The sequence below is a fragment of the Homo sapiens genome, chromosome 12 (assembly GCF_000001405.40).
Source record: "Homo sapiens chromosome 12, GRCh38.p14 Primary Assembly".
In the NCBI taxonomy this organism is placed as follows: Eukaryota; Metazoa; Chordata; class Mammalia; order Primates; family Hominidae; genus Homo; species Homo sapiens.
Genome location: NC_000012.12, coordinates 97,663,259 through 97,807,437, shown reverse-complemented (window position 1 = coordinate 97,807,437; position 144,179 = coordinate 97,663,259). Strand labels below are relative to the sequence as shown.

The 144,179-nt window shown below is 38.9% G+C and overlaps 2 pseudogenes across 2 annotated transcripts, besides 4 other annotated features; one reads left to right on the top strand and one right to left on the bottom strand.

Annotated features, from left to right (window-relative positions):
- Nucleotides 21,965-22,588: an enhancer, noted in NCBI's record as "OCT4-NANOG hESC enhancer chr12:98178628-98179251 (GRCh37/hg19 assembly coordinates)". NCBI's record gives its function as "activates a minimal SCP1, AML or CMV promoter by ChIP-STARR-seq in primed H9 embryonic stem cells {active_cell/tissue: H9 hESC(primed)}" and the evidence as "EXISTENCE:reporter gene assay evidence [ECO:0000049][PMID:30033119]".
- Nucleotides 50,921-94,026, top strand: PAFAH1B2P2 (PAFAH1B2 pseudogene 2; annotated as a pseudogene). 2 transcript variants are annotated; one of them, NR_077241.1, is made up of 7 exons: nt 53,840-54,161; nt 59,954-60,178; nt 60,369-60,473; nt 66,871-67,096; nt 74,038-74,273; nt 88,148-88,254; nt 93,607-94,026. The product of NR_077241.1 is annotated as a PAFAH1B2 pseudogene 2, transcript variant 2 (transcript). The 2 variants fall into 2 exon arrangements; NR_077240.1 differs by lacking the exons at nt 53,840-54,161; nt 59,954-60,178; nt 60,369-60,473; ... (1 more) ...; nt 88,148-88,254; nt 93,607-94,026 and adding exons at nt 50,921-51,000; nt 74,762-77,390.
- Nucleotides 54,418-55,617: an enhancer, noted in NCBI's record as "CDK7 strongly-dependent group 2 enhancer chr12:98145599-98146798 (GRCh37/hg19 assembly coordinates)". NCBI's record gives its function as "activates an origin of replication core promoter dependent on BRD2, BRD4, P300/CBP, MED14 and CDK7 cofactors, with strong dependence on CDK7, by STARR-seq in HCT116 cells {active_cell/tissue: HCT116}" and the evidence as "EXISTENCE:reporter gene assay evidence [ECO:0000049][PMID:35650434]".
- Nucleotides 83,212-83,713: an enhancer, noted in NCBI's record as "H3K27ac hESC enhancer chr12:98117503-98118004 (GRCh37/hg19 assembly coordinates)". NCBI's record gives its function as "activates a minimal SCP1, AML or CMV promoter by ChIP-STARR-seq in naive H9 embryonic stem cells {active_cell/tissue: H9 hESC(naive)}" and the evidence as "EXISTENCE:reporter gene assay evidence [ECO:0000049][PMID:30033119]".
- RNU6-36P (RNA, U6 small nuclear 36, pseudogene) lies at nt 85,617-85,722 on the bottom strand (annotated as a pseudogene).
- Nucleotides 125,417-125,576: a silencer, noted in NCBI's record as "silent region_4749". NCBI's record gives its function as "represses an Ori minimal core promoter by ATAC-STARR-seq in GM12878 lymphoblastoid cells {active_cell/tissue: GM12878}" and the evidence as "EXISTENCE:reporter gene assay evidence [ECO:0000049][PMID:35858748]".

The following is a 144,179-nucleotide window of genomic DNA, read 5'->3' as shown; positions in this document are numbered from 1 at the left end:
TTCAAAAAACCAGCTCCTGGATTCACTGATTTTTTTTTTGAAAGGTTTTTCGTGTCTCTATCTCCTTCAGTTCTGCTCTGATCTTAGTTATTTCTTGTCTTCTGCTAGCTTTTGAATTTGTTTGCTCTTGCTTCTCTAGTTCTTTTCATTGTGATGTTAGGGTGTCGATTTTACATCTTTCCCACTTTCTCCTGTGGGCATTTAGTACTATAAATTTCCCTCTTAAGATTGCTTTAGCTGTCCCAGAGATTCTGGTACCTTGTGTCTTTGTTCTCATTGGTATTAAAGAACTTGCGTATTTCTGCCTTAATTTCGTTATTTACCCAGTAGTCATTCAGGAGCCGTTTGTTCAGTTTCCTTGCAGTTGTGTGGTTTTGAGTGAGTTTCTTAATCCTGAGTTCTAATTTGATTGCAGTGTGGTCTGAGAGACTGTTTGTTATGATCTCTGCTCTTTTGCATTCGCTGAGGAGTGTTTTACTTCCAATTATGTGGTCAATTTTAGAATAAGTGCGATGAGGTGCTGAGAAGAATGTATATTCTGTTAATTTGGGGTGGATAGTTCTGTAGATGTCTGTTAGGTCCGCTTGGTCCAGAACTGAGTTCAAGTCCTGAATATCCTTGTTAATTTTCTGTCTCATTGATCTGTCTAATATTGACAGTGGGTTGTTAAAGTCTCTCACTATTATTGTGTGGGAGTCTAAGTCTCCTTGTATGTCTCTAAGAACTTGCTTTTTGAATCTGGGTGCTCCTGTATTGGGTGCATATATATTTAGGATAGTTAGCTCTTCTTGTTGAATTGATCCCTTTACCATTATATAATGGCCTTCTTTGTCTCCTTTGATCTTTGTTGGTTTAAAGTCTGTTTTATCAGAGACTAGAATTGTAACCCCTGCTTTTTCTTGCTTTCCATTTGCTTGGTGAATCTTCCTCCGTCCCTTTATTTTGAGCCTGTGTGTGTCTTTGCACCTGAGATGGGTCTTCTGAATATACCACACCGATGGGTCTTGACTCTTTATTCAATTTGCCAGTCTGTGTCTTTTATTTGGAGCATTTAAACCATTTACATTTAAGGTTAATATTGTTTTGTGTGAATTGGATCCTGTCATTTTGATGCTAGCTAGTTATTTTGCCCATTAGTTGATGCAGTTTCTTCATCTTCATCAAAATTTGATGAGAACCTCAGGTGACCAATATGTATATTAAAGTTAGATACACATTGATAAAGTCCAAACTCTTGACATAGCATTCAAGACCCCTTAAAATTCAGCTTCATATCCTCCCACAATCCCTCCCTAGTTACATTGACACCCCTCACTAAATGCCTTTGAATACTTCTGTGTTCTCAAGCTTCCCTGTGTTTTTTCCTTAGCTTGAGAAGCTATTTCTTTATTTCTTTGTTTTCACTGCTAAAATCAAATATCATCTCTTCCAGCTGTGCAGGCAGAAATAATTATTCTGTGTTTTTGCTTCCTAACTGGTCACCTAGAGCTTTTTTAGGGTAATTCTTTTATTACTAAATTATTTTAGCACCAAGGTCATATTCCACTTACAAATCAATCTCCATGATTTGCAATATCCCCCAAAGGCAGGAACCATGAATTCATCTGTGAATCTCCACAAAGCAGCACATAGTAGGCACTCAGCAAATATTTGTTAAATCTATAAATTGTTTCATTGAGAAGATTTAATCCAAAAGTGCTAAAAGTCTGGTCAGTTCTGATAATATATGCATTTGGGACAAATGTGAAAGAAAACCTCGGAACAAGCATAAATGACAAAAAAAAGTGCTTTTCTGGCTACAGTTTGTGCCTAAGTACTTAGGAATAAGTGAAAATTAAAGGCTATTGCTGCTTGTTTTGTTGAATAATGCATCTTCAAACTGGAAAACTGCATGTCTGTTTTATTTACCAACACAAATGCCCATTTGCTCACACACATAGCTGTTTGCAAGCAAATTTTGTTCCCATGCAAAACAAATGTAAATTTGGCATTAAACAAGTGCCAATTATTTTCTGAATGTAGAAGGGAAGGGAAGGGTGATTTAACAAACAGAGGCTCTGGACGAGGAAGCAGGGAAGGCGGCCTAGCTCAGCTGCACGGGGCTTTTTCATCACAAGGAGTGAATGTTTAATCTGCTTAATTGGGTGGGTATTCACTGCCGATGAGCAGGGACCCAGTGTTCCATGTCATTTTCTTTCCCTACGAGATGGCTGCTGTGACCTTCGGCAGTCTCCTCGGCTCGCTGCTGGAAAATAGCAAGCTAATTTGGGCTTGTTCTCATGTTTCTTTCATGCGGTAGAGAGAATTCGTTTGATAAGCCCTATGTCAGTTTTTATTGTGAGGCCTGATTACTGTGATTAATTTTAATATTACTAGTTACCATTTATTTAGGGCCCACTATGTGCCAGGCATTATACTGTGAAACTTGGACTCTCTGTTGCGGTTGAAATTTTAACCCTCACAACAACCCTGTAAATGAGGCAATATTGGCCCTATTCTGCAGATCACGAAACTGAGGCTCAGCTTCAAGTCACATTTTGATGAGTGGTGGAGGTGAAATTGCAAATACGGCCTGTTTGCTCCGTAGCCCCCTCCCCCTATTCTTTCCACAATGGGACAGCCCTTCATTTTAATACAAACTACTTAATTAGTCCTTTTCACAGCTTGACAATGTCAGCAACTGTTCTGGAGAAGAATTTGATTACTTTCTTATGGCTGCCTTAGAGGAAGGAGGCGAAGTCTGTTTTGTTGGCAACTCTAACTCCCCCTTTTCTAATCCTCCTCCTGGTGCCACACACTATCTGTCCCCAGAAGTTTGGTGTCTCCTGGGCTCCCACTGTGCTGTCCAATACCAAGCAGCCTGCAGCCCCTCTGCTCTGGGCATGTTCTGGCCCCCTCCTTCAGTCACTGAATGCTTACCTGTCTCATACTCTGAGCATTCCAGGAGTTAAAGCAAACTAAATATGGCCTGAGAAGGACTCAGTAGTTCTATATTTGAATCCTTGTGGATGAGCTGCAACCTAGCTTAACAGGTAGACAAGATTGAAAACCCAACTTTGGAGTATGCACCTATAACAATAGCTGAGTCTTGGCCAATCCCAGCGGCTGTACTTCAATCATTCATACACTCCTGAGAGTTCAAACTGTGTTCAAATAAGGCAAATGCCTAGCTGTAACCAACCTAGCCATTCTGTACCTCACTTCCAATTTCTGTACATCGTTTCACTTTTTGTTGCCTATAAATCTTCTTCCACCACGTGGCTGCATTGGAGTCTCTGTGAATCTGCTGTGAGTCTGGGGGCTGCCCAATTTGTGAATAGTTCATTGCTCAATTAAACTCCTTTAAATTTAATTTGGCTGAAGTTTTTCTTTTAACACAGGCAACAATAGCAAACACACAGAACTATTTCCTGCTCTTGCCCTAATGGGTTTCAAATGACTTGCTTTAGTTCTATTAAGAGTTATACATTCAACAAAAATGTAATGAGTGCTAACTGGGTATCCAGTGCTGCTACAGGTGCTAGATATCGAACAGTCCACAAAACTGTCAGTTCCTGCCCTCAAGAAGCCTACCTGCCCACCTGTTAATCTACCTGGCACTGTTCTGGGGTGTGAAGGTATGGAGACAACCAAGGCTTAGCATCTGCACATGGAGTTTACAAACAACTGGAAGCTCATAATTTCACCCCCATAAGTAAGAAATAGTAATAGTGTTTATTGGGTATTTATTATGTAAAATGCCTTATACATAGCAGGCATTTTCCTAAGCCCTTTTTAGGTATTATCTTACTTAAGTTTTGTAACCTACCCCATGGCATAGCCACCAACATTAGCCCAGTTTTGTAAAGGAGGAAACCTGCGACAGAGAGGAATCAACTGACTTGTCTATGGCTACACAGCTAGTGAATGGTGGAGCTAAAATGTGAAAGCAGGAAATCTGAGTCCAGAGGTGAAGTTCCTCATTCTACCAGGAATCTCTGTCAAAGAAAATATCTTAATGTGGGAAACCTTTCATGAGTAAAGATGTTCTCTGTAGATGTATTTATGGCAGCAGGAAGTTGGAAGTCACCAAAATGTCTGACCTTAGGAGGACACTAAGAAAATGTGAGTGCACTAAAATCTTGAGGAAGATCAATAACCATTAGAAACCCCGATAGCAATGACCCCATTTCTCCAGCACCAGCGTCTGCACGTACCTGGCAAAATCTTTTCAAGACAGAGTAGCAATGGGGGTCCAGTTTTTATAATATCTTTCTGCTCTTACTTTTGTTCCTTCAGTTGTCTCAGCTATTTTCCCATTCTTATTTTTTTCTCAGTAAACATTCTCAGTGGCATATAAATTGTACATAATTTGCGATGCTCAAGACACAAAGCTGAACATATCAATCACATTATACATTTTGGAATCACAAAGAAAGGGCTCGGGTGCCAGAACAAGATGGTGTCTTTCCTCCGTTTAATTGCATGGATTTCCATGGTAATGGAAAGGGAAGAAGCAGGGAAGAAACTATGGAAGACTCTATTATTGGTGCTTACACAGCCTTGGTGAATGTTTCTTTGAATCAGGCTTGAAATGGACATTGCCTTGATACCAAGGGCGAAGATTATTCCAGTTGAACAATCTCTTTTATATTATCCCCTGGATAACTAAGAGCAAGAAAAAGTAAGCAATAAAAAGTGAGCGATGTCACTTTTTTTTTGGCCAGTAACACTGTAAACTGGAACATGGTGGGTCATTTACAATTTTATTATAGTGGCAATGTAGTTAAATGCTAAATTTTTAATGATGTAAATTAAAGTGAGAAAAAAAGAAAAAACTGTATGTATAGTAGGATAAGCTTAAGCCTATATTTGTTCTTAACTTCCGACAAGTATTGGATTTTATGATATACCCTTTGCATATCATTCTAAGTGATAATCTGATCCAAGTTTTCTAACCGGCTTTTTTTTTTTTTCTGCCTGTTTTTCTAACCTTGTTAGAAAGGCTCTTTTTGTGTCTGAAAATGACCTTAAGTCTATTTTTAAAAAATAGAGTATAAATAAATTAAAATATTATTTTTATATATCTTACTTCCTCCCTTATATTCTTTTATCTGTTCTGGGCTCAGTCATTTCCCTATTCTCAGTATAAGTTCTGCCTTCTCGGGCCTGAAGATTATTTTTCTTGACAGAAAGTAAACAATTAGGGGCTGAGAGAAAGAAAATGCTTAAATGACTTGCCTTTGGTGTCAAGCTCCAGCTGAAATGTAAGTTGGGGAAAGAGCAGTGTGGGAGAGCTGATGGCCTGAAACAGTCAAAGACTGGAGAGGTGAACACAGCATCTGATTTCTAAGAGCAAGGACCAATTAGTTAGAAACTGGCTGAGGCTAGAGTCATAGGTCAAGACGGGAATTGCAAAATTGAGAGTCAGGTAGTCAAATTGGGTAAAGAGTGAAAAAATAAAGAAAATGAATTCTAAAGGGAAGACCCTGAGCATCAGAGAGAACGCGTGAGAAAGGCAAAGGCAAGATTTTCTGGGTCCTGGATGGCTGCAACTGCCTACATTTTGACCTACAGTTTCCCTTTATTACAGAGGCCCGCCTTTTCCTATTTCTTGGGTTCTCATGGGCAACTGGTGACATCATGCAGCTCTGCTATATTCTCCTGTGACTGAGGTTTCTCTTGTCTTCCTGTGGCTTCTTCCATAGATTCCTCTTTCTCATGCATTGTAAGTTTTGGCCAGTTGCAGGTGATACACTGTGGAAGTGTGTCCTTTGTGTGGTCAATTCCAAGCCTCAAGGCTTTTAAGGAAAGAAACTGGAGTACCTAATAATGTACCAGTCCTTCCAAACAGGATCTGAGTTAGCTCTTTGTCTCTGCTTTGTCTCTGGGGATGGCGCATGAAAGCACACAGGGAAAATGAACACTTTTCATCCCCTAAACTGGCCCCAAGCAATTTCTGTGAAATGGTTGTCATTTTACAACAAATGGGCCCAGTATTCCTTACAACATTAATAACATTATTATGTAAAGTAGTTGCTTTTCAAGTCGACTGATCATTTTCTCTTTTCTTTTAAACATTAAAAAAAAAAAAAAACAAAAAACCACCCAGTTTCTTCTATTGATTTTAAAGAATACCACCCACCAGGTCTTCCTTGGACATACTAACAGCTCCTGCATTTTAGTCCCTGATGGAAACATCTAGCATCTATGTTTGTTTATTCATTCATTTGTTCATTCATTTATTCATACACTCAAGAGACACTACTTAGTGAGAACCATGACGTGGTGGGTACTATATCAGGTTCTTTATAATTTATTAAAAGTTAAGAAATAGCTATGTGCCAGTTGCCATTCTAGGTTCCAAGGATCAAAAGACCACCCTGGGGAAGGAGAAGAATAAGTTCATAGGGGAAGAAGAAGTAAGTTGAATAAAGAATACAGTGCACACTTCAATGTGGAAGCAGACAGCATAATTCCTGGCGTGTGGAAAAACACCAGGGCAGGTTTCATAAAGCAGTTTTGAGAGGATTAGGCGTTGATTTCACTTCTGATAACTAAGAAAAACTAAAGTTTAAGAATTTAGCAGGGGAGGATCAAAAGCTCAAAGAGAACTTGTCCTTGAGCAACTAAGCTATTATTGCAATAGAAAACTGAAGCCATTTGCTGGAGCGGAAGTGTTATTAGATAAAAGGTACAGGAAGTGGTGCAATACAGAGAGAGAATCTATCTCCAGGCATGGTCAGGGAAGCAAGTTTTCTGAGGGTTGACCCTAGTCACAACGGCCTGTGACTGTCCCCATATAGCTAGGAACCACTGAGAATACATACTTTTGTCTAAGGTAACAAATAAGTTAGCAAAATTGCCAATAGCCAATGGCATCTGGAAACCACTCTCATACCAAATCAACTACCACCCCAATACAGCTTCTTTGCAGGATTCCACCACTCAAAATGTTTTTTGACAGGTGAAAAAAAAGAAAAACAGCTTCCTTAAATAGGAAGGTTGGCCATCCCTGGACATGATGGCATGTTCTTGACATGATGGCATGTTCTTCACATGTTTCCCACACTGGATGACATAAAAAGTAAAAAAGGGTAGATTAAGGCCTTTAAGTCAGGTGTATTTTTAAAGTTTTGGTGTCTGCAAGGTATGTCATTGTCTTTTTTCTTTTCTTTTTCTTTTTTGAAATTGAGTCTTGCTCTGTTGCCCAGGCTGGAATGCAGTGGTGCAATCTCAGCTCGCTGCAACCTCAGCTCGCTGCAACCTCTGCATCCCAGTTTCAAGGGATTCTCCTGCCTCAGCCTCTTGAGTAGCTGAGTTTACAGGTGCCCGCCACCACGCCTGGCTAATTTTTGTATTTTTAGTAGAGACAGGGTTTCACCATGTTGGCCAGGCTTGTCTCGAATTCCTGACCTCGTGATCTGCCCACCTGAGCCTCCCAAAGTGTTGGGATTACAGGCGTGAGCCACCACACCTTGCTGTCTTTTTTGTTTTCTAATGCATCCCCAAGAGCCTTTAGCAGTACCTGGCACTAGACAGACATTTAAAAATTATTTGTTAAATTGAATTGAATTAAGGGCTGTAACATATGAACAGACACAGTATGTCTGAAGCCAGATTAACTGGTTCTAAATCCTAATTCTATCAGGCAGTGGCTCATGCCTGGCCATATTCCTGCAGCTTATGCCTGTAACCCCAACACTTTTGGAGGCCTGGACGGGAGGATCACCTGAGGTCAGGAGTTCAAGTCCAGCTGGGCCAACATGGTGAAACCCCATCTCTACTCAAAATACAAAAATTAGCTGGGCATGGTGGCACATGCCTGTAATCCCAGCTACTCAAGAGGCTGGGGCAGGAGAATTCCTTGAACCCAGGAGGTGGAGGTTTCAGTAAGTGAGATCGCACCATTGCACTCCAAACTGGGTGACAGAGCAAGACTCCATCTCCAAACAAACAAACAAACAAAAAACCACACACACGCACACACACACACACACACACACAAAACAGGAATAGCAGGGTTGTGAAGATTAGATTATTAGAATATACTGAAAGCACTTAAACCAAAGGCTGACACACAGTAATGCTATACCTGGCATGTGTTTGTTAGGATTCATATTGCTCATTTCTTAGTCAGTGGCAAATCTTGAGCCTGAGATTTGAGGACTCAACTTTTATATACACCTGTTTTTCCAGAAGTTGTAGATACTCAAAAGAATCTCAGGAAAACCTGGCTTCCAAGCAACTTTTTTCTAACACATTACTGTGACCTTCCATTTCCCTGAGCCATTGAAATTACTTTCCCTCCGCATTAATTTTCCAACACTGTTCTTGTTGAGGTCCTTACTCTTCCTATTTCAAATCTAAGACTTCTTTTGAAATTTCACTCAGCTGGATTCTTCTGGAACATTTAAAGCTTTCAACCATATTCTTCTTCAAATTATTTTTATTTGGCATTTGGAAGAATATTCCTTCCTGTTTCTCCTCCTAATTCTTAGGCATCTCCTTCTTGATCACCTTTGCCAACCTTTCCTTCTGCATTAAACTTATCAAAATAATTCATTGACCGGGCGCAGTGGCTCATGCCTGTAATTCCACCACTTTGGGAGGCCAAAGCGGGTGGATCACGAGGTCAGGAGTTCAAGACCAGCCTGGCCAAGATGGTGAAACCCCGTCTCTACTAAAAATACAAAAAAATTAGCCAGGCGTGGTGATGGGCACCTGTAATCCCAGCTACTTGGGAGGCTGAGGCAGAGAATTGTGTGAACCTGGGAGACAGAGGTAGCATTGAGCTGAGATTGCGCCACTGCACTCCAGCCTGGGTGACAGAGAGAGACTCCATCTCAAAACAAGAAAACAAAGCAAAACAAAAAAATCCATTAAGGTGGAAACTACTATAATTCCTGTCTTATATATGAGAAAATTGAGACTTAGGTATCTTGCCTAATATTATGCAGCTAGTGTCTTTCTAGATTTGAATTCAGACCAGTGAGTCCAGTGTCTGCATTGATATATATTTTCTTGTTTATCCAATGAGATTGGACCAGATCATAAGAAATCTTGGAGGAAATCCTGATAAAAAATAATACTATTGATAATAACTAACTTATTATAATCCTTGCTCCATGCTGGACACAATTCTTAAGCTTCATATATATTAAACCCTTTAATCCTCGGAGTTCTATGAGGTAGGTACTGTTTTCCTGTTTTACAAATGAGAAAACTGGCATTCAGTTTCTTAAGAATGCTAAACAATAGGCCTTTATTCATAGGCAATTAGAGATGCAAAATTATCCTTAAAAAGGAAGGTGACATGACTCTGTTTAACTTCTACAGAAATATAAATTCCAGGAGTATGGAGGATAGATTGAAGGAATTTTATTGGTGCATGGAAACCCATTAGTAGGCTGTTAAGGATAGTCTAGATTTAAATGATAAAGGATGGGGAAAAGAATGATGGAAAGAGCAGAAATCTTTAGACATATATTACATGCTATCATGAAGGTTTGGTGACTGGCTGGATGTAGGTGGTGGGAAGCAAAGGAAAGATGATTTTCAGGTTTCTTGCCTGGGAGATTTTATAAACAGTGTGTTTGTTTAGCTACATTCTAAATTTTGGGTATTTAGCCTCTCAGACTGGCCTCATGCCCTATTAGTCTTAATTACAGTGTTCGCCTGGGTAAGCAGTTCGCTGCCAGGAGCCACCATAGCCTCTGCTGCTTTCTCCAGCTGATGCTCACTGAGCTACCACTTTTTCCCTACAGCCCTGTTCTGGCTCAGGGAAGAGTATTTAGGCTGCTGGCTCTCTGGCCACTCCACGATTGCTGTTCAGTGACATGGCAACACCATTCCCCTTCTGCCAGGCACCAGCTGCTGCCTTGCTGGGAAAATAAGAACCTAAAATTGTTCTTGGCTGAGTCTTCAGCTCCTTGGCAGCCTTGAACTCATAGACTTTTTATACCCAACCCCACCCTGTGCACCCCACCTGCACTTTCTTGAATGATACCACAGGGTTGCAACTATCGGTTTTTTGCAAACATGAGTTTTCTAGTGAATTTTTTCACCTTGCCTTTTGTAATGGGTATCGTATTTTGAAAGTTAACTATTTATTGAGTGTCCATTAGAACTGTGCCGGGTATATATGAGATTCTCAGAGTACAAAGATGAATGAGGCTATCCTGGTCTTAAGAACCTTTCGGGCTGTTGGGGCAATAGAGTGATAAACAACAATTAAGACAGAGTATGATACATGCCACAGAGGGAAGTACAGAGTACAATGGGAGCCTGGAGGCAGTAGGTACTAATGAATAGCCAATATTGGTTCGGCAGTGGGGATTCTGCCAAGACAAGCTCCTCAGAGCAACTGCCACAATGAGTCCTCAATGACAAGGAAGAGTTTCTTGGATAAGAGCATCAGAAGACTTGTGGGTCAGGGCCAATATTGGAAGATAACTTACATTCAGAATTAGGAGGAAGCGCTGCTAGTTGAGGGATCAACAAGCAGTTCCATATGCCTGGGAAAGGTTTGGGGGTATGCTGAAAGATGGTGCTGGAGGTAGGGCAAAGAGATAAATCACTAGTGGCCTTAACTATCACCATTTATAGTGTGAAATTTATCCACAAGATAGTAGATCTGAACAGGTTTAAGCGGGGGTATGATGTGTCAGATTTGCTCCTTAGAATTTATTCTGCTGCAATGTGGAGGTTAGACTGAAAGATTCTAACTGAAGACAGGGAATCCACTTAGGAGCCCTGGCAGCTAGGCAGGTAAGAACTATGGAGAATTTTACAGAAGAAATAAGAATGAGAAGGGTGGAGAGTGAGAAGATTCCAGGGATTTATCAGAAGATAGATTTGATGATAGTTGGTGATTGACTGGATTGAAAGGAGAAAAACAGTGTCTCTATGTTGTTTCTTGAGCAAGAGAGTTTGACCTTCTCTTTGAAAATAATTTCAATGAAATACACTCAATCACATTGCCAGGTTATCTCCTGAGACACTAAATTTAGTTTCCCCCAAACTCCTTGTTTTGAAGTCATGAAGTTTTTTTTTTAAAAAACAGATGTCCTCCAATAATATTGTCTATCTTTGAGCCCTGAAGGAGGTTCTGTCATTGGCTAAAAATATCAACTGTTCTGATGGGTATTTATGGATTATCAGTGGCCACAGGAGCCCTTCTTCTCTCCCAATTTGGGAAACTCTTCAATGTACAGTTGATATGATTTGGCTCTGTGTCCTCACCCAAATCTCACATTAAATTGTAATAATCCCCATGTGTCAAGGCCAAGACCAGGTGGAGATAGTTGAATTATGGCAGTGGTTTCCCTCATGCTGTTCTCATGATAATGAGTGAGTTCTCACAAGATCTGATGGTTTTAAAAGGGGCTTCCCCCTTTGCTTGGCACTCATTCTCTCTCCTGCCACCTTGTGAAACAGTGCCTTCTGCCATGATTGTAAGTTTCTTGAGGCCTCCCCAGCAATACAGAACTGTGAGTCAATTAAACCTCTTTCCTTTTTAAATTACCCAGTCTTGGGTATTCCTTTATAGCAGTGTGAGAATAGACTAATACAATGGTGCTTTGAAAAGCATCGCTCTCCCTTTTGGGAGTGAATCATGTCGGTTTTGACACATCTCTACAGTGAGTAAGAAGAAATAATTCTAAAAGCTTACTAAATCTTCTCTCTTGTAAGACACCTACCAGCTAACTGGATAATCGGTCAGTGTCCTTCCTTTTTTTTCTCCACTGAAAAGTCACCTTCATTTATCACTTTCATAATATCTGAAATGTAATCTTCAGATATGATATTACCTAACATCTTACCACATCCTTGAAGCCACAGCAGAAACCCCAGCAGCTTTTGATTCCTCTTCATCTTTTTAGTAAGAGTTGGTCCCACCCATTTTGTCCATTTTTTGCACTAATTAAATGACTTATTGAGGTCCTACCATGAACCAGGCACTGGTATAACTTATATGCAGTTGACTTATTTTATTCTAGACTTTTTCATTTTTGAACTCTGTGGGTTTCCAGGCTAATTGGATTATTTGCATACATATTGTTTCTTGCTAGAATCCTATACTCCTCGAGGGCAAGGGTACATCATACACTTCATCTGTTTTCCCCACAACTTCTAGCACAGTGCTAGGAACATTACTAGGTGCTCAATAAATTGTTGCTAAATTCAATTGAATTTGCAGTAATAGAATTGTTTTTCCTAACATAAAGAGTGAACAAAAGAAATATCTACTAAAAACACAGTGACACTATAAAAAGACTTCAAAACAGATAAGTTGCTTCACAAAGACTGGAAGGGTACACTTTCATTTTCATGATTGTCATACCCCAATTTGTTAAAGAGTCATCTTACTTTAGATAGTCATTTTCTATGACAGCTGTCCACATTTTTGCGAGAGAGGAATTTGCCAACATGCAGCTTTGGTAATTACAAATGATTCCATTTGCTAATGAAAGACAAGAGCAGGGAAAAAAATAAAATTTATTTTCTGTATCCAAGAGCCAACCCTCTGGGCAAAAGGCAGGGAGAGGGGCAGGTTCCAGAACTCTGGGTCCAAGAGGGAAGGAGAGAGGGTGAGTATGAACAACAATAGGGAGAAGGAGTGGAGAGACAGGTGAGGGAGTGCATCCAAGGGCAGAAGAGTTAATAAACTAAGGTAGCCAAGCCAGAGACAGAATGAAAAATAACAGGAGAGTGAGAGGATGAGGAGTGCAGTTAGACCCAAAGCAGGAAGGATTGGGTGCCCAGGGGATCATCTTGGGTGAAGTCAATGGGATGCCCGATTATAATGACAACGTCATTTTTATCTGCATCCTTTAGCAGGCTCATAGATGCACATTCTGCCCAGAGCAGTGTGACGTTTTATTTCATGTCTTCATCTATGCTGATGACCTGTCTCATCCCTTGGTGTCATGTTTCTCTGTTATAAGGATCTTTGTGGCTATGACCTCTGCTGCCATGGTAACACCTAAAAAAGCACATCATTATTTCAAACTGCTCCACCACCACAACCATGGTCTTAAAGTTTTCCCGTCCTGCTTCCACCTTTTCTTTCCTTCACCTCTGTAGCCTAGAATTTCACCCTTGTCATAGCCATTTATTCAGCAAATATTTAACAAGCTCACTATAGATTAGGTACTGTCCTAAATGCTGAGAATACAGTGGGGAAAATAGACAGTCTTTTTCATAAAAGAAAAGAACAGACAGTTTCTAGAAATGAAAAATGCATGTAAATATATAAAAGCTCTTTACATAAGGAAGAAATCTCTGCCTCACTCATACTTAGCAAAATACAAACAAAACACTATACTAAGATGTCATTTTTTTTTTTTTTAACTTTCAGACTGGTAAAAATTCACTGATTGATAAGACCCGTGTTTTGCAGCTTTGTTTAGCAAGGCTGTGAGGAAACAGGAACTTTTATACATGGCTGGTGGGAGTATAAATTGGTAGAATCCCGATGGGGAGCAATTTGGCATTATCTACCGAATTTCACATGTATGTAGCCTTTTTCTCACTTTAGGGAATTTCTTCTGCAGCTATATTTGTACATAGACAAAATAATGTATATATAAGGTTATTCATTGAATAAAGAGATATAAATTAGAAAATACCCAAATGCTCATTAGTGGAGGTCTAGTTAAACAAACTATGGTATTTAGTGAAACATTATGCCACTGTAAATTGAACAATCCACAACCTCCAAATCCCCAAAACAAAAATAAACTGAAGACTTTCTGTATGCATTGATGAGAGAAAACTGCAATACGGAGAAAGCCAGTAGCCCAGTGATATGTTTAATGAATTCTCTATTCTGCAAAAAAAGAAGAAGAAAGTTAAGAGCATATATTCATATTTGCTTATACTTCTATAGGGTAACTGAAAAGACAGACGAGAATTTAATAAATGTGGCTATCTTCTAGGGAAGAGGGACTGAAGAGATGAGTCACTACAAGAATTTTCACTGTACATTAAAATCATTTGGTTAATTATATGCAAGACTTACTTAATCAAAGATATTGTAAAGTTGTTATTCTCTCTGCCTTAACAGCCTAGTGGGAGAGATTGAAAATAAAGAGACAATAAGTACATAACATATGAAGCCACTTTTGCCAAAATTACAACAGTAAGAGAAATTTGACAGTTGACTTCATCTTGCTTCTGACCTCCAAGCTTTCCTTGGTCATTCCTGGGCATAGGCCTAATTAACTTTGGGAGGAATTTAGTTCATAGCTTAACCTTAAAGTGAAGATGATAATACTCTTCCCAAAACTAAACTACCATTGTAAAACTAATGACAGGCCACAAGGTTAGGATTATGAGAAGGGCCTAAACTCTGATAAACCATAGGCGTAGTTTCTATAATCCCTTACTGTTCAGGGGTCATGTGGCCAGAGGTCACAAGATTTGTGAATTTCCCAAGTGATCTCACAGATAACATCACTATTGTAGAATCTAATATTGGTTTGTTTGAGATGTTTTTCAGACTGACCCCATCTGGACTCATGACCCATGACTCAACTGATCACGTGGCCCCACCCAGAGATGGACTCATCATATGAGGACCATTTATACACCCATATGATTCATTTCCCAACCAATCAGCAGCACCCATTCCCTAGCCCCTGCCCACCAAATTGTCCATAAAGATCCCTAACCTCTGATCCTTCAGGGAGATTGATTTGAGTGATAATTCCAGTTCTCTCACATGGGCTGGCCTCAAGTCAACTAATGTTGTAGTCTCAGTGGATTGATTTTATCTGTGCAATGGGCAGAAAGAACCCATTGGGCAATTACATATAGTGGCTCATAGTGATCATTGCTAAACATAAAAAATAAAAGTCAGCAAGGGGATGGGTAGTGAAAAGAGGGGCTATTTTAAATAAGGGATCAAGCAAGGACACTTTGAGGAGGCAACATAGCAAGAGAATTCTGAAGGAAGTTGGTGGGGCCATGGGGATATCTTGGGAAAGAGTAATCTGGGTAGAGGGAACAGCTGTTGCAAACACCATACAGTAGGATCATACTTATTATACTAGTCAATGAATAAGCTGGGACTTTTGGAGAGATGACCATGGCCAAAATTGTGTAGAACCTGTAGGTCATGGTGAGGGCTTTAGATTTTGTTTTCTATGTGAACTTTCCATTCTCTGTCAATGCTTTGCCAGTTCTTCTAGTCCCTTCACTGTTCTGGCTTTATTTTCCTCCCATTCAGCCAAGATGCCATGATCAACCTCTCCAACCTCCCTAGTCTCTACATATACAGCCACGACTTTATTTACCTTTGATTAAATTACTATTTTGTGCATCACAGTGACAGTTCCAGATGCCCTCCACTCTTGGCTACTGTCCCCTAATCACCCCACATTAGCTAATGACCTTACTTCCTACTTTAACAAGAATTGAATTCACTAAAATTTCCTTAACTGAACCCACTATCTACTCTTTCTTCCAAACTCACTCCTCCATCTGTTAACCTGTCTTTGTGAGTGGTGCAATCATTCACTCAATTGCTCCATCAGAATCCTAGGAATCATACCTAATCCCTTCTGCACCCATATCAGACTAGTGCCTTGATACTGAACCTTATAAATATCTCTTAATTCTAGCCCGTCTCCTCCAAGATCACTGCCTCTGACTCAGACCAGTCCCTCAGCATTTATTTAGATTACTGCAATATCTTAAAAATCGAGCTGCACTGTTTCCTGATCCTAATTCACTGACCACTCCCAAACACATGCACACTCTCCCTGAATCTCCAACAAATCTCCAATAAATATATAAGTATCATCAAGATAAAATAAAAATTCCTTGACAAGTGATATGAGGTTATTTATAACCTGGTCTCTGTTTACCTCCCTTGGGAAACATGTCTTAACTTCTTTCTACTTCTATTTATCTCCAAAATGGGGATAATGATAGAAGTAACCTCATGGGGTTATTACGATAATTAAGGGAAAACATGATATGTAAATTTCTCTGAAAGGAACTTGACCATGGTAAATGTTCTTCAACACCAGTCATTATGATTACCATCCATTTTCAACCCAGCCTCACCTCCTCCCCATCATGTAACAGTCCAAGGACTATTTACATTTCTCTAACTAGTCTTTGCTCTCTTACTCTGAGTATATGCATTCTGTTTGGAATGTTCGTCCTGCTCATCCATGTTTTCAGACATCAGCTAGCACCCAGGGCCAGATTAGGATATCTATGTCAGACAGAATCTTAAACTTGCCCCCATTATGTAGTGTTCATGCTCTGATGTGATCCTCCACCAATACCTGAGTATGGGTGGAATCTGTGAATTGCTTCTAGACATACAGAACAAGTGGTTATATGCACTCAATTATGTCACATAAGATTGCAGTCCCTATCGTGCTGGGGTCTCTCTTTTCCTTGCTGACTTTGAAGAAGCAAGCTGTAATGTTGGAAAGTGCCACATAGCAAGGAACTGGAGACATCCTTCAGTTGTCACCTGGCAAGAAAATTAGGCCATAATTATAGCACCTACAAAGGACTGATGCTACCACAACTATGTGAACTTGGAAATGGATACTTCCCCAGTCAAACCTCAGAGGAGAGCACAGCCCAAGCCAACACCTTGATTGTAGCCCTGTAAGATTTTGGAAAGGACACAGTCAAAACATGCCCCCAAACCTGATCCCTTAGTATTGAAAGATAATAAATCTGTATTGCTTTTAAGTTGCTAAATTTGTAGTAATATCAGTATGCAGTAATAGATATTTAATACATTACGTAACTGTACTTTCTAACCATCCAACAGGCCTTGATTACAGTACTTATCTCTTGCTGTTGGAAGGCTCTGCTCATTTCATGTCTCTTCTCTGGCTTTGGAGACAAGTGAGAGAGATGATTGCATTTTTCTCTATATCATGAGTGTCTTGCACAACACCTATGGCCCAGTTGGTACCTCATAAATGTTTGTTGAATCATTTCTCTCCTATAATACTTTCCAAATACTTGATGACAAAGGGATTAGAATCCTGATTGAGTGCAAGAGGATAAAACTTGTTTTGCAAGTGTCTGAAAGTGAAATAGATCCCAAAGGGGTAAAAATGACAACTGCATGTGATGTGTGTCTAAAGCCAACTTTTTAATGGAGTCATCTTCATTAATGAGGTTCTTTATTTGTGCAGTCACTAGAAAAATTTTTTAAAGTTCTATTTCCTCTAATAGTCTACTTTCAAATGTGCTGCCTTCTCATTATGAATAATCAAATACAACCCTGAAAGATGAGCAAACTTGAATTGACTAATTTTTAGCTTTTAAGGTCTATTATTCAAGTGAAAAGTAAAACATTCCTTTTATAAAACTGATGTTAGACTTTCACTTGGGTAATTTAATACTTTGAAAAATGGCAGTGTTCTTGTTTCATCTTCTGGTTAACTAATCTGTTTGAGGGGTTTCCTAGCTGAGAATATTCCAAGAATTTGGGTTTTTAATTTTTTTTTGAGGAATTGATGAAATGAAGTACTGTATTATATTATTCTCATTTTTTATGAATGTAATTATACTACAATGAAATTATAATACAAATTTTAGACAAACCAAAAGTGACTTAGAATAATATTTATTTTTACCAGTAAATAATCAATACATATTTATTGAAGTGAATTAAGTCTAGTGTTTATTGTAGTAAGTACAGTACATCTGCTTGAAGATCAAGCAAAGTCTTTGGGATGAAATGATGCAGGCTTGTGTCACAGCTCCAACTACTGCAAGCTATATGATCTAAAGAGACCTGCTGATGTTCTGTGTATTATTTCTAATCCTTCTCCTGTAACTCAAGTTCAGAGAAAAGGGTTTTGATAGGAGTAGGAGTGCTTGATGTGATATCAATATTGTTGCTACTAATTAACATGGTACTGGAGTTCTTGTCAATGTGTGAGGAAAGAAAAAGAAATAAAGGCTAGAAGAAAAGAAAGACAATAAAGTAAAATAACCTGAAAAACTATTAGGACTAATATGATATTTTCACAAGGTGGCTAAATATAGGACCAAAACACAAAAATTAATAGCCGTTTCTACAAAAAATATAAGCAACCAGAAAATTTAATAAAAATTAAATACCATCTGTTGGGAAAACTGGTTAGCCACATGCAGAAAGCTGAAACTGGATCCCTTCCTTACACCTTATACAAAAATTAACTCAAGTCTTTAGACTTAAACGTAAGACTTAAAACCATAAAAACTCTAGGAAAAAACCTAGGCAATACCATTCAGGACATAGGCATGGTTAAAGACTTCATGACTAAAACACCAAAAGCAATGGCAACAAAAGCCAAAATTGACAAATGGGATCTAATTAAACTAAAGAGCTTCTGCACAGCAAAAGAAACTATCATCAGAGTGAACAGGCAACCTACAGAATGGGAGAAAGTTTTTGCAATCTATCCATCTGACAAAGGGCTAATACCCAGAATCTACAAAGAACTTAAACAAATTTACAAGAAGAAAACAAACAACCCCATCAAAAAGTGGGCAAAGGATATGAACAGACACTTCTCAAAAGGAGACATTTATGTGGCCAACAAACACATGAAAAAAAGCTCATCATCACTGGTCCTTAGAGAAATGCAAATCAAAACCGTAATGAGATACCATCTCACACCAGTTAGAATGGCGATCATTAAAAGTCAGGAAACAATAGATGCTGGAGAGGATGTGGAGAAATAGGAACACTTTTACACTGTTGGTGGGAGTGTAAATTAGTTCAATCATTGTGGAAGACAGTGTGGTGATTCCTCAAGGATCTAGAACTAGAAATACCATTTGACCCAACAATCCCATTACTGGGTATATACCCAAAGGATTATAAATCATTCTACTATAAAGACACATGCACACATATGTTTATTGTGGCACTGTTCACAATAGCAAAGACCTGGAACCAACCCGAATGTCCATTAATGATAGACTGGATAAAGAAAATGTGGCACGTATATACCATGGAATACTATGCAGCCATAAAAAGGGATGAGTTCATGTCCTTTGCAGGGACATGGATGAAGCTGGAAACCATCACTCTCAGCAAACTAACTTAAAAACAGAAAGCCAAACACCACATGTTCTCACTCATAAGTGGGAGCTGAACAATGAGAACACATGGACACAGGGAGGGGAACATCACATACTGGGGCCTGTTAGGGCATGGGGGCTAGGGGAGGGATAACATTAGGAGATATACCTAATGCAGATGACAGGTTGATGGGTGCAGCAAACCACCATGGCACTTGTATACCTATGTAACAAACCTGCAGGTTCTGCACATGGACCCCAGATCTTAAAGTATAATAAAAAAATTAAATGCCATCAACAGCAACAAGCATTCCTTAAACAGGAACACATACAATCTATGGAGAAGACCTTAGATCTTAAATTAAAAATAAAAAGATAGTCTAAGTAAATAAAAAGACATTTATGCTCTTGGATGGTACCACCTAATATAAAGGTGTAAATTCTCCCCTAAATTTACCCACAATTTTGCAATCCCAATAAAATCTTAGTTGAATTTTTTTTTCCAGGAACTCAATTAACACTCTAAAATTTGGAATTAATGGAAATTGTTTTTCATAATGGAATATTATGGAAAAATTAATAACCCCATCGAATCAAGCCAACACCAAAAACCATAGTTAAGAAAGAAGGACTTGCCCGGTTGACATTGATAAGAAGACATGTCATAAAGGCAAGGTGAGGACATCACTCTGTCAGGACTGTGATTGCAGTTATCTTAAATCCACAGATCCCATGATTTAATCATGGAATTAATAATTCCATAATAATATTAATAATTTTACTATTAATTAATAATAAAATGGATAGATTGCATCATGGAATCTATGGATTTAAAATAATCACAATCACCGTCCTGACAGGGTGTTTTATTTTGTTTAGTTTCATTCTGTGTATGTGGGAACTGTGATACATTGGTTCTAAAATTAAGATGAAAAAGCAAACATCCAGGAATGTCCAAAATATTCCTGAAGGAGAAACTCTTTGTGGCTGAATGGCATACAAATTGTCTAAACTTATTTTTAAGCTATGGTAATTATGATAATGTATCATTATTGCAAGGACAGACAAATTGATCAATGGAGCAGAATATAGAACTCCCCAAGCTGACTCACAAATATGTGGAAATCTAATGATAGATCTGGCTTTACAGAACAGTGAGGAAAGGATGGATCTTGCAATAAATGGTTTTGGGAGAGTCATTCATATGGATAAAATGACACTGAGCTTTTATATCACACCATACACAAAAATCAATTGCAGTTGGATTATAGACTTAAATATGAAAGGCAAAATTATCAAACTTTTAGAAGACAATATAAGAAAATATATTTACAATCTTGGGATAAAGAAGAATTGTTAAACAAAGCAAAAAATGCAAAGCAGAAAGAAAATTATTGATACATTTGATTGCATTAGGTTTAAGACCTCTTTATTAAAAATAATCATAAGCAAAATAAAAAGATAAGCTATGCATTGACATAAAATATCAATAGCCATAATTGTGAAAGGGTTAAGGACCAGGAAATACACACACACACACACACACACACACACACACACACACACACAGCGAAAGAGGGAGAAAGAACCAAAAATCAATCTGATAAAAAAAAAATACACAAAAGACAGAGGAGGAGGTAATAAGAATGAAATATAAAGATGTGAAAAGATGCTCAATCTCATCAATAATCATGAAAATGCAATTTAACAGTACAATGTCCAGTAGTAGTAAAATAGAGAAATTATAATAAGTTCATACAATAAAATATAGAGATAATGGATGAAGTACAGATACCCATCACAAAGATGCATTACCATAATGGCACTAGGAAGGGCACACAGAATGTTCTATTTCTTACACTAATGTTGTATACATAGGAGCTTTTTGTCCTGTTAGTCATTATACCTTAGCTTACCTTATAAATATACTTTTTGCATCTAATAAATATTGGATCTAAGCTACTTTTTATAAGTTATGAGTGTTTTCAGGCATGGTGGTTTACTCGGATCCTATCCTATAAGAATGACCAGATGGGCAAGTAGCTCTGGGTTGGAATGCTACATGTGAATTATGAGATTTTTTGGACTCAGAAGAAAGTAGTTTTTACTTCAAATATTCCTCATAAACTAGATACTAAAATTGAGGTTATATTTTGTGGCTTAAAGTGACTGTAGGAGTTGTGCTTCCTTAAGAGAAGTCAGAAGAAAATATGGGGCCTGATTACATTTCCATGAAGAGTCCTAAGAACTTTCTCACTATGCTACAGTTTGAATGTTTCAACCTCTCCAAAATTTATATTAAAACTTAATCCCCAATTAACAATATTAAGAGGTGGGTTTTTAGGAGGTGATTAGGTCATAAGGGCTCTGCTCTCATGGATGAGAGTCATAAAAGGGCTGGAGGAGGTTAGCTACGCCCTTGTGCCCTTCCATCCTTCTGCCATGTGAGAACACAGCAGTTATCCTCTCAAAGGATGCAGCAACAAGTCACATCTTGGAAACAGAAAGCAACTCTTATCAGACACCAAACCTGCTGGGGTCTTGAACTTGGACTTCCCAGCCTCCAGAACTATGACAAAAAAAAATCTGTTGTTTATAAATTACCCTGTTTCAAGTATTTTTATAGCAGCACAAATGGACTAAGACACTGTACAAATTTTAAGGGAACATGGGGAGACAAATAAAGATGCTCATGATTATATCCCAAAGTCCTATTCATTCAACCCACTTCATAGGGTAGTTAAGAAAATCAGACGAGATAATGAATATAAAATGGCCAGCCACATGATCAGTGCAACAAATATTAGGACATATCATTATCATTACCTTATCATAGGGTAAAATTATGAAATGATTTATTTTTTTCTATTATGGAAGTTTTCACATACATAGATCTGCTAAAATATAATCATTGAGCTTGGGAGAATTAACTTTAGCACATTTATGATCCATGAAAAATTGTGGATATTGAATTTTTTAATATTTGATGTGTTCAGACAATTTGCTTAATTCAGAACAGCCATCAGAGGCCATAAATCTCCCCCAGGAAGAGGACTGTGGAAACAATATGTACATATATGTGCACATTGTCACTGTAAACCAAGAGCTGACCTTGATTCTTAAATGCAGCCATCATTTCATTTTAACATGTCTTCCTAGCTTATGTCTTCATTTATTTACTTTCTTAGGGGGACAGACAAAGACTTCCTGTGAAGTTAAGAATTTGAAATTTTGTCCCTAAGTTTAATCTTTTGTTTTGCTAATTTAGGTTTGGCCATAACACATTCAGGCAAACAAAAACAAAACAGGAATCTGGGTCAAATGCTGAGCCCCCAGTGTGAGCCCAATGCAGGTGATAAATGGATTACTGAGTAGTCATGGGCTTAATAAGAAGAATTAAATATAAGCAATTTTAAAAAATAAATTGAAGTAGAAATCTGGGGCATTAAATTGTATCTGTCTGCACTTTATAGGATTATATTTGGACCATTTGAGGGGCAATGAAAAGATTTGGCATAACTTAGGTAATAAGTAATTTCAAAATAGAAAAACAGACAGCCTTTTAAAATGTAATAAAAAGAGAGATATGTTTTATGTAGACTTCCCCCATACTCTCATTTGGCAGCTTAATATCTCTACAGGGAAAACAAATGCATGATATCCAAACATCAGAAACGAAATATGGAAAAACGTGCATTTGTTTGAAAAACGTGCATTTGTTTGAAAAACGTGCATTTGTTTGTGCTATCTTCTTACCTTCTCCCTATAATCACACTTTTATGCTGGATGCTCTTTGATTATATTCATTTTGAATTTTTACAACATTGTGTATAGAATAGACAAAAGATAAAAACCATATGTTTGTTGATGACCTGGTTCAAAGATGAATAGAGAAATGATGTTTCTATATGTTTTATGTATTTCCTAAGACCAAAAATGGGACTTTCCAGCTGTTATTGTCTTGCAGAAGTATATATTCCCTATGGAGCAAATATGCTTCCATTCTGTTCCCACTGAGATGATTTGCTGATTCTGATCAACCCCCAGTCCTGAGTCAGGCAGAGAATTATTCAGATGATTGCCCTAATTTCAGGCTGTTCCTAGCCTAGGAAAACTCGACTTTAAGTGATCTTCCTGCAAATTACTCTTGCCTCCAACTTATTCACCAGCTCAGTGGTCCCTAATCCACCATTCTTTGTCATTGCATAATCGAAGCATATTCTTCTCCATTACTGTCATACAATATCAATGTTGTAATCTGTTTGTAATTAGGACCACTCGAAAAATCCATCTTTTCTTTATCCCCTTTCCCCATGAACTTTATAGAAGAATAAACATGCCAGTATTATTCTCTCCCACAAACAGAAATCAATCCATACCAAATTCTCTGGTGTGATGTGTATTAGCTTGTCACCGAAGATAAATTTATATTTACTTAAAGACATGTCACTCCACACAAACTTTCTCAGACCTGCAGTAAATTAAAATGCACACTTGCTTAGGCATTAAAAAAAAGGAATCATTTTGAGAAATGTAATCCACTGACTCAAGAAGTCATGGAATGAACATGCCATACGCCAATAACATTGTGCCTCAAAGAATAATGAGTCTTATTGTATCGAGCTTGCTTTAAAGTTCTTTGACGTCATAGCCTATGTATTTACTGCTGGCCTATGAACAAAGTCCTAGTCCCAGTTTTCTAAATAATGATGTAAAGGAAAGATGCTGCATGCAATTTAGTGGATTTGAGGGTTTTTGTTTTTTAATTGTGGCACGCTGCCTGGCTAATTTTATTTCTTCCTTCCATTTGCTTTGGAGTAATGTAACTTAGAAAATTTCATAAATAAAAGGTTATTTTAATAATTAATCCTGGCATATCCACTTCAAGGCAAGTCAGTCCATTTATAAGAAACCCCTTTATGTTTTCAATTCAAATTAGATAAGCTCTTCTTTGGGGGTTATCTCTTTGAAGATGCCTATTAAAAAATAGCAGGATATACCAGACATTATTTCCCTACAGCCATTTGCATTATTTTTGCTCTTTGCTAGAACTGTGCATATAGTAGGAGCAGGATAAATGCCTGCTGCTGAGAATAAAGTACTAAACTTCCAACATGTTGTATTTTCTTTCTTAAAGAGTTTACATAGTCTGGTAGCTGGATTTTTATCCATAGTGTAAATCAAAATTTGAAACAACTCAAAGCAGAAGTAGTTAGCATAGGGTAACAAAGACTCATGATTGCAAAGTTAAATTTAGAGTAAGATACAAGAGATTGTGTACTGTCTGCCTTAAGTACTCTGAAATGTAATTAATTCTTCAGAAAAAGCAAACAAACCAATAATAAACAAAAAACAAAACTAATTAGAAAACTGAAAGATTTCCTAACCACAGGCTTCCAGAAACTCTGAAAAGAAAAAGAAACAAAATCATTATATGAATGTTAATAATATCCTTTTAAGCAAGGTATCTTTTTAAAAGTGGCATTCACTATAATTATAGCAATTGAATGAACATCAGATTTCCTGGTGAATGAGATTGACCACAATTTTGTTTTTCTTTGAATATTTCATGAGTCTGTGTTCATAAGCCTGGTTTTAGAGGACAATGGAATACTACCTTATCTCAAGGCTCGTGATTTGCCTTCTGTATTACTGAAACTCGCAAGAGAAATTAGGACTATGTGACAGAATGGGTGTCTGAAGTTTTCTGTCCAGCCTTCATGTGTTTATCATGCAAAAAAAAGTATTCATTCCCTCAGTTTTTAGTGAGGGCTCACTGTGGTCCAAATAATGTGCCTGGAACATGGTTTACCATGATGAGTGAGTTGGCAATTCCCTACTCCTATTGAGCATAAGTTCTAGTAGTGGAAGAGAGACAGCAAATGAGTAAACAAAGGCATAAAAGTATTGCTGGTTGCATTATATTTGAGAAAGGAAATAAACAGAGTGACTTGGGAAAGAATGAAAGGCTGGGTCCTACTTAGATTTAGAGCTTAAGGAAGGCCTCTAAGTTATGGCAGTTAATTTTTAATTTTTGTTTATTTTTTTATTGAGACAAGGTCTCACTCTGTGGCCCACTCTGGAGTGCAGTGATGCAATCATGGCTCACTACAGCCGCGACTTCCTGGGCTCAAGCAATCCTCTCACCTCAGCCTCCTGAGTAGCTGGGACCACAGGCATACCACCACCCATGCCTGGCTAACTTTTTATTTTTACTTTTGGTAGAGACAGGGACTTGATATGTTGCCTAGGCTAGTCTCAAACTCCAGAGCTCAAGCAATCTTCCTGTCTTGGCCTCCCAAAGTGCTAGCATTACAGGTGTCAGCCACTGCGCCTGGCCAGTTATAGCAGTTAAGATGAGACTTGAAGCATGAGAAGCTGGTTGCTGAGGAATAAGCCAGGTGGAGGGATGTATTAGTATGATTTCATGCTGCTGATAAAGACATACCCGAGACTGGGCAATTTACAAAAGAAAGAGGTTTAATTGGACTTACAGTTCCACGTGGCTGGGGAAGCCTCACAATTATGGCAGAAGGCAAGGAGCAGCAAGTCCCATCTTACATGGATGGCAGCAGGCAAAGAGAGAATGAGGAAGACGAAAAAGTGGAAACTCCTGATAAAACCATCAGATCTCTTGAGACTTATTCACTACCACGAGAACAGCATGGGGAAAACTGCAACCGTGATTCAATTATCTCCCACCAGGTCCCTCCCACAACACGTGGGAATTATGCGAGTACAATTCGAGTTGAGATTTGGGTGGAGACACAGAACCAAACCATATCCAAGGAACACCAAGTAAGATATTCCTGAGGCAGACAAGAGCTTGTGGTGTTCTGAGAATCAGCAGAAGACCACGTGACTGAAGAGTGGAGAGTGAGGAGCAGGCAGGCAGCACAAATGAAGGTTGAACAAGCTAGCTCAGGGCCTGGTCATACAGGGCATTGCAAGCAAGGCAAAGAGCTTGGATGTGACTGTCTTATTTTAAGAGCACTAGGATCCAAAGAGACAATCCCCAGGTTTCACTTGCAAAGGAGAAAAATCAACTTTCCCTTCCCAGGGATATAAATTATGTGACATTCTTGTTTGTTGAATGTAAGTGCCTGGAAGTGTCGAGATAACTAACACACTGATAACTTTGGAAGAAATATTGAAAAATTCAGAGGAAATATCCAGATACGAATGTCTTATATGATGGAAAACAAAAGTACTGTGTATTATAATGAGCAGGCATTGAGGCTAGATCCTTCTACTATTTTCTTTGTTGCTTGGCAAATTACTTAATATCTTTGCATTAAAATTTCTTTTTCTGTAATATTGCAATAATAACATCAAACTCACTAAACTATTGTAAAATTCCTATAATACTATATATGAAAGCGTAACATGGAGATCGAGAACTAACAGAGAAACAAGCTTTATTAAAATATCTTAAGATGTTTACTTGGCTTCCAAATATGAATATTTTATTATGACAAATATAAAGGAAGCTTTTGCATAAATTACCAACATGGATTTTTCCACCTTTTTCTATCAAAAGACTGTAAACCTTAATGCTTTGCATTATGAAATAAAGCACTCATTGAAACCCGTGATAGTAATTAGCATCATTTTTTGTATTGTGAAAAGGTTTTGATAGATTCTCTGTAAGAGTATCATAATATATCTATATAAATAAAACATATATTAGAATATGTAAAAGTGCATTTCTTTTCATTTAATTTCTTAAATTTCTAAACCTCACCTCACTGCCAATATTTCTAAACCTCACCTGACTTTCAATCTTTTGACATTTTTCTACAAGGTAGAAATAAAAATTAAAATGAAAAGCACTCTCTGAAAGCCACAAATGATGATCATCTGAATAAAAAGGTGTCTGTATATATGTCTGTGTGTGTGTGTATGAGTGTGTGATTGATCCAGGCACAGCAGAGTGGATAAATTCAAATGGAAAAGGTCTTAAAGGGAACACAATTCTATGTTGGACCAGGTCTTTATGAATATAACCCCATCAACTAATTATAGTGGGTGCTGAAATACATTACTGAAATCTATTATGTGAATTAAAATGTAGTATCAAAACATAATTTCCACATACTGTGGAGAGTTAATTATTAAATATATTATCCATTGCACAAAAAACTGTGGATAATGATGTTTTTGCTGGGCCCAAGTGTGATTGACAGAAAACAATGTCAATGTCATCATCAACAGTGTGCCTATTTCACACTGATAAAATTACTAGATTTACTTCTGTGGCATACCTTTTTAAAAAATACAGAAAGTAATACATTCTCATTGTGTAAAATTGAAAAAAATACAGAAAATTAGTACCAGGAATCCCAGTCCTTACTATCCCATAATTTGGGAGTATATATTTTTCTTTTTTCAAGACAGAGTCTCACTTTGTCATCCAAGATAGAGTGCAGTGGCTCAATCTCGGCTCACTGCAACCTCCGCCTCCAGGGTTCAAGTGATTCTTTCACCTCAGCCTCCCAAGTAGCTGGGATTACAGGTGCGTGCCATCACACCCGGCTAATTTTTGTATTTTTAGCAGAGACAGGGTCTTGCTGTGTTGCCCAGGCTGGTCCCTAACTCCTGGCCTGATCTGCCCACCTCAGCCTCCCAAAATGCTGGGATTACAGACATGAGCCACCGCACCAGTCAGTTTGGGAGTATTTTTTCCAGATATTTTATAATTATTGCCCCTAGATTTTAATTTATAAAATGGAATGACATAAGCATGTAATTTTCCATCTTACTTTCCTCACTTCATATCGTATTTGGAAAATTTCCCCACGCAATAATATCATATTCTTTTAATTATAATTTTATTTGTTACGTTCCTCAGAAATTTTGTTAGAATTTTATTAAAGTTATTGAGTTATTTGCATAAAACTAACATCTTCATAAGGTACCTTATTCCTCTGAAGGCAGATAATATTTTTCTTCATCTATTTAAATCTTCTTTTTTAATCTCAATTGCAATGTGTCCTTTGTTTCTCACAGGCCATGCACATTGCTTGTTCAGTTCATTGCTAGGGTTTTTCCTTGCTCCATAGAGAACTCTTACTGTATTCTAATTTCAAACTGGCCATTGCTGAAAGTTAGGAAAAACTATTGATTTGTCTATTTATTTTATCAGCAACGAACTTATTAAATTTACTTACTAGTTGACTTTTTTGGTGTAAAAATGTATCACAGGCAAAAAATGAATTGTTTCACTCTTTTCAGCTATTTTTATCTTATACGCATTTCTTGACTTATTAAATTAGCAACAGTTCCTAGAATAATGTTAAATTACAGCTATCACAACAAGTATCGTTGGGATTAATGATAGTCTGGCTAATGTCTCATCGTTGAATATGATATTGACGGCTATCCCTGTGCAACTATTTTTTATCTTATTAAATTTTTCTCTACCTGAATTATTATAATTCCTACATTCAATTCAACAAGAATTCTTGTGTTTTATCAAAATATCACCATTCTCTGGATGTTCATATGTTATCTATGATATAATAATGTTATGAACAAAAAGCTAAAATATATCAAAAGTTACTATTTGTCATCACATAAAATATCTCATTTAATCTTTACAAGAACTCAATTAGGTAAGTACTATTATAATGCCCAAATTATAGTGATTGTATCCACATTATAGACCTAAATTTCTAATAAGGAAGTATCCCTGAATTTTGGGAGCAAACCCTACTTCATAGGAAATTACTTGTTTATTATACTGCTGAACTCTATTTACTAGTATATCTGGGGTTTTTACATCGACAGAAATACAGCACAATTGTTGAACACATTTAATTCTAATCATGCCCCTTTGAGGGACATACATAATCCTCAATTTCCAAGAAAGGCAACAGGGACAAAATGAGGGCATAAAAGGTGTTAACAAGTTTAGCCTAAAGCTGCTTCCTTACGTATTCTAAGTTCAGCCTAAAAGTTTCTCTGTGCACAGTGAACTGTAGCCTAATTGGCTATGTAAACAGACTGTAATCTACACTTGTGCCAATCACTGAGTTTTGACCAATCAAACGTGGCCAACTGTTCAAACTGGGTTCAAATAAGGCAAACGCTGAGCTACAACTAATCCAGCTGTTTCTGTGCCTCACTTCTGTTTTCTATATGTTACTTCCCTTTTTCTGTCCATACATCTTCCACTATGCAGCTGTGCTGGTTCTCTTTGAATCTGCTGGGATACTGGGGGCTGCTCAATTTGTGCCTCAACCTTTGCTCAGTTTACCTCTATTAAATTTAATTTGTTGAAGGTTTTTCTTTTAACAAAAAATAAAATTTTCTGAAGTTGAATGGCTAGTAAGTGCCAAAGCTGAGATTTGAACCCAGGCAGTGGAAAGAAAGGAAAAGAAAAAAGAAGGAAGGAAGAAAACAAGTCGAGATGGAGAGAGGATGAAAGGGAGGAAAAGAAGGAAGGAAGGAGGAAAAGAAAGAAGAAAATGGAAGAAGAAAAAGAAAGAAAGAGAAGAAAGAAGAGAGAAAGAGAGGAAGAGAGAAAGAGAGAAAGAAAGAAGGAAAAGTGAGACCGGAATAATCCAGGGTGGTCACAGGAGAATAAAGAATTCCAGACAGCAGTTTCACATGACTAGCAGCTGTGGTCTAATGATGTTAACAGCAGCGAATCCATGCGGGTCTTCAACAACTCAATTATTGCCTCCTCAGAGGAAATAATTTGTCTCAGGGGCATAAGGCAGAGTGAGAGACTGAGGCAAGTTTTAGAGCAGGAGTGAAAGTTTATTAGAAAGTTTTAGAGCAGGAATGAAAGGAAGTCAAGTACTCTTGGAAGAGGGTTAAGTAGGTGACTTGAGAGATCCAAGGGTCCAGTTTGACCTTTGACTTGGGGTTTTATATGTTGGCATGCTTTTGGGGTTTTGTATCTCTCATAGCTTGATTCTTCCTTGGGGTGAGCTGTTCACATGTGCAGTGGCCCGACAGCACTTGGGAGGGGCGGCATGCACAAGGTGTTTACTGAAGTCACGCACATGCTCACATGAGGTGTTTTTCCCTTATTAGCCAAGAGTTCCTAGAGGAAGGTCATACACCAGTTAAACTCTGCCATTTTGCCTCTTAGTGTACATGCTTGAGCCCACTCACCCAACTCCTGAGACCTTATCAGGAAGCTGCTCATCGCCAGCTTCAGGTGTTTTATCTATTTGGGAGACTGCCTTTCCCTGGCACCAGCTGTGAGCAATTATTATTTTAGAGAGACAGTTTGACAATCACCTGACCATAAGCCGATGGTCACCTGACATTCCTAAGGTGGGCGGGGGTGCTCTTCTGCCCTGCTTATGTCGGTCTAGTTACCTACTTTAACAAGACCCTGAAAAACTGAGTGTGGATCAAGCTGGCTAAGATCAACTGGACCCAACATGTTGCTGGATTTGACCTAGGTTTCACCTAGGACCTTATTATATGCTCATTAACATACAAATCCCACACCCATTGGTGCCATGACAGTTCCAAGAACACCTGTAGTTAGTGTAAAAATGGGTAGCACCACAATTCTGAGAAATCTCCAACTTTTTCCGTGAATATTCCACGCTTCGGTTAAAGAAGCATGTAAAAGTAGCAACCCCCAACCATCTTGCACATGACTGCAAGATGTCTGCCCACTTTACAATAAATCTCTTTCACTATTTTCTGACTCATCCTTGAATTCCTTCTTGCGATGCTGCCAAGAACCTGGACACTGGCTGGGGTGGAGGTCCCACCGGCTTTTGGGGGCCTCCCCAAACCCACCAGTACCAACAGAAAGGAAAAAACTAAACAGTAAAATCCTATGAAATAAATGCTCAGGAAGAAAAAATGCAAAAAGGAACAAACCAGGATGGTTGAAAGTAAAAAGTGCAGAACTTCTGCCTTTTCTTATGGATTTGAGGGACTCATTTACACATTTTTGGTGCTAGTTCTTAATTGGGTTTATGAATTGCAAATACATTCTTCCACTCTGGCCTTGCCTTTTTACTGTCTTCATGATGTCCTTTGGCAAATATAAGTTTAGATTAGTTGCATTTTGTGTCCTACCTTTTGCTGATTTCAAGGTCATGAAAGATGTTCTCCTATGTTTTATTTTAAAAGCTTCATCTTACCTCTCACACTTAGATCTATACTCCATCTAGAACTGCTTTTGTGTGCATGGTATGAAATAGGGTAAAGATTCATTTTTTTTCCATGTGGATATTCAATTGATCCAGCCTCAGTTGCTAAAAAAATCATCCTGTCTCCACTGCATTATGGTGTTAACCTTCTCATTAATCAAATGACCTTATCTTTGCTGGTCTGTTTTTGGATTCTCCTCTCTATCAGTATCCTTTCACCAATCTACACTATATTAATTAGTATAACTTCAGGGGAAGGCATAATTTCAGCTAATGTAAATTCTCTCCTGTGTTTTTCCTCTTCAAGATTGCTTTGGCTATTCTTAACTCTGCATTTCTATAAAAATTTTAAGATCAGCTTGTCAACTTTCACACACACACAAATACCTTCCTGCATTTCACTTGACATTAACTGATTTGACAGATTGATCTGAGAATTGATATCTTTAAAATACTGAGTCATCCCATTTATGATGAATGTAGTATATATATTTCCATTTCTGTGGTCTTTAAAAGTTTCTCTCAACTTTGTTTTGTCATTTTCAGAATAGGAGTCTTGTATAATTGATTTTCTCGCATCCAGTGACCTTGCTAAGTTTACTTTTTAAATTCCAGTGGCTTATCTATAGATTCTTAAGGTTTTTCTCCATATATATAATTATATCACCTGCAAATATTATATAATTTTATTTTTCTTTTCAATTCTTATGCATGTCATTGCTCTTTCTTGCCTTGTCTTATCAGCTAAGACATCTAATACATGTTGAAAAGAAATGATATTCTTGTCTTTTTTCAGTTATCAGGGAAAAATTTTCAATAATTCATTAAATACCATGTTTAGTGATGATGTGCTATAGATACTATTTATCAGACTTTTGCCCCCATTACAGGATTTGAAGGAGAGTTGCTCAGAGAACATTAGCACAGAGTATGCAGCTCTTGAACCCAAAAGGGAAATTTATAATTTAAAATTTATAATTTATAATTTTACTCACAGTCTCCAGAGTTGCCCTTGGCTTTGTCTTGTTGATGATGATATCTCATCTGGGAGCTGGCTGGAGTGGAGGGCCCCTTCAGCTCAAGGCCTTTATTGGATTGGAGTTTGGCCTGGGGGACTTTTTGGCTCTTGGGACAGTCCTTTTTCTAATAGCAAGCTCCAATAGAAGGGGCAGGTCTCTTGAGACTTTTTCCCATTTAGCCCATTGGGGCAGTTTGCCTTCCAGTGGCCTAGATTCCCATACTGATTGGCAGTTCTCTGGAGGGTTGTCCTGAGGGCAACCCAAAGGGGAGGGTTGGGTGATGGGCTTGATAGTACCCTTTTATTCCTAATTTGGTAATAACTGATTAATGTTGAGTTATGTAGAATGCTTTGTTTGTGTCTACTGACACAATCATATATATTCTCTCCTTTTCCTGTTAATGTGGTCAATTATACTAATTAGTTTTTGAATTTTAAACACCTCTTGCATATCTGAAATAAGTACCTCTTGGTCATGATGCAGTTTCCTTTTTATCTATTACTAGATTTAATTTGCAAATATTTGTTTACCATTTTTTCACTGATATTCATAGACATAGTGGGCTGGCATTGTCTGCTCCTTTCCTGTATCAAGGTTATGCTGGCCTCATAAACTGACTTGAGAAGTTTTTTTCTTTATGCTGTTCTCTGAATAGAAGAGTTTTTAATAAGATTGTTGTTATTTTTCCTTACTTGTTTGAAATAATTAATTGGTGAAGCTATCTGAACCAGTTTTTGGTTTATTTAGTTTTTCTGTGGTAAAAGCTTTAATGATGGGTTCAATTTATTCAATAGCTATTGGAATGTTTAAAATTTCTCTTTTATCCATTTTGGTAGTTGTATTTTCTAAGGAATTTGTACATTACATTTAAATTTCAATTTTTATTTTTAAAATTTTGTTAATTATTTTATTTTCTTTTTAATCTGGGTATATGTAGACAGATACTTCCTATTTCATTGCTGACAATTTGTTTTTTAGTTTTCTTTCCCCTTAATTAGTCTTGTTGGGGGGATTATAAATTTCATTAATATTTACAAAAATACAACTTTGGCTTTGTTGTATGTTTACCTTTACTGTATGGCTCTGTTAAAAATTGTTTCGTTTTGCTTGTTTAATTTTGAAAAGTAATTATCACAAATTCTTTCCCCAAACTCTGATAAGAAATGTAAAATTCTCTTCTATATGGTAAAATACTTCAGGTAATCTATTAGTGTTTTTTTTTTTTTTTTGCCTTGGAAATTCTTCTCCTAGGCCTCTATGTACCACAGTATGGATCAGTTGACCATTAGAATTGCTGCCTACCCTTATTTTGGTAATTCCATTCCTTACTGTGACACTGTGAAATATATATTTGGTCTTTGATTCTGTTTCCTGGTAAACAACTCCTAAAATCTGTGGAAACTTCAAAATGATGTCTTTGTATCCCAGTGAGTTGATGATGGTTGGCAGCCCCTAGGTAGCTTTGGGATGAGGCTGGTCCCTGGAAAGGCCATGGCAGGTCTGATGGGAAGGAGAGGGTGGCCTTATGTGACTGAGCCCTCAGCCTGTGGTTTCTGAAGCTATCTCCAGGTAGATAGCATCAGGATTGAATTGAATTGAGGGATACCCAGATGTTGTCCCCTACAAAATTGATTGCTTGCTTGGTGGTGTGGGAAGAAACCCTCCCACATTTGGTCACAGAAGTCTTCTGCATTGATTGTTGTGGTGTGAGAGCCAAGGAAAAAACAGTTTGAGTTGGTTTTCCCACAGACACTCATCATCTTAGGAGTGCTCATCACACCTCTTCTATGTTGAACTCATTTTGGCTTGGATTCCACATATTTTACTTGTTTACTTATTCAAGTTCATAGGGACAGGAGGCAGGGAAATTCTAGGCAGAAAAGGGCAGGGTCCCTGTTGAAGCCCCACCCTCAAGCCTGGAACTGTGGCCCAAAGTGAGAACATGCATTCCTGTTTTCCCACTTGAATGTTGCCTTTTTCAAAACCACCCATGGCCCACTCTGCGCCCCCATCCTGTACCCATAAAAACCACATGCTTCACTGGCAGAGAGCAGAGAAGGCTAGAAGAGAAGAAGCAGCTGAATGTCAGAGAGAAGCAGCTCGACTTCAGAGGGATGGCTTGACTGCAACACTTTAGGGGAAGAATACCTTCCCACTGCATCCCCTTTCCAGCTCCCCTTCCCACTGAGAGCCACTTCCATTGCCAGTAAAATCCTCTGCATTCACCACGCTTCAATTCTTTTGTGTGACCTGAATTTTCCTGGACACTGAACAAGAGCACAGGTGCCACAAGTGCAGATGCTAAAGGCTTGTCACACCAGCCCTTGCTGGTGGAGAGTAATCACCTCATGCAAAAAAACAGAGGGCCCACAGAGTTGCCTAACACTTAAGCCATCCATGTACAGCAAAGCTAAAAGAGTGCACTGTAACACATGCCCTCTGGGGCTTTGGGGGCTGTGGGTACTCCCCCACTAAACACTACTGTGGGGCCTGATAGAGTTTTGCTCCTGCTAGCACCCAGATGCACTCATCCTGGCTCCTGCACCTGCTCATCTGCATGCTCCCCCTCCTGCAAGGGGTTGAGAGCTGCAGGATGAGTAAGCAAGGTACTCCTGTTGTGAGGCCAGCAAAGGGGTCAGGGAAGATTTCCTATTGCAATATTTGGAGAATATTTTCTGGTAGCTTCCTAAAAGTAGGGGACTTAAAGGTAATTTTTTTCTTCTTTTTCTTTTTTTTTCTTTTCTTTTTCTTTTTTTTTTGCGAGACAAGAGTCTTGCTCTGTCACCTAGGCTGGAGTGCATTGGTGCAATCTCAGCTCACTGCAGCCTCTGCCTCCTGGGTTCAAGTGATTCTCCTGCCTTAGTCTCCTGAGTAGCTGGGACTACAGGTGTGTGGCACCATGCCCAGCTAATTTTTGTATTTTTAATAGAGACGGAATTTCACCATGTTGGCCAGGATGGTCTTGATCTCCTGACCTCGTGATCCACCCACCTCGGCCTCCCAAAGTGCTGGGATTACAGGCGCAAACCACCACGCCCAGCTGAGGTGAAATTGTTTTGGAGTGAATTCATGCCTGAAAATATATTAATTCCACCCTCAGACTTAAAATAACATGAATATGTCTGTTAGTAGCCAAAAAGATAAAAGAAGTCTGAGTACACACTTTGGTGTTCCATTGACTTTGAGCAAGTAAACTTTAAGTAGCATAATTGACTGAAGTTAAAATACATGTGATACTGTTAGAAAACATTACAAAATATTTAATGGAAGAGGGTTTTGGCTACATATATAAAGGACTCCTATAAATCAATAGGAGAAAAAATGAACAAACCAAAAAAAAAAAAAAAAACAGAGACAGAAAAGACAGAAAAAGGACAAGTGTTTTTGATAAAAAACAAAAAATTATTTGCAAATTACTCAACATCTCTAATAAGCAAAGAAATACAAATGAAGCCAAAAACAAGATGTTTCATTCTTATAATTAGTAGAATCTTTATAAAAATTGACAATACCATACTTGCAAGGGTGTGTGGAAACAGGCATACACTTTCAGAAAGCAGTAGTAGAGTAACTGATAATTTTTTAAAGAGATCAAGCATTTAAGAAACTTTTTCCTACAGAAATACTCCCAGAATTTATACACATAAATGCATACAAAAATATCCATTGCAGTATTGTTTGTATTAACACACAAATAGAAATAATTAAAAAAATTATCACTAGGAAAATGTTTTAAAAAATGTAAGAACATTATTATAATGGACTACTAATATACCACAATTAAAAAAGGAAAAATTGAGAAATGAAAATGGAGAAAAAAGAAATATTATCAATATAAAAAGACATTTAAGATAATTAATATATATATAATTAAGTTGCAGAACTACCCAGGCTTTGAGAGTAGTTATCTTTTGGAGTGATATTCACTTTTCATGGTATTAGTTCCACAACATGTAATTTTATAAAACTATGCAACATTTGTGATCTGAAAAAAGTATATAGTGATAATCAAAACAACAACAAAAATGATTTCTAGGTTTTTAAAATTATTATTATTACTGTTCCTAGTATATCAATCACTCCTGAGAATATCTTTTCTTTTTCACTGCCTTATCTCAGGGTAAGTATGCATTCTCTTATTTGTTTTCTATGGAGTTGAGATAAAAACAGCTGGTTGTGTTCTCATTAGATATTTGAAGACAATTATATCATGTTTCTTCTTAAATATTTACTATCTCATTGATTCAAAGAAAGGTAACAAGAAAACATATTTTAAATAACTGTAAGAGTCAGCAAATTAACTTATTTCAGATATCAAATTATCTCTTTAATCTCATGTAACTCTCAAGGACTCGAATAAGAAATACTTTAAGCTGCGGTCTAACTTTCCACATTAATTAATTTTGTTCTTTGAGCAACATTGGCCCAAACCTAGCTGTAAGGGAAAACTGGGCAGAAAAGTCCCTTCCTCAGGAAAGAACCCCTTTAATCCTTTGAGAGCCGGAATTATAATATATACCTTGAAATGTATACTTCATAGATACTTTGAAAAATTATCAATAGCAAGTAAAAGGAACTTATATTATAAATCGTGTTTACTATATCTCAGTGTACAAACACAGTGTTACAGAGCTAGTGTGTGCACTTCCTAAAGGCCTTGTCCTGGTTGTTTCATTTTGGTAAAATTATCATATTTTTGGTATTTTTCCAGTAGACCGAGAAATCTGGTTGCATTGCCAATGTAGTCTTTTCTCCCCATTGTAAAAATCTGGTTATCCTTGTTCAGAAATAACTGAGGCTAGACTTCAAATTTTAATATTTATGAGGGCAGAAATGTAAAATGTGTCCTGTTGTGGAAGGAAACACATTCTCTTACTTGATTTTTCTCATGGGATCTAGGAAGCCCTTTTCTCTCCTTGTTTTCTCATCTAATTTGTACAGATACAAATTTCATCAATATTTAAACCTAAATATTAAAAGAAACAAAATTCCAAACACAAAGCCTTTGATGTGGGGTGTCTCTTTGTAGATCTGTGCTTGCCAGGCCTGCTGTCAGCGCTGTAACTTGACAAAACATCAATTCTGACCAGAAAGCCTTCAACTAAAATTCAACATAGGACTCTGGGGGATAGTGTGATACACATATGGGGAAGCAACTGGGAGGCCAACCATTCGAGAGTCTCTGTTCCAAACTGAGAAGATTCGTTTAGACTCCAGGTGCCCCTTTGAGGTCAAGAGAACTAATTCAGGTACACCCCACAGGCTAGCAGTTTAGTACCAGTTTCTAGATGACAGGAGATGAGTAGACAAGGAGCTGAGCAAGCTATGGGTGAAGTCCGGAATCCAATAAAAATGGGTAAGTTCCAAGGAAACAGGAAGTTCACAATTGCGCAGATTTCTTCTAATGCTCTCCTCCCAGGGCCTAATGCTATGGGAATCTCTGCTGTCGATGTCGGGTACAGTATGAAATGGAAGACATACAGACTCTGCCTTTGTGGTACTTCTGTACAAGCAGGAAAGAAAAAATTCTAAGGCACTGTGATTTAAAAAAAAAACAAACTACAGGGGCTATGGAGACCAAACGGGTAGACCTAGACTTGGCTGCAGGGTTAGAGGAAGTGTCTTAAGAAAAGTATTGTTTAAACTGAGATTGAAAGTAGGATTAATGCTGGTTCAGGAAAAAAGGGAACAGACACTCCAGGAAGAGAATGTTCTGGCGCTCCCCATATGGATAGGTAAGAGTTGTGGCTGGGAGCGGTGGCTCACGCCTGTAATCCCAGCACTTTGGGAGGCCGAGGTGGGCAGATCACGAGGTCAGGAGATCGAGACCATCCTGGCTAACACAGTGAAACCCCATCTCTAATAAAAATAGAAAAAATTAGCCGGAAGTGGTGGTGGGCGCCTGTAGTCCCAGCTACTCGGGAGGCTGAGGCAGGAGAATGGCGTGAACCCGGGAGGCGGAGCTTGCAGTGAGCAGAGAGAGCACCACTGCACTCCAGCCTGGGCGAAAGAGTGAGACTCTGTCTCAAAACAAAACAAAAGAAAACAAAACAAAAAAGAGTTGGTCCAAAGTCTCATGGAGCTGCAAATGCTCCATTGGTCTTGGTCATGCTATGCTTTTGTGTGTCTTCCTGGACAAACAGTTTACCCAAAAGGGCAGTGTGTCATGTCTTAGTCGCTGTGATACTTCCATCCCTTGGAACAGGGCCTGCATAATATGGGCCTTCAATAGATGTTTCCTAAGTGAATATATAAAATGTTTCTATTTATCGAGATGGCTATAAGAATGTTCATTTTCTCCCTGGTACTAGAACTAAATTTTGATAAAGTGTCCATTAAAAACAATAGAGTCTCAACTTTGTTCTCATGATCTTTATTGGTAGGTATTCCGAAGGTGTGATTAGTGATGAAGACACATTAGGCAGTATAATTTTTCTATTCATTTTTCATCTTTTCATTATTGCAAATTAGACCTATAGTACAGTATCTATGAACAAGATATATTAATTTAAAATAAATTATCATTTTGAATTGTTATAGACATTTCAGAGAAACATTTTAAAAATAGAAATGTAAAACAATACAAAATCCATTAAAAATAGGTTTTTATTTATTGATCATTGTTTCAACATTTTCTTAATTTAATTTAGGCCTACATAGAGAGCAACCTTTTGACAGTTCTGTGAATTAATGATAAAAATCCAAAAGTCTTGAGGAAGTACACACACACACACACACACACACAAACACACACACAATACCTACATACACACAGTTACATGCATACCCCCCGATATGTATGTATGTATGTATGTACATATATTTCTAGTACTTTGGGGTCTCAGAGCTTTATGGAGTAAAAACTTTTAAAGAAATTCTCTGGCAGTAGAAAACTAATTACTTATACATTTATCAGAAAAAAAGGATTACATGTTTTAATAGTCTTTTGACTATGTTCCCTTTCCTCTGAGCTGAAATAAATGACAACATATATGATTTAAATCACTAGTCCAAATATAAACCTTATGTTGGTCTTTGTTTTTTTGAGCATAATATTCTTGACAGCTTTTAAGAGAACCCCTCCCCGAAAATCCAATTTGGATTTTCTCCAAATTTCTCCCATTTTTACCTTAAACCAAAAATATATTTAAGCAGAATATAGCAAGATTTTGAATGGTCTCTTGGTTTCTTACAAATGACGTGGCTTTCAGAAATCATCTTTGCTTTTTTATTTTGAAATCCGCATCCCAACAGCTTCTATTTTTAATTCTACAAGAGAGGGAGGGTTTTTAGTGTACAGAGATTACTCTGGAGGTTAAAGTAAACCAGACATTAAAACAGTTTCTAATTAGATTTGTGTAAATACTAGTTGATTTGCATAAGGCTTTGTCGTGGTCTTCTTTATTTTTGAATTCCCAGGGCTGAGGACTCTATCTAGCACATAGTAGATGCTCACTACATTTTTGTTAAGTAAATAAAAGCATGAACTGTGAATACAAAAATCCGTTAGAATCCCTGCATTATTGGAATTTTATATAGTTCAATTATCATGTTATTTGAGATTCTCAGATAAGAGGTTCTATAAAGACATATAATCAATAATGGTAACAAGCCTTATTATTTGGAAGTGACAACATATCTGCTGTTCCTTTAATGACTCATATGCCACAGTACATAATGTTTCTTTTTGATAATGAAACATTGCGTCTTCTAGACAGTATGCTAGACATGATGATTTAAATGGCTGAGTTTAAAAATAACTTCCAAGCAGCCTCACTAAATGAACATACTGTACAATGAGGGCTAAGTGAAATGTTTGGTTTTCAGGTTGAAATTATTGGTAGCAAGCCTAACCTATTTTTATTGTGTGTAAGGCATTTATATGCTTAAAATTTCACTAACTGCCTTAAAACAAAAGTTTTATTATAATAAAGTAATTAGGATAAATGGCTGTTCCTTATTTGTTTTCTTATTTTAAAATATGTGATATTTAATCCTGCAGCCAGACTGGATAAAAACTGTTGGCTTTTGGTAAGCAAAAAATTGGATCCAAGGGAAAGCACCAGATACTATACTCAAATAATGTTTATTCACTTGAGTAGCACACAACTATACATAAGTGTGTGTATATATGTGTTTAGGAATTGTGTTTAGGAATGGCAAATTTCCTCCCCCTTCCCCTTCTTTGTTGACAATGCACTAGTGTCTTGTGAGTATATATATATTCCAAGGGAAAACACTAAATGCATACATATGTGTCGATGTACATATATGTGTATATATGTACCCCCATATATACACACACACTTATATATAGTTGTGTGCTATTGGAGTGAATAAACGTTATTTGAGTATGATATTTGGAAGGAAATTTGCGATTTTTAAACACTCTCTATACTGATTTTATCTCATAAAAATCCTCAAAACAGTTTTGTAAAGTGGGTGTTATTATCGGTGTTTGGGAGACAAAGAGACTAAAGTTACGGGAGTTTAAGTGACCTGTCCTTCACATAGCTGGGAAGCAGAGGAGCCAAAATTCAACTCTGAAGACAGCTCTGTTTCTCCCCTCCAATGTCCTGTCCACACCACCTGGCACTGAGGCAGATTCTTGCTCCATTCATACACAACAGTTGCATAAAAGGAATCCTGCTACAGCTAATGCTGTGCCCAAACAGATGGAAAAACTCCAGTTTCAGCCCGACCAACAAACTCTGTAGGACCCATCATTGCTCTGTGGAATATTGTAAAATATTGTAAAAAAAGGAACCCACCTTTTCCCAAGACAGTTCGGCTCCCACCTGTGGGAAGAATGAAACAATAGTGGCACAGATGAGTTCACTGCATTTCAGGACTGTCTTGTCCTCACCACTCGACAAACAGCATAAAACTAATTTTCTCACCTCGGCACACAAGTATCATCATCATGTACACAGACAACAGCTCATCAGGTGCATTTTCTCAGATGTGATGTCATGGAAATGCTGCCAGGCAAACCATCCTGAGCCCGACTAACAGGTAAATTAGAAAGACTGATCCAAATCAAATGTAAAATGGGCTTGTATTGCACATTGACTAGGAGAAGACTCATTTTGCTCCATGCCTATATTTCTAAGTTTCAGTGTCCACTGCTAATGTATCCAAATGCCAAAGGGTATGCCAAGATCTAACTTCTTCTCACATCAAAACAGCTACCTTGCATTGAGACAACACTTCATCATTTTTTTTTTTTCTTTGAGACTGAGTCTCGCTCTGTCGCCCAGGCTGGAGTGCAGTGGCTGGATCTCGGCTCACTGCAAGCTCCGCCTCCTGGGTTCACGCCATTCTCCTGCCTCAGCCTCCCGAGTAGCTGAGAATACAGGCGCCCGCCACCATGCCCGGCTAATTTTTTGTATTTTTTAGTAGAGACAGGGTTTCACTGTGTTAGCCAGGATGGTCTCGATCTCCTGACCTCGTGATCTGCCCACCTCAGCCTCCCAAAGTGCTGGGATTACAGGCGTGAGCCACTGCGCCCAGCCAACCCTTCATCATTTATAACATATACTAGCATACCTGTGTATACTTTGAAATATAACAGCCCAGTCTGAAAGCTATGTGGTGAGTGTATTTGGATCTCTTCCTTAGCTAATCCATCCCTCTTATTCCACAGAATTTCAAGTGTGAAATTTATTCTTTTTTCTCACATTCCAAACAACTCCTGATGACTGTGAAAAATGTTGAATCATTGGAATGGGATAGAAGTAAACAAAAATAATTCCCTGCATCAAAGGTACATCACAAATATGTATTTCCTCAGATGGAAGGAAACTGGAAAACAGCCACAATCTGGGTGCCTATAATCCCAGCTACTCAGGAGGCTGAGGCAGGAGAATGGCTTGAACCCAGTAGGCAGAGGTTGCAGTAAGCCAGACGGCGCGACAGGCCTGGGCGACAGAGCAAGACTCTGTCTCAACACACACACACACACACACACACACACACACACACACACACACACACACAGAAAAAGAAAAGAAAAAAGAAAACAACCACAACCCTAATGCAAAACCAGATATGATATTCAACTTAGTTTGTTCTCCTTCACTTCCTGAAGTTATCTCTCCATTCCTCCCTCTACTTCATCAGTTTCTTACACATGCAACAGGTTTTGTATTTCATTATCCAGATGAAAGTCAAGATCCCCTAGGCATATTGATATTAAGGCAATAAAGAAAATGATAACAGGTATGATAATATTAGGCATAAAGATGTTTGGTTTTGCTTTTGTTTGCAACTTCAGGGCTATGTTGAATAATGGCATTTTGAAGGTACTAAACAATGAGTCTTTGTCTTCAACTTGGCTCCCAACTAGATGAGTAAATATGTCTCCTTACCACACTGCACAACAGAAAGCAAATAAAACAGAGGGGCTTAGACATAGGAGTCTGGGAGTAGAACATTATGACTATAGGCATCTTGGGGAGCCTGTTGGAGGGCATTGAATTCCCTATCAATGGATAAATGTCACTTAGAATGAACCTTCTACCAACACATCAACAGAGACTGAAAACCATGTACAAAAAGTAATACGGAATAATGCAAAGAAACTAAGAAACTACCAGCCTCAGCACAGGTTATGAGAAACACACATGCAAAACCAGGAGAATCTCAATAAAGAATCCATAAAATCTCAATAAAGCATCCATAAAAGGCTGGCTGCAGTAGCTCATATCTATAATCCCAGCACTTTGGGAGGCCTAGGCAGGTAGATCGCTTGAGGCCAGGAGTTCGAGACCAGCCTGGCCAACATGGTGAAACCTCGTCTCTAATAAAAACACAAAAAATTAACCAGGTGTGGTGGCACGTGCCTGTAATCCCAGCTACTCAGGAGGCTGAGGCAGGAGAATCGCTTGAACCCAGGAGGCAGAGGTTGCAGTGAGCCAAGATCGCACCACTGCACTTCAGCCTGGAGACACCAGTCTTTGAGACTCTGAAAAACAAAAAGAAAAGAAAAGGAAAACAAAAGAAAAAACAAATCCATAGTAAATGAGAACAGAGCCTTTTTTTTTTATCCATTTAGTTAAGCGTTGTCATCAGTTTCTAAGTAAGGAAAAACTGGTAGTTTATTTATTGAGGTTTTTTAGAACCTCATGTGCATAGACTTTACATTTTTATTTATTTATTTATTTTTTTGAGATGGAGCCTGGCTCTGTCGCCAAGCTGGAGTGCTGTGGCACGATCTCGGCTCACTGCAACCTCTGACTCCCTGGTTCAAGTGACTCTCCTGCCTCAGCCTCCTGAGTAGCTAGGATTACAGGCACACACTACCACGCCCAGCTAGTTTTTGTATTTTTAGTAGAGATGGGGTTTCACCATGTTGGCCAGGATGGTCTCGATCTCCTGACCTCGTGATCTGCCCACCTTGGCCTCCCAAAGTGCTGGGATTATAGGCGTGAGCCACCGCATCTGGCTGAATTTGTCATTTTTTATGTACATATAATAATGTTCTAGTCTGTTTGTAATGTGTATTCATGTCATTCTAAACAATTTCTTTTGTATTCGTGAGATTCTGAAGTAAAGCCCCTCCTGATATTTTATATTGGTACCTCTAGAAGAGACTCTGAAAGGCTATTTCTGTTGAACTTCAGGGATCCAGAGCAGGTGCCTATAAGTAGGTAAGCAGCCCCGCTTACCTTAATCTTGTGGATGTGCTGCCTGCTGCTTCAAGGTATTGAGTCTTTCAAACTTTTTGTAAATCTGCTGTTGTGTAGTATTGTAAGAGCATGTAATCATAGAATTTTTTATCCTATTTTTTCTGGTATTTAAATAATCTAGCCTCTTGATCTGCTTCCGGGAGGCATAGGAATTATCTCACACATTTTAGAGAAGGGCGCATAGGCAGACAGAAGTAAAATGACTTGCTTAGAGGCACAGTGAATTATCTGGAAAATGAAAAACTGATATCGGATGTCCTTCCCCTCAGGGCTAATTCTCTATTGCACTCCCTTCCTGAGCAAATATACCCGAATCAAATCATCTCTCATTCTTGCCTTAACAACATCTACTTATGTAAGCCCTGCAAATTCAGAATCCCGACAAGAAAAAGGACAGAGCATTTATAGTTGTGACCCACACGGTTTAAATTAGCTGGGAGGCTGGCAAAACACAATGTCATGCTGAAGTTATTTCCAGAACAGCAGGCGTCTCTTCAAGCAAACCAGCTAAAAAGATGTCAAACTTGCCAACCTATGTTCTCCAACACAGTTCTTTTAAGATTGAGTGAATGGTGGGAAAATGTGATCTTTCCATATATTCAAATTAATTTACCAGAAAGTATTTATTACTTACCATGAGTCAGACTTTAAAACAGAGACCTCACCAGTAGCGTGGAATCTGGAGTTGAACCCTGTGGATTTGAAACCTGGCTCTACCACTTACTGGCAGGATAGGCTTAGGCAAGTTACTTTGTGTGTCCACCACTTACTGGCTGGATAGGCTAAGGCAAGTTACCTCCATGTGTCTCAGTTTTCTTGCAGCAAAATGTTGCTAATAATAGTACCTGCCTTATGGAGTTGTAATGAGAATTAAATGAGTTAGTTCACTTGAAGTTCTCAAAGAAGTATGTGTGTGACTATTATCACTTCCCCAGGACCTGGTCCAAAGTCTGGCACATTGTCAACGTAAGCTGCACCCTTGAACACTCAAGAAGGTTTTATTCTAGTTGAAAGACATGATATACGTATAAGACAAGATTAACAAAATAGTATGGAAAATATACACACAAGGGTGTATTTATTATACAAGAGTAGGTCAGATGAGAGAACTGTCATTGATGGCAAAGTAGGTATAGAAGTTTCCATGTGAGTAGCAGGTGCTCTTGGATTAGCCAAGGTGTCTGTATGGAGGATGACTCATTCAGCAAATGTTTATGAAGCACCTACAGCGTGCTAGACACTGTACATAAAGGTTGACTCCTTTGACATGTAAACCAAAAACTATCTGAGATAGCTGTCAATTAATTTAGAAGTTTGTTTTGCCAAGTTTAAGACATGCCTGGAAGAAATAAACATAGAATCACAGAAATAGTCTGGGGTCTGTTTCTTCCAAGATGATTTTGAGATCTTCAGTATTTAAAGGGGAAAAATGGGCTGGAGGGAAAAGAGGGAGGGTATGGTAATCCACATGTTGCAAGAGAAAAGGAGGGAGTAGGGTAATAGTTAATTGTGTATTCATCTCATGCTCAGTAAACCAGCACCTTATCTAAGATAAGGGGAACACAAGAGTACTACTTGTGGGAACAATTTAACCTTTTATCTGTAGCTGTTTGCTAAGGAACAAAAGGCAAGGCAGCTTCTTGCATGACACCGTTTTCAGCTTAATTTTTTCTTTTGGCATAGTGAATTGGAGTCCTGAGTTTTTATTTTCCTCTCACAGACATCAGGATTAGGTTAAAACTTTCAATGAAAGACATGAAGATGAAATAGCCATGAGGTCTCCGTTTCAAATTGCAGAGGAGAAAATCTGGTTGACCCTCCTGTACCTCTTCCCTTATGTTTGAATTTGGAGAAAAATCGCAAGAATCTCTCCGGGGAGGGAGATTACAGGTGAGAGAGCAGGGCTGTGCATGACGGTATTAGATTTTTGCTAATATATTGCTTAAATTATTTTAAACAATTTAAAAGTTAATTTAAAATTAACCTAAAAAATACATGACTATGAGTTTTACAAATTTTTGTATGCCTAATTTCCAGCATGATGATGAGAAAATAGTAGGCACTCAAGATATTTTTGTCAAATGAATGAATAAATGAGTCAAATAATCTATAAATGAATTAGAAAAATATCGTCACAAAATATCATTTCACAAAATATCAGGGAAGCCATGGTCTCAAAGAAAACCAAGTCTCCCTTGAATGAGGAGCAGCCAGAAAATCTCACTAGTGTGAGAACCTCTGTGAAATATTCTGGATGGTGCTACAGGAAGAAGCAGCCACTGTCCCTCTTTTTTCAGAGGTCAGAAAAGGCAGCCTGGGAGGAAGAATGACTAGTGAGTAAAGAGGGGATGTCAAAGAAAAAGTTATTCTGACACTTTAAAAAAAAAAAGGTGAGAAAGATTTTATTTAAGGCTATTGTAATAGGGGTGAAAAATATTGCAATAAGATAAAGGAGTTTAACTCAATGCTAAATACAGCAAAGACAATTGAGGACTGATAGCCAGAGTGAGGGGGTCAGTAGTTGGAAAATTACCAAGACGAGATATCAAGGATGGGAGGATGGATTATTGCTAAACTGGCCTAACAGGATGCTTGCTAAAGGTGGGCCAATAACTTAGGTATCAAGAGGAGTGGGTGAGGAATTTGATATCAAAGGGGAGAGATTATAGCCAACATGACTTAGCGGGATTCTTGCTAAAAATTGAAGCCTAGTCAAGAAGAGGACTCAGAGGAAGCTGACTAAACTTGGCCGAACAGGGAGTCTTTATTTGGGGACATCTCCATGGAGTATGTTTGGAAGTCTAACTGTGCAAAAATGTTTTCTACACTAATCAAGCTTTATGTTGTCTTTTGTAGTCCTCTTTTGAGTATCTTCTTTTAAGACACGATTCTTCTGACTAAAACATGAAGCCAGTATGTTAGACTGCTTTTGGGGGGTCTCTTGCAATATCATACTCCTCTATGAGGAATAACCTTACGTCCAACATCTTTTGGCCTATTTCTCTGTTCTGCCTCCCTCTGTAGCACCATCCCGAGTATGTCAGAGGTCTTCGCATTAGTGAACTTTTGTGCCTGTTCCTCATTTAAGTCTATTTTTATTTTCCTTGAGATCATTGCTTTCTTGATATTTTGAGTGAAGAGATTTTGCAGGGATATCTCTCTAATGTATTTAAAGATTATTTGATTCATTAATTCGTTTGATATAAATATATTGCATACTGACTGTGTGCTCAGCATTGTGCTGAGGTTTGGGCATACAAGAATCCCTCCTGACCAGAGCTCGTTGATACTGGAAACACTTCCAAATTTGAGCCGAGCAAACTGTAATAGGAATATGGGAAGATTAAAATCTTGTTGGACCGTGGGCAAGCAGAGAAAGAGAGTTTGCAGAAAAAACATCTTGACTCTTTATGTTCCCAGAACCAGCAAGTATAAAGCATAGTTGAACTTCCTACAAGTAGGTCCTAGGACCCCTTCTGTGTTTTTAATTAGGAAGGTTTTTGTGCTTTGCAATGAAATGTGCTCGAACAAGTCCTTTCAGTGGCACCATAATGTAAGAGGTTATCTATATTCTTTCTTCTCTGGGAGGATCTCAGTTACTTAAAAAGGAACAAAAATAATGGCTTGAAGATAACCCACAAACATAAGGTATAAATCACTGTATTGCACCCTCCCCCTACTTCCACTTTCATTTTTGCACCCAAATCCTAAGAACCTGTCCAAGAAGAAAAAGAATTGCTAGAAATAGATTAATTGCGCCATCCAAAATCACAATACTCACAGCCAAGGATCCCAGGGATGCTAGAGACTGTCTTTCTTTACATCCAAACCCCAATAAGTACCTGACTTCAGACAGTCCAAGAAAAATAGATCCGAAGCGAGACAAGCTCAACTCACTTCACACAATCACCCATGACCCCAGGACTTTTGCAGGTTTGCACTGAAGACTATGCAGTAAAGCTCCCTCACTTCTCTTTTCCTTAGGAGGTGTTACTCCACAGGCCAAATTTAACATTTGCCATATGCTAAAATCTTAAGGATTCTTGTTGTGTATTGTATCTGTATGTGCAAAAATGTCTTTTGCTTTAGGGATTGGGCATGGGAGAGGCGGGGAGGACTCACCAATTTTAAAGGTATGATAAACTCACAATAGCCCTGATTTTGAACTTTTACAGAGTGGGGACAATAAATTTAGTGTCTTAAAATAGGATTCACAATGATAGTTCACTGTAAAAAACATGTCTGATGATTATCAAGTGTGTGATTTACTACACTAAAAGCCCTCTGAATTGGGTCCATTTCTGAACAAAGATTGCAACTACTCTGCCAAACACCTTCTCTCTGCTGGAGATTCAGTCCTGAAGTACACTTTCTGGTCTTTTTAGATTCCTATCATATTTACTTCTCAAATATATCTTTTTCATGAAAATCCAGGTGATAAAGGGTAGGTAGCAAATATAACCACAGGTTTCAGTCATGAAAATGCAAGTAGGGAAAGAGGTTTCTACAGGGACAACTTTGGTCAGCATCCTTTCTCCATGAAGGCTCTTTCCTACTGGGATACTAATGAGAAGGTAGCACCATATATGAAAGGAAAACATGGTATAGAATAGGCATAAGTGGGGAAGGGGAATGATACTGGCAGCATTCAAATTTTTGAAAAATACAGCATTTCTTGTTAGCAAAGCTGCCTTATGTCAATCTGATTTTCCCATCAGGTTTCTTGGCATTATTTGCATGTGGACAAGTAGGGTGTAGCTGGTTGGACTAGGGCCAGAAAGAGAGGCCCTAAAACAAGAAACCAGACATACCTAATAGTGAGCTTGCTGATAGAGGGAGTAGTCTTTCTCAGCAAGAAGTGGAAGCATCAAGATATGATGATGGCTAATCTGGCAGCACAACAGCTGCATTTATAAGAACCTAACCTGAGATTGTCACAGTCCAATTTTATCTGTGTTGTTAAATCTCGGTCCCCATACAGACCCTGAAAGGTGGTGTAGTTTATCAACAAACAGTAAAACAAAAAGAATTTACACGTTGATCAATTTATAACAAGGAAAATACTTATGTTATTTGCATAAGAGAGTGTTGCCCTTTGTTGAAATTGTAATGCATGATGGTGAGGATGGAATCAACTAGGATGTTAAAACCAGGCACCAATTCTGATTTGGACTAGTGTCAAGAAATGAATTCCAGGGGCAGCCAAAGTTAGAAATGTAAAGTCAGCTACAAATGAGGAAGTGTTCAGATTTCTGGAGTCTTGGTGACTTGCCATCCCTGAGGGCACTCTTGAAGAGATCTAACCCGCTTCTGAAACAGAACAAGATTTTTTTTTTTTTTTTTTAAACAAAGCCAGGCAAGTGGCTGCCATCAGGAAAGTTTCAGGTCATAATATGAGATTTCTAGTCATTAGTCATCGGTTCAAGGAGCAGGACACCATAGCTCTCAGGAAGACACAAATGTGAAAGGACAATGGTATATAATCAGTCATTAGAGCAGGACACAAAGTCCAAACTAAAGGCATGTTGAGGAAGACACAATGAGGCCCAGAGAGAGGTACTAGACTTATTCAAATCCCTTAGTCCCAAGCCTGAATTGATTCCAAGGGCAAGGATGTCTCCATTTGTGAGAAAAAAAAGAGCAAGAGAAACGAAACCAAGAAGTGCTTGACATCCTGAGCAATTCCCGGATGCTGCTTTGCCAGAGAGTAGGATGCCAAATATTTCGAGAAAGCCTTTCTGGACTTGAAAAGGAAAAATGAGAGCCAGTCTTGTCGTGTCATTTGACTTTTAAATCATCTCCTGGAGGAAGGTTATATGGGAGATCTTCAGCATGAGATGATTCTTTATAAGGCTAAATTAAAGCAAGGATTTTCCCTAGCCAATAACCTTAGAAATGCATGAGCTAGAATATTTCAAGCCCAAAACAAAATATGCCAAGAAGCACTGAAATCATGACGCAATGCTGGAAATGATATGAGAAACTTGGGTCTCAAATAATATTTGGAAGTGAGTGCAGATAAATGCAAGCTGTAACAAATAACTTCCTGTTGAGTGATTTATGTTAAAGTACATATGAAAATAAAAAATTGAGGACTCAGATTCTGAGAAACAACCACTCAAAAGGCTAAAAATCTGTTTCCCTAACGGTCACATGGCAATGACTACACACAATTTTAATGCCATGATTCCTGAATTGTTTTTCTCCCATGTAGAGGAATAAACCTTAGGAGAAGAGAGGTTTTGAACTGAAAGGAAATTCTAAGCTGGAAAAGTGCTTGCATTTTTACAGGAGAGACACTAAGTGACTTGGCTAAAGCTGAACAGTTAATCTTATAATTTCAAAAATTTCTACTACCCCGAAGTAGAATCTTAAAGTCCAAGCCATGTCATAAATTCTCCTGTTTCTAAAGGGGTATTTGTCTTTCTTTCCTTAGAGTTAAAGTCATTTAGAATGGCTTAATAGATGGTTTTAGAAGATGTTAACTCATCCTTTATACTTCGGGGGAAGGTGGGCTCTGGAGCCTGGCCCCACTCACCTGCCCTGTGTGTTGCAACCAGAAGCTCTGCTTTAATCCTCTGTACTGGGTATCTAGGGATCCCCCAGGGTCCGTAAGAGTTCAAGTTCTCAACTTGCTATGAGGAAGGGATTTAGCAATAGGAGGCTTTGGATTATTATCTGTGGAATGAACAGAAACCCTGCCTTTGGAGAGTCACTTCCATAATTTCAAGACAAAAAGAAAAACTCAGGAGGAAAACAAGTGCTATGTTGCTTACCATAAAAATTAAACCTTTTCTAGTATTTGCTTCATGTTCAAATAACTCCAATCCTTTTGGGACCCTGATGACCTCCATGTTTGATTCAGCTTTGACTGTTCTAAGATTTAACATAATTAAGAATGAAAAGTAACTTAACTGTCCAAGATGAGGACAGTGAGATTGCCATAAGTGCTTCTTGCCAAAGAAGGCAGGCTGGTTGTGATTACACCACCTCCTCCTCATTGTCCTATTCTTATCGTGTGCTGCAGTCAGCGTCTTTGACCTATATTTGATTCCCTCTTGCAATATGTGCTTTTGATCATGAAACTGCTGAGAAAAGGCTCCTTCTAAACCACAAAACAAGGTAAGCTGTTTCTTATTTGTTTGAATATATAGGAAGCTGGTGACAACCAATTTTTTTCCTCTACATCTAAGAAATCGAAAGGTCAGGTGCTAGGAGGGATTATGGAGAGTTTATGAGGCAAACAGCCCGCCCCACCGCAGGCCTTATCAGGAACAAGCCCAGCTTTCTTTCATAAGCCTCTGGTGGGCGGCTTGTGCTCATAGCTGGCGGTCTGGGGTGCACATTGCAGTTTATCATCAAGCAGCATCTTTGAAATGCCAAACTTTATTTATTGATCTTACAATTCTATGTTATCTCCAACGAGCCACGGGAAAGGTAATACATTTTGTATGGATTAATCCTTGTAATTCTACACAACGTACACCCAGAGATAACTCAAACTTGCTTTGTCGTCTCATTACCTAAACAGACTTGTCTTTCTTTAAGTCATCAACAGAGGTCATCTCCCAAATGCCCTTGTGAAATATTCATTAATCAAATAACTAATTTGAAATGGACCTTCAAAGCATTATTCATTTCCCCATCATTCTCCTAACATCAGTTTAAATGCTTTGTGGGTATAATGATTAGGCTGATGTTTAATTAATTGTGAAATTGTGAATTAAAGCTAAGTTAAAAGATAAATCATTTTTTTAGCGCATAAGGGAGAAAGAGAGCAAGCCAGAAGGAGACAATGAGCTTGATTGGTGGTTTTAGTTGGGAATTCTTAGCAAATGTTCCTTTATTCACAGCAACATGACAGCACTGGATTGTAAGGTTAACCTTTGTGAAGTAAATCTTATTCTTCCATTCTTTCTTGATGGATTTCAGATTCATCACCACATCAATGAGAAGATGCCACAGATCATTGAGCAAATATGCAGATGTAGATATAACCTGCTATTCTCAACAAGTTTTATTGTGAACAAAGTAAAACAAAACAATTACCAAAGACTCTGTTACGGAAATCACAGCCATAGTTTTGTTTACTGTGTGTGATGATGAAAGCTTTACCTTTTTCACCCTTGAAGAAAAGGTTTGATTCCCAACTGAGGCCTTCTCTGATTCATGTCTTTAAGCCCCAAGTGTACCCTAAAATTTATTATCAGGTACATCACAATGTAATCCCAACACTTTGGGAGGCTGAGGCAGGAGAATTGCTTGAGCCCAGGAATTAAAGACAACCTCTGAGCAACATAGTGAGACCCTGTCTCTACAAAAAATAAATTAGAAAAAAATTATCCGGTTGTAGTGTTATGCCCATAGTCTCAGCTACTTGGGAGGCTGAGGTGGGAGGATAGCTTGAGCCCCGGAGATCGAGGCTGCAGTGAGCTGTGATTGCACTACTACACTCCAGCCTAGGAAACAGAGAGAGACGCTGTCAAACAAACAAACAAAAACAGTGTCAATCAACCTGCACTGTTGCTATTTTTAAACCTGTCAATTACCCCAGTTTGACTATTAACTCTTCAAATGCATGGTCCAAGTGTTACACATCCTTATTTATACAGCACGGAATTTAATGCTTGTGTTCTCCAACCAAACAGATCCTAGAGTTTTGTTTGCTCTTCTCTTTTCCTGAAGTACTCTAATTAAATAATAAACTATTGGAGAAAAGAAACTTTTTTTCCACTATGGTTGCTAAGCAATAAGACATTACTACCTAAAGAAAAACTGAGAATAAAGCCAACAAAAAAAGCAGGTGTCAGAGGTAAAGAAACAGATTCTTGATTTGAACAGCTGGATTGAGCTATTCCTGAAGCTAATGTACCCGTAGACACTTCACTTTCATTATCTAATACATGCTCTTGTTTATTTAAGATGGTTTATATTTAGTTTATTTTGTTCGGAGCCAAATAAACTTGATGAGCACAGTCATTTGCAAGTCATCCATATGTTAGTTTTGTTATTATTCACCTGCTTAGAGGACTACCTAGTTCCTTCTTCTGTGATCTGTCAATGTGGCTACATTTGCTCCCTCCAAAGGCACATCACATCTCCTCAGCCCATTGCCCACAACCATCTCTGGCTGATATGGCTGATAGAACCTGTCCTGAAGTGCTTGCTCTGCCCAGTCTTTGGTGCCTGCTAAGCCATAGTTCCGACATAACAATCTCTCAGATGCAAAGCAATATAGCATATTGGTTATGCACGGAAACTTCAGTGCACTCTACATGAATATGAATGTTAGCTCTACTACTTACTAGCCGTATAACCTCATGCAAATCATTTAACTGTGACTCAGTTTCCTCATCTGCAAATCTAGAATAATAACATTGCCTATTTCACGTGGTTGTAAATGGGATAATGTATGCAAAGTAGTTAGAATAGGCTCTGGCAAGTAGGAAGTATGCAATACACATGGCAGTTATAATTTTCACTGTGATAGAACCAGCCCTCCAATGACATACCAGAAGAATGAAAAGATTTTATATCATATCATGTGTTTTATAAAGCTCAATTGAAAGCAGGACTCTGCTGTCTTTTTTTTGACCAATCTTCCTCCCTGACTAGATAATGAGCAACTTTTGGTAGGGTAAGAGCTATGCTTTGACTTTCTGTATTTTCAGTCCAGTGATGATGATAAGAGTAGACATTAACATGTGCTTAAATTGTTAATATCCAATAAGCAATAATAATTATTAATATCAATAAACACAAACTCTGTTAATGGTGAATCAGGGTGGCTAGCGATTACTCTTTTTTTCTCTCTTCCCCAGTGAGTTTAAATTCCAGGGGACACACCCACTCTTCCTAGATAAGCTTATGCCCTAAGTATTTATCTGCTTTTCTTCCCTGGGAAACTGACTGGCCCTGAGGAAGAAACATGAATGATGTATTTATTTTTCTCCCTTAAGATATGAAGACTGGAGTGAGCCCTCATCAGCCAGATGGACTGTTTCATCTCTTCCGAAATAGAAACCTCCAACCTACTCAGCCCTTTTGAGGCCAAAAAGATACCCATGGGCCCTCAAAAACCAACAGTCTCTACACCAGACTAAAACAAGTTTCCTAAAAGCATTTTCCTTTTGGGCTCATTTTTATTACCTCTCCATCCCATGGTCCGAAGATAAGAATAATTTGCATATAACAGTCAGTATTAAAATTTTTGATTTGCAATGGATCAATGAATGACGAGGTCAGCCCATCTGTGACTGAACCAATCAATGAATGAGAAATGGGTAGGTGATATTTACTGTCTTCTCTGTTCTAAGGCCTGGAGGGTGAGGGCATTGATCTACTAGTTTGCCCTTATATATTTTCTTTGCTGGAGTTTCAACATTTCTCCCTTTCATTCTGCTGCAATTGACCAAAACTTAAATAGTCTGGGAGAGGTGGAGAAAGTAGATCTAATAGTATCACTCACATAAACTCTGGTCTCCATAGGGACATGATGAATGGCCAATAGCCTCTCCTGAATATTTCCTTGCTTCCTGCTTAGGCAAAGAAAATTCGTCCTTCTAAGTCCAAGGAAACAATTGTTTTATGTCTGATTGTTTTTTTAATAAGCCTTCACCATGACCTCCCTGCCTCCACTTATTCTAACAGGAATTGGGGGAAGGGGGAGGTCACACATGCTTGGAATGTGGTGGATGATGTGCAGCTCAGATGTCACCAACCATGATGTTTGGCTGAAGTCTGCTTATTGCTAACTTGGTGTCATGGCTGTGTAGGTAAACAAATAAAAATCAAATTCACAGGTCAACCATTCTGAACAATACCTGGCTAATTTTCCTGTTTGAAAAATTGTCAAAGCTTTTCAACTGACTTAGAAGGTATTCCTAGGTCAGCTGCTTTGACTAACAAGTGGGTATTGTGTTTTTGAATGCGTGGGATAATGGCGATAAGGTCCCTAGGCCACAGGTGCTAAGGAGTTGCCACGTGCATGCAGCGCTTCAGAGTGGCACGTCCCTTAGCAACCCATAGTGCAATTAACAAACTTCATCTCATCCTCAGCAAAACAGCTTTTTTAAAGCATGCCAAATGTAGTAAAAGTCCATTCAGAATCAAAGCCACTATCCTCTTAAGAAAATAAATGGTTAGGGAAGTCCCTTTTATTTCTCACTGTGGTTGCTCAGCTTGGGGGCTACCTAATGAGACATAGCAGTTGGTCAAATTAGGGATCCCAGACCTTTGGATGTCATGAGTCAGTAAATATTTTCTCCACCCAAAATTATGGAAAGCCAATATTGAGTCATCATCATTTTCATTTGCCAAATATAGGCCACAAAACTAGATGAAAGAAGATAAAATTACCTTCTACTGTGACCATGATTAAATACAATAAAAGCTTAACAAATACCAAAAAGGTAGAAAGGATATAATTAGGAACAAAACACATCTCTTTGCCTTGAATTAATTTGGTGTTTTAAAAAGTTCTATGTTATTTTAATTTTTCTAATATTACTGAAGAAGGATGCAAACATGACTCCCACACAGGTCTTCAGAGTAATGTCTGAAAACCTGTATTAGTCAGGGTTCTCTAAAGAGACAGAATTAATAGGATAGATTTATAGATGAAAGGGAGTTTATAAGGAGTATTGACTCACACGATCACAAGGCGAAGTCTCACAACAGGCCTTCTGCAAGCTGAAGAACAGGAAAGCCAGTCCCAGTCACAAAACTTCAAAACTAGAGAAACAAACAGAGCAGCCTTCAGTCTGTGGCCAAAGGCCTGAGAGCCCCTGGCAAACCACTGTTGGAAGTCTAAGTGTCTAAAAGCTGAAGAACTTGGAGTCTGAGGTTCGAGGGCAGGAAGCATCCAGCACAGCAGAAAGATGAAGCCAGGAAGACTCAGCAAGTCAAGTCCTTCCATGTTCTTCTGCCTAGTTTATTCTGGCTGCATTGAGAGCTGATTGGATTGTGCCCCCGCAGATTGAGGGTGGGTCTGCTTCTCCCAGTCCACTGACTCGAATATTAATCTCCTTTGGCAACACCCCCACAGACACACCCAGGAAAAATACTTTGCATCCTTCAATCCGATCAAGTTGATACTCAGTATTAACCATCACTAAACCAACTGTCTAACTTTTAGCTGTATAGGTAAAATGCTTAAGTAAACTAAGGCAAAGATAACTGTAGCAATAAATGCAAAAAGTGTTTTGAAGATCCGTTCATGTCCCTGGCATTGCTCCTCTCCCTTTCTGGTTTTTCCAGCTCTCTTGGTGCCTCCTGCTCCACATATGCAGGTCAGGTGGCACCTGTCCTCCATCAGAATGCCTTTCACTGATGGTCGGATACAGGGGCCCTCAATCACTTTCTCCATGTGCTTCTGGCTCCTCATCTATAAAAAGAATGGAAGCCAGTAGTATAACTTCCCTCTAGAATCTATTTGGTTGGGAGGCATCATGATTCCAAATGTCTTGCCATACATACATCCTCCAGAAGGCTTTTCCAGTGATTGTTCCAAGATCCTATCATTGACATTTCTGCAGCACGCCTTATGTTCTGATATCAGAAGCATTTTTTTCTTAAGAATCCAATCAATGTAGTTTTGATGAGGCTGAACTCCACAGCCCAACCTCCACCACAGCTTTGACACTTGGTCCATGAGGGGCTGACGGTAGTGGGATTTTTGTGCTATAGACCAGGGGTCCCCAGCACCTGGGCCACAGACCGATACCAGTCCATGGCCTGTTGGGAACCAGACGCACAGCAGGAAGTGAGTGGCAGACCAGTGAGCAAAGCTTCATTTGTATTTACACTCCCCATTTCTTGCATTACCACCTGAGCTCCACCTCCTGTCAGATCAGTGGTGGCATTAGATTCTCTTAGGAGCGTGAGCCCTCTTGTGAACTGCGCATGCGAGAAATCCAGATTATGCATTCCTTACAAGAACCTAATGCCTGATGATCTGTCACTGACCCCATCACCCCCAGATGGGACCATCTACTTGCAGGAAAACAAGCTCAGGGCTCCCACTGATTCTACATTATGATGAGCTGTCTAATTATTTTATTATATATTACAATGCAATAATAATAGAAATAAAGTGCACAATAAATGTAATGTGCTTGAATCATTCCAAAACATCCTCCCCCATCCCCAGTCTATGGAAAAATTATCTTCCATGAAACCAATACCTGGTGCCAAAAAGATTGGGTACCACTGCTATAGACAGTGGAATGGTTTTGTTGAGTGTAGTGGGTTAAAGAGTATCCTCTGAAAATTGAAGTACATTTGGAAGCTCAGAATTTGACCTTGTTTGGAATAGTCTTCACAGAGGTTGTATGAGTTGAGGATCTCAAGAAAGATCATCCTAGATTTATGGTGGGCCCTAAATCCAGTGACTGGTATCCTCAAACGTAAAAGAGAGGGAGATTTTAGATCTTCTGAGAGACACAGAAAAGAAACACAAAAAAAGGCAATGTGAAGGTGGAGGGAGGGATTGGAGGGATGCACTCAAAAACAAATAAATGCCAAGAACTTCTTTCAAACACTAAAAGCTAGGAGAGAGGCATGCCATGGATTCCTTCTCGGAACCCCCAGAAGGAATCAACCAGCCAACGCTTTGGTTTTCAGTGTCTGAGTTCTGGCCTCCTGAATTGTGAGAAAATACATTTCTGTTGTTTGAAGCTACTATGCTCTGCTCATGGTGATTTGTTATAGCGGCCCTAAGAAACTAATGCACTGGGTTTGTTGAGAGCCATTGTGAACCAAAAAGTATCTGACACAGGTCTCAATAAATTTAGAAAGTTTATTTTGTCAAGGTTAAGGACACTCCTGTGACATCACCTCAGGAAGTCCTGATGACATGTGCCCAAGGTGGTAGGGGCACAGCTTGGTTTTATACATTTTAGGGAGATATGAGACATCAATCAATATATGTAAAATGTCCATTGGTTCAGTCTGGAAAGGTGGGACAACTTGATCTGGGGAGGAGGTGTTCCAGGTCATAGGTGGATAAGAGACAAACAGTTGCATTCTTGTGAGTTTCTGATTAGCCTTTCGCTGAATATACAATCTAGGGGAATAGTCACTTACACCTTAGTCTGGCTTAGTGAAACAGTAGGGCAAAGGAAGCAGTCAGATATGCATTTGTCTCACATGAGCAAAGGAATGACTTTGAGTTCTGTCTGTCCTTTGTCCACAGGGGATTTCCTTGTGAGCAAATTGTGAGGGAGGTAGGTAGGTAGCTTTTTTATCTTTGTTCTATCTTAATTAGGAATAGAATGGGAGGCAGGCTTGCCCTGCAGTTCCCAGCCTGACTTTTCCCTTTGGCTTAGTGATTTGGGGGTCCCAGGATTTATTTTCCTTTCACAACATTTTGTCCACCAGGGAGGATCTGTCCTAGGAATGGAGAGAGAAAGAGCGAGCTTGGATCATAACACTGGGGCCATGGATCCAGCTAGGCTTGAAGTCAGTTGTGCCTCTGTGTGTGAAACAATAACTGCCCTCTTTTTGTTTAAGCTCATTTGAGTTTAAGTTTCTCTCGTGGATAGCTGAACGACTTCTGATAAAAACACGGCTCAGCACTGAGAAAATCTTATTCATCTTTCAAGGCCCAGCCATAGTGGTATTTTCTCCACAAAGCCTTCCCAGGTGTCCCCAGCCTGAAAACTTTGTTTCTCCCTCTGGGTTCCGATTGCTCTGCTCTCCTCCCACACACCACCCTCTTAAACTCATCTTATCCCTGCTACGAGATCTTTTAGCCTTTTGGAAGCAAGAACCCTGTCCTTATCTCATTTTCTTTAGTGCACTAGCTTTATTCCATGTACATAGCAGGTGCTCAATTCATATTTGACCAGATGAATGAAAAAAAAATTAAAGGAATAAAGAATGGGGTTTCAGTGTTTATGGAAGGGAATAGAAAATATAGTTTTGTGTTAAGGGCTCTCCTGGTGTTCCTAATACCAAACACACAAATCCTCCATCTACTTTCTCATAAATCATCCTACTAGGGAAATCAGCCAAACACCAGGACTGCTATAAACAGGCATTGGGTTGTTTACTTTACCAGCATAATAACTGCCAGGCTTTTGTAAACGGCAGTTGTTACTTCAAATCTGAAGTATCTACTATATCACTCTCTTTCCTGTTTGAAACCTTTCAGCGACTTCCCTCTGCTCTTAGGAACAAGTCCAAAGTTGTGTTCATGGCTTACAAGTTCCTTTGAAACCTGGCTTCTCCTCATCTCTCTAATCCCATGTCTTAAAATCCCCCCACCTGGAATCTATGCTTTGGCTTCTTGCAGCTCCCTGATTATGCCAACAGCTTCACCTGCTCTCTCTTCTCTTTCTTGGTGTCCCTTTTCCTCTGTCTTTCCTTCCTCCAGGTTGTTGTTGTTCTTCTAGAATGATCACTCCTTCCCCAGTTAGTTTTACCTAGCTTATTCCTACACAGGCATGAGGCCTTTGCCTAGACATCATTTTCTCCAGGGACCTTCCCTTATCCACGGGGTCTCCCCAGCCATGTGCTCCCAGAGCTCCCTGCACCTCTCTAGCATAGCTTTTACCACACTGAACTGCGATTGCCCGTTTACTTGACAATCTGCCTCATTATACAGTTTGAGCCATGCCTATTTTGATCAACATTTCATTTCTAGCACACATCACATAGTAGGGATGCTCAATGCATATTGGTTAAATGGCCTAATGATGACATAAATGATGAAAAACTTCACAGTAATTCTCAGAGTCTAACTTGTCTTAGCCATGTCCTCCTTGGTTTTTTCACTTTCTAGGGGTGACCAGGCCTTCCTATCAGAGACAGAGGAGAACAGAGGGATATAAGGGCCATGGGATCTTTAGGGAAGGCAGGGGGATCATTTCTAACATGAATCCCTGTTGTCTTAACTGTCCATGAAAACAATAATGGGAGTCACCAAGATATGTTTAACATTTTAAGGGCCTTGTAGAAATCATGTAAATGCCCAAGACAAGACTGCATAGGCTAATAAAATAAGAAGGGGCAGAAGGTGTAGTCTGTGTATGATAGACAATAGTGTGTTCTGTTTCTGCTTCTTTCCGTAAAGAAACTGTTGGGGGGAATGCACTTCTACTTAGAGGCAGATATGGCGAAGCAAACCAAAGATCTTGTGTCTCTCTCTGATGGAGATATTTAATTGCTGGCATCATGCTTCCCAGTCTGTTCTTCCTGTCTGAGCAAATTTGGAAGCCCAAGCTACCATGGAGCTATCATATGGACCTCCCAGACTGTGTGAGCAAGAAATAAACCTTGGTTGAGATAAGCCGTTCAGGTAACTTTAATATTGTTAGTTACACTAGCAAAACCAGTTTATTTTGACTGAAGTACTATTTTATACTTCTTTGAACCTCCACGACTTAGCATGGTACTTGGCGCAGAGGAGATATCAAGCATTTGTTGAATAAATAAACACATGAGTGAATGAATAGAAAATAATTAACTGTGAAACCATGTAATTGCAGACCATTGCAAATCAGAAAACAGACTTTGAGGATTAAAAATATAATAAGTGAAATAGATGCCTCCAGACATCGCATTACAAAGTCTTCTTATTTCTTGCAGCAGGAGTAAGTAAATTTGCCAATAGAACTCAGTTAAAAACATAAGTCTTTTATAAGAAACTTTGTTCATAAATCTAAGCACTTTGATTATCTCAGTTATGAATGACTTTCTCTAAAATATCAGGAATGTAGGATTCATTGATATTGGTCTTAGCTACTCAGTGGGATTTAAAACTCAATAATGAATCCAGGAAGTGGTTTTCAATTCACTTGCTCAAACAAAATCTGTCCAATAAGTGGTATTAAATCAGGTGGAGACCAATTATCAGAATCTTTTTCAGTAGACCTTTGTGACTGCATGAATATAGTCTCACCTGGTTGGAAATAATAGCATGGCATATGCTGTTATGTGCCTTTGCTTCTGCATTTACAAAAGCTCACAGCCTAATGTCAATACTGGAGGCAGGGTCTTTCTTTTCTAGTACATTGATTTTAAATTAAATTAACTTTGATCTTTAGGTCATCTCCCAGATTCTAAAAGCTGAATGCCTCATTAATGGCGAAAGCAGTAGGAGTAAATGTATTGGAGCAGGTTGAACAATTTAAATACTTTGAAATGCAACTAGTGCAAAGTAACAGTATTGCAAGCTAGCTAATTAAGGGTTATTTCCAGACATGCTGATGAGGAAAAACTGCTTGAGTGGGTGATTCTTGGAAAATAGTTGGGATCTTCCAAGCTTCTTTCTTGCCCTCTATTCTTTGGGTCCTTCTGCTGTGCTCACACAAATTTCATTTTCCACTTGAATCATGATGGTCCCAATCTATTCCCACAATATTCTCCACTTTCAGAAGGCTGTATTAGTTATCTATTGCTGCATAACAAATTACTCCAAAACTTAGTGGCTTAAACATTTATTTTCTCATGGTCTCTGTGGGTCAAGAATCTGAGCACAGCTCAGTTGGATCTTCTGCTGCAGTGTCTCCCACAGTCTTCTATAAAGGTGCCAACTGGGGCTGCACTCACCCTAAGACATGAAAGGAAATCTGCTTAGGGAAGAATCTACTTTCAAGCTCAATCATGTAGTTGTTGGCAAGATACAGCTTCTTGCGGGCAGTTGAATTGAGAGGTTTCAGTTCTTTGAGGGCTGTTGGCCAGAAACAGCCCCAAGTTCCTTAAAACATAGACCTATTCATAGGGCAGCTCAAAACATGATGAATTGCTTCATCAGAGCAAGCAGGAAAAAAGAGCCAGAGAGAGAAAATGAGAGTGAGAGCGAGAGAGAACTAGAGAGAAAGAGAGAGCGAGAGCAAGATGGAAGTCACTAACTTTTATAACCAAATTTTTGAAGTGCTATTCCACCACTTTTGTTATATGTTATTCATTAGAAATGAGTCACTAAGATCAGCCTACATTCACAGGAAGTGGATTTCTTGGGGCATGAATACTATCAAGCGGAATCATTGGAAGCCACCTTAGAAGTCAGCCTGGCATGAAGAGCAAATGCATGCTAGCAGAAAGTACTTCTTAGACTTTTTCCTCTACTACAGCTCATTAGAAGAGGAGAATGAGGCCAGGCTCGGTGGCTCAGGCCTGTAATCCCAGCACTTTGGGAGCCTGAGGTGGGTGGATCACTTGAGGTCAGGAGTTCGAGACCAGCCTGGCCAACATGGTGGAACCCTGTCTCTACTAAAAATACAAAAATTAGCCGGGCTTGGTGGTGGGCGCCTGTAGTCCCAGCTACTTGGGAGGCTGAGGCAAGAGAATTGATTGAACCTGGGAAGTGGAAGTTGCAGTGAGCCGAGATCGTGCCACTGCACTCCAGCCTGGGCAAAGAAGTGAGACTGGAGACTCCGTCTCAAAAAACAAACAAACAAAAACAACAACAAGAAACAGGAAAATGAATGGATATTTGTGATTGAGGCAGCTTTCTGAAGTGAAGAAAATTATTTGATATGTTTTAACTTAAAAATTAAAGAATTTATGTATATGTATATATATATGCCCAGAAGAAGGATTTCTTGGTCATATGGCAATCCTACTTTTAATCTTTTGAGGAACCTCCATATTGTTTTTCCTAATGGCTGTACCCGATTATCTTCCCACCAACAGTGTACAAAGGTTTCCTTTACTCCACATCTTTGCCAACACTTGTTATTTGTTTGTTTGTTTATTTATTTATTTTTGAGACAGAGTCTACTCTGTCGCCTGATCTGGAGTGCAGTGGCACGATCTCAGCTCACTGTAACCCTCCGCCTTCTGGGTTCAAGCAATACTCCTGCCTCAGCCTCCTGAGTAGCTGGACTTACAGGCATGCACCACCACCCCGGCTAATTTTTTTGTATTTTTAGTAGAGATGGGGTTTCGCCATGTTGGCCAGGCTGGTCTCAGACTCCTGACCTCAGGTGATCCGCCCGTTTTGGCCTCCCAAATTGCTGGGATTACAGGCTTGAGCCACCGTGCCTGACCCTTCTTGTATTTTTTATAATAACCATGCTAGTTGGTGTGAAGTGATATCTCATTGTGCTTTTAATTTGTATTTCCCTGATAATTACTGAAGTTGAGCACCTTTGCCTGTATCTGTTGGCTATTTTTGTCTTTTTTGGAGAAATGTCTATTCAGATTGATTGCCCATTTTAAAATCAGATTATTTTAATTTACTGTATTTTTTGCTATCGAGTTGTGTAAGCGCCTAACATATTTTGGATATTAACCCCTTATCAGATTCATGGCTTACAAATATGTTTTTCCCAATATGTAGGCTGCCTTTTTATTTTGTTGATTGTTTTCTTTTCTGTGTAGAACCTTTTTATTTTGTGGTAGTGCCACTTGTTTATTTTTTTTCTCAACTGAGTTTTTGGTGGGATATCCAAAAATAATTGCCAAGGCCAATGTTTTCTCTGTGTTTTCTTCTAGGAGTTTTATAGTTTCAGGTCTTACATTTAGGTCTTTAACTCATTTCTAGATGATCTTTGTGTATGTTCTAATATAAGAGTCCAATTTCATTCTTTTACATGTAGATATCCAGTTTTCCCAGCACCATTATTGAAGAAGCCACCCTTTCCCCATGTGTCTTCTTGGTTCCCATGTTAAAAATTAATTTACTGTATGTGCTTGGATTTATTTCTGGGTCTGTATTCTGTTCTCAGCAATCCCTCTTCTGAGTATATATCCAAAGGGTATGAGATCAGCAGCTCATAGAGATAGCTGTGCTCCCATGTTCATTGCAGCATTATTCAGAGTAGCCAAGACATGGAATCAACCAAAATGTTCACTGACAGATAAATGGATAAAGAAATTGTGGTACACACACACACACACACACACACACACACCCCAATATATATATATATATAGGAATATTATTCAGCCTTCAAAAGGAAGGGGATCTTGCCTTATCCAACAACATGGATGAACCCTAAGGATATTATGTGAAAGTGAAGTAAGCCAGACACAGAAGTAAAAATACTGTATGATTTCCCTTATACAGAGAGTAGAATGGTGGCTACCAGCGGCAGAGGTGTTAAGGAAGGGGGTAATGGAGAGATGTAGTTCAAAGTTTATAAAGTTGCAGTTACTTGGAATGAATAAGTCTAGCAACCTAATGCATGGCATAGGACTCTAATTAAAAATATTTTATTGTATACTGCAAATTCACTGAGAATAGATACCAGGTGCTTTTACCACATGCACACATGCAAAGGTAGCTGTGTGAGATGATGAATATGTTCAGTAGCTTGACCGTAGTAATCATTTCACTATGCCTATGTATAACAAAACATGTGCATCTTAAATATACACAATAAAAATTAATGTTTCATTTTACTTCATCTATCCTATAAAAGTTACTACATATACTGTGCTTATTACATTCCAGGGATTCTTCTAAGTGTCTAATATGTATTAACTTGTTTTATTTTCTCACACACACAAAAATTCTACAAGAGAGTATCTCCATTTAAAAGACTGGGAGACTGAGGGGAAGATAGGTTCAATGAGTTGATCAAGGTTACTCACCTAGTTAATGAAAGAATCAGGATTCAGCCAAAGCAATCAAAGTCCAAAGTCCAGATTATTATGTATTATATTTTACTTCCTTTCTAGAGTGTTTTGAATTACCTGCTGTTATGGGCTGGATTGTGTGCCCCTGAAATTCATATGTAGAAGTCCTAATCTCTAGTACCTCAGAATGTGATTATACTTGGAGAAAGGCTTTTAAAGAGATAATTAAGGTTAAATAAAGCCATTGGGGGTGAGTCCTAATCAAATAAGACTAGAGACCTTCTAAGAAGAAGAGGTTAGGACACAGACACACACAAACAGGGAAGCCCATGTGAAGACACCGGAAGACGATGGCCATTTACAAACCAAATGAGGGGGAAGGCAGAAAAAACACTTCCACCACCCTGGTCTTGAACTTCTAGACTCCAGGACTGTGAGGAAGTACATTTCTGTTGTTTAAGCCACCTGATCTGTGTTATTTGTTATGGCTGTCTTAGTAAACCAATACACCTGCCATCAGGAATATTAATACCCCAGGGTGGTGTGCCATTTTCTGTCTGTGCCTTCCAGTATCCCCTGGTATGCTCCAGTATTACTAGTGTAGGTGTTATGGAAAGCTCATGGCATTTGGCAGCCAAAGCAAGAATTACCTTTAGCATGCAAAATTAGGCAAGCCCCATAACTTCCCTGTAAAGTGGATCTAACAACCTCTACCTCACAGGGCTGTTGAGAGGATTAATGAGATAATGTGAAAGTGCCTGGCACAGTAGCTGACATATATTAAATCCTTAGTAAATGTCATTTATTCCTTAAACAGCAAGTCACATGTTCAAGTAATTACTGAAGACACTTAACAGAAGCATGCCCCTTGTTCACTCTTTCTCTATGTCCATGCAGTCCTAGAAAGAGATGAAAAACATATTCTCAGTTTTTCTTCAGTGCAGGCATTCTCTATATTGGTTCATTACAATTGTTCTTCATCCTGGTCCAGACCCTTACTACCATTTTCATGTAAATGCAAAATTTCAAGAGAATTCTAAAATGGCCTAGCTTCCAGTCTTCTGTGAGTTCTTTAGACTGGAGATGATTCAGAAAAATATGTCTTACTGTAAAAACAACAACAAAAATTCCATCAGAGTGGGCTGCAGTTTCATTCAACCAGGGCCTACTGAGTACCTAATGTGCAGGCAGTAAGCTACTTCCTATAAACTGTCACCCAACGACTAATACAATAAAGGCAATCTCAACTTGCAGCAAAGCCAGAATAGTTATAGAACAGGGAAGATCTGGATTCCCTGGCATTTTATATTGATCAGATCACATTTGCAACTATTTTCAATTGTGGACACTCTTTTTAAATATATAAATTAACAAAGGATATCATGTTCACTGGATGGTGGGAAGTCTAGGTAAAAAATTATTTAAATAAATGGGGACAATGCATCAGAAGGTAAAACCTAGGGAGGGTACTTTAAGTGTTTTAAATTCTTCAAATTTTGTCACTTGGAAGGTCTCATTACTGTTGCTCCTGGTAACAAAACTACAATAGTGAGGCATAATTCAATTAAGAGAAACTAAAAATTTCTGCTATGGACTGAATTGTATCTCCTCACCCCCACCCAACCAAATTTATATGCTGAAGCTCTACCTCTCAATGTGAGTGTGTTTGGAGGTAGGGCTTTTTAAAGGTAATTAAGGTTAAAAGAGATCATAAGGGTAGGATCATAATCAAATAGAATTGGTGGCCTTATAAGAAAAGGAAGAGATCTCTATGTCTCAGGAAAAGTCCATGTGAGGACATAGTGAGATGAGTGTTTACAAGCCAGTAAGCGGACCCTCACCAGGAACTGAATCAGCTGGCGTCTTCATCTTGGACTTCCCAGCCTTCAGAGCTGTGAGAAAATAAGTTTTGTTGTTTTAGCCACCAAGTCTATGTTATTTTGTTATGGCAGCCCAAGCTGCCTAAGGCAAAGTCTAAAAGCTAAAATTAAATGATGTAATGAGCATTGAATACCAAGCAGGGCCCTAGATGCACGTGTGTTTGTTAGGGCACACTACAGAAGGATTTTCCAGAGTGGGTTAGAGGTTGGAGTGGCTGACTTTTATGGTTTCTTTCTCCTCTGAGATTCTATAATTTCCAAGCCTTCAAAGCCAGATAGGTACAGAACCCCAGGTTCCTCTGCTTGTATTGCCATCCATCTTCTCACTTTAAGGAGGACGGAGACTTGACAAATTGGTTTCATCTCTTGTGTCAACTCTGATTACTTGGCAGTGGCTGCCTGGAACACTGTTTTGAGAAGGGTTTTGAAGCTTTCAGGAAAAAAATCCATCATAGAAAGAGCTAATATTTATTGGACACTTGTCATGTACCAGGTCCTATTCTAAACCTGGTATTTGTTTTAATTTACTTTATACTTGCCACAACTCTAAGAGGTGAATTAATGTGAGCATTTTTTTTATAAGAATGTCAAGACACAGACAAGCAACTACTCAAAGGCCACATGGCTGGTAAATGGCAACATCAGACCACACACCCAGTAGTTTGGCTTAAGAGCATGCCGATAACATCACGCTGTAATATCTTTCCAACAACCCATTTGCGATATTTATCATGAGCGGTAGGGGATGAAGAGGTATGTGCTTGAAAGGCAATCAGGATCTACTTTGGAGGAAACTCAAACTAAGACAAGTAAGCATAAAGTATTTTTATTTGAATGCCATAGTTATTCAGACCCAAATCAGAAAATGTTCAGACAACTTAATAATTGAATAACAGGTCTGTGCTCGGTAACAATAAATTACAAGGAAGCTGTGTCTGGAATTCCACGATTTCTTCCAAAATTCTGTTTGGAGTTATGTTGTATTAGTTCATGCTACGATGGGTAGTAGGAATAGGTAACACCAGTTATTAAACCATATTTCTCTGACTTTGCAGCTATCCATGATTGCAGGAACTCCAACTTCCTTCTTAATCTAATTCTCCCTTCCAGATATCTATTTATAGAAGTATGCTAGCAATCACATATGCCCAATAGTTGCCCCACACACCTCATTGCTTTCATTAGCTCTCCTCCTTTCTTGCTCTAGCTCCCTGTGACAGTATCTGCTTGAGTTTTTCATGCAATCTCTTGTTCAGGATGCTGATAGCTGCAAAACTATTTCCTTTTCCATCTTGTCACCTAACTGTGTCTCCTGAAGGTAATACCATTGTCTTTTTCTTCTGTGGTTTAGATTTGCTTGATTTCCTCAGTTAACCATGTCTGTTGAATACTCTATCAGTAACCCCCAAATTTGACACATGACAGTAGGTTTTTCCCTATAGACAAGCACAGCAGTTTCTCCAATTAACTCCAAAGGATGATTCCCAATATCTTATGTCCCTCAGTGTCTGGCAGATTTATGAGACACAGTGAATGGGAGGCACTGGCTTACAAAATAACCTTTCCAAGCCAAGCATTCATTGTGAATACACCTGATTTTTTGCATGATTTGAAGAAAATTCCATGTCTCTCCCTGCACAAATCTCAATGTGTCTCATTTTAGAATTTATTTAAAATAATACTTTCTGCCAAATTGGCCTCATGAGCCCTGTATTATTTCTCCTTCCAAAATTTCCTTGTGTTCTCCTTATTGTAGAGAAGGCTAAGGAGAGATGATAAAAATCTACCATTCTTGATCCTGCATTTTAAAATGCAAAATGTCAAAACCAAATAAAGTAGGTCAAGGCTTCTCTGTATTTAGCAGACACTAGTGCTTGTCCATATCAGCAAATATTAAAGTTGATAGATAATCAAAAGTGTGATATCTTTCTTTAGTATAAGAAAATGTTATCAAGGGGCTAGCATTCTATTTTTGTCTTAGTCAAAGAAATGGAACAAATCCAAATATATAACTTTATTGCTTATGAATATATAGATGAGTATTTTGTACATTTAAATAAAGGTACTTTATTTTGCATTTATTTGGACAACGAGTAATAGTTAAACACATTCAACTCATTAATTATCAGTGAAGTCTGTTCAAATACAGCCTGTGATTAAGTTCATGAAACCTTCAGGGGTTTGAAGCAATATTTAAAATTCTCATAGAACAAAATGGAAGAATGTGCAAGAAGGAATAATACTTGAATTCAAGACTAGAGGTATCTGGGGAAAACTGTAAGTCTTTGGTTTATTTTGAGATTGAAGGTTATGAATATCTTCCATTATTCTGGGACATAATAATACTCAGTTGGACAAACATAATAAAATGTGTAAGTAAAATTAAGTGATGGTGCTACTATTCCTTCTAATAATAGCAACTCTAATATCTAGGATACATGCTATGTTTCTTTAGTGAAGAAGAAAAATGTAAAAACCTCTGAAGCAGACCAACACTATTAATAGAATGAATGATTTTTTAAAATTCACCTCACTAATATCAATGAGTGATTTTAACAGCTACTTGCAGGATAATGAAAAGATGCTGCTATTAGTTAGTGGAGAGAGGCACGGGGTTGAAGGGCTTCATCCTGGGAAAGAAGATTGCAACCTGAAGCCTCAAATCTTTCATCTCCTTCCAAATATGCCACCTGCCTCCTTAAAGTATGAGAAGAGAGTTATAGTGATACCTATGTGAAATTGGAATTTTTCCTTGATGAGAATGTCATCTGTGTCTAATCCTGGAACCATTAGACACAGGAAGGGGAACATCACACACTGGGGCCTGTTGTGGGGTGCGGGGAGGGAGGAGGGATAGCATTAGGAGGTATACCTAATGTTAAATGACAAGTTAATGGGTGCAGCACACCAACATGGCACATGTATATATATGTAACAAACCTGCACGTTGTGCACATGTACCTTAAAACTTTAATAATAAAAAAAAGAAAAACACTGTATCATAAAAAAAAAAAAAGAACCTGATTCCCTAGAGTTCATGCTGTTATGCCCAATCAACAGCTAAATCCAATCCTTCAAAATAGGGAACATTGAGTTTGGAGCAGTTGCTCTACCATTTTCAGGGCACTGGCTGGGAACGTTGTCCTGAAAGCCATTCATGCCCTAGAAATGCTTGACATTGGCTTTATATCCATGATCCTGCATCCATTTCTGGTTTGGATGTAGGACTCCCTGAACCCGCGTCTCTGAGTGTTTGCAATGGACTCATCCTGCATCCCCTCTGCAATCTCTAATTTAGACTCTAGTTGTGTCTCAAGTACCCGGGCTGTGTCCTTAGGCCTATCAAAACTTTATGCCTGTCTATATTCTTCCCTGGTAAAAGAACTTCCTCCAACCCCCAACCAGCCACCTGCCATTTGTCATCAACAGTCTCCTAATCTGAATCGTGGGTTCTACATCTGCTATTTGCTCTGTGCCACCCTGTGGCTCCCAGGAAGAGCAGCCCTACCTGGAAGGCAGGTTGACCTCTTGTGTCTGAAAGTACTCCTTCTGACGCATTCATTTTCCTGATCTCTTTCTCTTTGGTGAAATGAAAACTAAATGTATAAGATTTATTAAAGGTGGTGGCAGTGGTAGACGAGGAGGAGGAAGAAGAAAAAATCATATAGGAGGAGATTGCTTTCAATGTCACTAACATAATAATTGATAATTCATGTGAAATGGTTAACACCTCTTGCTAAAATGGAAGCTCATGGAAGAGTGCAATTTTCTCTTATCAACTCAGACACCACCTCCTCTTCCCCCAATAAGTGACTATTACATCAGAAAGAGTTTTGAAATGTCCCTTTCTAAACTAAAATATCAAGAAGCCAGATTTGACTGTGTATATATATATATATATATATATATATATACACACACACATATACATATATATATAGTGCTTCTGTGTGTATATCTGTATCTAACTATATCTATCTACATCTAGATATCTATATGTAGATATGATATATCACATAGATACCTATTAATCTATATATAGTCCTTCTTTGCAGCATATTATATGTGTATATATATATATTTTACATCCCTGCAATATATACATTATATACATTGTATATATTGCAAACAGCACAGAGGTCGAGTGCACTAAACTATATGTGTGTGTGAGAGAGAGAGAGAAAGAAAGAGAGAGGAAAAAACTCCTGTTAGAATGGATTTAAATTTCTGTGATTCTGAAACTTTACAATTTAGGGAGTCTTCTTTTTTAAAAAAATAAAAGCACCTAAAATTATAAATAATAACTTAATAATTAGAATGACTATTTAGAATGAGAATAGAAATCCAACAAACAATAGATTTTTAACAGCTGACAAGTACCACAAACATCACAAAAAATAACAATGTTTATATTACTCAACTGCCTGACATAGCTCTATAATATTCTTGGCTACAATATATTCTCTTATTGTTTCTTCAAATGACTATAATTTTGAAATGCAGTAATTTCTAGGGAAAATAAAAAACAATCAGCATTTCAGCAATATTGATTAATATCTGTTTTATTGTTAATAATTTAGATATTTTATCTTTAACACTAATTACTGGTACTATCTCACAAATTTAAGAAAATTATTATCATGTTCTGTTATATATGAGCTATTACAGATGTATCCACTATTTGTAATATTGGTATGTGATAAATTCTCTTTCTTACTGTCACCATAAAAAAAAAATCTTCGTAACATTTGTGATTGCAAATATCATATTATAATGAATATATTCCTGACAGGAGAGAAATTCTATTCTGATCAGACATTAATGAGAAGTGAATGCCCCCTTTTCAATATTACATGTCTGCTAATGATAGATTTTCCACGGAGCAGTTCCTGGTTCCACACAGTTGCAACCTGTTTCCCCTCCAGGACCCCACATTCTTCCTGTGCCACTGGACATGCTCATATCATGGTGATATGGGCCTTGGCCCTGCACCTTGGTGTCATGAAGCTAAGGGAGTTAGTGTAATGAATGGTGGGAGTGTGCCTGGAAGCTGTTTCATTGACAGAAAGACGAGCAATAACTTGACTTCACACAGAGGGAACTGAGCTACACAAATACATCCACTAAACACAAATTGATGTATGATTAATTCCATTTTCCCTTAGTCAGATTCCCAAATTACCTGCAGCTACATCAACAGTATCTGACTTGAAGGGAAGTATGACAGAGTGGAGAGTGGAGTGGAAAGAAACTATGGCCTTCAGTAATTGTGGTTGTTATTTCGTTTTTGCAAATTTTACACATTTACAGAACCTTGGAAAGGGGCTGGTGCAGTTGAAGATTTCCAAAGTTTCACTTTCTTAGCTTCATGGTAAATTCAACTCTCTTCGAGCCAGCATCTTCCTGAGTGCTTAGGAAAGATGGGAAACTAAGCCCCCGCATGAAACGTTATTGAAGATGACTTAGCATTTAGAGACTATTCTTTGAGAAAAAGCATTATCAAAGACTAGAGATAAATCACACTTAGTAATTAGGTTCGTGAAGCAAGGTACCATATAGACATTTCTCATGTCAACTGATGGGAATGTCATAGAACACACTACAAGAAAAATCCAAATGGGTATGGTAGTATTCCCATAGATCTAATTTCTTATTGAGGAGAAACTGTATTTTACTGTCAGACACAAAGTGTCTTATTTATAATTTATTGAATATTGTGACACCATAAGAAATATATATTTGGTCTATGTCCCTTGTTCTGACAGAAAGCTTCTAAAACCCCTGCAATTTCCTGAGTGATGGGGTTGACAAAAATGTCACACAGAGCTCCTAAATCCCTTGGAATTTTTTGGGTGATATTAGAATCTCTTGTTCTAATGAGATGACTCTTAGCGTGCTCATAAATAGCTTCAGGATAAGAGCTGGTCATCAGAAAGACCAAACCAGGATTAGAAACTTGAAACTGTCAGCCCCATTCCCTATCGTATGGGGAGGAAAGAGGAACTGAAGATTGAGTTAATAATCATACCGATACAATAAAGCCTCCAGAAAAATCCCTAAATGCTGGAATTTGGAGACCTTCTAGGTTGGCGAATGCACCCACGTGTCAGAAGGGTAGTATACCCCAATCTATGGGAACAGAAGTTTCTGTATTCAGGACCCTTCTGGACCTGACCCCATACACCTCTTCATCTGGCTGTTGATTTATAGCCTTTATAATACCCTTTGTAATAAAAATGTTAAGTAAAGTGTTTCCCTGAGTTCTGTGAGCTGTTATAACAAATTATTGAACCTGGGGGGAGGATTACGGGAACCCTTGATTTGTAGCTAAGTTGGACAGAAGTGTGGGTACCCTGGGCAACCAGTACTTGTGACTGGCAGTAGGGCAGTATTCTGGGACTGAAGCCTTAACCTATGAGGTCTCTCTTAACTATGCATAGTCAGTGTCAGAATTGAATTAAGCTATAGGACACTCAGTTTGTGTCTGGAAAGTTAGAGAACTGGTTGGTACAAGAAGAAAAATTCCCATGCCTTTTGTATCAAAAGCGTTGTGAGCAGAAAAACAGTCTTCTTTTAAATATAAGAACTTGCCAAACAGGCATGGTGGTTCATGTCTGTAATCCCCAGCCCTTTGGGAGGTTGAGGCAGGAGGACTGCTGGAACCCAAGAGTTTGAGATCAGCCTGGGCAACATAACAAGATCCCATTTCTACGAAAAAACACAAAACACAAAAATTAACCAGGCATGGTGGCATGCTCCTATAGTCCCAACTACCAGGGGAACTGAGGCAGGAGGATCACTTGAGCCCAAGAGTTTGAAGCTGCAGTGAGCTATGATCACACCACTACGGTTCAAACTAGATGACAAAGTGAAAGAACCTGTCTCTTGAAAAAAAAAAGAAAAGAAAAAGGAAAAAAGGATATACTTTAAAATATACATAGTTTTTATCCTGTAGTATAGATTTCAGTCATTCTCAAATTCTGCTGTTGTCTGTAAATCATCTGGGCAAGTGACTGAGCTTTATGGACACTACATCACTAGTATAGTCTTTAGTCTTGATTTTGATGTTCAAATTGGGCTAAACCAGGATAAATAGCCCCTATATAGTATTCTGTCTTAATAAGACTGATTTGCTGGGTATGCTGCAAGTTACAAAAGGAGAATATATTTCAAAGACTGAAAGAATCACCTGTATTATGAGTACACTATTTGCAATAACTAAACCTGGATATTCTGGACTGAAGAAAGTATGGTGGGTTCTTCAGGTGGTACATAGAAACTGGAGCAAATGAAGGAAATGATGACAATAGATCCCACAAACTGATGAATACGCTCTATGACAAAATTTAAACAAGATTTAAAACGTTAATTATAAAATCTATGACAGTTGATTGTAAAATGAATCACTTTTCTATTACGAAGGAGATACAGAAAAACACTGCATCACTGTAAGAAAAAGAGATTCCCTTATTGAATAAAGCTAAGTGTGAGACATATGGGGAGTCATGAAGTCAAGATCCTGACTCTGAGTGGAGAGAAATAGAAGCATAAGCTACTAGCACAGCATTCTAGAGGATATGCTCTTGCTCCTCAAATGCTTACCTCAAGTTATTGAAGGAATCACGTTTGCTTTATATATGTATCTATTTCTTATGTGCATAATTAAGAATTTGTTAAAGAAATCTAGGGCTGACAAATACCGAAAAGAAGTTACCTAAATTCTTTTTCTTTGGGATAAAAATATCTCTAGGTTGCTGCTGGTGCTGGGGCCCGAGGAGGTCCGCGCCGGAGGAGGGCCACAGGGACTGAGCGAGTGACAGACGCACCACCCGTCAATGCTGCAACCCTGTAAGGCCTCCATGGACTCTCTACGTGAGTGTAGAATGAATCAAGCCGACTCAAACACAGCAGCTATTCCACATGCAGTGGAAGATATTCAAGGAGACGACAGATGGATATCTCAGCACAACAGATTTGTCCTGGATGGTAAAGACAAAAAGCCTAACGTTGTGTTTGTGGGAGACCCCATGGTGCAGTTAATGCAGCAACACGAGATATGGCGAGAGCTTTTTTCCCCGTTTCACGCACTGAATTTTAGAACTGAGGAAGATACAAGACATGTTTTATAGAAAATAAAGAGTAGAGAACTGGAGAATATTAAACTTAAGGTCATTGTTCTCTGGGTAAAAACAAACAACCATGAAAATACAGCAGTAGAGTTAGAAGGTAGGATCAAGGCCATCATTCACTCTACCAATTTATCAACATAAGGCAGCCACAAGGCAAAATTCTTGTATTGGATGTGTTACCTTGAGGTGAGAAGCCCAACACTTTGAGGCAAAAGGTGAACCAGCTTCTCAAGGTTTCCTTGCTGAAGCTTGCCCATGTGTAGGTCCTGCATACAGACGGGGGCTTCATGCACCCTGACAGTGCCATCTCCTGCCATGACATATTTGATTCTCTTCATCTTACAGGAGAGGGCTCTGCAAAGATCTGCAGAGCCCTCTATGAACTGATCATGCAGCTGATGGAGGAACACCCAAGGAGAGAAACAAACCACCATTGCCTGACTGGCTCCCATCAGCGTTAATCTCTTCCCAGCTTCCTTGATCAGTTATGCCACTGGCACTACAGAATCCATCTCTTTCTCAAAGCACTTTGCATTGCAAAATGTTCCTGGATGTTCAGCTCTAGTGTTTGAAAGGGTGGAGGGATTTACACTGGCCTTGCACGTAGAAGGTTTATTAGACACAGGAGAAAAAATAGCCTAGGAAGATTGTTGTTTAAATTTATCTGAAACCAGAAGGAGACTTTTTAGTTGTATGTGTGATGCATTTGTTGAATTATCACTGTTTTTCCTAGGACAATATCAAGTCCAAGAACTGACCGATATGAAGTTTTTTTTTCTTGGCCTTGCTTTCTATGGGTTATGTCATATGTAATAATTATCAGAATCACACCTACTTGGCTTAAAAACAGATTTTTATTTTAATTTTTAAAGCTCATAATTTAACCTTTTTTCTTGTTTTGCTTTATTCATATATATCCTCAATATTTTCTTAACATGCAGCAACAGATTGAACATGCTTGCCATTCAAATATGAGAGATGCTATAGTTACAAAGGAATTTGTTCCACTTTCTTAATCCTTCCTATGCATAGCAGTGAAAAACAAATTTTGCCCCATGCAGGGAACCCTTTGGAAGGTTTTTTGGTTTTGTTTGTTTGTTTGTTTTTTGTTTAGATGGATTCTCATTCTGTTGCCCAGGCTGGAGTGCAATAGCATGATCTCGGCTCACTGCAACCTCTGCCTCCTTGGTTCAAGCGATTCTCCTGCCTCAGCCTCCGGAATAGCTAGGATTACAGGCCCCCACCACCACGCCTGGCTAATTTTTTTGTGTTTTTAGTAGCAACGGGGTTTTACCATGTTGGTCAGGCTGATCTCGAACTCCTGACCTCAGGTGATCCACCCACTTCGGCCTCCCAAAGCGCTGGGACTACAGGCGTGAGCCACCGCAGTCAGCTGGAAGGTATCATTTTTATGTTGCTAAATATCATGTCTATCATAAACCTATGCCTGCAGCCTTTCCTCTTCTCTGAAGTATAAGCCCCCCTTACTCTCATGATATTACCAATGTAGAACTCATTCTTGTGTGGTATTCTGCACTATAGAGTCTGCGTAGTGTTCTGGTATGTTCTGGTATGTTTTGTTTGCTTTTCCCTGAAAATCTGCTATAGTTTCCTTTTTTTGGAAAAAAAAAACAACAAAAACCTCTGCTTTCCATTCCATACTACCTGCCATTATTTCAAGTTTTATAATATCCCAAGGTGTACATTTTATTTTTTTTTAATTGACTTTGTTTTTAAATAAAGCAGTCCAGAAAATTTGGTCTTTTCCCGGGAGGAAACAAATGAAGCTGCTCTTCAGAATAGCCATTCTGCTTTTATCCCACCAGTTCAGTAAAAAAGAACTAGATTTGTTTAACTTTTAAGGTTTCTCATTAACGTACCTTCACCTGAAAATTTCCTTCAAGAGAGCTCTTTATAATCTTAATGTTTGCTTGGGCAACAAGAACTGCCATGTAAAAATAAATAATGGGACGATAGATGGCATATTGTTCAATATACCTGCGGAATATGTATAAACTGGATGTACAGACAGATATTTTGAACTAGACCAGGTGGGTATTGAAGTAACCCAACAAAATGTGATCTGCAGTGATTCTGCTTAATGTTCAAATTCAACAGCTAAGGTATATGTTTTATGTTCTGCTCGCAAGGCAAATGGCAGTACTTTTGTGTGCTGGAGGAGAGGTTGCTGATTGGTGCCAAGACCCACTTCTGATTGAGAGGGATAAAAGTTGGGCTGAATTTTCTCTAGTCAAGACTCCTTCTAGATTTTTTTTTTTGTCTTTAAAAATACATACTTTAAAAATGTATCATGTCTTCATTAATAACAGAAAATACACATGGTGCTCACTAAATTTGTTTACTACATTAAAATTTCCTTTTTGTTTTTAGTAGTCCAGGTTCTTGAGTTTTTTCAAGGCAGAATTTTTTTATTTTATTTTATTTTTAGCTGAGGTACAGTTGTATAGGAAGGAGAATTAAGCCAGAATTTGGTGTGTGCAAAGACAATTTCCTATCCAGGTCTTTTTCTGTCAGAGAGTGAGAGTTTTGTCCAAATGAACCCATTAGGTTACTACTGAGCATGCGATTTTAGCTTTTCTTTTCACGGAGGATCAAATATCCCTTTGTGAGCTGAGCTTCCACTTGTTTGCTTATGTATGTAAACTTCAGATATCACTATATTCTATATCTACCACAGCTATTCAGGCAACAGTATTCTAATAGCTAGCCTTTAAATAAAAATCTGCCTCATTACTAATGTTCAAAAAAACAAAGATAAAAATAGGTCTAATCCTAGGTAGAAAAGGTGTTTTTCCATACATCAAGATTTATAGAAAAGGAGATTCAGAGTCATGCTAAGACAGAATTTCAATGCTTACATTGTTCTCCTCAAAGATAAATTCATTCATCTAACCATCTTACAGAGTAATCTTTGTTTTTGTTTGGTTCTTTCCATTAAAAAAATTAAGATCGATCTGTTTTTTTGCACACTAACTATTCACAAAATTTTGCTAAATTCTCTCTCCGAGTTTTGCATTTTCTTTTCTGACCAGAAAAATTCTATTTGCTTTGTTGTTTTGTCACATAATTCTTTTTTTTTTCTTTGTTTTGACATGAGGTAAATCTTTTTTTTCTTTTTTATTTATTTATTTTATTATTATTATACTTTAAGTTTTAGGGTACATGTGCACATTGTGCAGGTTACATACATATACATGTGCCATGCTGGTGTGCTGCACCCACTAACTTGTCATGTAGCATTAGGTATATCTCCCAATGCTATCCCTCCCCGTCCCCCCTCCCCCCACCCCACAACAGTCCCCAGAGTGTGATGTTCCCCTTCCTGTGTCCATGTGATCTCATTGTTCAATTCCCACCTATGAGTGAGAATATGCGGTGTTTGGTTTTTTGTTCTTGCGATAGTTTACTGAGAATGATGATTTCCAATTTCATCCATGTCCCTACAAAGGACATGAACTCATCATTTTTTATGGCTGCATAGTATTCCATGGTGTATATGTGCCACATTTTCTTAATCCAGTCTATCATTGTTGGACATTTGGGTTGGTTCCAAGTCTTTGCTATTGTGAATAATGCCGCAATAAACATACGTGTGCATGTGTCTTTATAGCAGCAAGATTTATAGTCCTTTGGGTATATACCCAGTAATGGGATGGCTGGGTCAAATGGTATTTCTAGTTCTAGATCCCTGAGGAATCGCCACACTGACTTCCACAAGGGTTGAACTAGTTTACAGTCCCACCAACAGTGTAAAAGTGTTCCTATTTCTCCACATCATCTCCAGCACCTGTTGTTTCCTCACTTTTTAATGATTGCCATTCTAACTGGTGTGAGATGGTATCTCATTGTGGTTTTGATTTGCATTTCTCTGATGGCCAGTGATAATGAGCATTTTTTCATGTGTTTTTTGGCTGCATAAATGTCTTCTTTTGAGAAGTGTCTGTTCATGTCCTTCGCCCACTTTTTGATGGGGTTGTTTGTTTTTTTCTTGTAAATTTGTTGGAGTTCATTGTAGATTCTGGATATTAGCCCTTTGTCAGATGAGTAGGTTGCGAAAATTTTCTCCCATTTTGTAGGTTGCCTGCTCACTCTGATGGTAGTTTCTTTTGCTGTGCAGAAGCTCTTTAGTTTAATTAGATCCCATTTGTCAATTTTGGCTTTTGTTGCCATTGCTTTTGGTGTTTTAGACATGAAGTCCTTGCCCATGCCTCTGTCCTGAATGGTAATGCCTAGGTTTTCTTCTACGGTTTTTATGGTTTTAGGTCTAACGTTTAAGTCTTTAATCCATCTTGAATTGATTTTTGTATAAGGTGTAAGGAAGGGATCCAGTTTCAGCTTTCTACATATGGCTAGCCAGTTTTCCCAGCACCATTTATTAAATAGGGAATCCTTTCCCCATTGCTTGTTTTTCTCCGGTTTGTCAAAGATCAGATAGTTGTAGATACGTGGCGTTATTTCTGAGGGCTCTGTTCTGTTCCATTGATCTATATCTCTGTTTTGGTACCAGTACTATGCTGTTTTGGTTACTGTAGCCTTGTAGTATAGTTTGAAGTCAGGTAGTGTGATGCCTCCAGCTTTGTTCTTTTGGCTTACGATTGACTTGGCGATACGGGCTCTTTTTTGGTTCCATATGAACTTTAAAGTGGTTTTTTCCAATTCTGTGAAGAAAGTCATTGGTAGCTTGATGGGGATGGCATTGAATCTGTAAATTACCTTGGGCATTATGGATATTTTCACGATATTGATTCTTCCTACCCATGAGCATGGAATGTTCTTTCATTTGTTTGTATCCTCTTTTATTTCCTTGAGCAGTGGTTTGTAGTTCTCCTTGAAGAGGTCCTTCACATCCCTTGTAAGTTGGATTCCTAGCTATTTTATTCTCTTTGAAGCAATTGTGAATGGGAGTTCACTCATGATTTGGCTCTCTGTTTGTCTGTTGTTGGTGTATAGGAATGCTTATGATTTTTGCACATTGATTTTGTATCCTGAGATTTTGCTGAAGTTGCTTATCAGCTTAAGGAGATTTTGGGCTGAGACGATGGGGTTTTCTAGATATACAGTCATGTCGTCTGCACACAGGGACAATTTGACTTCCTCTTTTCCTAACTGAATACCCTTTATTTCCTTCTCCCGCCTAATTGCCCTGGCCAGAACTTCCAACACTATGTTGAATAGTAGTGGTGAGAGAGGGCATCCCCGTCTTGTGCCAGTTTTCAAAGGGAATGCTTCCAGTTTTTGCCCATTCAGTATGATATTGGCTGTGGGTTTGTCATAGGTAGCTCTTATTATTTTGAAATACGTCCCATCAATACCTAATTTATTGGGAGTTTTTAGCATGAAGCGTTGTTGAATTTTGTCAAAGGCTTTTTCTGCATCTATTGAGATAATCATGTGGTTTTTGTCTTTGGCTCTGTTTATATGCTGGATTACATTTATTGATTTGCGTATATTGAACCAGCCTTGCATCCCAGGGATGAAGCCCACTTGATCATGGTGGATAAGCTTTTTGATGTGCTGCTGGATTCGTTTTGCCAGTATTTTATTGAGGATTTTTGCATCAATGTTCATCAAGGATATTGGTCTAAAATTCTCTTTTTTGGTTGTGTCTCTGCCCGGCTTTGGTATCAGAATGATGCTGGCCTCATAAAATGAGTTAGGGAGGATTCCCTCTTTTTCTATTGATTGGAATAGTTTCAGAAGGAATGGTACCAGTTCCTCCTGGTACCTCCGGTAGAATTCGGCTGTGAATCCATCTGGTCCTGGACTCTTTTTGGTTGGTAAACTATTGATTATTGCCACAATTTCAGCTCCTGTTATTGGTCTATTCAGAGATTCAATTTCTTCCTGGATTAGTCTTTGGAGAGTGTATGTGCTGAGGAATTTATCCATTTCTTCTAGACTTTCTAGTTTATTTGCGTAGAGGTGTTTGTAGTATTCTCTGATGGTAGTTTGTATTTCTGTGGGATCGGTGGTGATATCCCCTTTATCATTTTTTATTGTGTCTATTTGATTCTTCTCTCTTTTTTTCTTTATTAGTCTTGCTAGCAGTCTATCAATTTTTTTGATCCTTTCAAAAAACCAGCTCCTGGATTCATTAATTTTTTGATGGGTTTTTTGTGTCTGTATTTCCTTCAGTTCTGCTCTGATTTTAGTTGTTTCTTGCCTTCTGCTAGCTTTTGAATGTGTTTGCTCTTGCTTTTCTAGTTCTTTTAGTTGTGATGTTAGGGTGTCAATTTTGGATCTTTCCTGCTTTCTTTTGTGGGCATTTAGTGCTATAAATTTCCCTCTACACACTGCTTTGAATGCATCCCAGAGATTCTGGTATGTTGTGTCTTTGTTCTCGTTGGTTTCAAAGAACATCTTTATTTCTGCCTTCATTTCGTTATGTACCCAGTAGTCATTCAGGAGCAGGTTGTTCAGTTTCCATGTAGTTGAGCGGCTTTGAGTGAGATTCTTAATCCTGAGTTCTAGTTTGATTGCACTGTGGTCTGAGAGATAGTTCGTTATAATTTCTGTTCTTTTACATTTGCTGAGGAGACCTTTACTTCCAAGTATGTGGTTAATTTTGGAATAGGTGTGGTGTGGTGCTGAAAAAAATGTATATTCTGTTGATTTGGGGTGGAGAGTTCTGTAGATGTCTATTAGGTCCACTTGGTGCAGAGCTGAGTTCAATTCCTGGGTATCCTTGTTGACTTTCTGTCTCGTTGATCTGTCTAATGTTGATAGTGGGGTGTTAAAGTCTCCCATTATTAATGTGTGGGAGTCTAAGTCTCTTTGTAGGTCACTCAGGACTTGCTTTATGAAGCTAGGTGCTCCTGTATTGGGTGCATATATATTTAGGATAGTTAGCTCTTCTTGTTGAATTGATCCCTTTACCATTATGTAATGGCCTTCTTTGTGTCTTTTGATCTTTGTTGGTTTAAAGTCTGTTTTATCCGAGACTAGGATTGCAACCCCTGCCTTTTTTTGTTTTCCATTTGCTTGGTAGATCTTCCTCCATTCTTTTATTTTGAGCCTATGTGTGTCTCTGCACGTGACATGGGTTTCCTGAATACAGCACACTGATGGGTCTTGACTGTTTATCCAATTTGCCAGTCTGTGTCTTTTAATTGGAGCATTTAGTCCATTTACATTTAAAGTTAATAGTGTTATGTGTGAATTTGATCCTGTCATTATGATGTTAGCTGGTGATTTTGCTCATTAGTTGATGTAGTTTCTTCCTAGTCTCGATGGTCTTTACATTTTGGCATGATTTTGCAGCGGCTGGTACCGGTTGTTCCTTTCCATGTTTAGCGCTTCCTTCAGGAGCTCTTTTAGGGCAGGACTGGTGGTGACAAAATCTCTCAGCATTTGCTTGTCTGTAAAGGATTTTATTTCTCCTTCACTTATGAAGCTTAGTTTGGCTGGATATGAAATTCTGGGTTGAAAATTCTTTTCTTTAAGAATGTTGAATATTGGCCCCCACTCTCTTCTGGCTTGTAGGGTTTCTGCCCAGAGATCCGCTGTTAGTCTGATGGGCTTCCCTTTGAGGGTAACCCGACCTTTCTCTCTGGCTGCCCTTAACATTTTTTCCTTCATTTCAACTTTGGTGAATCTGACAATTATGTGTCTTGGAGTTGCTCTTCTCGAGGAGTATCTTTGTGGCGTTCTCTGTATTTCCCGAATCTGAACGTTGGCCTGCCTTGCTAGATTGGGGAAGTTCTCCTGGATAATATCCTGCAGAGTGTTTTCCAACTTGGTTCCATTCTCCCCATCACTTTCAGGTACACCAATCAGACGTGGATTTGGTCTTTTCACATAGTCCCATATTTCTTGGAGGCTTTGCTCATTTCTTTTTATTCTTTTTTCTCTAAACGTCCCTTCTCGCTTCATTTCATTCATTTTATCTTCCATTGCTGATACCCTTTCTTCCAGTTGATCGCATCGGCTCCTGGGGCTTCTGCATTCTTCACGTAGTTCTTGAGCCTTGGTTTTCAGCTCCAACAGCTCCTATAAGCACTTCTCTGTATTGGTTATTCTAGTTATACATTCTTCTAAATTTTTTTCAAAGTTTTCAACTTTTTTGCCTTTGGTTTGAATGTCCTCCCATAGCTCAGAGTAATTTGATCGTCTGAAGCCTTCTTCTCTCAGCTCGTCAAAGTCATTCTCCATCCAGCTTTGTTCCATTGCTGGTGAGGAACTGGGTTCCTTTGGAGGAGGAGAGGCGCTCTGCGTTTTAGAGTTTCCAGTTTTTCTGTTCTGTTTTTTCCCCATCTTTGTGGTTTTATCTACTTTTGGTCTTTGATGATGGTGATGTGCAGATGGGTTTTTGGTGTGGATGTCCTTTCTGTTTGTTAGTTTTCCTTCTAACAAACAGACAGGACCCTTAGCTGCAGGTCTGTTGGAATACCCTGCCATGTGAGGTGTCAGTGTGCCCCTGCTGGGGGGTGCCTCCCAGTTAGGCTGCTCAGGGGTCAGGGGTCAGGGACCCACTTGAGGAGGCAGTCTGCCAGTTCTCAGATCTCCAGCTGTGTGCTGGGAGAACCACTGCTCTCTTCAAAGCTGTCAGACAGGAACATTTTAGTCTGCAGAGGTTACTGCTGTCTTTTTGTTTGTCTGTGACCTGCCCCCAGAGGTGGAGCCTACAGAGGCAGGCAGGCCTCCTTGAGCTGTGGTGGGCTCCACCCAGTTCGAGCTTCCCAGCTAATTTGTTTACCTAAGCAAGCCTGGGCAATGGCGGGCGCCCCTCCCCTAGCCTCTCTGCCGCCTTGCAGTTTGATCTCAGACTGCTGTGCTAGCAATCAGCGACATTCCGTGGGTGTAGGACCCTCCGAGCCAGGTGTGGGATATAATGTCGTGGTGCGCCACATTTTAAGCCGGTCCGAAAAGCGCAATATTCGGGTGGGGGTGACCCGATTTTCCAGGTGCGTCTGTCACCCCTTTCTTTGACTCGGAATGGGAACTCCCTGACCCCTTGCGCTTCCCAAGTGAGTCAATGCCTCACCCGGCTTCGGCTAGCGCACGGTGCGCGCACCCACTGGCCTGCGCCCACTGTCTGGCACTCCCTAGTGAGATGAACCCAGTACCTCAGATGGAAATGCAGAAATCACCTGTCTTCTGCGTCGCTCATGCTGGGAGCTGTAGACCAGAGCTGTTCCTATTCGGCCATCTTGGCTCCTCCCAGTAGTTTGTATTTCTGTGGGATCGGTGGTGATATCCCCTTTATCATTTTTTATTGCGTCTATTTGATTCTTCTCTCTTTTTTTCTTTATTAGTCTTGCTAGTGGTCTATCAATTTTGTTGATCCCTTCAAAAAACCAGCTCCTGGATTCATTAATTTTTTGAAGGGTTTTTTGTGTCTCTATTTCCTTCAGTTCTGCTCTGATTTTAGTTGTTTCTTGCCTTCTGCTAGCTTTTGAATGTGTTTGCTCTTGCTTTTCTAGTTCTTTTAGTTGTGATGTTAGGGTGTCAATTTTGGATCTTTCCTGCTTTCTCCTGTGGGCATTTAGTGCTATAAATTTCCCTCTACACACTGCTTTGAATGCATCCCAGAGATTCTGGTATGTTGTGTCTTTGTTCTCGTTGGTTTCAAAGAACATCTTTATTTCTGCCTTCATTTCGTTATGTACCCAGTAGTCATTCAGGAGCAGGTTGTTCAGTTTCCATGTAGTTGAGCGGCTTTGAGTGAGATTCTTAATCCTGAGTTCTAGTTTGATTGCACTGTGGTCCGAGAGATAGTTCGTTATAATTTCTGTTCTTTTACATTTGCTGAGGAGAACTTTACTTCCAAGTATGTGGTTAATTTTGGAATAGGTGTGGCGTGGTGCTGAAAAAAATGTATATTCTGTTGATTTGGGGTGGAGAGTTCTGTAGATGTCTATTAGGTCCACTTGGTGCAGAGCTGAGTTCAATTCCTGGGTATCCTTGTTGACTTTCTGTCTCGTTGATCTGTCTAATGTTGATAGTGGGGTGTTAAAGTCTCCCATTATTAATGTGTGGGAGTCTAAGTCTCTTTGTAGGTCACTCAGGACTTGCTTTATGAATCTGGGTGCTCCTGTATTGGGTGCATATATATTTAGGATAGTTAGCTCTTCTTGTTGAATTGATCCCTTTACCATTATGTAATGGCCTTCTTTGTGTCTTTTGATCTTTGTTGGTTTAAAGTCTGTTTTATCCGAGACTAGGATTGCAACCCCTGCCTTTTTTTGTTTTCCATTTGCTTGGTAGATCTTCCTCCATCCTTTTATTTTGAGCCTATGTGTGTCTCTGCACGTGAGATGGGTTTCCTGAATACAGCACACTGATGGGTCTTGATTCTTTATCCAATTTGCCAGTCTGTGTCTTTTAATTGGAGCATTTAGTCCATTTACATTTAAAGTTAATAGTGTTATGTGTGAATTTGATCCTGTCATTATGATGTTAGCTGGTGATTTTGCTCGTTAGTTGATGCAGTTTCTTCCTAGTCTCGATGGTCTTTACATTTTGGCATGATTTTGCAGCGGCTGGTACCGGTTGTTCCTTTCCATGTTTAGCGCTTCCTTCAGGAGCTCTTTTAGGGCAGGACTGGTGGTGACAAAATCTCTCAGCATTTGCTTGTCTGTAAAGGATTTTATTTCTCCTTCACTTATGAAGCTTAGTTTGGCTGGATGTGAAATTCTGGGTTGAAAATTCTTTTCTTTAAGAATGTTGAATATTGGCCCCCACTCTCTTCTGGCTTGTAGGGTTTCTGCCCAGAGATCTGCTGTTAGTCTGATGGGCTTCCCTTTGAGGGTAACCTGACCTTTCTCTCTGGCTGCCCTTAACATTTTTTCCTTCATTTCAACTTTGGTGAATCTGACAATTATGTGTCTTGGAGTTGCTCTTCTCGAGGAGTATCTTTGTGGCGTTCTCTGTATTTCCTGAATCTGAACGTTGGCCTGCCTTGCTAGACTGGGGAAATTCTCCTGGATAATATCCTGCAGAGTGTTTTCCAACTTGGTTCCATCTTCCCCATCACTTTCAGGTACACCAATCAGACGTGGATTTGGTATTTTCACATAGTCCCATAGTTCTTGGATGCTTTGCTCATTTCTTTTTATGCTTTTTTCTCTAAACTTTCCTTCTCGCTTCATTTCATTCATTTCATCTTCCATTGCTGATACCCTTTCTTCCAGTTGATCGCATCGGCTCCTGAGGCTTCTGCATTCTTCACGTAGTTCTAAAAATATGGAACGCTTCACGAATTTGCGTGTCATCCTTGCGCAGGGGCCATGCTAATCTTCTCTGTATCGTTCCAATTTTAGTATATGTGCTGCCGGAGCGAGCACTGTCACATAATTCTTAATCCATCTTTTATGACTCTTCTCTTTATTTGATCCCTCTTTAGTTGTACAGCTCAGTTTAGCTCATCTTCTATAAAAATGTGTTGCATCAGTCAAGAATATATTTGACTGCAAGTAACAGAAAGCCCTAACACATAATATCTTAAACAGGAAAGAGATTTGCCTGTATCATGCAATAAAAGCACGGGGGTTGGTAGAAAAAGGGCAGGATAGTAGGGGCTCAATGATGTGATTAAGACTCCATCTATTTCCCCAATATTTCCCCCTCTGCACGAGCCCTTCTTCAACATGTGTATAATCTCATAGTCACAAAATGGATGCTGCACCTCCACGCTTATGTTCATGTTACATGCAGAATGATGCAGAAAAAGACTACAATCCTCTTATCAAGTGGTGGAATCTATTTCCTTACCCATTGAGTCTGGTTTGGCCTTGTGACTTGCCACGGCCAACAGAATGTGAAGGAATCAAAGATATTCCAGCCCCAAGAAGTCTTTCATGCTTTTAAAATTTGCTTTGATGCCACCAAAACAGCCTGCTAGAGGATGAGAAACCATGTGAGGCAGAGACTGACTATTCCAGATGAGTCTACATTAGACTGGTGACCCCTCAACTGACCCACATCTCACCACAACACATGTGTGAGCCAGCCAAAACTGTAAGAGCTGCTCAGCTGAGCTCCACCTAACTTGGTGACCTAAAGAATCATGAGCTAAATAGTTGTTTTAAGCCGCTAAGTCTTGAAGTGTGTTTTTATGCAGCAAAAGCTTACTAATACCCATGGGCTCTTCAGAATTGCACCATTCCCACCCCATCTGCACCTGCAATTTCCTTGACCTAAAGGAATGCATTTCTATTCTGGCTGAATATTTACCTCTCATTCTTCATTAGTAGAAATTGAGTGGAGCTATTGGCTTCTTTCTGCTGAACTCCCTTCACCAGTTTTGGACAAACCAACAATGAGCCCAAATGGCTTTCTCTTGGGCGTGTCCTACACATGACCTCACATTCTTAGCTCAGATTCATTCTGGAGGAGCAAGCTGCCTAACACAGTCACCCCTTCTTGTCTTCAGATGTTGTTGTGGGTGAAAGATCCCAATATAGTATCCCACAAACTTAGAGGATAGTTATCAAGTTCTCTGAATCATCCTAAATTCCTTCTCTATTGGCTTGAGGTGGAGGTGGAAGTAACCCTCCTACACTTTAGTAAACGAGAGAGACTCATGACACACCAGCTGCCTCCAAAACTCCTCTGCAATCTCCAATAATCCAACTACTGCTACCCTCCTTGGGGTGCTGGGCTAAGAATCATTCTTTTTTAAGGGACAAGGTCTCACTCTGTCACCCATGCTGGACTCTGGTGATGAGATCCTAGCTAATTGCAACCTTGAACTCCTGGATTTCAAGTGATTCTCCTGCCTCAGTGTCTTGAGTAGTTGTTAGGACCACGAGTAGGCACCAGCATGCCTGACTTTCTTTTTTTTTTCTTTTTTTTTTTTTTTTGTAGAAATAGGGTCTCACCTCTTGCACTTGCTGAGAATCTTTTAACAGATTTTTAAAATAACATTCCTTTCAAATTCCACATTATGGTTTCTCACCTCACATCAGAATGTGACACCAATTTCCATTTTATCATCCTGTACACTGAGATAAAGTAGTCCCCACATGCAGATTTAAAGTGTATTAACAAATACTAAAGTCATTTTGGGATAGAGACGGAGAGGGGAGGAAGTTAGATAACTGCTTTTCAGAACTCAGAACTGAACAGAAAGCATGCCATGTCTCAATTCAAATTTTAATCACAAAACTTTAAATTCACTTGAACATCATCCTTATCACTTGGGATTCAAAGCTACCTGAAGGACTATAAACAAAAGGTAATGAATGCCAGCGAAGAGGTGTCATAAATGTTGAGACGATTCCTGGTGGGGTGCGGCAGAAAGCAGCTGCCCTACAATGTCTGTTCTGATTTAACATCTTCATTCATAAGCCAGAGTAGGGAACAGACAGCGCACTGATATAATTCACAGATGGTACTCATTTGGGAGATATTATGAATACTAGAGATATCAGAGAAATGATACAAAAGGACCTAGAGAAGGAATAACAATGAGACTTGACTTGACTTTGAAAATGCAAAGTGATATGTCAGCGTGAAAAAAGGAAATCTTCAACATTTAAACAGCAGGGAGAAACTGGAAGTCAATGTTTAAAGTGACATCAAGTTAAATAATGGAATGAAATTTAAAATTGGAAAATTTTAAATATAGCAGTAAAATTACTAGTATATCTTTTAATCGTCTTTAATTACTGAAAGCTTAATTAGGTATCCTTCCGATGTGCCCCTATATCCCTATCTTGTCACATTGTTTTTATACATTACATTTGATTTGTTTATCCTTCCCTCCAGACTTTGAGCTTCTTGAACATAGAGACTGGGTTACATTCATCATTGTAAATCTGGGGTCCACCTCAATGACGAGCACATGAGAGGCATTGGATAAATACTTCCTGAAGGTAAAAATGAACTACTTCCAATAGCATCTCTTTGTACAGAATGCAATGATGCAAAGTTACCTGGTAATATTTAGATTTTCAGAACTCTACAAGTAAAGCGGAAGGGTTATGAAGAGTTGGCAATAACAATAATACCACCTTTCATTATTTGTATAGGTTTTTCATAATTATTGTTTGAAGAGAAAAATATAATGACTTTAACTTTTTTAGATCCCATTTGTCAATTTTGACAAATGGGATCTAATTAAACTAAAGAGCTTCTGCACAGCAAAAGAAACTACCATCAGAGTGAACAGGCAACCTACAACATGGGAGAAAATTTTCGCAACCTACTCATCTGACAAAGGGCTAATATCTAGAATCTACAATGAACTCAAACAAATTTACAAGAAAAAAACAAACAACCCCATCAAAAAGTGGGCGAAGGACATGAACAGACACTTCTCAAAAGAAGACATTTATGCAGCCAAAAAACACATGAAGAAATGCTCATCATCACTGGCCATCAGAGAAATGCAAATCAAAACCACTATGAGATATCATCTCACACCAGTTAGAATGGCAATCATTAAAAAGTGAGGAAACAACAGGTGCTGGAGAGGATGTGGAGAAATAGGAACACTTTTACACTGTTGGTGGGACTGTAAACTAGTTCAACCCTTGTGGAAGTCAGTGTGGCGATTCCTCAGGGATCTAGAACTAGAAATACCATTTGACCCAGCCATCCCATTACTGGGTATATACCCAAAGGACTATAAATCATGCTGCTATAAAGACACATGCACACGTATGTTTATTGCGGCACTATTCACAATAGCAAAGACTTGGAACCAACCCAAATGTCCAACAGTGATAGACTGGATTAAGAAAATGTGGCACATATACACCATGGAATACTATGCAGCCAAAAAAATGATGAGTTCATGTCCTTTGTAGGGACATGGATGAAATTGGAAACCATCATTCTCAGTAAACTATCGCAAGAACAAAAAAACCAAACACCGCATATTCTCACTCATAGGTGGGAATTGAACAATGAGATCACATGGACACAGGAAGGGGAATATCACACTCTGGGGACTGTGGTGGGGTCGGGGGAGGGGGGAGGGATAGCATTGGGAGATATACCTAATGCTAGATGACACGTTAGTGGGTGCAGCGCACCAGCATGGCACATGTATACATATGTAACTAACCTGCACAATGTGCACATGTACCCTAAAACTTAGAGTATAATAAAAAAAAAAAAAAAAGACTTTAACTTAACTCTTATATTTAAAAGAGACAGAGAGGGCCAGGCATGGTGGCTCATGCATGTAATCCCAGTGATTTGGGTGACCAAGGTGGAAAAATTTCTTGAGGCCAGGAGTTGGAGACCAGCCTGGGCAACATGGTGAGACCCTGACTCTACAAAAAATAAAAAAATTAGCCAGGTGTGGTGATGGGTTCCTGTTGTTCCAGCTACTTGGGAGACTGAGGTAGGAGGATCACTTGAGCCTGGGAGATGGGGACCTCAGTGGGCCATGACTGCACCACTGCACACCAGACCAGGTGACAGAGCAAGACTCTGTTTCAAAAAATAAATATAAAAAATATAAAATATAAATACATAAATTCAAAGGAGAGGGAGGGGGCATTCTTTACTATACAGCATACATTTGAGAATTATAGATACTCTCTGATTTGTAGAAGATACTTATGTCAACTTGAACATTACATTAGACATGCAAGGCATGCTAGCATAGTGTGCAGTAGGAAACAGCAAAATGCAGAAGAAGTTTATAGCAGTGGTTTACTGAGTATGGCTTAGGAACCTGTGTTGGTCTCCAAAACTCTTATGGGGTCTGCAAAGTCAAAAGTATTTTCATAATTATACTGAGATGTCATTTGCCTCTTTTACTCTCATTCTTTCTTGAGTGTACAGTGGAGTTTTCCAGAGGCTAAGTAACATGTGATGGTATCACCCAATGACTTGTGGAATGTTTACTTCTATACTCTTGTGCTTTACGTTGTTCACAGCTTGAATTTCTAATACAATAAATATTCACAGACGTAACACACACAAACAAAAGCTTTTGGGGACGCTTAGTCATTTTTAATAAGGTAAAGCAGTCCTGCAACCAAAAAAGTTGAGACCTGCTGGCTTAGAATTCAGACTTTGGGGTCAAATATAGATTGAAATCCCCATTTTACTGATTTATCAGTTATTTACCTTTTATATGCCCTCATGTCCTGGGCATAAGATTAATATTTACCTCATGGAGTTGTTGTGAGAATTAAACAAGAAAATACTAGCAAAGAACACAGTTCAGTGCCAAGTCCATAGCCCAAGGCTTAATAAGTAGTTTATCATCATTTTAAAGGAATGAAAACATGGTGACTTCCAGGAGCACTTTTATGACCCTTTGGAAACCAGGTTTCCTTTGCGGTACCCCATTCATCCTCCAAAGGGAGCAGAGGAGAGAAGGTGAGAGGGCAGAGTCTTCATTGCTCTTCCTGCCTAGAAATCAATGAGAAATTGATGATTCTGCTGCTTCTGACTTCTGAGGGTGTGGGTTCATTATTAATTTCAAACTTGCCTTTGGTAGCGCCTGTGTGTAAATCAGAACATGAAACAGATGATGTCTCCCCTCTGGTGGTTAGAGCAGGAAAGGGCATCAATTTCAAGCAGGAGGAGCAAAGGGGCTCCATGCTTCTTAGCAATGGCCTTTACAGAGACACATCCCTGCCATGGACAACAGTCCCAGGTGGAGAATATCAAAGATCATACTCTTTCTTTTCTTAGAGGAAGCTGGTTCCTAAGGACTGCTGCATTCAAAATAGTAATACTAATACAAATATTATAAATTATAAGGATAATCAGATTTACATTTCTCTGACATTTCCCAGTGAACACTTCCATTTGCATAGATCTCAAACATCAGAGCTGGAAGGATCATGGTGATTATTGGAACTAAGCCTCTAATATAGAGATGACATGAAGAAAAGGGGACTCAGAAAATTTAATTGACTTGCCCAAGATTATACAAATAATGAAAGAACCATGGTCTTATTAAAACTTGTAATAACTTTATGTGCAGAGTGGATATTGTCTGTTACACCCAATTTGCAGGTGAGAGAACTGAGACAGGTTAAATTATTTCCCCAGAGTTATCTACTGAGTAAGTTGCACAGCCAGGATTCAAGTCCATGTCATCCAAGGGGACTTCACTACTTTATCTTCAGCATTACTATCATATTTTCAGGGACCCCCTACTTCCTAGAAAAACAACTGTAAGGAATAATGCTTCAGGAAACACTGCTGGTAGCACAAATGTTACTATCCTTGCCCTTCTTTCTCCCATCAAACATTTCAGTCTTGCTATACCCTTACATAGGCCCGTGCTGTCTCAAGAGTTCCCAGTGTGTCCCTAAGCTTTTAGAAGCCTGTATGCTGGGCAGAATGGGCACATTCATGAGAGATGCCGATACTACTGAAGAATTAGACTCCTCAGGCAGAGCTGATGACTCTGACCCAGGAAGCACCAAAGGGCTCTCTTGCTCAGAGCTAGTTCCTCTACCATTTTGCTGCTGTAGTGTATATCTGCCCCCAACACCTATTCATTCATTTACATTACACTTTTGAACGGCTTACAATAGACATGTAATTTTGGCAGGGTGATGCTTTTCATATAAATATAGATTAGTTCCATATTGAGATCAGAAGAAATAGGGTTCTATGGTAAAAGCTACAGTCGTGAGCAACTGGAGAGCACTGAATATCAAGGAAAGTCTTACTGCATTTCCCTCAAATGTGATCTTTTTAGAGATATTCTTCTTTGATCTCTAAAGCTATCAAAGCTGGCCTGTTTTTACTGATTTCCACAGATCCCTTTACCTAGCTCCATCTTAGACACTCTAGTCATTGATCCCTTCGTTTCGTCTATTCTAGTTAATTAGCCAACTAGGTAGCCCATTTGTGCTGCAGAGAAGTCAATGCATATCCATATCACAGGTACTTCTCCATATAAAGTCTGTGGCCAATTGTTGTATACTACCTGTATCTTTGCCCATTGGGAGGGCTTCAGGCTCACCCAAGCGGTGGCTGCCATGCAGTAGCAATCTATTTCTAGCAAGCACCAATATGTCTTGCTGACACACCAGTGAACTGTGTCTTAACTCCACAGCAGCAGGAGTAATGGAGGCCTTGCTGTAGTCCAATACTTGCCAAGAGAGCTGGTAATGCTGGTGGATGAGGTAGTAGCAGCTATAGCTAAAAAGACAACAGTAGCAGCTGGAAGACAGGGGAAGTTAAGTGAATCTGAATGGATGCATACTATTTACACAAATAGTATAGTATAGAAAGCCTCACAAAATTATTTGACCATAGAGCAAGTTCTATTAATATCTTGAAGATTTTGTAGAATGCATGTAAACAGGGTTATTTCTGTTTTATGGATACTGTACAAGTTTGAACTACATAGATGAATTAGCAATTATCTTTCTAATATTGGAAAAGATCTTTTTCATTCGTATGTGTAGCTTCTGATTATGATACTTAGCATATAGGAGAAACATTTATGGACATGGGGCTTTGGTTCAGTGCCTTTCTCTGCTGCTTATAAACCCTGCAACCTTGAGTAACGTACTTAACCTTCTGAGCTTCAGTTTCCTCATCTCTGCAATGCAGATAATAATGGCTATATTCCAGGATTTTTGCTATGAACTTAATACATGGAAACTTTTATAATCATGATTACCAGTTAGGCATTAACTACTCCATTAGCTAGCCAAGATAAACGAGGTTATGCTGCAATAACAAATCAATCTCAAAATCCCATGGCTTAACACAACAAAAATTTGTTTTTCACCCAGACTACACATCCACTGTGGGTTAGTGAGGGCTACGCTCAGAACCCAGGCTAATAGTCCCCCTGATCTTTTAACTGAACCATCTGAGATGTGTGAACCTTTCGTCACCCAGCAGAGTAAGAGAGCTCTGGAGAGTCTTGCACCAGCAATTAAAACCTTTGGCCCAGAAATGACACATGTCATTTCAGCTCACAGCCTGGTGGCTAAAGATATCCTCATGGACTCACATGATTGCATGGTGGTTGGATGCAGTGGAAGCCCCATGTGTATTTGTTGAATGAATAAATAAAGGAATAAACCAATGAATACAAATTATAATTTGTATATAGTGTTGTTTCTATGTGCCCCCAAACTGCGATTTACACACATTTTTTCTTGTGTAATAACTAAATGGTTACAACTAGGTAGGTATACAATTGGCTGTGAGTACTGATACAAATACACTTTTATAATACATGATTTTAGTAAAATTGTCAATCGTTATGTTATGTTTCTTTGCAGCATCACTTTAGAGAGAATAACTCACAAGCCCTGAAGTCCTGCATTTGGTTTGGCTCATTGAAAAACTACTCAGAGGAATTTGACAACGACATTAGGTGTCTCCATCACAGCTTTATGGAACAGTTAATGTGAGCTCGCTTTCAAGTCAGAATCTAAAAGTCCAGGTGCATCTTAACTCTGAACCTTTGAAGTTTACTCATCCTCATTTAATGTGATAATGTAATCTATATGTTCAGAATCCATTTGAGGGGCAGTACAGGGAAAATGGCATGCAGAAGGAAAGATGAACTGCTCTCAGGGGTGAAATCTATCTCACACGTGCATTTATCTTGGGCAGACACTGTTGTTTAAACTAAAGATAATCACAGGCAGTTCTGTGACATTAACCTGCTTAGTTACTCCTGAATAAAACCAGGAATGAAAATGAGGGCAAAGGTGAGCAGTGACTATGAGGATTATTTTATTTCTGTGCTAACACTGTCTCATCCTGCCTTTAGGAAAATGGTACCTGTGTGTTAGAAGCTCACATTGATTTCTCAAGTTATAATTAATATACTTGGGCTGTTGTTACATATGAAAGATTAGAAGGCTGAATACTCTATTTACTCTAACAATGCAGTCAGATTACCACTTTAATGCTCAGAAAAGGCTCTGCCATTACCATAAGCTCCATGGCATTATTCAGAAGGCACCGCTTACTCATTTTATTTTCCTTGTCCTTCACCATATTCTAAATAGGTAAAAAGGTAAACATATTAATAGGCTTAGTATATCCCCCTCCACCCAGAAAGAATGTGAAGAATAACATCTATCCTGAAAAAAAGACAAAAGAGAAGAAAGCTCATTCAGAAAAATAAAGGGGAGAGGAGTAAGCGTGGAGGGTTGATGGTAGGGGGAAAAGGGAAGCTGAAAAATAGAATTTACATAATGAGCAAAGGAAAAAGGTTAAAGCCTTTTTAAAATTCGTATGCTGCCTCTTCTTAAGAATGCCTCAAGGATTAGAATAGACATTAGTCATATTCATACCAAATATGAGAAACGCAGCCTTAGGATAGCCCTTTTTAAAAAATTCTTCAAGAAACAAGCAATTATTTCTTATCTATGGGGGAAATCATTGGAATTGTGGTGGGGGGCGCAGCACACAGTTGAAAAAAACAAAAAACAGAGAAAACCCGAAAGACCCTGAGGAAGTAATGCCTTCCACTTCAAACATTGAGAATGGCTGTTTGTTATCATGAAGCAACCCTGTCAGGTAGCCTTCAAATCTTTTGAATTCTTTCTTACCTCATCTCTCACTTCAAATAAGAAGCAGCTGCCTATCATAAAACGAGTTATCAAAAACTAAACCAAATGGAAGTTGTTTGCACAACAGTCAATCTGGGCTAACTGCAACAAACAAAATGAAGCTAAGAAATCTCAAATGCTGCCGTTATATTTGGTGAAGAGCTCAAGTATTTCCCTACACTCTCACAGTGGTGTATATGTTACCACTGTGGTTTTAATATTGGCTCTGGGACATGTTTCTTAGCTTCTCTGATGGACACAAATGCCCCTTTTGTGTTCTCATGGTAGCGTGTACCTCTCCTTTGTAACTCTAACTACCCTTGAAATTCTACATTTACTCAAATGATTGATTATTTTAGTAAATTTTGTCTTCTCTACTCATCTGGTTCCCTGAGGACAGGGGATATGCCATTTCCTGGTTCACCATTGTGTCGCTGTCTCTTGGCAGAGGTCCTGGTACCTGCAGACATGCAAATGATATGTGTTAGGTGAACAGATGACTGAAGTAGGTGAACCTGTTAATTAGTTCAAATTAAAGTCTCAGAAAATAACTACCTCTATTTTCTTCTTCAACTGTCTTTCTCCTGTTGCCTACCCCTTATTCTCTAAGCACTTTACCTAGGAATTCTGTCTTCAGTAACTTTTTCTTACATATGTAAATTTCATGTTTTAGAACGGTGTTAGATTTACAGAAAAATTGCAAATATAATGGAATTCCCATATATCCTGATTTCAATTTTCCCTATTATTAACATTTTACATTAGCATTTGTCACAATTAATGAAACAATATTTATACCTTCTTCTTATTAAAGTCCATTACTTTATTCAGATTTCCTTAGTCTTTACCTAATGTCATTCTTCTGACCCCATCCAAGATACCATATCACATTTAAACATCATACTTCCTTAAGTTCTTCTTGACTGTGACAATTTCTCAGGCTTTGTTTTTGATGACCGTGACAGTTTTGAGGAGTACTGGTGGGATATTCCACAGAAAGTCTCTTTTGGGATTTGTCCAAAATTCTTCTCATGATTAGATTGGGGTTATGGGTTTAGGGGAGGAAAACTACAGAGGAAAAATGCTATTTTTCAGTACATCATATCATGGATAGGTACTATCAACATGACATCACTGTGGTTGATCTTGATCACCTGGATGAGGTGTTGTGTGCAGCGACACTAAAGAATAATGTGTTATGCTCCGTATCTTTGAAAGTGGAGATTTACATAAATTATTTGGAATTCTTCTGCACGGAGGAGTTGTCTATTCTCCGTCATTTATTTAATGAATCCTTACTTATATCAGTAGGGCTTGTGGATATTTATCTTATATTTAAAGTTATCATCCAACACTTTATTTATTTATTTGTTTATTGTCAAATTGTTTCAACTCTGGCTACTTAGAGCTCTTTCAGTTGTATTCCTTTGGCATTCTTTCTTTCATTTTCAGTTATTTTTGTTTGAGCACTTACTTATTTTATGGCACTGTAAGATGCTTCAAGCTATTCTTATATATTTCATGCCCCAGACATACAATCTGCCATTTTAAGTCAGTTCTTCAAGGAGCCTGATATGGTTTAAGTAATGGCGTCCCCTTCAACATTTATGTTGAAACTTAATCCCCAGTGCAGCAGTATTTTTATTATGATGTGCTTAATATGATTTAACATTTAATAAAACCAAATAAGTATATTAAATAATACATAGCAAAAAAATGACCTATTTTACTTTAGTAAGATATTCAACACCTGGTAAAGGGAAATAATATGAACTGATTGCATGTGGATGTGCTAAAGTCTATATAAAATGGATGAAGTGATGTAAGCTAGATTTTGTGAAAATAAAAATATATTTAAAAAAAAAAAAAGAGGTGTGGCGTTTGGGAGGTGACACCCTTCAAAAGTGCTGGAGGTCAGTGGAAGCACTCTCTTGCCCTTTCACCTTCTGCCATGTGAGGACACAGCAACAAGGTGCCATGTGGGAGGCAGAGAGCAGCCCTCATCAGATGCCAAGGCTGGTGCTTCGATCTTGGACTTCCCAGCTTTGAGAACTATAAGGAAAAAAAAAATCTGTTGGGTATAAATTACCCATTATAAGGTATCTTGTTATAGCAACACAAACAACTAAGATAGAATCCTTGCTTCTTTTACTGGAGAATGAAAACCAAGATCTCTGCTCATGTTACTGGAGTGTTGGCTCTTCTATGCCCTGTGAGCTTAAAGAGCAAGGAAATACATATGTGTGTAGATTTACAGATACACAGGTATCTATAAATATTTCGTTTTCTTCTTCTTCTTTTTTTTTTTGATAGAGGGTCTCACTCTGTCACCCAGGCTGTACTGCAGTGGCGCAATCAAGGTTCACTGCAGCCTCAACCTCTCAGGCTCAAACGATTCTCCCACCTCTGCCCCCCAGGTAGCTCGGACCACAGGTGTGCTACCATACCCAGCTAATTTTTGTAATTTTTGTAGAGACACATTTTTGCCATGTTGCCTAGGCTGGTCTTGAACTTCTGAACTCAAGTGATTCACCTGCCTTGGCCTCCCAATGTGCTGGGATTACATGTGTGAGCCACCATGTCTGGTCTAGATATTTCTATATGTAATCATCTGCATGTATATTTAGTTGAGTATGAGTTCATACTGATGATGTCTCCAATTCCAATTCATTACTACATATATCACGCCAGCTTCCTCCCCTTGCTTTTTTGTAAACTCTCACTCCAGCAGTGAGAAACCTGGCTCCCACCCTCTGCCATTCATCCATTTATGTAATTATTCAATTCCTGCATAAGTGGATGTAAGTATCAGAATTTTTAACCCATACTCCTGTGGGACATAACATTATCAGCTAAAATACATACTTATGTACTATTTATTTTGCCTTTAGTTGTATAGACTTCATTTATTTCCAAAGTGACTTAGATCAGCACCTTTTCCCCCACACACTTCAGTAAGGTTGTTTCCTACACTTGGAATAGTTAGATTGTTTTGTCACATTCTGTATTCCATCCTGTGATTCTCAGACTTCTTACATGATGTTATGTTCAATTTGCATACATTACAGTTTACTCTTTGTGCTGTAAAATGTAGTGGGTTTTAATAATCACATAGTATTATGTATTCACAAATACAGTATCATACAGAATAGTCTCACGGCCCTAAAAATCTCTTGTGCACCACCTATTCAACCTTCCCTTTCCTTTCTTCCAAATCCATGCCAACCACTGATTCTTTTTCACTATTGCTAGATTTTGCCTTTTCCAGAGTGTCATATAATTGGAATCATACAATATGTAGTCTTTTTAGACTGGTTCCTTTCACTTAGCAATATGCATTTAAGATTAATCCATGCCAAAAAATGTTAAGGGCAGCCAGAGAGAAAGGTCGGGTTACCCTCAAAGGGAAGCCCATCAGACTAACAGCGGATCTCTGGGCAGAAACCCTACAAGCCAGAAGAGAGTGGGGGCCAATATTCAACATTCTTAAAGAAAAGAATTTTCAACCCAGAATTTCATATCCAGCCAAACTAAGCTTCATAAGTGAAGGAGAAATAAAATCCTTTACAGACAAGCAAATGCTGAGAGATTTTGTCACCACCAGTCCTGCCCTAAAAGAGCTCCTGAAGGAAGCGCTAAACATGGAAAGGAACAACCGGTACCAGCCGCTGCAAAATCATGCCAAAATGTAAAGACCATCGAGACTAGGAAGAAACTGCATCAACTAATGAGCAAAATCACCAGCTAACATCATAATGACAGGATCAAATTCACACATAACACTATTAACTTTAAATGTAAATGGACTAAATGCTCCAATTAAAAGACACAGACTGGCAAATTGGCTAAAGAGTCAAGACCCATCAGTGTGCTGTATTCAGGAAACCCATGTCACGTGCAGAGACACACATAGGCTCAAAATAAAAGAATGGAGGAAGATCTACCAAGCAAATGGAAAACAAAAAAAGGCAGGGGTTGCAATCCTAGTCTCGGATAAAACAGACTTTAAACCAACAAAGATCAAAAGACACAAAGAAGGCCATTACATAATGGTAAAGGGATCAATTCAACAAGAAGAGCTAACTATCCTAAATATATATGCACCCAATACAGGAGCACCTAGCTTCATAAAGCAAGTCCTGAGTGACCTACAAAGAGACTTAGACTCCCACACATTAATAATGGGAGACTTTAACACCCCACTATCAACATTAGACAGATCAACGAGACAGAAAGTCAACAAGGATACCCAGGAATTGAACTCAGCTCTGCACCAAGTGGACCTAATAGACATCTACAGAACTCTCCACCCCAAATCAACAGAATATACATTTTTTTCAGCACCACACCACACCTATTCCAAAATTAACCACATACTTGGAAGTAAAGGTCTCCTCAGCAAATGTAAAAGAACAGAAATTATAACGAACTATCTCTCAGACCACAGTGCAATCAAACTAGAACTCAGGATTAAGAATCTCACTCAAAGCCGCTCAACTACATGGAAACTGAACAACCTGCTCCTGAATGACTACTGGGTACATAACGAAATGAAGGCAGAAATAAAGATGTTCTTTGAAACCAACGAGAACAAAGACACAACATACCAGAATCTCTGGGATGCATTCAAAGCAGTGTGTAGAGGGAAATTTATAGCACTAAATGCCCACAAAAGAAAGCAGGAAAGATCCAAAATTGACACCCTAACATCACAACTAAAAGAACTAGAAAAGCAAGAGCAAACACATTCAAAAGCTAGCAGAAGGCAAGAAACAACTAAAATCAGAGCAGAACTGAAGGAAATACAGACACAAAAAACCCATCAAAAAATTAATGAATCCAGGAGCTGGTTTTTTGAAAGGATCAAAAAAATTGATAGACTGCTAGCAAGACTAATAAAGAAAAAAAGAGAGAAGAATCAAATAGACACAATAAAAAATGATAAAGGGGATATCACCACCGATCCCACAGAAATACAAACTACCATCAGAGAATACTACAAACACCTCTACGCAAATAAACTAGAAAGTCTAGAAGAAATGGATAAATTCCTCAGCACATACACTCTCCAAAGACTAATCCAGGAAGAAATTGAATCTCTGAATAGACCAATAACAGGAGCTGAAATTGTGGCAATAATCAATAGTTTACCAACCAAAAAGAGTCCAGGACCAGATGGATTCACAGCCGAATTCTACCGGAGGTACCAGGAGGAACTGGTACCATTCCTTCTGAAACTATTCCAATCAATAGAAAAAGAGGGAATCCTCCCTAACTCATTTTATGAGGCCAGCATCATTCTGATACCAAAGCCGGGCAGAGACACAACCAAAAAAGAGAATTTTAGACCAATATCCTTGATGAACATTGATGCAAAAATCCTCAATAAAATACTGGCAAAACGAATCCAGCAGCACATCAAAAAGCTTATCCACCATGATCAAGTGGGCTTCATCCCTGGGATGCAAGGCTGGTTCAATATACGCAAATCAATAAATGTAATCCAGCATATAAACAGAGCCAAAGACAAAAACCACATGATTATCTCAATAGATGCAGAAAAAGCCTTTGACAAAATTCAACAACGCTTCATGCTAAAAACTCTCAATAAATTAGGTATTGATGGGACGTATTTCAAAATAATAAGAGCTACCTATGACAAACCCACAGCCAATATCATACTGAATGGGCAAAAACTGGAAGCATTCCCTTTGAAAACTGGCACAAGACGGGGATGCCCTCTCTCACCACTACTATTCAACATAGTGTTGGAAGTTCTGGCCAGGGCAATTAGGCGGGAGAAGGAAATAAAGGGTATTCAGTTAGGAAAAGAGGAAGTCAAATTGTCCCTGTGTGCAGACGACATGATTGTATATCTAGAAAACCCCATTGTCTCAGCCCAAAATCTCCTTAAGCTGATAAGCAACTTCAGCAAAATCTCAGGATACAAAATCAATTGCAAAAATCATAAGCATTCCTATACACCAACAACAGACAAACAGAGAGCCAAATCATGAGTGAACTCCCATTCACAATTGCTTCAAAGAGAATAAAATAGCTAGGAATCCAACTTACAAGGGATGTGAAGGACCTCTTCAAGGAGAACTACAAACCACTGCTCAAGGAAATAAAAGAGGATACAAACAAATGAAAGAACATTCCATGCTCATGGGTAGGAAGAATCAATATCGTGAAAATATCCATACTGCCCAAGGTAATTTACAGATTCAATGCCATCCCCATCAAGCTACCAATGACTTTCTTCACAGAATTGGAAAAAACCACTTTAAAGTTCATATGGAACCAAAAAAGAGCCCGTATCGCCAAGTCAATCGTAAGCCAAAAGAACAAAGCTGGAGGCATCACACTACCTGACTTCAAACTATACTACAAGGCTACAGTAACCAAAACAGCATAGTACTGGTACCAAAACAGAGATATAGATCAATGGAACAGAACAGAGCCCTCAGAAATAACGCCACGTATCTACAACTATCTGATCTTTGACAAACCGGAGAAAAACAAGCAATGGGGAAAGGATTCCCTATTTAATAAATGGTGCTGGGAAAACTGGCTAGCCATATGTAGAAAGCAGAAACTGGATCCCTTCCTTACACCTTATACAAAAATCAATTCAAGATGGATTAAAGACTTAAACGTTAGACCTAAAACCATAAAAACCCTAGAAGAAAACCTAGGCATCACCATTCAGGACATAGGCATGGGCAAGGACTTCATGTCCAAAACACCAACAGCAATGGCAACAAAAGCCAAAATTGACAAATGGGACCTAATTAAACTAAGGAGCTTCTGCACAGCAAAAGAAACTACCATCAGAGTGAACAGGCAACCTACAAAATGGGAGAAAATTTTCGCAACCTACTCATCTGACAAAGGGCTAATATCTAGAATCTACAATGAACTCAAACAAATTTACAAGAAAAAAACAAACAACCCCATCAAAAAGTGGGCGAAGGACATGAACAGACTCTTCTCAAAAGAAGACATTTATGCAGCCAAAAAACACATGAAAAAATGCTCATTATCACTGGCCATCAGAGAAATGCAAATCAAAACCACAATGAGATACCATCTCACACCAGTTAGAATGGCAATCATTAAAAAGTGAGGAAACAACAGGTGCTGGAGAGGATGTGGAGAAATAGGAACACTTTTACACTGTTGGTGGGACTGTAAACTAGTTCAACCATTGTGGAAGTCAGTGTGGCGATTCCTCAGGGATCTAGAACTAGAAATACCATTTGACCCAGCCATCCCATTACTGGGTATATACCCAAAGGACTATAAATCTTGCTGCTATAAAGACACATGCACACGTATGTTTATTGCGGCATTATTCACAATAGCAAAGACTTGGAACCAACCCAAATGTCCAACAATGATAGACTGGATTAAGAAAATGTGGCACATATACACCATGGAATACTATGCAGCCATAAAAAATGATGAGTTCATGTCCTTTGTAGGGACATGGATGAAATTGGAAATCATTATTCTCAGTAAACTATCGCAAGAACAAAAAACCAAACACCGAATATTCTCACTCATAGGTGGGAATTGAACAATGAGATCACATGGAGACAGGAAGGGGAATATCACACTCTGGGGACTGTGGTGGGGTGGGGGGAGGGGGTCGGGATAGCACTGGGAGATATACCTAATGCTAGATGACGAGTTAGTGGGTGCAGCGCACCAGCGTGGCAAATGTATACATATGTAACTAACCTGCACAATGTGCACATGTACCCTAAAACTTAAAGTATAATAAAAAATAAATAATAAATAAATAAATAAATAAAGATTAATCCATGCCTTTTCACGGCTTGATGCCACGTTTCTTTCAAGTATTGGATTATATCTCATTGTAAGGATGTACACAGTTTGTTTATCCAATCACTTTTTCATCAAAGAACTTTTTAGTTTTTCCCAGTTTTTGGTAATTATAAATAAAGTTACTATAAACATTTATGTGCTGGTTTGCAGGTTTTTGTATGGACATAATTTTTCAAATCAGTTGGGTAAATACCCAGGAATGCAATTACTGGATGGTATCTCCAGTAACTTTTAATGACTACCAACAAAATCTCATTGAGGGATTAACTGATAGTGTATTGAAATATGAAGCCTTATCTAAGGCTACTTTACTGTGATTTACACAGTAATGTAGTATATTAGTCAGAATTCTTTAGACACAAATAAAATAAATCCAAATTGTAATAGTTTATGCAAAATGAAGAATTTATTGTTTCAGATAATGGAAAAGTTAGAAGAAGCTGGTTATAGGCAGAGGTGGATTCAGGAATCGACAGCTCTTGGCTGTGCTTCTCTTTCTCTTGATTGACTGTTGGCTATATCTCAGTCAAATTCTTCCCCTCCCTCCAACTGGTGGCACTATGACTGCCAGCATTTCCATTTTAATAGCTTCCCAGGGGAAGTAAAGATCCTCTTTTCCCAACAGAAAAGGTTCCAAAATTAAGACTTCATTAAGCAATTTAGATCATATGCCCATCCCTGAATCAACCACTCTAACCAGAATCACTAGCCAGAACTGGGTCACATACATACTCCTACAATTAGGGGTAGAGCCAGTCAGCCCAAACAGCAAAAACAGAAATGTAAAGGGGGTCTTCCAAGGAAAGTATATGGAATTAATGTGAGTGAACCAAATTATAATCGCTCTTCTGGGAAAACAACAACTCAGAATCAAGTCACTTATGTACAAGCTATGTGACCTTGAACGAATGAAATATCTTCTAAGAATTAGGGCTTTGGTGCCAAACAGACTGGCTGAATTTTTTCTCTGTCATTTCTTAGCTGTATGACTTTGAGCAGGATATGTTATCTCTCTATTCTTCAGTTTCTTCCTCTGTAAAATGGCACAACTCATAGAATCTGGGGAAAGACTGAATGGGTTTAAACCATGTATATATAGTCCTAGAAAAATGTTTGCCACATATAATTGTGCTATTCATTAAATGTTGCAATTGGCTAACATTTAAAAATTACTGTGCCTCAGTTTCCCTAAATTTAACATAGGTCTTTACCTTTCTTGACTAATGGACAGAAAGAAAGGGAGAACATACACATGATGGCATGTCGAAAAATGTAAGAAAATCTGCAACTGTTTTGTGGCAATGGCATTGTTATTGCCCTTCCAGGAATCAGATGTCATTTGCTCACAGTACCTCCTTCAACTACAATTTGTCTGCCTAACCCTGTGAAGTAACATTATTGGAATTATACCTTACTTGCCACTTTCCAGCAAGCTTCTCCAGCACAACTTCACTCATGAGTGCTTGGTTTTTGCTCTAAGTAAAAAAGGGAGCCATGAAAGGCGTTTGGTAGATCATATTGCTCCTCTGCTCAATCAAACCTTCTGGAGGCATCCTACCTTACCCAGAATAAATGCGAGGTCCTCACCATGGCCAATGACCCTATGTGATCTGTCCTCCTAATTCCTCTCTTATCTCATTGCCTCACATTCCCCTCCTCTCTTATTGGTTTCACCCATACTGGCCTCCTTGCTTTTTCTAGAATAAGAACATGCAACATATATCACTGCCCAAGAGGATTTGCATGTACTGTTAACTCTTCCTAATCCACCTCCTTACTTCAGTCAAGCATGGCAAATGTCACCTTATATGAAAAGCCTTTTCTAATCTGCATGACAGAATATATACCCCTCCTGATGCTCTGAATCCACAGAGCCTACCCTGCCATAAGTTTTTTATAAGCATGCATCTTTACTTGATATTTTATATATTTATTTAATATGTTTTCATTTGTAATTTGTTTCCCCTAACAACAATAAAAGCTCGTTAGAGGAAGGACTTTTTTGTTGTTTTTGTTCATGGTTTTAGCCCTAGTTCCTGAGGAGTTTCTGGCCTTAGTACTAGAGATTCAATATGTATTTGCAGAATAATAAACAAGGGATGTAAAAGTGCCTAGTATAAACTTTCAAGCCCCCTAATTTTGCTGGCACTTGTGGGTGAAGACACGTTGGAAGGAGAGGAGCCCTAGCCTGGAATTAGAAAAGGCTTCCCTGTACACAGCTCCTGTTTTCCTTCTCAAGAAAAAAGGAAGAGATCTACATCTCTTTATCAAATCTTCCTTTTATTCTCATTCAACCTTAATTTTTAAAAGGAATCTTTCAAAAATTAAGGTGGTCTGTTAAAGAAAAATGTTATTCAGTGATACTTCCTAAATCACTGTAAGGAAGACTTTATTTAGAAACACTGCAGTAGGTATAGGAGCCACTGTGATGGGATCTTGCAGTGGGGGAAAGAGATGGGGTTCAACTCTGAATACAGCACAGGCAAATGAGAATTTATAGCCAAGGAGGCAAGGGGAGTGGTCAAAATTACTAAGAGGGAGATTCAGAGGTAAGGGAAATTCTGGCTAAACTGACCTAACAGGATTCTTGCTGAAGACCGGTCAGGTTGACCACACATCCCATAAGGGACGTTAACGAATGAGGAAACTTAGATAAGGAGGGTGATCAGATGTCAGCGATGGGGGTTTCATGCTAAACTCACTTAGCAGGGCTTTTTGTTACAATGAGATTTTACAAGGAAATGCACAGATGGGCCTAGGAAATGGTTCAGAAGCCTGATTAAAGTTTGGCCAAGCAAATGATCTTTGTCAGATCATTGTGGAAAGAGGCATTATGATGCCAGAGTTTTATATTCGCCATGGTTCTCAGGACTAGAAGCCTTGAATGCTTACATGAGGGAGATGGTAATATATTGCTAAAGAGTTCACTCATTGTTTATCAACAATAGATACTTTCACTTGGGAAGGTAAAATGACCCATGCATTATTTGCCCAGTGTGGTTTTATAGCTTGAAACACCCAGAACACAACTGCATTCTTCTCTCCCCTCAGACATCCCTCCAACCTGAGTCTTGTTTTAGCTGGTGTGCTATCGTAGCTGGAAAAGGCAATGTAATGCGATTTCTTGTCCATTTCACTGATTACAACTATTTAGTATATTCTCAAAGAAAGATGATTACAACGTGCTGGTTCTTAATGCTTAATTTATTTACATGCATGCCTGCTACAGAGTTATTTTATTCATCTCCCAAATGATGGCATAAAATCATTGAGAAATGATGGGCAATAAACATGGCTATTCTGCCGCAGTCCTCAGTGGATAACACCCACCATCACTCCTAACATTGGTTGACCCATGTTCCATTGCTGTTAAAATCCAGCCATAATGAAATCAGTGCAGGCATGAAATTCTTTTATTGCTACTTTGTTCTGACAAAACTTGCACAACAACAGATTTTTTTGGTTAAAATAAAATCCATACCAAATTGGTATTTTTGTGTTAGTAACTGAAGCAAAACCACATATATTTCTCCTTTTTCTTTCATTCCTTTCTTTTTATTTTGCTTTTTTTTTTAAGAAAAAAAATGTCATATTAGCTGGAAGAAAGGGTGAATTTTTGGAACCATGACTGCATTCTAATTGTCTCTTCTGTTGTTGCCTGGGCAAGGCTATTCACATTAAGCTGAACAAATGCCACATATGCATTTCTGCTAAGTGCTAGCATTTTCTGTATTTTTTTTTTTTTGGCAATTCTCATTTCAGTAAGAACACTTGAAAAGTTACCTAAATTAGTCTACCAGGGTTGCTCAGCTTCTCATCCAAACTGGGAAGAAAAAAAAAATGGGACTTTTCGCCAAATTGCTGAAAGTCTTGACTCAGCAGAAAGACCTTGCCCTTTTTATTTGGGGATTAGAATCAGAATGAGACAATAAAGTTAAAATGAGCAGAATGAGTGTTTCCTTTTTTTTTTTTTTCTTTTTTCCCTAACAAAACAGCAGAGGCGAGTTGGTGCCAGCACGCAGGGGGTATTACCCTGCATCTCAGAAGACAAGATGCATTAATGAGGATATTCTCTCTACTACTTCTTATCTAAACAGCATCCAACAACTTTCTATTCTCTTCCTTAAAAAACAAAAATGCAGGGTCTATTTTTTTTTTTTTAGTCAAAACAAAATCCACAATCATGCTGTCTCTTTCAAAATCACATTATTATGTTATTATAAATAAGGACTAGACATTTCCCTTCAAGGAGGTTGCTGAAGGACTGCCACGAAAGTACTGCTTGTACTGTGATTATTGGAACTTCTAATGATGTTTGGTTCTCAAAAGACGGCAGAAAGGAAAACTCAAAAGGTAACCGAGCATTCTATCCCCAACCTCATGACCTCCTTACAGAACACAATTAACATTGTTAGATTTTCAAACTTATTTCTATTAAGAGCTAATGTAAAATGACTTTTGAAAATTAGAGAGCAAACAGAGAGGCATGAAGGGGTTCTTATTTCATCAGAAAAACACATTTCATTTCTTTCCCTTTTAAGTTTTTAAAGGATTCAAACTCACTGTAAGGCAGTTTTGGTTTTACTAAAATATAGGAAGAGATCTTGCTTCCTAGAAGAGCAGCCTCACCTGTATCATTATTGTGAATGTCTCAAATACCTACAGAAACATACCAAAAGCCTTCCCAGGGTTTTGTCTAAAAGTCTGACCCAAATGAAGGGCGTGGTTGTCTTTGGAAGATTACGAAATAATAAGGACTGTAGGTAGTTAATCTAAGACAGAATGCTTCAACCAAGGAAAGTGTTTTTTTTTTTGTTTTTTTGTTTTTTTTAAAAAAAAAAGGAAAGAAAATATGGATATTACAGATTCCCCTACAGAGAGAAAAATGCTTCTGAAAGAGAGAGGAATAAAGGGCAGAATAGGTATATATTAGTTATCAAGTTCATGCTTTGCATCCCCTCTGCATCATTTGCCTGACACTTCCTCATGATCCATCCTTAACCCCTCGTTCCTCTTTCAGTGGGGCAAGGAATGCTCCAAAACAATCATTCACACCTGGCAAAAGAAATGGTCAATTCCTGCACAATTCCCAGGCTCAGATACGACAGGCCCACCCACCACTGTGTGTATACTACTTAGGGTGTGGCTGTAAATCAGAATTAACCGCTGCATTGGATTGAGTGGTGGCCCATAAAAAGATAGATCCATATCCTAATTTCTGGAACCTGTGAATGTTACCTTATTTGGAAAAAAAGTCTCTGTAGATGTAATTAAGTTAAGGTCTTAAAGATTCGATCATGCTGGATTCTCCAAGTTAGCCCTAAATCCAAAGCCCAGTATCCTGCTAAGAGACATAGAGGAGAACAGATGCACAGGAGACAGAGATGTGAACAGGAGGCAGAGATTGGAGTCATGTGGCCACAAGCCAAGGAATAACAAGAAATGTGACAGGCACCAGAATATAGAAGAGGCAAGGATGGATTCTCCCCTAGAGCCTCCAAAGGGAACACAGCACTGTCAACAAGTTAATTTCAGATTCCTGACCTCCAGAATGGTGAGAGAATATATTTCTGTTGTTTCAAGACACCTAGTTTGTGATAATTTGTTGAGGCAGCCCTAGCAAACCAATACACCTGGGAAGACTGTAAAGATGCCATGTCAAGGTCGCACTCTGAAACAATTAAATAAGGCTTTCTGCAGATAGGATCTGGACATCAGTAATTATGAAAGCTCTCTGAGGTGATTCCAATGTACAGGAAGGCTAGGAACCACTGATTTGGGGCTTAGGCTATTGCCTCTGTTTATTAAAATTTCTTCCATCTAGACCTCGAGGAAGTCCTATTTTGAGAATTTTTTGGCTTTATTGCTGTCAGTTTGATTTTTCTGATAGAAGAATGGCTAGATCTTTGGACTTGCCCATAATAGTTCACTTAATATAATTATGCTGTAGCAATAATAACAATAAGAACTACTATTCACTGGGTGCCTACTAGGTTCAGGTACTGGGTATAAAGTGATAAACTGGTCCCTGTTGGGCCGGGTGCAGTGGCTCACACCTGTAATCCCAGCACTTTGGGAGGCTGAGGTGGGTGGATCACAAGGTCAGGAGATCGAGACAATTTTGGCCAACATGGTGAAACCCCGTCTCTACTAAAATACAAAAAATTAGCCAGGCATGGTGGTGCGTGCCTGTAATCCCAGCTACTTGGGAGGCTGAGGCAGGAGAATCATTTGATCCCACGAGGCGGAGGTTGCGGTGAGCTGAGATCACGCCACTGCACTCCAGCCTGGTGACAGAGCAAGACTCTGTCTCAAAAGAAAAAAAAAAAAAATTGGTCCCTGACCAGGGAACTTTACAGTCTAGGGAGAGATAAAAATGCATAAATAGGCAATTGCAATACAGAGTGATGAGCCAATAGTGGAGAATGTATAATGCACGTTAAAAGTTCATGGGGAGAGGGTACGTAACCTAGAGTTGGCATAAAGGAAAATTTCTGGAGAAAGTGGCATCTAAGCTAGGGCAAGGAAAAAAAACCAGCTAAAAATGGGTTTGCCATGTGAAAGGCAGATGGAAGGTGTCCCAGGCAAAGAGAATAAACAGCATGGATGAAGGTGTACAGCAGGGGTAAGCAAACTAAGGCCCAGCCCAATCTGCATTCCCACCAATTGGCCCCAATCTCCCATGTGTTAGTTGAATTGTCACGCAGCCACACCCATTCATGTATGTGTTGTCTACAGCTGCACTGGCACCACAATGGCAGAGGGGAACAGTTTCAATAGAGACTATTTGGCCTGCAAAGCCTAAACAAAATTCCTGTCATTTGGCCATTTACAGGAAAATTGTGTTGTCCCCTGCTTTATAATCAAGCAAAAGAGCTCACTATACTGAGAGAGATGCAACAGGGCTAGAGTTAGAGTGTGAATGAGAGAGTGGTATGGGTAGAAGCTCAAGGAAGAGTTGAGACAGAGAATCTGCAGAGCCTACAAGCCAGAATGCAAGGCTGGACTTTATATTAGTCAGAGTTCTCCAGAGAAAAAGAAATTGTAAATGTATTGTAAGGAGAATAGTAACATAATTATGGAGCCTAAGTCATGACATCTGCAGTCAGCAAGCTGTAGACTCTGAGAGCAATGGTATCATTTCAGTCCAAGTCCAAAGGCCTGAGAAGCAGAAGAGCTAAGGGTGCAAGCCTCAGTCCGAGTCTGGGTCTGAGGGCAGTATAAGACTGATTTCCAGTTGCTAACAGGGGAGGAGGTTCCAAGATGGCTGAACAGGAACAGCTCCAGTCTGCAGTTCCCAGTGTGAGCGACGCAGAAGATGGGTGATTTCTGCATTTCCAACTCAGGTACCAGTTTCATCTCACTGGGGCTTATCAGACAGTGGGTGCAGCCCACGGAGCAGGGCAGGGCATCGCCTCACCAGGGAAGCACAAGGGGTTGGGGAATTCCCTTTCCCAGCAAAGGGAAGCCGTGACAGACAGTACCTGGAAAATTGGATAACACTCACCCTAATACTCCACTTTTCCAATGGTCTTAGCAAATGGCACACTAGGAGATTATATCCCATGCCTGGCTCGGAGGGTCTCACGCCCATGGAGCCTCGCTCACTGCTAACACAGCAGTCTGAGATCGAACTGCAAGGCAGGCAGCAGGGAGGCTGAGGGAGGAGCGTCTGCCATTGCTGAGGCTTGAGTAGGTAAACAAAGCAACTGGGAATCTCGAACTGGGTGGAGCCCACCGCAGCTCAAGGAGGCCTGCCTGCCTCCATAGACTCCACCTCTGGGGGCAGGGCATAGCTGAAAAAAAGGCAGCAGAAATTCTGCAGACTTAAATGTCCTTGTCTGACAGCTTTGAAGAGAGTAGTGGTTCTCCCAGCACAGAGTTTGAGATCTGAGAACAGACAGACTGCCTCCTCAAGAGGATCCCTGACCCCCAAGTAGCCTAACTGGGAGACACCTCCCAGGAGGGGCTGAGTGACACTTCATACAGCCGGGTACCCCTCTGAGATGAAGCTTCCAGAGGAAGGATAAGGCAGCAAATATTGCCGTTCTGCAATCTTTGCTGTTCTGCAGCCTCTGCTGGTGATACCCAGGCAAACAGGGTCTGGAGTGGACTTCCAGCAATCTCCAACAGACCTGCACTGGAGGGTCCTGACTGATAGGAGGAAAACTAACAAACAAAAAGGACATCCACACCAAAACCCCATCTGTACGTCACCATCATCAAAGACCAAAGGTAGATGACAAAACCACAAAGATGGGGAGAAACCAGAATAGAAAAGCTGAAAATTCTAAAAATCAGAGTGCCTCTTCTCCACCAAAGGAACACAGCTCCTCGCCAGCAATGGAACAAAGCGGGATGAAGAATAACTTTGACGAGTTGAGAGAAAAAGGCTTCAGATGATCGGTAATAACAAACTTCTCCAAGCTAAAAGAGTATGTTTGAACCCATTGCAAAGAAGCTAAAAACCTTGAAAAAAGATTAGATGAATGTCTAACTAGAATAAACAGTGTAGAGAAGTCCTTAAATGACCTGATGGAGCTGAAAACCATGGCACGAGAACTACGTGATGCATGCACAAGCTTCAGTAGCCAATTTGATCAAGTGGAAGAAAGGGTATCAGTGATTGAAGATCAAATGAATGGAATGAAGCCAGAAGAGAAGTTTAGAGAAAAAAGAGTATAAAGAAATGAACAAAGCCTCCAAGAAATATGGGACTATGTGAAAAGACCAAATCTACATCTGATTGGTGTACCTGAAAGTGATGGAGAGAAAGGAACCAAGTTGGAAAACACTCTTCAGGATATTATCCAGGAGAACTTCCCCAACTGAGTGAGGCAGGCCAACATTCAAATTCAGGAAATACAAAGAATGCCACAAAGATAATCCTCGAGAAGAGCAACTCCAAGACACATAATTGTCAGATTCACCAAAGTTGAAATGAAGGAAAAAATGTTAAGGGCAGCCAGAGAGACAGGTAGGGTTACCCACAAGGGGAAACCCATCAGACTAACAGCAGATCTATCTGCAGAAACCCTACAAACCAGAAGAGAGTGAGGGCCAATATTCAACGTTCTTAAAGAAAAGAATTTTCAACCCAGAATTTCATATCCAGCCAAACTAAGCTTCATAAGTGGAGGAGAAATAAAATCCTTTACAGACAAGCAAATGCTGAGAGACTTTATAACCACCAGGCCTGTCATACAGGAGCTCCTGAAGGAAGCACTAAACATGGAAAGGAACAGCCAGTACCAGCCACTGCAAAAACATGCCAAATTGTAAAGATCATCAATGCTAGGAAGAAATTGCATCAACTAACGAGCAAAATAGCCAGTGAACATCATAATGACAGGATCAACTTCACACATAACAATATTAATCTTAAATGTAAGTGGGCTAAATGCCCCAATTCAAAGACACATGCTGGCAAATTGGATAAGGAGTCAAAACCCATCAGTGTGCTGTATTCAGGAGACCCACCACTCGTGCAAAGACACACATAGGCTCAAACTAAAGGGATGGAGGAAGATCTACCAAGCAAATGGAAAGCAAAAAAAAAAAAAAAAAAAAAAGCAGGGGTTGCAATCCTAGTTTCTGATAAAACAGACTTTAAACCAACAAAGATCGAAAGAGACAAAGAAGACCATTACATAATGGTAAAGGGATAATTCAACAAGAAGAGCTAACTATCCTAAATATATATGCACCCAATACAGGAGCACCCAGATTCATAAAGCAAGTCCTTAGAGACCTATAAAGAGACCCAGACTCCCACACAATAATAATGGGAGACTTTAGCACCCCACTGTCAACATTAGACAGATCAATGAGACAGAAAGTTAAAAAGGATATCCAAGAATTGAACTCAGCTCTGCACCAAATGGACCTAATAGACATCTACAAAACTCTGCACCCCAAATCAACAGAATATACATTCTTCTCAGCACCACATCATACTTATTCTAAAATTGACCACATAGTTGGAAGTAAAGCACTCCTCAGCAAATAAAAAAGAATAGTAATTATAACAAACTGTCTCTCAGACCACAGTGCAAACAAACCAGAACTCAGGATTAAGAAACTCACTCAAAACTGCTCAACTACATGGAAACTGAACAACCTGCTCCTGAATGACTACCGGGTACATAACGAAATGAAGGCAGAAATAAAGATGTTCTTTGAAACCAATGAGAACAAAGACACAACATACCAGAATCTCTGGGACACATTTAAAGCAGTGTGTAGAGGGAAATTTACAGCCTAAATGCCCACAAAAGAAAGCAAGAAAGATCTAAAATTGATGCCCTAACATCACAATTAAAAGAACTAGAGAAGCAAGAGCAAACAAATTCAAAAGCTAGCAGAAGGCAAGAAAGAACTAAGATTGGAGCAGAACTGAAAGAGATAGAGACACAAAATACCTTCAAAAAATCTATGAATCCAGGAGCTCGTTTTTTGAAAAGACAACAAAATTGATGGACTGCTAGCAAGATTAATAAAGAAGAAAAGAGAGATGCAATAAAAAATGATAAAGGGGATATCAGCACCAATCCCACAGAAATACAAACTACCATCAGAGAATAATATGAACACCTCTACCAAAATAAGCTAGAAAATCTAGAAGAAATGGATAAATTCCTGGACACATACAGACTCCCAAGACTAAACCAGGAAGAATTTGAATCCCTGAATAGAACAATAACAGGTTCTGAAATTGAGGCAATAATTAATAGCCTACCAAGGAAAAAAGTCCAGGACCAGACAGATTCACAGCCGAATTCTACCAGAGGTACAAAGAGGAGCTGGTACCATTCCTTCTGAAACTATGCCAATCAATAGAAAAAGAGGGAATCCTCCCTCATTCATTTTATGAGGCCAACATCATCCTGATACCAAAGCCTGGCAGAGACGCAACAAAAAAAAGAGAATTTTAGACCAAATATCCCTGATGAACATTGATGCAAAAATCGTCAAAAAAATACTGGCAAACTGACTCCAGCAGCACATCAAAAACTTATCCACCACGATCGAGTCGGCTTCATCCCTGGGATGCAAGGCTGGTTCAACACATGCAAATCAATAAACCTAATCCACCATATAAACAGAACCAAAGACAAAAACCACATGATTATCTCAATAGATGCAGAAAAGGCCTTCGACAAAATTCAACAGCCCTTCATGCTAAAAACTCTCAACAAACTAGGTATTGATAGGACATATCTCAAAATAATAAGAGCTATTTATGACAAACCCACAGCCAATATCATACTGAATGGGCAAAAACTGGAAGCATTCCCTTTGAAAACTGGCACAAGACAGGGATGCCCTCTCTCACCACTCCTATTCAACATAGTGTTGGAAGTTCTGGCCAGGGCAATTAGGCAGGAGAAAGAAATAAAGGGTATGCAATTAGGAAAAGAGGAAGTCAAATTGTCCCTTTTTGCGGATGACATGATTGTATATTTAGAAAACCGCACTGTCTCAGCCCAAAATCTCCTTAAGCTGATAAGCAACTTCAGCAAAGTCTCAGGAACAAAATTAATGTGCAAAAATCACAAGCATCCTACACACCAATCACAGACAAACAGAGAACCAAATCATGAGTAAACTCCCATTCGCAATTACTTCAAAGGGAATAAAATACCTAGGAATCCAACTTACAAGGGATGTGAACGACCTATTCAAGGAGAACTGCAAAGCACTGCTCAATGAAATAAAAGAGGACACAGACAAATGGAAGAACATTCCATACTCACGGATAGAAAGAATCAATATCATGAAAATGGCCATACTGCCCAAGGTAATTTATATATTCAATGCCATCCCCATCAAGCTACCAATGACTTTCTTCACAGAATTGGAAAAAACTACTTTAAAGTTCATATGGAACCAAAAAAGAGCCCGTATCGCCAAGTCAATCCTAAGCCAAAAGAACAAAGCTGGAGGCATCACGCTACCTGACTTCAAACTATACTACAAGGCTACCATAACCAAAACAGCATGGTATTGGTACCAAAACAGAGATATAGACCAGTGGAACAGAATAGAGCCCTCAGAAATAATACCACACATCTACAACCATCTGATCTTTAACAAACCTGACAAAACAAGAAATGGGGAAGAGATTCTCTATTTAATAAATGGTGCTGGGAAAACTGGCTAGCCATATGTAGAAAGCTGAAACTGCATCCCTTCCTTACACCTTATACAAAAATTAATTCAAGATTGATTAAAGACTTAAATGTTAGACCTAAAACCATAAAAACCCTAGAAGAAAACCTAGGCAATACCATTCAGGACATAGGCATGGGCAAGGACTTCATGACTAAAACACCAAAAACAATGGCAACAAAAGCCAAAATTGACAAATGGGATCTAATTAAACTAAGGAGCTTCTGCACAGCAAAAGAAACTACCATCAGAGTGAACAGACAACCTACAGAATGGGAGAAAATTTTTACAATGTACCCATCTGACAAAGGGCTAATATCCAGAATCTACAAAGAACTTAAACAAATTTACAAGAAAAAATCAAACAACCCCACCAAAAAGTGGCCAAAGGATATGAACAGACACTTCTCAAAAGAAGACATGTATGCAGCCAACAGACACATGAAACAATGCTCATCATCACTGGCCATCAGAGAAATGCAAATCAAAACCACAATGAGATACCATCTCACACCAGTTAGAATGGCGATCATTCAAAAGTCAGGAAGCAACAGGTGCTGGAGAGGATGTAGAGTAATAGGAATGCTTTTACACTGTTGGTGGGACTGTAAACTAGTTCAACCATTGTGGAAGACAGTGTGGCCATTCCTGAAGGATCTAGAACTAGAAATACCATTTGACCTAGCCATCCCATTACTGAGCATATACCCAAAAGATTATAAATCATGCTGCTATAAAGACACATGCACACGTATGTTTATTGTGGCACCATTCACAATAGCAAAGACTTGGAACCAACCCAAATGTCCATCAATGATAGACTAGATTAAGGAAATGTGGTACGTATACACCATGGAATACTATGCAGCCATAAAAAGGATGAGTTCATGTCCTTTGTTGGGACATGGATGAAGGTAGAAACCATCATTCTGAGCAAACTATCACAGGGACAGAAAACCAAACACTGCATGTTCTCACTCATAGGTGGGAGTTGAACAATGAGAACACTTGGACACAGGGAGGAGAACATCACACACCAGGGCCTGTTGTGGGGTGGGGGTAGGGGGGAGGGATAGCATTAGGAGATATACCTAATGTAAGTGACAAGTTAATAGGTGCAGCACACCAACATGGCACATGTATACATATGTAACAAACCTGCATGTTGTGCATATGTACCGTAGAACTTAAAGAATAAAAAAAAAAAAAAAAGACTGATTTCCCAGCCCAAAGATAGGCAGAGAGAGTGAATTCTCCTTTATTCAGCCTTTTTGTTCTATTCAGGCCTTCAATGAGCCTAATGAGGCCCACCCACACTGGGGAGGGTAATCTTCTTTACTCAATCGACCGGTTCAACTGTTAACCTCATCTAGAATCACCCTCACAGAAACACCCCAAAAAATATTTAGTCAAATATCTGGGCACTCCATGGCCCAGTCAAGTTGATACATAAAACTAACCATCAGAGCCTTTATGTAAAAAGCAATAGTAAGCTACTGAAAGGTTCTAAGGAAGGCAGGGACTTGATCAGAACTGCATCTTGGAAAGAACACTCCGGCTGCAGTGTGTGTCATACAGCCGATAATAGAAAAGATTCAAATTCAGACTGCTCTGGTGCTAAAGCCCAGGCTGTCTCCATTGGTCCGGGCAGATGCCTGCAGACGAAGCACTATGCTTCGAAGAATTCTTCATCTGAAAGCAGCCTGGTGAAGCAAGACAGCACAGGGCCTGATTGAAAACTGAGCCCTGTTTCTCCAGTCTGACATTCAGGCCCAGTATAAAGAAGTTGAGGAATCAGGTAAGGGTCCTTAGAAAAGAAGCAAAGGTCTAGAGATCATCAAGGAGGCAAGGGAAGGCTGGAAGGCATGATTTGTATTTGTCGCCAGCTGTAGGGCTCATTTGCTTTCAGTGGGAAGTAGAAATGATTACAGACAGGGGATGAGCCCCTTGGCCTTGTTGCAAATATGGGTTGAGGAGAGAATGTAGGGAAATGAAGAGGGAAGTGCTGAAGTGGTTGGTGGTATTGACCACAGTGAGTCCTTATTGAGAGTCCACCAAGTGGAGGGATTTCTTCAAGGCATTATCAAAGAATTCCAGCTCAGTGACCTACCCTACCCCTATTCTAATAGTTTGAGTGTTGTGGATATTCAGAAAGTCAGTGTATCTTCTGCAACCCTCCCTCTCTGCCCCTTTTCCTCTCTCCCTGCCTGCTTTCTTTCTCTCTCTTTCTTGCTTGTTTGCCCTTTCTTTCTTTCCTTCTTTCTTTCTTTCCCTCCCTCCCTCTCTCTCTTTCTCTCTTTCTCTCTCTTTCTTTCTTTTTCCTTTCTTTCTTCTTTCTACTTTCTTTTCTTTCTTTTTTGAAAAGTGTTGACATTTCTTCATCTATTTAAATTGGATTTCAACCAATTGGAGATTTGTGAGTAAATTGAGTCACACAGTAAAATAAAGCACTCAAGACTTTCTTGAAGTTGAAGTAGCAATTTCATCTTTTTTTTTCCATCAGAGGCAGTCTTCTGTAAGCCTTTTTGATGAGTTTTGTGAAAACAAAATCCATGTGGACTGGAATTTCTCAAACTTAGTTTCAGGTTAAAATTAAAGATAAACATTTACTGAGAGTTGATGTCTTGCAAAAAAAATAAGTTTTTAAAAACGTAATTTTTTCAAAGTCTTGAAGAACTTGAGAAAAATGGACATTCTTTCGGAAATTCAAACTTTCATGTGTAATCCTCCTCAAGCTCCATTGATGTGACATACCTGAAAAAATCTAGCTTAGAAGTAAAATTTAAGCAATCACAATCGTTAACCTTCTCAACATTGGCAGATCAGGTTAGGAAATTCTATGGCTGCTGTCATATGTGATGGTTAAGGTGTCCAGATGGGACAACAGTTAATGGTCATATCTGTCTCTGACCCATCACTTCAATGAAGAGGAGCAAGGGTCATTGTTTTACAGCTCTGCAGACACACTCCACTGAGTTTAAGCCCACCATGTCAATTGTATTTTTAAAAAAGTTATACCTTATTTTATTTGATCTACTCATCAATGAAAGCATACTAAAGAACTGAAAATTGGAATACATCTATTTGTGATAGAAAAGACTTTGCGGGATGGAGAAGCTAGAATCATGTACGATTATTGAAAGGGAGATCAATATATACGGAGAGACCTAGGTGATATAGGTGGAGCAAAATGATTTGGAAATCCCTCTTCTAGTTGCCAAAGGGCAAAAGTGATATGCTTGCTTCCTTGCTCATATCCCTGGAGTTGATGGCCACTGAAAAATAAATAAAATCTTTAAAAATTTGAAAATTTTGGTGGCCAACCAATTAATAGGAAAAAGTGTTTTTTTCACTTTTCTGACATGAAAAGTTATAATGGTCTACACTGAAATGTTAACAGAAAATGGTGTACATATTGTTTGAGGTCAGCCATGAACTATAAAAGCAAGATGACTTTTTACCATAGTCCTTTTGTTACTGGTACAAACTCATAAAGGGCTAATGTTATTCTAAATCACTGCACCATACAACCACAAGAGTTGCAAAAATACAAGACCGAAGTATAAGAACCAAGTTCCTTAAGTTACAATAAAATATTTTACAAACTGATCTGAAGCAGAAAATAGGAGAAGAAAAGGAATATTTCCTTTGGACTTTGCTAGATAGAAAAACCATTTTCCCATTCTTGGTTTCCATGAGGAGGGGAATTCTTCCCTGGATTCTTCACCTTGAATATTGGAGAAGAATCATCACTGGGTGTGTGCATGCTGGCTCACTCTTTTTCCTCTTGAGAGGAGCTTCCAGCAAGGAACATACTTCGCTTAACTTTTCTGTTGTTCCTGCAGGGATGGAGATGGAGGAGACCTGCTGGCCCCAGCACTGGTGTGACCCAGCAGATAGGTCTACCTAATTCTGGAATTCAATAATCGTTCAGTCCACTTAACTTCCGGACTTGACTAGTCACTCTAACTTAGTCTCTCCTCGTATTTTAGTTCTCTATATCACATTTTCTCAAATTGTTCAGAACTCGAACAGAAAAGAAATCCCAAAATTTAGCAAGCCTTCTGCATTATCTGAATTAGTGTTGGCACAGATGGTACCCAGAAACTTAATGGCCTTTGAGAGAAGTTTTAGTTTCATCAGCATGTCGATTAGTAGCTGCCATTTGTCCTGAAGTCACAATCCATGAATGTGAACACGGTTGACAGAAATGTTCTCACAAGAGCTTGATTTTGGACACTGCATTTACTATGTTTGCAAGAGGAAGTCTTTGTCCTCATATTGACTTCTTTCTCAGAAAAGGTTTCTTGAGATCTTTCCACCTGCTAGCAATGTTTAGAAATTCAGACAACGGCAGCTCCAGTCACTGGTCTTATTCGAGTGCTTTGCTTTTTCAAGTATATTTAGAAGCTCGCAATTCCCATTCCCCCTTAGGGACTTGTGTTACTAGAATTTTGAAGATGCTTTCATGAAGGGTGAGCTTTGTTCAATAGTTTGGCTTCCATGTACTCCAAAATCTTGTGAGCAGGCATTTCGGTTTTATGCTACTGTGACCACTACCACTGATTCCCATCATGGAATTGCTTAGACCTAAGAGATTTTTCTTTCAAGTAAATTTCAACTTCTTTATATTATTCTTAGAGATAGGGTCTCATTCCATTTTCCAGGCTGTAGTGCAGTAGCATGATCATGATCATAGCTCGCTGCAGCTTCAAACTCCTGGACTCAAGCGATCTTCCCACCTTAGCCTCTGGAGGTGGTACACAACTGTAGTCCCACCGACTGACTACACTTGGCCCATACCTGTAGTAAATAGGTGGGACTACAGGTGTGTGCCACCATGCCTGGCTAATTATATTTAATTTTTTTCTAGAGATGTGGTCTCACTATGTTGCCAGGGCTGGTCTTGAACTTCTGGCCTTAAGCTATCCTCCTGCCTCAGCCTCCCAAAGTGCTGGGATCACAGGAGGGATCTTATGTAAATAGTAAATTTCTCCAGTAAAGTAGAAGTAAAAATAAAGTTTTTTTGCTTTTTTTTTTTTGTGACAGAGTCTCGCTCTGTCGTCCAGGCTGGAGTGCAGTGACGTGATCTCGGTTTACTGCAAGCTCCTCCTCCCGGGTTCACGCCATTCTCCTGCTTCAGGCTCCCGAGTAGCTGGGACTACAGGCGCCCGCCAGAACGCCTGGCTAATTTTTTATATTTTTAGTAGAGACGGGGTTTCACCGTGTTAGCCAGGATGGTCTCAATCTCCTGACCTCGCCATCCGCCCGCCTGGGCCTAAGTTTTTGCTTCTTATGCATAAATCCAAAGTCAGCTTGAAATCCTGTGGGGAAATTGTCTCTTGAGTTGTAAGACCAGCCACACACAAATTTAAGGTTAGTTCCTCTCTTAGCCCTGAAGGCAGCTCAAGACAATGTAAAAGAGAAACAGAATTTGCTCCAGAATTCTTCCCAAATTGAGCAATTAGATCAATTATTTCAACTCCATGAGGACAAAGTAAGTAAAGGGAGTCTGAAAAAATTCACCCCCACCTACCCGTGGAAACACAAGGAGGGATATGGTTCTGAGAACACATTTCACGTTGCTTCTTGGCAAAATTCACTTTGCTTCTTCAGAGGTAACAAACAGAAGGGAGTTGCCACAGGTAAAACATTTGGTAAAATGTCTTCTCGCCTTTTTAGCAGCAGCTGGGAGAAGTGTCTGCACAAAAGCAGTGTAAATAATTGCTATATTGCTTTGAACAACTTCCCAATTTATATTTTCTTTCTTTTAAAAAAAGTAAAAATAAAAACAAAACCAAAAGCAACCCATGGAGATCAACTCCATGTGTGAAATTCACCTTTTCTAAGAAAAATAAAACCCAATTGTCATCCCAGCTTGGGATACGTGCTGGCATGTGGACTGGGAAATACATTTCCTAAAGGGTGAAAGGCTGGAGTCTAATATCTATTATTCTAGTGGTTACCTGAACTATGAAAAGTTTAAGAAAAAAATAAGCTGGAAAAGGTTTTGCTGATGTATCCATCAATGTCTGGCTTGCCTTTGGAGTGGCTGCTGATCAGACCTCTGATGAGCAGGAGTTCACTTGGCATTGCTCACCTGGGGGTAGCAAGGATGCATGTGAACTTGACAGCTTGTGGTGAGAGGCAGTACAGCGGGGTGGCTGAGGCCAGCAACCCTGGAACTACTTAGGTTGGGTCAAATTCTGGACCTTCTACCTATAGACATTTTAACCTTGAGCAAATGACTTAACATCTCTGTGCCTCAGTTTCCTCACATGTAAGACAGTGATAAAACTGTAGGACATGCCTCACTGAGTTGTTATTAAGATTAAATGAATTGCTCTAAGGCACTTAGAACAGTGTTTCTCACCTAATAAGCACCATAACACTGATATGATCAGGTCTACCAAATCTACAGATGACTGGGATGGTGGGAAGAGGTAAGAGGTCAAGTATTGGACACCTGGTGGACCTGCATTACATTCTGTTATGCTCCTACCACTAATGACTACTATGTGCCATTTATTTCTGTGAGCCTTAGCTTTCTCTTTTGTAAAATGTGGAAAACAAAGACTACATCAGAGCATTGTCTTGAAGATTAAAGGAATGAAAAGTTTCCAAAACTCCTATCTTGTATTAAGTCCTCAATATGTCATTCCATTGCCTCTGATTTGCATACTTTTTGTGAAGTCATAAGTGATTTGTTCTTCTAGACCCATTTGATCATTTTTCTTTGGCTACATTTTAGATTTTCTCTTTATCTCTGTTTTTCAGCAATTCAATTATAATGAGTCTTGGTGGATTTTCCTTCCTTCCTTCCTTCCTTCTTTCCTTCCTTCTTCCTTCCTTCTCTCTCTCTTCCCTCTTTCTTTCCTTCTCTCCTCTTTCTTTTCCTTCCTCCCTTTCTTTCTCTTTCTTTCTTTTTATTTCTTTCTTTTCTTTTCTTTCTTTCTCTCCTTTTCTTTCTTTCTCTCTCCCTTTCTCTCTCTTTCCTTCTTTCTCTCTTTCTTTCTTCCTTTCTCTCTCTTTCTCTTTCTTTCTTCCTTTTCACTGACTCCTTTCTTTCTCTCTTTCCTTTCCTTTATTCCCTGCCCCAATCACAATAAAATGCAAATTTAAGTCATTTATTTTAGACCTTTATGGTTTTCAAATGTAAGCATTTAAAGCTATACAATTCTTTAATCATTGCTTCAGTTGCATCCATAAAGTTTGATGTATCTACATTTTCCTCCAGATAAAAATATTTTCTAATATTCTTATAACTTTTTCTTTAACCAAAAAGTTATTTAAAAGTCTATCATTTAGTTTCCAAATGTTTGAATATTTCCAAAATGTATTTTCTAACATCTAATTTAATTTTGTGTGGTCACAAAATATATCTTCTATGATTTTACTTTTGAAAATTTTTGAATGTTTTTTATGACCCAGAATATAATATCTTCGTAAACATTTTGGGTGAATTTAAAAAGAATATATATTCTGCTCTTATTGGATGGAATGTTCTATATTTGTAAATTAGGTCAAGTGGTTTGATAATGTTCAAGTCTTCCATATACTTGCTGAATTTTTGTCTATTTGTTTTATCAGTTGTTGAGAAAGGGATTTTGAAATCTGCAACTATAATTGTGAAACTGCTTATTTTCTTCTTCTGTCAGTTTTTGTTTCATGTATTTTGAAATGTTGTTATTGGCTGCACATGCATTTAAGTTTGCTGTCTTCTTGATGAATTAATGTTTTATTATGCTATGTTCCTTTTATCCTTGATAGCATTCCTTGTTCCACTTTCTTTGATACTAATTTAGCCACTGTAGCTATATTATGAATAGTGTTTGTATCGTATATCTTTCCATTCCTTTTAAACTATCTGTATCTTTATTTTTAAAATAAGTTTTCTATAGACAGCTTATAAAGGGGATTTTGCTTTCTTATCCTCTCCAAATATTTCTCTTTTAATTGGAGCATTAAACAAAATATTTAATCTAATTATCAATATGGTTGAATTTATATCTAGTATCTTGCTATGTTATTTCTATTTGTGCCATTTGTTTTGCTCATTTTTCTGGCTTTCGTACTTTCTTTTGTGTTTATTGAACATTTTTGTGGTTACATTTTATCTCCATGTTGGTTTATTAGCTGTATCTGTTTGTGGGGATGTTTTCAGTTGTTTCTCTGATATTTATAATCTACATCTTTAAGTACAATCTATGTAAAACAATATTACACCACTTCTTGTATAATGTTAGTATCTTGTATTTGTCCCCTCCAATAATAATAGCACAATAATTTGTGCTATTAACAACATGTATTTTATTTATATTCATTATAAGCCACATGATACATTTCATTATATTTTTTACTTTTGACAAGTGTCATTTAAATAATTTCATAATATATTTATCACTTCCTTTACTCTTCATTCATTTTTGTAAATTCAGATTTTCATCTGATATAGTGTTCCTGTTTTCTAAAGAACTTCTTTTAATGTTTCTTGTAGTTCAGGTCTCCTCACATCAGCTTTTGTGTGCCTAAATAAAAAGTCTTTATTTCTGCTTTATTTTTGGAAGCTATTTTCATGGTTATAGAATTTTAGGATAACAGCTATTTTTTAAGTTCAACACTTTAAATATGTCATTCCATTGCCTCTGATTTGCATAATTTTCATAAAGCCTGAAGTGATTCTTATCTTTGCTCTTCAAGATCTATTTGACCTTTCTTCTTTGGCTAATTTTAAGATTTTCTCTTTATCTCTGTTTTTCAGCAATTCAATTATAATTAGTCTTCCTCCACTTTTCTTTCCCTCCACCTCTCCCTCTTTTCCTCCCCCTCCCTTTCTTTCTTTCTGATATTTTTCCTACTTAAAGTTTCTTGAGTTCCTTGGAGCTGTAAGTTTATAATTTTTATGAAATGTGGAACATTTCTGACCATTATTATTTAAGAACATTTTCTGTCCTACCCACCGTTTTACTTGTACTTCAATGATGTCTATGTATTAGACAACTTGGTATTTTCTTTAAAAAATTTCTCTTTTCTTCAATCTTTCTATTCTGTGTATTTAATTTTTGGATAGTTTCTATTATTATGTTTCCAATTTTATTGATTTTTTTTGTAGTGTAAAATTGCTGCAAATCCTATCCAGTAAAATTTTAATTTTACATAATTTATATTTTATTTCTACAAATTTTGTTTTTTTTACATCTTTTATTTCTATCTTTCTTTGTTACATTAACATTTTTCTTTCAAATTTCTGAGCATATTGGGCATATTTAACATCATCATTTGCCAATGTACCATCTCCATCACGCCTGGATCTGTTTACATTGACTTATTTTTTTTCATGTTTCTAGGACTACTTCTTTGTATGTCTATCAATTTTTAAATGGATGATAGGCTTTAGACATTTTAAATGGTTGAGTGTTTTTGAGGTTTTTCTTTTTCGGTTTTTCCTTTATCGAGTGTTGGCCGGCAGTAAGTTACTTGTGGATCACTTTGATCCTTTTGAGACTTGTTTTTAATCGTTTTCATTTTTTTATTGTAAGCGTAGGATTACTTTATTGTCACTAGTATTTTGTGACTGTTCTGAGCTCTCTACTGAATGCCCCATGCACTCAACACAGTTTCACCACTCTGGCTTCTGGAATCATAAATAGTTCCTAGCCCCATGTGAGCTCTGAAAACTTTAGCTTACATGCCCCCAGAATTGTTCTTTCCCTGAAAGTTGTTCTGTCCTTGATTTCATGGAGTTTTTTTCTTATTCATCTGTAAACTGGTATTCAGTCAAAGACTCAAATTGATCCCTCTGTTAATTTTAGGGCTTTTTCTCTTGTCACTCAATTTTTTTCTGATATTCTGCCCTGAACGTTTTAGCTGCCTCAGCCTTCCCAATCTTTGATCTCTGTTTCCTCAACTCTCAGACTCTGTGGGGCTCTGTTTGGATTCCTCCTCTCTGCACCAGAAAAAAAAATTAAGCCAGAGAAATTTTAGGACTCACCTCTGTTGTTTGTCTTTATTAAGGATCACACTCCTGTACTGCCTGTGGTCCAATGTCTGAAAGCAGTTGTTTATATATTTTGTCTACTTTTGTAATTATTTATGGTGGGAGGATGAACCTGGATCCTATTACTCTCTCGTAGCCAGAAGCAGAAGTTATTCAATTTATTTTTCAGTGCTGGGCATGTCAGTCAAATAAAATGTTTATGGCACTAATCTACAGAAGAAGTGTACAGTGGAATTATTTGGCTTTTTAATAACAATAGCTGGTTATTATTAAGAAACTATCAGTATGAAGTATGGTTCCGGATGCTTTATGTATCTTTTCTTATTTTGTTCTCATAATGGCGTTTAAAGAGATGAATTGCTATTTCCACTTAACAAGTGAGGGAACAGTGGTTGTAAACAGAGAGTAAGCGTAGGAGTTAAGATTCAAAGCTTGGGCTGTCTGACCACTAACCCTGATTCATTTCTTCCCTCCATTTGAGTTGCATGAAAGAGTGGGTGGCAGTACATGAGGAATTAGTAGAGTGGAAACAAGATTTTAGGGTTAACAGAGGAACTAGAGATGAAAGAGCATGGCCTGGCAAAGCCACTATAGATGTGTGGCCTCTACTCATGAGTCATAGACTCCTCAGTTGTAGCCCCATCTTAATCTAAAATGATGTGTATATGCTTCACTCTGAAAAGCTCGGTGTAAATTCACTTCCCCTAATTTTCACTGGTCGTCTACACCATTCCTAACTCACAGAAAGTTTGCAGTTTTTCCTCCTGCCACTTGAAGTCTTTGGTTCATGAGGTTTGTGTCGGGACTCTTATTAATTTCCTCTGATTTCTTGCTGCTCAGCTATGTCCCCGCAGGTTTTCTCTTTGGGATTTTTCCATCTCTTTCTGTTGCTATTATAAAATAGACCTTTAGTCTCTGGGGTTCTTTCCACAGAGTTTTAATCATATTTTTGTGATTCCCATTATTTAAAAATAAATTCTTCCTTGATCACCAACTTCTGCCTAAGCATGAGCCAATTTCCTCACTTGTATTTTTGGCATATGTTCCTTGAAAATAGAACTCAGTCTGCCTTTTCTGCAGACACATAATTGCCTCTCCCACCTGGATTCCTGAGGTAGTCACAGCACACAAATAGCACTCAGAGATCTACTTGAAAATCTCTTAGTACCCAAATCCAATAGCTTTTCATCAGCCCTGCTTTTATTTAACCTAGCCTCTGATTTGGGGATTCATTTGGTCATTACAACTCTTTATCAGCTGTAGTTATTCTCCTTTTCTCTTTTAAGACTTACTGTGTATCCCGGCTGGATTTCTTACAGCTGGGCATTACTTCATATTCTTCTCCTCTCTAGGTGGGTGCTAAATTCGGTTTGGAAATCAGGAACCTTCTTTCATCTAAACTTGTTATTTGTATGGTATAACTTGTCCTGGAAATGTGGCTCTCACTTCCTATTACAATACAAATTAAATTCAAGAGTGGCAGATAGGTCGCATTACACATGCCAACTCAAATGGACTCAAAGTGGCTACCAAAAATGCTGAGCTGATAAGGCCTCTGAGGACTTGTTAAGATTAAAGAAGGGAAGTGTAGCTATGAATTAGCAATGGTTACCATGTTTATAGGAGGGGAGAGTGATGACACAGATGTCAAGTGTTTGCCACTCATGGTAGCTTTGCCTTCCCTTGTAACAATTGCTACAGGCTGACTTGCAAAATTTAAGTAAGACTAAAATTTCCGTCAGTACTGTATTTCACCACAGATGCACATTCATGTCTATTTTCTATATTTTGCTGCCTTAATGAGACTATACTCTTCCTCTCTTTTCATTTATTTTGACCCCTAGGGAGGTCTGCTATTGTGGCAACACTGGGACCCATGTTTTTTAATCTGATGTCTGTCATTTCATATTGACCTGGTTTTTGGTCTAATCTCTCCCTATCCCCTAAATATCTCTAGACTAGAATACCTTCTCCCATCAAATGTCTTCCTTCTTATATTAAATTTTGATTTCTACATCTAAATAAATAGCATTGTCATTCTGATTCTAGACCAAGCAAAAGAAACTCAGTATGCTCCTTTAAATTTGGAATTCAAATTCATATTTGGTAGGGCTTTTTTTTCTCGGGATATTGCTCCTTGTTTGGTTGGTTACCTAATGTGCATCTTATGTTTCAGACTTGCTGGCATCTTTTGAAATGAAAGGCAGTGCTTAAAGTTTTGTGCTATGCTTTGTTAAACATGAAAACATTTGTGCTTGTTAACATTCTGTTGCTTTTTTTTGGTAACTGCTATGAGGTATGAAACATATCACAATTTTTTTTTTAGATATTTCCATCATTTACTGACATTTCATGTTTGGAGAAAACCTAGAAAGCACAGAATTGGTGTTAGACATGATGTGATTGTCAAATGCCTATTGGTTTTACCTGAATATTTCCCTCCTCCCATTCATTCTTTGACTGGTCTCCTTGTTGAAAAGAATGGCCTCCCATCGCCAGATGGTCATACATGTTCAACGGTGACTTGTGGATCGAGGCAAGGATTCAGTAGAGATCCTGATAATTCTTTTTGCCTTCATGCTGGTTTACCCCAAAGAGTTCCATCTTAACAGAGGAAACCATGAGGACCATATGGTGAACTTACGGTACAAGCCAAAACATGCTTGGGTATTTGATGTTTGTTTGTTGTGACTGTAAAACGTTATTTCTCCAGAACTTCTTGTTTGTTAAATGCCTTTAAAAGTAGTTTTCCAATTTTTTGAAAAAGTAGAATACACACTATGTAACATTTGAAAAATTTTTTTTGGAGACAGTGTCTCACTCTGTCGCCTAGGCTGGAGTGCAGGCACGATCTCAGCTCACTGCAACCTCTGCCTCTTCGGTTCAAGTGATTCTCGTGCCTCAGTTTCTCGAGTACCTGGGATTACAGACATGCACCACCATGTCCAGCTAATTTTTGTATTATTATTAGAGACAGGGTTTCACCATGTTGGCCAGGCTGGTCTCAAACTCCTGACCTTAAGTGATCTGCACACCCTTGGCCTCCCAAAGTGCTGGGATTTACAGAAGTGAGCCACCGCACCCGGCCAGATTTTTTTTTTTTTTTTTTTTTTGAGATGGAGTTTCACTTTTTTTGCCCAGAGTGCAATGGCAAGATCTTGGCTCAATGCAACCTCCGCCTCCCAGGTTCAAATGATTCTCCTGTCTCTGCCTCCAAAGTAGCTGGGATTACAAGATGCCTGCCACCACGCCCAGCTAATTGTTTTTTTTTGTTTGTTTGCTTTTTTTTTTGTATTTTTAGTAGAGACGGGGTTTCACCATGTTGGCCAGGCTGGTCTGGAACTCCTGACCTTGGATGATCCGACTGCCTCAACCTCCTGAAGTGCTGGGATGACAGGCATGACCCACCACGCCTGGACCAGATTTTCTTTTTTTTTTTTTTAATTGTACTTTAAATTCTAGGGTACATGTGCACAACATGCAGGTTTGTTACATAGGTATGCATGTGCCATGGTGGTTTGCTGCACCCATTAACTAGTCATTTCCATTGGGCATTTCTCCTAATGCCATCCCTCCCCCAGCCCCCCACCCCATGACAGGCCCCAGTGTGTGATGTTCCCCTTCCTGTGTCCATGTGTTCCCATTGTTCAATTCCCACCTATGAGTGAGAACATGCAGTGTTTGGTTTTCTGTCCTTGAAATAGTTTGCTCAGAATGATGGTTTCCAGCTTCATCCATGTCCCTGCAAAGGACATGAACTCATCCTTTTTTATGGCTGCATAGTATTCCATGGTGTATATGTGCCACATTTTCTTAATCCAGTCTATCATTGGTGGACATTTGGGTTGGTTCCAAGTCTTTCCTATTGTGAATAGTGCCACAATAAACATATGTGTGCGTGTGTCTTTATAGTAGCATGATTTATAATCCTTTGGGTATATACCCAGTAATGAGATCACTGGGTCAAATGGTATTTCTCATTCTAGATCCTTGAAGAATCACCACACTGTATTCCACAATGGTTGAACTAATTTATACTCCCACCAACAGTGTAAAAGTGTTCCTATTTCTCCACATCCTCTCCAGCACCTGTTGTTTCCTGACTTTTAATGATCGCCATTCTAACTGGTATGAGATGGTATCTCATTGTGGTTTTGATTTGCATTTCTCTGATGGCCAGTGATGATGAGCATTTTTTCATGTGTTTTTTGGCTGTATAAATGTCTTCTTTTGAGAAGTGTCTGTTCATATCCTTTGCCTACTTTTTGATGGGGTTGTTTTTTTTCTTGTAAATTTGTTTGAGTTCATTGTAGATTCAGGATATTAGCCCTTTGTCAGATGAGTAGGTTGCAAAAATTTTCTCCCATTCTGTAGGTTGCCTGTAGTTTCTTTTGCTGTGCAGAAGCTCTTTAGTTTAATTAGATCTCATTTGTCAATTTTGGCTTTTGTTGCCATTGCTTTTGGTGTTTTAGACATGAAGTCCTTGCCCATGCCTATGTCCTGAATGATATTGCCTAGGTTTTCTTCTAGGGTTTTTATGGTTTTAGGTCTAACATGTAAGTCTTTAATCCATCTTGAGTTAATTTTTGTATAAGGTGTAAGGAAGGGATGCAGTTTCAGCTTTCTACATATGGCTAGCCAGTTTTCCCAGCACCATTTATTAAATAGGGAATCCTTTCCCCATTTCTTGTTTTTGTCAGGTTTGTCAAAGATCAGATGGTTGTAGATCTGTGGTGTTATTTCTGAGGCCTCTGTTGTGTTCCATTGGTCTATATATCTGTTTTGGTACCTGTACCATCCTGTTTTGGTTACTGTAGACTTGTAGTATAGTTTGAAGTCAGGTAGCGTGATGACTCCAGCTTTGTTCTTTTTGCTTAGGATTGTCTTGGCAATGCGGGCTCTTGTTTGGTTCCATATGAACTTTAAAGTAGTTTTTTTCCAATTCTGTGAAGAAAGTCATTGGTAGCTTGATGGGGATGGCATTGAATCTATAAATTACCTTGGGCAGTATTGCCATTTTCACGATATTGATTCTTCCTATCCATGAGCATGGAATATTCTTCCATTTGTTTGTGTCCTCTTATTTCATTGGGCAGTGCTTTGTAGTTCTACTTGAAGAGGTCCTTCACATCCCTTGTAAGTTGGATTCCCAGGTATTTTCTTCTCTTTGTAGCAATTATGAATGGGAGTTCACTCATGATTTGGCTCTCTGTTTGTCTGTGATTGGTGTATAAGAATGCTTGTGATTTCTGCATATTGATTTTGTATCCTGAGACTTTGCTGAAGTTGCTTAACAGCTTAAGGAGATTTTGGGCTGAGACAATGGGGTTTTCTAAATATACAATCATGTCATCTGCAAACAGGGACAATTTGACTTCCTCATTTGCTAATTGAATACCCTTTATTTCTTTATCTTGCCTGATTGCCTTGGCAATCAGAACTTCCAACACTATGTTGAATAGGAGTGGTGAGAGAGGGCATCCCTGTCTTGTGCCAGTTTTCAAAGGGAATGCTTCCAGTTTTTGCCCATTCAGTATGATATTGGCTGTGGGTTTGTCATAAATAACTTTTATTATTTTGAGATATGTTCCATCAATACCTAGTTTATTGAGAGTGTTTAGCATGAAGGGCTGTTGAATTTTGTCAAAGGCCTTTTCTGCATCTATTGAGATAATCATGCGGTTTTTGTCGTTTGTCCTGTTTATGTGATGGATTAGGTTTATTGATTTGCATATGTTGAACCAGACTTGCATCCCAGGGATGAAGCCGACTTGATCGTGGTGGATAAGATTTTTGATGTGCTGCTGGATTCGGCTTGCCAGTATTTTATTGAGGATTTTTGCATCAGTGTTCATCAATGTTCGTCAGGGATATTGGTCTAAAATTCTCTTTTTTGTGTGTGTCTCTGCCAGGCTTTGGTATCAGGATGACGCTGGCCTCCTAAAATGAGTTAGGGAGAATTCCCTCTTTTCATATTGATTGAAATAGTTTCAGAAGGAATGGTACCAGCTCCTCTTTGTACCTCTGGTAGAATTCAGCTGTGAATCCGTCTGGTCCTGGACTTTTTTTACTTGGTAGGCTATTAATTATTGCCTCAATTTCAGAACCTATTATTGGTCTATTCAGAGATTCCACATCTTACTGGTTTAGTCTTGGGAGGGTGTATGTGTCCTATGTGTCCAGGAATTCACCCATTTCTTCTAGATTTTCTAGCTTGTTTGGGTAGAGATATTTATAGCATTCTCTGATGGTAGTTTGTATTTTTGTGGGATCGGTGGTGATATCCCCTTTAACATTTTTTATTGTGTTTATTTGATTTTTCTCTCTTTTCTTCTTTATTAGTCTTGCTAACGGTCTATCAGTTTTGTTGATCTTTTCAAAAAACCAGCTCCTGGATTCGTAGATTTTTTTGAAGGGTTTTTTGTGTCTCTATCTCTTTCCGTTCTGCTCTGATCTTAGTTCTTTCTTGCCTTCTGCTAGCTTTTGAATTTGTTTGCTCTTGCTTCTCTGGTTCTTTTAATTGTGATAGTAGGGTGTCAATTTTAGATCTTTCCTGCTTTCTCTTGTGGGCATTTAGTGCTATAAATTTCTCTCTACACACTTCTTTAAATGTGTCCCAGAGATTCTGGTACATTGTGTCTTTGTTCTTATTGGTTTCAAAGAATATCTATTTCTGCCTTCATTTCATTATTTACCCAGTAGTCATTCAGGAGAAGTTTCCTGAATCACTGTTGTTCAGTTTCCATGTAGTTGTGCTGTGCAGTTGTTTTTTTTTTTTTTTTTTTTTTTTTTTGAGATGGTGTCTTGCTCTGTCACCCAGGCTGGAGCGCAGTGGTGCAATCTCAACTCACTGCAACCTCCACCTCCCTGGCTCATGCCATTCTCCTGCCTCAGCCTCTGAGTAGCTGGGACTACAGTTGCCTGCCACCATGCCTGGCTAATTTTTTTGTATTTTTAGTAGAGATGGGGTTTCACCATGTTAGCCACGATAGTCTGGATCTCCTGACCTTGTGATCCTCCTGCCTTGGCCTCCCAAAGTGCAGGGATTATAGGCATGAGCCACCGCGCCTGGCCAGTTGTGCAGTTTTGAATAGGTTTCTTAATCCTGAGTTCTAATTTGATTGTACTGTGGTCTGAGAGACAAGTTTGTTGTGATTTCTCTTTTTCACATTTGCTTAGGAGTGCTTTACTTACAACTATGTGGTCAATTTTGGAATAAGTGCGATGTGGTGCTGAGAAGAATGTATATTTGTTGATTTGGTGTGGAGAGTTCTGTAGATGTCTATTAGGTCCACTTGGTGCAGAGCTGAGTTCAAGTCTTGGATATCCTTGTTAACCTTCTGTCTCGTTGATCTGTCTAATATTGACAGTGGGGTGTTAAAGTCTCCCATTATTATTGTGTGGGAGTCAGGGTCTCTTTGTAGGTCTCTGTGGACTTGCTTTATGAATCTGGGTGCTCCTGTGTTGGGTGCCTATATATTTAGGATAGTTAGCTCTTCTTGTTGAATTGATCCCTTTACCATTATGTAATGGCCTTCTTTGTCTCTTTTGATCCTTGTTGGTTTAAAGTCTGTTTTATCAGAGACTAGGATTACAACCCCTGCTTTTTTTTGCTTTCCATTTGCTTGGTAGATCTTCCCCCATCCCTTTATTTTGAGCCTATGTGTGTCTTTGCACGTGAGATGGGTTTACGTGCTGAATATAGCACACTGATGGGTTTTGACTCTTTATCCAATTTGCCAGTCTATGTCTTTGAATTGGGGCATTTAGCCCATTTACATTTAAAGTTAATATTGTTATGTGTGAATTTGGTCCTGTCATTATGATGTTAGCTGGTTATTTTTCCCATTAATTGATGCAGTTTCTTCATAGCATTGATGGTCTTTACAATTTGGCATGTTTTTTCAGTGGCTGGTACCAGTTGTTCCTTTCCATGTTTAGTGCTTCCTTCAGGAGCTCTTGTAAGGCAGGCCTGGTGGTTATAAAATCTCTCAGCATTTGCTTGTCTGTAAAGGATTTTATTTCTCCTTCATTTATGAAGCTTAGTTTGGCTGGATATGAAACTCTGGGTTGAAAATTCTTTTCTTTAAGAACGTTGAATATTGGCCCCTACTCTTTTCTGGCTTGTAGAGTTTCTGCTGAGAGATCTGCTGTTAGTCTGATGGGCTTCCCTTTGTGGGTAACCTGATCTTTCTCTCTGGCTGCCCTTAACATTTTTTCCTTCATTTCAACCTTGTTGAATCTGACCATTGTGTGTCTTGGGGTTGCTTTTCTCGAGGAGTATCTTTGTGGTGTTCTTTGTGTTTCCTGAATTTGAATATTGGCCTGCTTCACTCAGTTGGGGAAGTTCTCCTGGATAATATCCTGCAGAGTGTTTTCCAACTTGGTTCCATTCTCCCCATCACTTTCAGGTACACCAATCAAACGTAGATTTGGTCTTTTCACATAGTCCCATATTTCTTGGAGGCTTTGTTCATTTCTTTTTACTCTTTTTTCTCTAAACTTCTCTTCTCACTTTATTTCATTAATTTGATCTTTAATCACTGATACCCTTTCTTCCACTTGATCGAATTGGCTATTGAAGCTTGTGCACACGTCACTTAGTTCTCATGCCATGGTTTTCAGCTTCATCAGGTCATTTAAGGTCTTCTCTACACTGTTTATTCTAGTTAGCCATTCGTCTAATCTTTTTTCAATGTTTTTAGCTTCCTTATAATGGGTTCGAACACCCTCCTTTAGCTCAGAGAAGTTTGTTATTACCGACCTTCTGAAGCCTACTTCTGTCAACTTGTCAAAGTCATTCTCCGTCCTGCTTTGTTCAGTTGCTGGCGAGGAGCTGTGATCCTTTGGAGGAGAAGTGTTCTGGTTTTTAGAATTTTTAGCTTTTCTGCTCTTGTTTCTCCCCATCTTTGTGGTTTTATCTACCTTTGGTCTTTGATGTTGGTGACCTACAGATGGGGTTTTGGTGTGGATGTCTTTTTTGTTAATGTTGATGCTATTCCTTTCTGTTTGTTGGTTTTCCTTCTAACAGTCAGGTCCCTCAGCTGCAGGTCCGTTGAAGTTTGCAGGTGGTCCACTCCAGACCCTTTTTGCCTGGGTATTGCCAGCAGAGGCTGCAGAACAGCAAATATTGCAGAACAGCAAATATTGCTGCCTGATCCTTCCTCTGGAAGTTTTGTCCCAGAGGGGCATCCACCTGTATGAGGTGTCAGTTGGCCCCTAGCCCCTACTTGGAGGTGTCTGCCAGTTAGGCTACACGGGGGTCAGGGACCCACTTGAGGAGGCAGCCTGTACATTCCCAGAGCTCAAACACTGTGCTGGGAGAACCACTGCTTCTTCAGAGCTGTCAGACAAGGACGTTTAAGTCTGCAGAAGTTTCTGCTGCCTTTTGCTCAGCTATGCCCTTCCCCCAGAAGTGGAATCTATAGAGGCAGCAAGCCTTACTGCGCTGTGGTGGACTCTGCCCAGGTTCAAGCTTCCTAGCCACTTTGTTTACCTACTCAAGCCTCAGCAATGGCAGAATCCCCTCTCCTGTCAGGCTGCTGCCTCACAGGTTGATCTCAGACTGCTGCACTAGCAGCGAGCATGGCTCCGTGGGCATGGGACCCACTGAGCCAGGCACAGGATATAATCTTCTGGTGTGCTGTTTGCTAAGACGATTGGAAAAGTGCTGTATTTGAGTGGGAGTGTCTCATTTTTCCAGGTAGTCTCTCTTGGCTTCCCTTGGCTAGGAAAGGGAAATCCTCCGACCCCTTGCACTTCCCAGGTGAGGTGATGCCCTGTCCTGCTTTGACTCACCCTCTGTGGGCTGCACCCATTGTCCAACCAGTCCCAGTAAGATGAACCAGGTATCTCAGTTGGAAATGCAGAAATCACCTGTCTTCTGTGTTGATCACACTGGGAGCCGCAGACTGGAGCTGTTCCTATTCAGCCATCTTGGAATGGACCCTCCATATCACATATGTTTAATAGATGGTATTCTTGTTGATGGAGTCCCTTCATTGTAATTACAGTAGAGATTCCTGATCATAGCAGCAGGAAAGAGCCAATAGGCTTATCAAACCAGTTTGTTGCAAACCAACTGCCCCTTTCTCCAGAAGTATCTGTGGGCAGGCTTGAAGCTGTCTGCCATGCCACCTTGCTGTTAGCCTGGGTGTTCATATGGGGCTCAATTTGCAGCCTTCTCCACAACCCTAGGACACATTTCCACACTCCTACTGAGGTATCTCTGCCTGAAAACCCCATGCATGGAAAGGTGCCCATGAAACTGCCAAAGGGGTTTCAGAGATTAGGACAGTATAAAGAAATTGAGCTAACAGTAATAAAAATAATGATTAGGTTTGTCTGTATCCCCACACAAATCTCATCTTGAATTCCCATGTGTTGTGGGAGAGACCTGGTGGGAAGTAATTGAATCATGGGGGCTGGTCTTTCCCATGCTGTTCTCATGATAGTAAGTAAGTCTCATGAGATCTGATGGTTTTATAAGGGGGAGTTTCCCTGCACAAGCCCTCTCTGCCTGCTGCCATCCATGTAAGATGTGACTTGCTCCTCCTTGCCTTCTGCCATGATAGTGAGGCCTCCCCAGTCATATGGAAATGTAAGTCTATTAAACCTCTTTCTTTTGTAAATTGCTCAGTCTTGGATATGTCTTTATCAGCAGCATGAGAACAGACTAATACAAATAATGTATGTGCATGTATACATATACACACACGTGTATGTATGTGTAGAGTATACCTATATGTGTGTGTATGTATGTACATATGCTTATATGTGTACATGTATTTCATTATATTTCAGCTTTTATTATGAGACTTGATTCTCTAGAGTGCCATTCATGGAAATGCCACTCTAAATGCTTCCTAGAGGAAAGCAAAGAGCAAAAGAACAGGAGGGACACAACAAAAACACTGCCAAAGATGAGACAGATTTTCTTCTGAGATTAGTGAGATGAAACTAATGAGAGGAGGAACATCCCAGAGAAGAAATTGTTCATCCAGGTCAGCATTTCCCAAAACTCATTTTCTGGAATTCCAGTCCTAGGGGGTTAGTAGGTTCTAGCTGACATAGAACAAAGTATTCTATGCTCAAATGAGGTTTTTGAAACCCTGGGTTATCCAAGATAAACTGGTTTCTTTTCTGCAGGACTTCTAAGGTCTTTCAACATGGTAATAAGCCCTTTAACTCCAAGAGTGGGCAAGAGGATGGGGCATTTCTCAACATACTTGATGACAGAACTTTTCTTTGCAGACACAATAAAAGGCTGGTTTTGCAGGAACAACTGGTAAAGGTTGTTTTACTTTGAGTCTTGAAACATGGATATTTATAGCATAAATTTGAGAATACTAGGAATAAACACACATAATTGTAGGAGTAGGCTTAACAAAATAAAAGTTTCATCATACCACCATTCAAAGGTTCAATAGGAAGCAGTTCTTTATGAAATGTCTTGACCCAGAAATTGGGAGACACAGAAAATGTAGAGGCTTTTAAAGAAATTTGATTCATGCTTGTAATGTACAGGCATCAGTTTTATGCTTTTTCTTTGAAGCTGTTTTGGAGATAAATAACTGTTCAGTAACCATACAGAATTTATGAGGGAAAAATTATAAATTCAAGATACTGACTTGATTTATTTTAAATTGTCTTCCCACATTCAAGAGGATGTCAGAGAGGACAAGGAGCCCTGCTTTATCACGTTCCTTCTTCTGTCAGGAAAAAGAGGTCACTGCTGACCATCATTTCTATTCACAACTCACATTCCAGCCATATCCTTACATACCCTTATAACCACTCCCTTCTCTGGAACCTCACCCTATCAATTACCCCTCTTTGAATCTGTCACTTTTCACCGTATCCTTCCTTCCTGTCTATATTTCTCAGTTTTATAAAATGAATCTTCTCTACTGACCTCTTTCTCTTTACTACCCATTCTCTCAAAGAATAATCTGTGCTCTGCCTCCTTTACTTTTTTATTTTGCCTCAATCCTCGAACTTTTTCAAGCTGGTTTTTGTTAAAAAGACCTCTTCAAATAGAAAATATTTGCAAATTATATATCTGGTAAGGATTTAATATCGAGAACATATAAAGAACTCCTAAAGGTCAACAACAAGAAGACAACCAAATTAAAAAATGGGCAAATGACTTAAATGAACATTTCTCCAAAGATATACGTGGCCAACAAGCACATGAAAATATGTTCAACACCTCTAGTCATCAGGGAAATGCAAATCAAAACCACAATGAGGTATTACTTTATACCTGTGAGGATGGCTATACATTTTTCTTTCTTTTTTTTTTTTTTTTTGTGACGGAGTCTCACTCTGTGCCCCAGGCTGGAGTGCAATGGCATGATCTTGGCTCACTGCAACCTCCACCTCCCGGGTTCAAGTGATTCTCCTGCCTCAGCCTCCCAAGTAGCTGGGATTATAGGCACCTGCCACCAAGCCTGGCTAATTTTTGTAGTTTTAATAGAGACGGGGTTTCACCAGGTTGGCCAGGCTGGTCTCGAACTCCTGACCTCAGGTGATACAACCACTTCAGCCTTCCAAATTGCTGGGATTACAGGCATGAGCCACTGCGCCTGGCTGGCTATAATTTTTAAAAAAGGAAAAATAGGCCAGGCATAGTGGCTCAAGCTGTAATCCCAGTACTTTGGGAGGCCGAGGCAGGTGGATCACAAGGTCAGGAGAGAGAGAGCATGCTGGCCAACCTGGTGAAACCCTGTGTCTACTAAAAATACAAAAATTAGCTGGGAGTGGTGGCATGCACCTGTAATCCCAGCTACTCAGGAGGCTGAGGCAGGAGACTCACTTGAACATGGGAGGTGGAGGTTGTAGTGGGCTGAGATCATGCCACTGCACTCCATCCTGCGTGACAGAGCGAGACTCCATCAAAAAAAAAAAAGGAAAAATAACGAGTGTTGTAGAACCCTTGTTGGTTGCCACATTGCTCTTGGAAATGTACAATGTTATAGTCGCTATAGAAAAGTCAGTAGTTTCTCAAAAAACTAAACATAGAACTATCACATGATTCAGCAATTTCATTGGTAGGTACACCCTAAAGAATTGAAAACAACAGCGAATGAACAGATATTTGTACAGCCTTATTCATTACAACATTATTCACAATAATTAAAAGGCGGTGGAAATAACCAATATGTTCATCAACCGATGAATGGATAAACAAAATATGGTACAGTATATGCATACAATAGGATATTATTCATCCATAAAAGGGAATGAAGTATTGACACATGCTATAGCACAGGCAAACCTTGCAAACATTCGTCTAAGTGAAATAAGTTAAACACAGAAAGACACGTATTGTATGATCCCACTTACATGAAAGATCTAGAATAAGCAGAGTCCTAGAGACAGAGAATTAGAAGTTACTAGGGGCCCAACATCGTGAATGGAATGAACACCACTGAATTGTACACATGGGAATAGTTTAAATGACACATTTTGTGTTATATATATTTGACTACCAAAAAAGAGATCTCTTTCAAAAAACTTTCAAAAAACTTTGAAAGAGATCTCTTTCAAAAAACTGAGGCAGGACAGAAATCTGTGGGTTTTGCAGGATCTTTATCAGTTGCTCAGAAGCCACATTCTCAGAGAGAGCATTCCTGATGACTTGATTTAAAGTTACCACCCTCTCCCACCTTAGCATCCTCTATGCCTCTTCCTTGCTTTATTTGCCGCCATAATACTTATCTAGCTGAAATATTGTGTATTTTAAATTAATTTTGTTTTCTTAGTGTATCTCTCCTAGCTAGAATGTAAGCTTTATGAGAGTAGAGATTTTTACCTGGATTTTTTTCCCCCTCTTCTATATCCTCAGTGTCTAGAGCTGTGGCTGGCATTGTGTTGGCCTCGAAAAAAAAATCTCTGTCGAATGACAGATCAGTGAAAACATTCCTAGAAGAGTCTCAAATAGTCCCCAAATGGATCTAGTCTTTCTTATTTTTTGTGCTTTAGATGCCCTTTGAACAAGACAAGGGTTTATTCCACTATCCTATAATAAAATCAAAGCAAAGACTGAGGAGAATGAGGAATGGTGTGAGGTGAGAACATTGCTTATAATGAAATACGTTAGAAGATGAGGCTAGCAGCTGAAATAGTTTTTTTAAATCTACTTTTTAAAATAAAAATGCCATGATTGCATTTTTAAAATATTTGCAATTCCCTCTGCTAACCTAACCAGAAGCAGTCTGGGCTCCAAGGATCTTCTCTGAGCATGCCTACATTTTCCAAGGATTAAGCAACAACAACAACAACAACAACAACAACAACAACAACGAAACCCCAAAAGTAACCATTTTTATTTGCTAAATGGTAGCATTGAGAAAATGAGAAGAGGAGGTCAAGAAGAAAATCCTCCCCATCTAAGTTTCTGGAGGTTTCCTTTGCTAGAAAAGCCCAGGTGTCTGGACAGTGAGCCAGGTGTACTCCCATTGTTAGGTTCAGCTGCCAGTTCCTGCTCTTGGTGCTACTACTTGAACCCAGAGGAAGCCTCCCAGCTGCTCAGGCCGCCCTGTGTGCCCCTGCCCTGGCCTCCTTCTTCCCTCCTTCCTGGCCTCCCTCTTCGCTCTGCGCTCACCAGCCTTGTTAACCTGCCTTGGCCCCTAGATTCTGAGTCCCTGCGGAATGCAGGCCATGTAAGATGATGCTCCTTCTTTCTCTCCCTCAGTCCTTACCTCAAGCAGATGCTCATTATGTGTCTGTCCAACCATTCCAGTTGAAAAAGGAGTTCCAAATAATGAATTAGGCATGTTGTCAGCACAAATCCACAGGCATTCAAAAGGTCTAAAATTATTAAAACCTTTGTGGTCTGCTGAAAATTGATGTTATAATTCAAGGCTTAATTCAAATATCTCCTCTGGTTTGAAGCCTTTCCTGCACAACCCCCTGTCCTCCCTGAGAACTTTGTGCGCCCCTCTACAGAGCTAAGTTATTGCATGTTGCTGCTCTTTCTATTCTGCAAACCCCTCTAGGATAAAAACAATGTTTATGTGTATCAGTATGCCCTGTTCCTAGCTTCCTGCCTGTGTAAAGCAATATTCAATATGAATTTGTTGAATTTCTCTGATTATCTCTGTCTGCTTGCCTTCCTCACCCTCTATCTCTCCCCCTCTCCTTTCCTCTTTTTGTCTTTCCATCCAGCTTCTCAGCTTCTTTTCCTTCCCTCCCTCCCTCCCTCTTCCCTCCCTTCCTTCCTTCCTTTCCTCCTTCCTTTCTTCCTTCCTCTTCCCTTCTCTTCTGCTTGCCTGCCTGCCTTCCTTACTGCCTTCCTTCCTTCCTTCCTTCCCACCTCCTTTCTTTTCTTCCTTCCCTTTTTCTTTCCTTTCCTCCTTCCTTCTAAGACCTAAATCTGGAACTTTTAATGGACTCTTCAGCAGCTGAGCCATGAAGGTACGTACCAGGATTTGTTCATTTTCCCAGGAATCCTTCTACCTGCCTAAACATCTTACTCCTCACTCTATTTTCATCTCTTTATCAGAATCAATGGTTCTTAACTAGGGAGTTGGATTGCTAAATATCCAGCACAAAATTATGTGTGCACATCTGCATATGTGTATATGCATGTGTGTGCACATGTATGTGTACATGTAAGTGTGCATGCATTCATAGTGTGAAGAGAGGATCCAAAGGAATCTTTGAGCCCTGCCTCCCCCAATCCTCCAAAAGTTAAGAACTTTGATACTTTATTTTATTATGATATAAAAGATAAATTTATTTTTATAAATACAAGGCATGAAAAAGATAAAAACCATTTAAAATGTTTCCACAGTCTTCAAAGCACTCATCTACCCATAGGTGAGGCTTTAAGGAGATTCTTGTAATCAAAAGTGGAATAGTGACCTGAACATTGTATCAGGATAGCAAATCTACACTCTTGATAACTGCACAGAACTGTGATAAGCTGTGTCTTACATTCCAGGAAATGTGCAATACTCTGAACAAGCTGACAGATTTAGGGTTTTATCCAGAAACAAATTATCTTTGTTTGTCACTGACCGGCGGAAGTTCCAGTTTCTTGAGTTGTGCAGCCTTGAAAGGCATTTCCTGTTTGAAAAGGAAGTGCACCATGGCTGCCTCGGATGGATGAGGGCATTTAATGGGTATGTGGTCAATGTATATGTGCCAGTCTGAGAAATCATTGGGAGTAATTATGAATATCTTAGATGCCTAGTATTTGATGGCTTGTGCAGCCACTGGCATCTTATTCGATAGGGACTTGTTCATCCAACCCTCACCCTTGGTAGGCTGGTCATTAGCCATTCAGAGCTTTAATTTAAAAAAAAGAAAGACAAGATCAGAGGCTCTCTTTAGGGGACAGCTCTATTTCAGTGGTTAGCAGAAGAAAGAAAAGAACTGTTCATGCCAAATGAAGATTTTCTTCCCTCTTTAAACATGTGTAGTTGAAGAAGGTCATATAAAAAAGTGTGCATTCACTTTCAGGCAGTGCCAGAGGAATCCTTTCTCACTCAGTGAAATCAGGGGATGGCTCTCTTGCTACAAAAATATTGATGAAATGGGAGGTTCTGGGGCTGAACTGTCAGGAGGCTTGGCTTGAGACCCTATTCTCCCTAACCAATTGCATGGTCTTTGGTAATCATTTGACCTCTTACAATAATATCACCTTTACTGAATAAAAGATTGTCTATGTTATTACATTCTATTCTCAAATGAAAAGAGTGTTTATTGACTCTAATCTATAGAAGAGGAAACTGATATAACATGAGGTTAGATAATTGGTTCAAAATCCTACACTTAATATGTGGGGAGCAGAGTCTCCATCTAACCCCAACGTTTATTTCTTAGTCTGCTACTCCCAACTGCTTCTCCCTCAAGGATAATCAACAAGGTTTATCCTTCTGGGTTTTTCTTTGGGATGTTTTTTCTAAGCAGATGGTGATAATAATAAGACCTATCATCTTTTTTCCATGTGCATATACTTACAATTGGTCAGGTGCTGTGCTAAATAAAACCTTTCCTCAGAAACTCAAATGAAGAAGATATTAGTCAAGGTTCTTCAGAGAATCAGAACCAATAGGAGACATGTAGATATAAATAAAGACATTTATTATCAGGATTTGGCACACATGATTTTGAAAACTAAGTCCCAAGATCTGTAGTTGGCAAGCTGGAGACCCAGGAGAGCTGGTGTTGTAAGCTCTAAATGAAGTCCAAAAGCAGGGGAAAACCAATATCCCAACTTGAAGAAAATCAGGCAGCAAGAGACCAAATTCTCCATTCCTTGGCCTTTTCGTTGTATCCAGGCCTTCAACAGATTGGATAAGGCCCATTTGCATTGGGGAGAGCAATCTACTTTACTCAGTCTACCAATTTGAATGTTAATTTCATCCAGAAACACCATCACAGACACATCTAAAATAATGTTTAACCACATACCTGGGCACCCAGTGGCCTAATCAAGTTGACACGTAAAATTAACCACCACAATCCCCCTAATATTTTTTAAGAGAAGAGAAAGCTGAGACTCTAAAGAGGTTGCCCAGTGTCATCAGTTTATGAGAGGCAGATGTGATATTTAAGAATTATGTCCTATCATGAAATAATATGCACCCATAAAAAAGAATGAGATCATGTATTTTGCAGGAACATGGATGGAGCTGGAGGCCATTACCCTTAGCAAGCTAATGCAGGAAGAGAAAACCAAACACTGCATGTTCTTATCTGCTAGTGGAAGCTAAATGATGAGAACCCATGGACACAAAGAGGGAACAACAGACACTGGGGCCTACTTGAGGATGAAGTGTAGGATGAAGGAGGGGATCAAAAAAAAATAACTACTGGGTACTAGGCTTGGTATTTGGGGATGAAAAAATCTGTACAACAATACCCCATGACACAAGTTTACCTGCGTAACAAACCTGTACATGTACCCCTGAAATTAAAATAAAAGTTAACAAAAAAAAAAACAGAAAAAAGAAAGACAAAAGCACAAACTAAGGAAGCGTTATCCAGAATTATACTGTTCAAAGTAAAAACAGATACAAATTATGCTTACACTATTATTGAAAGGTTGCAAAACCAACAGCAAATTAAAGATAAATATTATACCAGGGAAAAAAAAGAATTTTATTTTATGTTGCTAAAGCCCAGTTTCTCATCAGCTCCTCCTTTCTCTTATCCATACTTGTTTAAGTAGGCTTTATCCTTCTAGACAGTGACAATAAATGGGAAAGGTAATTGGGTAAGGCAGTTGTGATAATTCCTAGTAAACCAAGTTAATTTACAAAGCCATGAGGTGTGAGTTATGAGCTCTATTATCTACATGTCCTAGAGTTTCCTTGCCTGAAGTGATGGCTCCAGGTGGAACAGGTAAGATACTGAAGAATCACTAACATACACCTACTTCAATGATATCAGAAAGAAATGGAACAGGTCAGCAACCAAGAGAGTCTCCAGCCCACATTTATTTATGACTCAAGCCCATCTCCTAATGATTTCATCCTTTATTGCACATACACCTCAACCCTACAAATTTAATTCCAATACCTCCTCTCAGATGGAGCTAACTAGCCACATGGTACTCTGAACCTAATTATTTTTGCACCATTTGCATTTTTTATTGCATCATTAACATGAGGAGGGTACTCATTGCTAGGGCAACTAGGAGTGATGCCAGCATCACTTGGTCTTAGCCAAAATCTTCATCTCAGTTGGAATTGTTGGTATCCAACAATATCCTTGGCTCCCATTTGTGGTCACAAAAGTTTAAACACTCTGTAGTGCTCTCTGTATATGTGAATTTCTACCAATACTTTCCACTAATTAACTGATAACTTTTTCTACTCATACCAACTAAGTCCAATATATTTCCCTTCTTTGAAGCAACAGTTTCTCCTCTGTTATTCAGCTTTGGAGTTTGACTTTTCAGCCTCTTTATTTGGAAAAGCAGGATAGTAATATCTACATTGATGACTCCATGGGCTCATGAAACATGCATGCAATACCTTGAATTCTTCTACAGTTACTTTTTCTTATTTCAATTTTAATTTTATCCAAATAATATATGCAACATTTTCATACTGATAAAGTGATTCACTTGTGATTCTCACTTCTCTTGGGCAATCACTTTCAGTTTTCCTTTAGTGTTTCTTTTGTTATTTGCCTCCATATTTCCAAAATATATCCTTTGTAAAAGTCATGCTAGGTTTGGTCTCTATGGGTCACATGGCTTGGTTTTCATGTTTATATATAGTTTCTCAATTTTCTATAGAAATTTTCA